The sequence below is a fragment of the Calonectris borealis genome, chromosome 10 (assembly GCF_964195595.1).
Source record: "Calonectris borealis chromosome 10, bCalBor7.hap1.2, whole genome shotgun sequence".
In the NCBI taxonomy this organism is placed as follows: Eukaryota; Metazoa; Chordata; class Aves; order Procellariiformes; family Procellariidae; genus Calonectris; species Calonectris borealis.
The window spans coordinates 12,916,935-13,058,169 of NC_134321.1; the positions used below are offsets into that span (position 1 = coordinate 12,916,935).

General features: G+C 57.6%; 1 protein-coding gene and 1 long non-coding RNA gene across 2 annotated transcripts in view; both read right to left on the reverse strand.

Annotated features, from left to right (window-relative positions):
• Positions 1 to 4,586: 4,586 nt before the first annotated feature.
• Positions 4,587 to 111,155, reverse strand: PLXNA1 (plexin A1). The gene is made up of 31 exons (XM_075158888.1): positions 109,825 to 111,155; positions 103,928 to 104,110; positions 73,469 to 73,609; positions 71,254 to 71,354; positions 70,660 to 70,783; positions 68,411 to 68,564; positions 67,683 to 67,782; positions 58,574 to 58,688; positions 52,436 to 52,636; positions 43,054 to 43,150; positions 42,565 to 42,755; positions 38,992 to 39,143; positions 38,513 to 38,633; positions 38,048 to 38,184; positions 37,327 to 37,494; positions 36,343 to 36,436; positions 35,620 to 35,859; positions 35,296 to 35,439; positions 34,316 to 34,550; positions 32,813 to 32,955; positions 29,439 to 29,695; positions 25,038 to 25,104; positions 19,909 to 20,055; positions 18,911 to 19,070; positions 18,220 to 18,323; positions 17,649 to 17,745; positions 16,744 to 16,934; positions 15,795 to 15,964; positions 13,835 to 14,047; positions 10,063 to 10,213; positions 4,587 to 6,559 (listed from the first exon to the last, which is right to left on the reverse strand). The coding sequence occupies exons 1-31, from the start codon at positions 111,025 to 111,027 to the stop codon at positions 6,464 to 6,466; spliced, it is 5,697 nt and encodes a 1,898-aa protein (XP_075014989.1). The 5' UTR covers positions 111,028 to 111,155; the 3' UTR covers positions 4,587 to 6,463.
• Positions 111,156 to 133,872: 22,717 nt separating this feature from the next.
• Positions 133,873 to 141,235, reverse strand: part of LOC142086205 (uncharacterized) — an 8,390-nt gene continuing 1,027 nt past the window's right edge. The window contains exons 2-3 of the long non-coding RNA XR_012675029.1: positions 137,989 to 138,157; positions 133,873 to 136,522 (exon numbers count right to left, since the gene is read on the reverse strand). This is a non-coding gene — a long non-coding RNA (uncharacterized LOC142086205). The remainder of the gene's footprint in view (positions 136,523 to 137,988; positions 138,158 to 141,235) is intronic.

Consider the following 141,235-nt stretch of genomic DNA (forward strand, 5'->3'; position numbering starts at 1 on the left):
CATTTGTGGATTACACAATCATTTACAGGCCTTGCTAATCTTTTTCTGCTTAGCTCTGCACTAGAACTGAGGAGGCAAACAAAGACATTTGTAGCTGTCGTTGGAGGCCCTGGCTTCATGCCAGCAGCTCTTACTCCTTGGGAAAACTGGTGCAATTTGTATTGAAGAACATCCTGGCGATCGTGAAATACTAGATATTTATTTGGCCAACCAGGAGGTTTTTAAGCTTTTGTTCCCTGCTAAAACAATAGAGCAAATATTAAGAAGGAGGAAAAAACATAAAAATCCTGCCTGCAAAGGGCTCAGAGTAGAGCAACAAGGTCCAGCAAGAGGGTTTATGGGGACAACAGCACCTCCCAGATGGGTGCCAAGGTCACCCCTTCCCCTCTCTGCACCCCGCCGTAGCACGCAGATGTCCTCCAGCAAGAAATCTCAACCCAAAGCAGGAGAGGATCCATGGCTGTTGTCCCCAGGGAAGGCAGGGAACCCCAACAGCGCTGAGCCCCCGAGGAGGGGAGTCATCGAAGGGACAAGAGGGGTTGGCTCCGCTTTTTGCACTGGCGGGGGGCTGCTGCAGGCTGGAGCGTGGGGTCCCCTCCAACACATCCAACAAGGACATGCCAGCACAGAAACCCAACCCATCTCTTTGGGGAGAGACCCTCACCCCCATGCCTTGAAAAGACCCCAAAAGCAACGAAAGCCCCGCAACATGTTGGACTGAAAACTTTGGGAAGTTATTTAAATAAGTTTCCGTACCCAGCAGAGCGCTCACCTGCCTGATGCTCAGCTGCCACCAGCTCCCGCGTGGCCGCCAGGACAGTGTTTGCAGCCACAAAATTTGGGGAGATGAGGGTCTTTTTCCCATTGCCCTCAGTTAAATTCTTCCAGAAACCTGAACAAAATTCAGTTCCAATGTGATTTTCTTAAACATTTGAAAGGTTGGTGAAACAAAACTTTTTTAAGGTGGAAAAAAAAGACCAAATCAATCTTTGTTTTAATGGCACTATGGCTAAGGTAGTGGAAGTTTAATACTGGCTGCTGATGGTCTCCTTGCTGGAGAGTAGAACTGTGGGAGAAAACAGAAAAAACATCCCGTTTATACATATACTAAATGCAGAGACAAGATGCATTTACAATCCACAGCACACAACCAGCCCTGCCAGCCCCAAGCCCTCAGGAAATTGGCCCCAGGAAGGGAAGACACTAAGAAAAGAATAAAAAAAAAAAAAAAGCAGTTTAGTTTGTGTGATTTTGCTCTGAGTGCTGGGCCAAGCCCCGGCCCCGACCCCACACCCCAGGGATGCACCCCCCAAACTCACCTCCTTCTGCCAGGGAACGTCCCCCGGCGTCGCTGGAGAAGGTCACCACCGCGAGCAGGGTGCTGTGGTGGCCGGCTGCTGGCCTGGGCTTCCTCTCCTGGTGCTTTGCTTCAGGATCCTGCACACCCCTGTAACGCAGTTTGGAGGTACCCAGAGTCATGGGGTGACACCAGGACTTTGCAAAGCTTGAAGACCAGGAACTGTAAAAGAGGGTGCCCTACAGCTTGCAGAGCCTGCGGAGACATGACTGCAGCATCACCACCCCACCTCTTGCCCCCCGTCCTCAAGCACTTGTGCTGTCGTCACCCCGTTACGTCCCCGCGGGACGAAGGACCAGGATGGCCGAGAGGCAGAACCAAAGCTGTCCCAGACCCCGGTGAGCTGCAGCTGGGCAGGTATTCACCTCTCCTCATCTCCCCTCGGATCGCAGCACGACAGATTCGGCTCCTCTGCAACTGAGCAACAGCTCCAAGCGCTTTGAAAGGCGACGAGTGAAATCCAACGGTTTAAAACAAGTCAATATAAGCCGCCCAGGAAGGGGGTTGGTGGAGAAGCCCCCTCCCACCCTGCATACATCCTCCATGCAAATCCCCCTGCAAGCACCCAGAGCAGCCCCCCGGGCCGCTTTGGGGCTGTGAACAGCCATAGCTTGGAGTCCCTGTCCCCACATATGCACCCGCCAGCCCCAGTGACGCTGGCCCATCCCAATGCCGCTTTGCATCGTGCTACCCCGGCGCTGCCACAGATTCGGCTGCTGCTCCCGGGAACGGCCCTTCCCCAAAGCCTCTCCCGCCTGCATCACCCCTAAAAACACAGGCGAGACACCAGCTTTAGCAAAAATGTTTAATCTCTCCTTGATGCGTGTGTTTATTTACAAGTACTAAATCTGAAGAACATTAAAATAGGAAATAGCAGGATATTTACACGATCAAAGGGCGTTCGACCAGCCACGCTGGCCTGATGCTTCAAGTCTGAAACAATCACAGAAAGGTAATCAGGACTCCGGTTTGTTTTTTTTTTTTTCCCCATTTAATTTTTTAAAACTATTAAAATTCTCTGCCTTTCGCCGAGTCCGCATTAGGTTTCCCCCTGCTTTCTTAAAGGACAGCTCGTTGTGCACTTTGGTGGGGACTGGGTGAGCCTGGAGGGGACCCTGCTACCCGTCCCCTGCTCCCCATCCCCAGGGGGGACGTCCAGAGGGGGACATCCGGGGGGGGACACAGGGGCCAGGCACAGAGGACACTTCCAGGCTAGACCGCCCGTTTTTTTGAACCCCAAAACTGAAGAGAAAAGGCAATGTGAGCTGAGGGGGGGCAGGGAGGGACCCACTTGCTGCAGTGGTTGGGGAGCAGCTCATGGGGTCCAGCTGCCTCCGACAGCGGGGGGCAGAGCGGGAGCTCCCCGAAACACAGGCTCAGGGCAGGGGATGCTTCTCCATCTCACCCCATTTTGGGGCACAGTAAGAGGAGTCCTGCGAATGCTTCCCAGCCTCTCCCCGCCTTTCCTCACTTCTAGGCAGGGTTAGACGGAGGCCGCCAGCCGGCTCTGCCCCCCGCCAGGCTGGGGCGAGGGAGGAAGGACGGGCTGCCTGGCACGATTAAGGACGCTGGGCATCACGCGAAAGGCAAAGGTAGCACCAAGAAGCGCCGGAGGCTGCAGGCGGCATTGCGATGCCCACCCCGCCGATTGCCACCCTCCCCATTAGAGGCAGCAAGGGGACCCCGGAGGGGTGGGGAGGTGCTGGGGGGATCCTTTGGTGGAGCAAACTGCAGACACCCCGAAGCTCCCCAGGAGGAAGCCAACGGGAACCCATCCCCAGGACCACACCACGGGCTCTCGGCATCGTCACGGGGCGGGAAGAGCCAGGCCACAGCACAATGGGGACTCAGCAAGGGGAGCCCAGAGAGCACAGCCACACCACGGCACTGCCAGCCTGCCTGGCACAACCCCCCGGCACCTCGCGGCTGCCCAAATCCAACCCAGGCCCACCATGGCCAAGAAGCTCACCTGTCCCTCCAGCCCGGCCGAGGGAGCACCCAACAGCATCGCTGCCAGGAAAGCAACAGGCTAATAAACCCTCTGCTCTTAACGGTGCTTCCAGCCCTCGTTCACCAATGAGAAACATTTAGAATGTTTCAGTTAGAAACAACTCTCCGTCCTCTCCAACCAGCAACGGGAAGGGTCCCACCATCCCCTTTCAATCACCACAAAAACGACGCGCTTGGCTCCCTCGATGGCCACCAAAGCTCCCCAAGATGCTCTTACCACTGCAACAGGCAGGGCCCACGCCACTTTCGGATAGAGACTTCAGAGCAACCTCTCCACTGGGTCGCAATGACCACGACGCACGGCCGCCGTCCTCCGGGCGATTTCCAGGACCTCCACCCACGCCGCCCACCCGGCAGCGGCGCGAGGAAGAAGCTTTGGGCCAACCTTGCACCAAAGGGAGCTGTGGGCACCCCTCCGCCCCATTGCAGCAGCAGCAAGTCCTGCAAAGGACCCCCCAGGAGGATTTTGTCCCACCGGAGCGGCCAGGGAGATGCCGGCAGGCGGCGGTGGCCCCGGCACGGGCGGGCACACAGCTGTCCTTTAAGGCTCTCCGAGTACCACATTTGAGATGTGAACCTCTGAAGTCCTTCTTTTTGCTTTGTTTTTGTTTTTTCTTTTGGACGAGAAAGTGACAAATTAATTTCAAATTAAAAAAAAAAAATAGATAACAGGTCTAAACAAACCTCTAATATTCAACACTTGCAGTTTTTTTGTTTTATGGTTTTTTTTTTTCTTCTGTTTCTTAAAAAGATCAACTCAGACTAAAATCTAGCACAGTCATGCAACAGCCCACAGCTCTCAGAAATCCAGCGACAGCTCGGGGTTCGTAGGTTTGGGAAACAATTATTACTTCTTTTTCAAACATAGTTTTGCTGTTGTGGTTGGGTTTTTTGTTGTTGGTTTTCTGGGTTTTTTTGTTGTTTTTTTTTTTTAATCAGCATCTTCTCCTTTCCCTCCTTATTAAAACAAAACAAAACCAAACAAAATTACAACATAATGAGAGATGTGCAGGCTTCAAACGATTGTTCTGCATGGTGAGAAAGGCTTGGAAATTTCTTCCAGACCATTTGGTATCCTTTTTTTTTTTTTTTTGTAGTTGTTGTTTGTTTTGTTTTAACTGGCTGTGTAAATTCATTTCATATTTATATTGGTTCGATTCTCCTTCAGTTAACTATACAGCACCCCACTGGGGCACGAGAATTAGATTGTAACCACATATATATATATACACACTTTTATTTTTTCTTTTTTAATTAAAAACTTCATTATTTCTCCCTCTCCCCCCCTTAACTTGCGATTTAAGGGAACGGACAGAAATCAGCTGGGCTTCTTTCCGCTTGGATTTCGACAGCCACCTGCTCCTGGCAGAGTTTGGCCCCGTCTGCCGTGGCCCGGGCAGCGACGGGAGCTCTCGGTACAGAAAAGGAAAGGGTTTTGCTCATTTTTTTGGAAGTTTTTGGTCACCTGCTGCCATTCCGGGCAGCATTCCGGCACCTTTTCATCTCTGGAAAGCACAAACCCGCGAGGATCTGACATTTCGAAGGGGGCAGCCGAGGGAGAGACCTCGGGTGTCCAGCGAACCCCTCGGCAGGGCGGAGGCGGCGGAGGGGAGATGGGGTGACAGCAAGGAGAGAAAGGGGGAGAAAGAAGGAAAAGACAGAGAAAGAAAGGTCAACCTTGGGCGGAAAGTCCTGCACACATTTGGGCTTCCCGGGTGGAGAGGCGGGCGATGGCCCCACGGTGGCCGAGCACCCCAGCCCCTCCGTGGGCTGGTCACCCAGCGGGGTTCGCCGGGGGGGATCCCGGTCAGGAGATGCAGAGGAGCTGCCTCCCCTTTCCCTGGGGATCTGGTCCCTTCCCCTGCATCAGCACAAAAAGATGATGGGGAGAAAAAAATAATAAAGAGGCTTCGCTAAAGCTGCTCCAGCACCAGGGGATCTGCCAAAAAAATCCAGGCCCCCAAGCCCCCGCAGCCGTCCTCAGCCCCACATCGTCCTGGGACAGGCAGGGGCAGGCAGCGCTGCCCAGACCTGCCCACGGCCACCGGACTGGGAAAACGAGGACGAGCTCAACAAAACACCAACCATCCCTCAGCGATCCCCCGGGAAAAGAAAAATCAACCTTGGGATCTCCCTTCCTCTCTGTTCGTGACCTCCAGAACCACTCCAGCAGCATTTAAATAAGAGCATCTATTCAGTTAACAAAACTCCCACCTTTTTTTTCGATTTTTTTTTTTTTCGCACTAAACAACATTCAAATAAAACATGGCACAGGACGTATTTTAGAAATATCAAAGCTCAGGGATTTCTCCCTTTCCTGCCCACCCCTACTGCCCCCACCCCCAAATCTCCCCAGCATCAGTTCTTTAGCTTCTTTTTTAAAACTGTTTTTGTTAGTTTGTTGCAAAAATTTAGACTCTTTTTTTTCCCCTCCCATTTTTTGTTATAATTTTTTTTCTTTAAATTAAAAATTTTGTTTGTCTCGTGTAAATTGTGCAAATATAGCAGTTAACACTAGTGGCAGAAGGCCAGAGAGAGAGAGAAGGGGGAAGAGACAGAAAAAGAGAGAGGAGGAGGAGGAGAGGGGGCGGACAGCTGGGGGGAAGGAGGAGAGAGCAAGTCAAGTACAGTAAAAATAGAGCCCACCCACCCTCCCTCCACCAAAGTAACAACAACATCCAAACGCCGTCCTAGAAAGCCCCGCGGTCCCGACCCTCCTTCCTTGCGGGCTCAGGGGCTCTGCCCGGGCAAGGGATGCCCAGTGGGTCCATGGGGCAGGCGACCCCCTTCTCCTCCGCCCGGCATCGCCTCTCTGCAAGGTCCCTGCTGCAGCCCGGTTGGATCGGGGGGGCTGTGTGTGTGTCAGGGGGTTTTATCGATGTTGCTGCTGTCGTCGGGATTTGTTTGTTTGTTTGTTTTTCCGCTAAAGCGCGAGGTTTCCTTGTTCATTCGTGGGAAGGGTGCGGAGGCGTGGTGGCTCCCCGGGGTCCGGCCGGCCCCAGCCCCAAAGTCTTCTTCTGCCCACGGCTGCCGCTGGCCGGCCCTGCCTCCTGCCGCCTCCGCTGCCCGGGATGCTGGCACCGCACCGCCGCCTCCTCAGCTGCTTAAGGCCATTGTGTCGATCGCCTGCTCCAGCTTACTCCGCAGCCGCTGCCGCCGGGCCTGCTCGTCCTTCTCCAACGCGGCTAAAATCTGGGGGAGAGAGGGGAGAAGAGAGCGTGACGAGATGCTCTCCTACCCAAAGCGGCTCCTCATTGCCCGTGGCCGTGCTGGATCATCGACGGCATCAGGGCATGGGGATGGGACCCCGTGGGAAGTGGCGCGTTCGTTCCCGTCCCTAACGGGGCCAGGAAAGGGCCGAAGGAGGCGCGAGGTGGAGGACACCGCTCTGGGTGCTGCCACCCCACAGGCAGAGCCTCCCGGGACCCCAAAAGGGCTGCAGTAACACCAGGGACCTGCTTCATGCTAACGAGAAGCCAGCCTGCACGTGAGGAAACGAAAAAAACAAATATCATCGTCAAATGGAGGGTGAGCCCCCAAACCAATACGACACCTTCCCACCACGTCCGTGACTCCAACAAAGCTAAAACGTCCTAGGGAGGCAGGGGCTGCGATTCAGAGTCCACAATCAAGCCACGAACTGGTTCCATGAGCACATAAAGACCAAATCCACGAGGCTTCAGCGGCCGCCAGTGGTAAAACCTCGCTCATCTCTCCCCATCTGTCCCCAGTGGACAACTGGGAGGCACTGGGGTGGTGAAGGGGGACACCAGCAAAGCCTGCCTCGCTGGGAGCCCTCAGTCCTGTGCAAGGGGTGCACCCACAGACATCCGAGGATGACTTCCCTCCCTTGAAATCTCCTTTCTCTAAACAAGCTCCCGGCCTTGATGACAGATCGCAGGGTGGAGGGACAGGCCCCTGCCCTGGGCTGGATGCGGCCATGCCCCCAGGGCCGGGGAAGGACTGGCCGCTGCGGGAGGGCGGAGGACGAGGCTCAGAGCGGGGAGAAGGGAATAACGAAGCATAAAATGAAGGGGCAGTTGCCCTCCCAGCAGCCAGGAGTCTCGTCTCACTAACATCATGCGAGCAGAGCAGAAAAGCTGATTTAAAAAAAACAAACCTGACAGAAATCTCATCTCCTCGGGTGAGCTAGCTGAAGAGAGCAAATTTTTTGCAATTAAATATCAAGGCATCCGTCAAAGGGGACTTGATTAACCATTTCATTGGCTGCATAATTGGAAACAAACTGTTGTATAATTAATAGACTTACTAGGAGGCAGGCAAAGTCCATCAGGAGCCCTACAGGTAACTTCTTAATGGGGAATCAGCTCCCTTTGATTAAGAGCTGCTGCAGCGCCGGCGGGCTGTGGAGCGGCGTGCGGGGCATGCTGTGCAGCATCCACCATGCTGCCATGCAGCGGCCTCCGGCCACCGACAGGCTCTGGCTCTCCGCCAGGCTTTTTGGGACAGGACCAGGCTGGTCCTTGTCTTCTGGGGCAGTAAGAGATGCCCGATGGAGAATCTCTTCCCAAAGGAAAGGGGAAAGCTGCATCACGACATCAGGTCCCAAGGAGGGGAAAATTCACCAGCGAGAGCCAGGCACATCTGATTTACCTCCCCTGGCAGCAACGACGCTGGGCTGCAGCTGGACTCAGGAGAGCTCATAGATTCTGCCACAAAACCTGCTGCCGGGGACAATCCCCCGGCATCCATCTCCGCAGCCGCTGTCGGCCGTCACGCTACATGCGGAATAAAATAACTATAATAACACTCATGCAGAAATCAAAACCCCACATGCCTGAAAGGTGGCTGAGCTGCAACCAAATGAGATTGGTCTGAGAAGTGGAAGAGGAGCCTCTTCCCCCCACCCGCCGCCTCCGCCTCTCCCGATAAGACAGCTGTGTATCCTGGGATGCTGAGGTGTCGAAAGATTCACAACCTGCCCCTGCATTTATTTGCTCCTCTTTTATCTCGCTTACGGAAACAATGCAGTCGAAGGAAACCTGTGCCGAGCGTAGAAAGAGACCCAGGTTTGTCACCTGCTGTAAGGAGCCAGGACCACTGATTACCAAGATGCAAGTACCCAAATGAAAATTAATTATGATTTTCATTCACAGCCAATGACAGCATATTATTGCACTGAACAACAGGAAAAATTATTCTCTCCCATTTTGCATCAAAGAGGGTGCAATCGGGCTGCATATAATTGTGCTTAATGAATGAAAACAAACAAAGGGAACAGCTGCGATTTATTAATCCCATTACAAATAATAAAAGAAGTTCCTAAGAGCTGTGAACACACTTGTGATGCTCGGAGAGTGGGCGACAGCAAGACACTCAACAGATGTCAGGCTACCGTTAGTGGGCAAGAAGAGGACCTGTGCCCCTAAAGAGCAGCTCATTAATGCCACATGGTCCCCTTCCTCCTCTTGCCCAGGGCTTGGAGGATTTATTTAAGGCTTGGGAGACTTTTAGCCTGGAGGAAGCGAGCACTTGATGGTGGCTGAAGGATGACGGCTGCTCCACAGCAGTTCTAGATCCTCCAGAATGCTCCTCTTCCACTCTCGTGGTAGCCGCAGAGCTGTTGTACAAACTGTACAACACTATGACCAACTCATCACACAGAGCTATGGAGGCCTCCTGAATGTGCCATCCCAAGTCATCTGGGGAGTGGCACAGAGGTCCCACCAGCATGGTCACCAGTACATGGCCACCAGCTGCACGGTGACCACCACGCAGCACCTTCCCAAGCACCAGGGTTTCCTCCCATCCCTGTAGGCAAGCCAGGCCCTCCTCCTCCTCCTCACTCCTGCAAAGCACCCAGCTCCACAGGGATTTTGGCCACTACGGTCCCAGCGCTGACCTTAGACCCAGGGGCCAGGTCTGCTACAACCTGCCCATGGACTCCCTAAATTCACACCTCAAAGAGGCGCTGGGAGATGCCTCTCGGGATTGCTGCAGGGTACGACGGGGACCCCGTTTCCTCCCCCTGCGGGGTGAGAGGCCGGCTCTCCCGGCTCTCTCTGAGCGAGGAGATGTTCTGGCACTCTGTCACCTAAATAAGCCACTATCCATGCACAGTCGTCAATCCCCTTTATTGGGACAATAAAACCTATACTATGATGTTATATGTATAGATCCATATTTTACTGTAGTTACATATTTTATTGCTTTAATAAAGAGATGCGGGATGTGGATTTGAGCGGTGCTTTACGAAGTTAATTTGTGTAAATTACAACAGAGGGGATTTTAACCATTCTTACTGATGTTCACAAAGCAAGCACTGAAGAGGCCATCACATCCTCTAGCAATCCGGGGAGCGGAGCCAAGACGCCGCCTGTACAATCACATGGCGTTGGTATTGCCGCGGCACCGGGCCGGTGGCGGCAGATAGGGGAGGCACACTGAGGTAACACCGCGAACTCTGCAGCCCCACGGAGCTCAGGTACCAAATGTGGAGAAAACCAGGTGTTTCTCACATTACTCACTGCAGAAAATACAGGGAGCAAAGCACTGCCTACACCAGCGCCTTCCAAACCTTTCCTTCCCCGCCAGCCCAAGCAGAGACACGGACTATGTTGCTCTCTCGCATTTCACAGGGTGTTTTTCTATAGGAAAAAGCAGCGGACTGCAGAAATGCTGGCAAACAGACACAGCTCGCAGCCCAGGTTTGACTCCCCACCACCGCATCTTACCTCATCCTTGTACTTGGTGATGTAGGAGTAGATCTCATGCAGCGCGCTCATACTGTTGAACTGGCTGAGGTGTAACCGTGACTGCTCCGCCAGGTACGCGCTCATGTCCTGGTCACTGATCGCTGGCATTTTAGCTATATCTGCATAATATCTGCAAGGGAGAAACAGAAGAGTTGGTCAGAAATAGGGTCAGACAGAAGGGCAGGGTCCCCGCCGCAACGCTCACTGAGAACAGCCACGGGAGAGGCAAGGCGAAGAGCAGCTTGCCTCCGAGCGGTGACATACCGCCATCACCCATTATAACGCCGCTGCTCGTCAAGAGGTCTCTGAGCACTCTGCGGAGCGGTCAGCACCATTAGGAACACGCTCCCGATGGAGCAGCGTGCCCAGCCCAGCCCAGCTCACCAAGCTGGGAAACCAGGAGCTGCTGCCCGGAGGGATTTCCCACCCTCTCCTAAACCACACGTTTTTCCTCCTTCCCATCCCGTTGGCATGTTTTGCCACCAAACCGCATCCACCAGAATCCTCCATGCCTGCAGCGACACGTAAGGCTTTGCTACCATTCTCCTAAGGTCACCGTGTCGCTAAAGCCAGTGATGCCCCTTTGCGTTCAATTAAATACTTGGTGCGTGAACACAAGACAAGGTCACAGCCAGCCCTTGCAGTGATACACGCCCGCGTGGTTACGTCTTCCTCAGCAACAGGCATTCAACACTGCCTATGACCGCCGCTGGCCATGCTCAGAAGTTACCGCTCACCAAAAAGCTACGAGGAGCTTTCGTTTTCAGTGAAAACTGAGGTTCCGCAGGCACGTCTGTGAACTCAAAGGATCCCGGGCAGCAGAGGAAGTAGCTGATGTCTTAGGGCGTGCCTGGGTCAAACGACTTGGTGCTTTCCTGCCTTCCTTGTGCTTCTCTGATGGTTACTACCAGCAGAATACTAACTTACATTTCCTAGGACACCATAAGATTTGCAGCCCTATCCCATAGCTGCCTCACTGATGTGCTCAGCAAATACAGGGAAACCCAGACACAGCTTATATGGTCCAGAATCGTAGTGGAAAAACAGAATATCCAACAGGGTATTCATCAAAACCCGGGGAGAACGAAGTGGCAGCATCCCATTGCAGCAGGAGGGTTACACCAAGCAGATGCACCAATGGACTGGCTGCTGAGGTCCTTTTGGAAACCAGGGTTGTGTCCACAGGCCTCTATTAAAAAAGAAACCCTACCCACAGCAAACGAGCCTGGCCGCTCCCACCACCTGGAAACACAGAATGCCAGTCTCTCCCAGGTTTGCTTTACTCCTCATGACTCCTCACTCAGTGAAGTTTCTGGTACAGTGATTAGCATCATTAGCATCATCAGCCGAACGCTGAGATGGAACACATGGCTGAAGCACTTGGATAGGAGCAGATGGCAGCCAGACCACTCAAGGAGATGAATACGAGGATCCACTCCACCCCACGGCGCTGAACTCGGCTAGTGATAAAATACTTGAGCAGTTTTTATAAGGAGGCTCATTCACACCCAGAAAGTGATGCGAGAGATTTCCTGGATGCTGCCAAGAGAGCAGTGGTCTGAGGTGCGGACCTCTGACTAAACCAGGCATCAAGAGATCTGCTACGCTGCTAGAGAGATCACCCCCGGAGTGACGTCTCCTAAAGCTGACATTACTTCTACCTGTGCTGAGGAATATTAGGGACAATATGCCCAACCTTCTCAGTTCCAGCCAGCTTTGATTAGCAAAGAAAACCCATAGACATCATCCTGGCCACCCTTTAACTCCATAGGTGAAGGCCCCTGTGAGGAGGGACTCGTGGGAGATGAACGTACAAGGGAGACCTGCTGAAGAAGAAAGCTTTTGTGGCTGCCACAACAAGATGTCCAGGTAACGTGCAGCAGTTTTACGTTCCGGGTTTTATCATGACACAGAGAATGGCAGGAAACCATCATTTTTCAATACAAGTGTGCGTGGCTTGTGTGGACCAAGATCCCAGCCACACCTACCATTTCCAGAGGACACCTCCACAGCCGTGACCCCGGCAGCAGACCCCTTTGGTTTCCCCGGGCTCCCCACCTCCCAAGCCCTTTACCGTGCTATTCCTGCCTCAGACTGGCAGGATGCCCTTTTTTCAGCTGGTGCCTGAACCGAGGCGGCAGACAGACCTCCTGTTGGGACTCGCAGTCCCACTCAGCCGCCCACGCATCGCTCCCATCCTGCCTCTGCAAAGCTTTGTGACAAAAGCCAGAAATGCTGATTACGCCGTAAATCCCTGCAGCAGAGGAGCAGTAGGAGACGCAGTCGCACCCTGCACAGGGCAGCTCTGCCCCCTGCTCGGCTGCCTCTGGGACCATACCGGCAGTAAGCGACGGCAGCAACATCTGTCACCGGTGAGATCTCCCACCTCCTCCCCAGGGACACAGCACGTCTAGACCGATGTTTAACTCTGGAATGGTTTTATACCTTTTTTTCCTCTGGGCACACACAGAGCTGAATATTTTTGTCACAGAGATGGCAAGGTCAGAGAAATTCACCTTATGAAGTCTGTGATGTTCTTACGGGACCCCACTCCAAAGCCCCCTCCAGCCCCCCACAAAGAACTTTCTCCTATTACAATGCAGCTCATCTCTCATCTCAGCCATCATCTTTCAGGGGCACCTTTTCTTCTGATCCAAGCCCTATCTTCCTCGAGGGAAGAAGCTTGTCTTTGTACCTGCCTGCAAAGCACCAGGCATGCCAACGGGGCGACAAAAATAACTGTGTACAAGCAAGTATCCGAAGGATGATTTAGGCTACAAAGTCCCATGCTTGCAAACTAGAGAATATGACACTTATTGTTGCCTGGACATCTTTCATTTGGTTCATTCTGTATCCAGTCTAGATGCTGAAAAAGGGAAGGGTGCTCAGTTAAAAAAAAAAAAAAAAAAAGAGAGAGCATGATCTATAGCACAGCATATCAGCACAAGGGGAAAGTTGCATCAGCAACCTGAAATCTGCCATTTTTTAAGCTTGATGAAGTCCCACTTCACAAGACAGCAACATTTTAACAGTAGCTCTATTTGAAGGGCTTTGGAGGACATCTCCTAGGTTTCTCTCCCAAAAGGATAAAGCTAAACACAGCATTATGCCTGAGCGCATCAATTTGCAATCAGTAACATTCAAACCCTGAACCTTTAACACTGCATTAATTCAGCGGGACAGAAGGATGTCTCTCATCAGCTAACAGTGAAGGTGGAGGGTGTCGGGAGGAGTCAGGGGACCTGCTCCTCTCCCTGCTCCTCGGCACAGCGACAGCAGCCCGAGCGCTGCCTCAGAGCACGTGCTCTCATCAGGATCCCAGGCGAGATGTACAATGGATGAGAGATGGGAAATGGTAATTTTCAGCCATCTCAGCAAAACTTGTGTGTATTGTCATGGTACAAAAAAGGCACTTCTCTAGTCCAAGGCTGACTTCTCACTGCTCTTCAAAAGCAATCAAGGGAGGTGTTAGCAATTCCCTAGTACAGACCAAGTTTTTACAACAGAAAACATCAGACAACCTAAAAGCAGAGGTTGCTCTGTCAAACAGTCATTGCAAACCCATTCCAGGAGACAATCACGAGAAAGCATCATCTTCCAAACGAGAGGATCACCTTCTGCAAGCGTTAATATGATCCCTCTTCAGACAGCTGCCAAGAGGAGTCTTCCCAACGACCTAAGTCCTCACACCCACGTACGTCCACTGTAAGTCCTCCAGGTGACGCAAGGAGCTATTGCCAGGTCTACTCACCTTTCTACCCAGCTCTTGTAGTTGGGGATGTCCTTGGCGTACAGTAGTTTGTTGGAGGGAGAGTCTTTTCCTAGCTTGTGCTCAGAAGTTGAGCAGGAGTCCATGAATGTCTGAGCCACCACGGATAGGCAGGCATCAGTAATACTGTTCTTGTGAATGTCGAACACAAACTGGGGGTTCTTAATCACATTCACCCAAAAACGTAGAGGTAGACTGAGGGAAGAAGGAAACAGGAGTCAGCACCTGAACCAACCTCTACATCGCAGCCAGCACACACGCATCTCCAGTTGCGGAGGAGGAGCTCCCCGCGACCCAGAATTGGGCAGGATGCTTTTCCCAGCACCCCAGGAATGCAAACAACCTGGGGCAAACGGCTGTTCCCCTCTGCCCCATTGCAATACCACCTCCTCTGCCCACCCCCACGTAGCCACAGCTCTCTGTGGAGAAATTCCTCAGCGCTGCCAACATCTCCAAAGGCAAACCAGGGCAGCGCCGATCTGCGGTTTCTCCAAAGATCCACTCGTAGTGAAGAGCCCTTGCTGAGCCCATGGGTCAAACCAGGCACGGTCCCCTTCTCTCGCATCAATAAGCCTGTCTGCAGTGCCGTGTGGCACTTCATCTCTCGTGTTGGAGGAGGGGATTAACTGGACTCCTCAAGAGACTCATTAGCACATTTAACACCAGAGGAGAATTTAGGCAGCCTCAGATGCTGGAAATAAAGCTCCCAGCTGTAGAGGCAGCGGGTCTCCTGGCCAGCCACCGACTGGATGTTTGCTGCGTGCTGACACAGGTGCCACTCTTCATGGCTCCATTTCCCAATCCTGCTGCCCCTCTCCTCTCCCAGGAGCATCTCAGGGTCTCCGCCCATCAGAAAGCCTCTCTGCTCTATCATCCCTCAACACCCAGCGAATGCTTTTATCTTAGACAAAACACACTTCATTCCCCAGGACTTTCCTAATGAGGGTACTGGGTGCATGTACATATTTCATTTGTGAAGGGAATGGCCTCGAGAAATTAGCTCCACACATCGAATTAGTGCCCAGAGATAAGCACAGGCATTAGTATGCAGGAGTCTGCATGCCCAGCCCCTGCGGAGCGGGGCTTTTTTTTTCCTCCCTTGCCTTTCACTCCTTCTTTTAATATAGAAAGCCAAGTTATAAATCAGTTCCAAGCACTTCTGCGCTCTCACATCTCCATTTAAAAATGTTTCTTTTCCTGCCCTGCTAATTGCCAACAGTTACTGAACTATACAAAAGCAATTTGGCTGCCATTTAACAAATGCCAGACACAGGAATGTACGTACCCGTCTCCAGTAACGGCAAGATCAGAGAGATGAAATCAGTGAGGCAGCAGAAAAGAAAAATGCTGAGGGGGGCTGCGGAGCAGGAGCCAACGCCTGCTCAGCCCCGGCCCCAGCACGGCACTTACAGAGGTCTCATCAGCCGCTCCGCCCCGCTTTTCAGGGAGCGATTAGCAGAGCCGATGGGCTGGCTCTGCGGGCGAGCTTATGGAGGATGCATACACGGCTTTACGCTGACTTCGTTAGGACACGCTCGGCTGAGCGACAGGAAAAAGCGTAGAAACACCTTTAGGACAGCCAAGATGAGAATTGGGGCTGGCATCTCCGGAGGAGCCCGGAGGATGGGGAAGCCCGAGCTGCCTTTGCTCAAGGTGAGACGGGAACAGAGCCGCTGCGGTCCTCGGCCAACTCCAGCCGTGAGGGGGAGCGTGGTGCCCGGGATTTGGGGATGGAAGGGCTGAGGGAGCATTGCATTCCTGGGATTTTTTTCTGCTGCAGGAAGGCATGCAAGGGATTTACCCACACCCGAAATACAGAGATATGGGCCTCTCTTGTCCTGGATCATTTCCAGGGACATATTTCTGCTCCCTGTGGGAGGGGTTGGAAGTATCATTAGCTGTGATATCGTTAGCCCCCCGTCCCACTGCCCCTCTCCATTACCAGTTACTCTTCCAGGTGTGCCTGACATCGTAATCATTGATCTGATGCTTATCAGCTTGTTCATCCAGGAAATCAAACATGTATTTGATGGCGAGGGGCAGCGCGCTCCCACGATGGGCTGTGCTGAAGATGGTCTCAAACAGGTCATCCACGAATTTCTGCAGGGTGCCCTGAGGAGGAGAAAGAGAGAAGGCCCGCTCAGCAACACCCAGCACCAGGAGAGAGATGAGCCTTTAACTAAAGATCGGCCTTTAAACAAATTCCCTTCTATTTCTACCACCTGGAAGAGAAGCACAGTATAGTCTGTGTAACCCTACTGGTTCTCAGTGGTTTATACTGGGAAACAGACACTGCAGTGATTAAGTACCTCCTTCACTGCATGATCTGGCACGCTAAAAGCATACAAATAAAAACACCATACAGAGCAAAACCCAAGTGAATGTATGTCATATCATGACCTTTTTTGGGTCCCATTAAGGTACCCAAGACCTGATGACAGACATCGCTGAACAAGCCCTTGTCCCACGAGGCAGGGAGCCAAGTCACAGGGGAGATGGCCGAGCCCAGTCCTTGCAATCCTGAGCCAGCACCTTCAGCACAGCCCTCGCTCCTCTCTAGGGACATCTCAGGCACACAGCACCCGCTCAGCACTAGAGAAGGTTTTGTATGCGCTGAGGGAAGGGGAACCTGCTGCGATGCCAAATGCCCCAGGTAATTACCCTTCCCACAGCACTGATTTTGTAGCTTTATCTCAAACACCAAAGGGGATGAGGCGCCTGCCCCAGGGCATCTCTGCTTTGCAGTCCAGCAGCTGCTCAAGGATACAGGGAACAGTAAAAACACCAAAGAGTGCAAAAAGCAAATAGGAAAATCCACTCAAGGGATATTCACTGAGGGTTTTGACACACAAAAACATCACCTCCAGCAGCTCTGCGTCTCTGGGCCATACCTTGGTGGCTAACAGGCGGGTCAGGTAGATTTCAGAAACCATCTTGCTGCCCCGGTCGCCCTCCCGCTGGTCCATGTGGTCGTGGTTTTTCACCAGGTGCCAGAGCTTGGTGCCGCTCTCCAGGTCGGGGGTGATCATGGGGGTCCGCGAGCGCAGGCTGTCGGGGCTGCTGGCTGTCCGCAGCATGCTCTCTGCAAGCACCGAGCAGAGGGGGACGCTCGTACCCTGCCCACCTCCGCCTCGCCGCCAGCCCCTCCATCCCCCTTCCCTCCACTGTGGCTTCAGGGCACATCACGGCCATGAAACGGGAGCTTTGGGATCCCGCCTCTGCAGTCACCATGGATTGGGAGCTCTGCTGGGATCGTCCTCACAGGCTGCTGGGCTACATTCAAGCCTGGCTGATGTACAGGAGCCAGGATCATGGTGGAAGGGTTTCTGGGATCATCGTGGAAGGGTTTCTGCAGAGGTCTGTCCTGCTCCCAGCACGCAGGTGCCCCCTGTGTCTCTCTGAGCTGACCACACTATTCCCTTCCAAACCAAGGCTGAAGTACTCTTGCCAGCATGTTCGCTGCAGTCCTCCACTCTGCTCATTTAAGTGCAAAGTGCCCCTGTGCCTATTTTAGTTAGATTTCAGGGGAATAAAAGGGAGGGGATCCCTTAGCAGCAGCCATCTGACACGGTCTTTCTCCCCTGAGTCTAACACGTTGCAAAGAGAGATGCCTCCGAGGGCATCTGCTCCCTCTCCAACACCAGAATAGACAGCATGGTGCAGGAGATCTGGGGGTTTGGAGGACCTCGTTCACGTGAGCCACAGTTACAATCGCCTGCCCTGTGTCTTGGTCTGCAAGCCCGGCCCGGTGCTGCCTCCCCTGCCAGCACAGTGGAGGATGCCCCTGTGCACTCACCGTATCTGCTGAGGGACTTGGTGAAGGTGGAGGAGTTGGAGATGTTGTACGCTGAGTTCTGCTTGGGCACCAGCGCTACCGAGGAGCCGTCTGTCACCTGGGGGCAGAGATGGCGTGAGCAGGCTGCGATACCAGAGAGGCACAAGAGCAACAGCCCCACAGCAGGGAGAAACCAGCCCAGGAGGGATGAAGCTACACTCCACCCCACCCCTGGGACATCCATCTCCAGCAAAGACCTACATATCTACCTCCGCGACAGCTCGGGGGAATGGGTCAGAACAGGAACACACCAGAAACCTTGGCATGAAAATGGCAAAGATCAGAGCAGGAAACAGCCTCTATGAGTGCTGGAGATGCCCCGCTTAGTGCTTCCTTGAACGAAAGGACCATAAACATGGGGCCCAGTCAGGAAAGTGACTGCAGACCTCCTGGCCATGCCCCTGCATGAGCAGCACGGTCTATAGAGCTGAGCCCAGGCCCTGACCAAGCTGAGCAGGGAGAAGAGATGAGAGATGCTCAGACTCAAAGCAGCTGGTAACTGCTCAGTGCTCTCCACCATGGACAGCCTTACCTGGTAGTGGGCCAGGGTGTTTAGCCTCTTCCAGTCATTGTCGATCTTTGTGGTGACATCTTCATCCTGCAGTATGATCCGGGCCATCCTGCCCTGTCGCCACTCTGTCCCCATGAGGGAGAAGGGCTCGTGGTTAGTGGGGGGCTTGGAGCACAGAGCCAAGGCGAGGGTAGGAGCACAGTCTGGGCATCAACAGAAGAACCCTCCTACCACCTTTTGAACTCCAGGACTAACGACTGTCAATATGGTGTTGGGCAAAAGCTGTTTCTCAGTACTCAAGGAAAGACAGCATTGATTTGACCCTGGTGACCGTTTCCTTTGCTCCTCTCCTCTTCATTCTCCTGCCCCTCCTTTAAGAACAGGACTATTAACACTGTTCTTAACTATTGCTGTCCTCCTTGGACCTCAGCCACCTCAAGCCTGCAAACCAGACCACAGCCAGAGCCGAGGAGGCTCCTCTCCCCATCCTCTCTACTGGCAGGACCCACACTCTCATGCCAGGTGTCCCCACACAGAGTTAGTGCCACCAGCACAGCAAAAGCGGACTGGACAAGCACAAATGCTCCGGTCCTGCCCGGTCCCCTCTCCTGTAGAAGACAGGGATTTTCCTGCCCTGAACAGGTTTTTTTGGCACTTCTGCTCTTGGTCACATCCCTGCTCCCCACAGGGAAGAGCTTGGCCTCTCTCTTACCCAGGTCCATGTCTCCGGCTTTGGGTCGCTGGGAATAGGGCACCCCCTTGTAGACGGCGTCCAGCAGCTTCTCTTTCACCTGTGTGATGGTGTCGCAGTTCAGCACCTTGACAGGGATCTCTGGGGCGTTCTCATTCTCGGGGTTCACACAGTTGAGGGTCTGCGCAGCACGAGGGCAGAAAGACTCAAGTGAGAGGTTGTGACGCACTGGCTGCAAAGGCAGGTCCAAGGACGCGGGGCTACAGCTGTCTACAGGCTATGTCTTCTCACCTCCCGGGCCACTGCGGAGTTGCAGCCACATGGCACATTCCTGCTCCCCCTTTCTCCCCCCCTCTCCCCGCCACCCTCAAATCTCCAGCTATTCCCAGAAAGGCAGCACAGTGTCAGAGAAGGAATCCTGGGCCAGCAAACCATGCCCAACTCACCAAAACCTGTCTAGCCTGAGCGATGCCTGGGCACGCTCTACTCCTCTCCCAACCCCACCCCAGCGGAGATGGAGGTGGTGAAAAGCCAGCTGGAGGCTCAGCCAGAGGAAGGGCCTGGTTTATCATTCAGCTGGACAGAGGAGATGGCTCACATGGAGGAAGAGAAGTATCTCTCCATCTCCTGCAGTAATCTCAAGGCTCTAACTTTGATCCCCACCCAACAGGAGCCACTGGCTGCTCCAGGTAGCATGTGCTCAACAGCATCTCTGGCCCCATATCTGTCAGGGCCATGGGGTTTGCTGGGAGAGGCGTGGAGGGGGATTCAGTTCATGTTTGGCTTTCTCAGCTCCATGGCAAGAGCAAACCTTGCCATGCAAAGGCCTCGTTTCTGACCCTAGCTGAGATGGGCACCACACAGAGAGGGCAAGAGGCACCCCAAAGATGCTGGAGAGAAGAAAAAGAGACAAACCACTCTCTGCAAAGTAGTTTGGGTGCCTCCAAGATCTTGTTAAATAGCTGGATCTAGCAGTCCTAGCAAGCACCAGTACCAGTGAGGCTTCCGCTTGCACTAACCAGCATTTTGTAGTCAATCTGCTGCCGGATAAGCTTGTCTTCACTGAGGGAGTAGCGAGCCTCTCCTGTGATGGCATCAATGGGTCCCTTCTCCATCTGCTGCTTGATGGCGCAGTAGAGCATGAAGAGCGGTTCCCCAGCACACTCCTGCGGGACAGGGGATGGAGGAGAGGGAGAGAGAGGGGTGAGAAGGTGCCAGGCACCAGCTTTACATTTCAAGAACCACCACCGTGTCAGGAGCCTCCTGTGGCCCTGCAGCATCGAGGCACTTATGTGGCTTTATAAAGAGTCTCGAGCCCTTGCTCAAGACTGCAAGGAAGCGGGCACATGGCAAAATTCATCCCGTGAAGGAACTCATTCTCTCCTTCCAAGCCCACTGGAGGTTGTTCCCTTGTCTGTCAACCCCTAGGCTCAGCTTCCCAGAGTTTCCAGATGCTCCCCAGTGAATTCTGCTCATTCTACAGGCCAAAAATAAGCTAAAAAGGTTAAATTCAGGGCTAGTGAAGAGCAGGTTGGGCCTGGGGACCTCGTGTATGCGATATAGCCTATCTTTTGAGCTGGTCCAGCCTGAGGACTGGAAAGGCCACGCTGCAGTGGGACAGCCTGGGGGCTCTTGCCCAGGTATCACGATGCAGTTCAGGCATCTGCCAGGAGCCTAGTCTCACATGAGAGAAGGTCAAAGGAGGTTTCTCCATATGACGGCTAGGCACAGCCAGCCAGATCCACTGGGAAAGAAAAGCAAGAGAGCAGCTCACTGACAAACCTACCCCGAGTCTCCAGTTGATGGAGGGGACCAGGCAATGAGGTTTCCTGCAGGTAAACCATTTGCCACCTATATGTCCCCACTGCCAAACCCCTACAGTCAGAGCCAGCTTTAGCCATCAGCCAGAGCCACATCAGCATCTATCTCATAGGTGGGAGGAAGGGAGAGGCAAACTGGACCAGACACTTCCCCTGAAGATGCTGGATGCTGGAACTGCAGCAACCCAAGAACAGCAAAGGATCCACCAAGGTTGGAGGCACCAACCAGCCTGAAGCCATGAGTTGGCGTAGGGGGGCTGGAAGTAGACACCCCTTTATCACCCAGGGCCCAAACCTCTCCCCTGAGCTGCATCCCAATGAGCCCTTCCAGATACAGGCATTAGCCCTAAGGGAGAAAAAAGGGTAGGATGGGAGCAGAGAGGACGGGGAGAAGTCCCAGCAGATTTTACCCCATCAGCCCTCGCCCCTCCCTCCCGGCCGCCTCACAAATAAATTGTACTTTGGTGCAAAGTGCGGCTGCTCTCCCTGTCACCATATGCTGTTAGCATCTCGTTAGCATCTGCAGTAATTAAAGAGACAGCTGCTAACGAGCAGGAACAGGCATACATCATCCCCAGACCTTCCAACAACACGCCTGTCTTTGAAATTATGTTTCATTTGCAAACTTGGCTTCATTAAGTCAGCTTGGAAAAGTGAGAGACCCAAGGTGGGTGCTATGCTGCGCATTACCAGCTGCCCAGCAAGGCAGGAGTGCCAGGCTGGCCACACAGCAGTGAGCCCCCAGGCACCCCGAGCCCACCCCTCCAGCTGCGGTGGAAAGACTCGAGTGTCTTCTTTTGGTTGCTTGTAAAAACTCCTCATAAAACTTCCAGGTCTGCGGAAGTGGTGTGGATGGAGGATACCTTGGAGCGGGACTCCTACTCAAATCTGGCATGGCTGCTCCCGTCTCAGCCCACAGATTCCCCCTCTCAGGCGAGGCACGGTTACTGCCCCTCTCCGTCTGCAGCTCTGCACCCCCCCAGGGACCCCCACTGAGAGAGGTCGGTTCAGCCCTTCTCACACTGGCGGCCCAGTTGCAGTCCAGGCATCACAGCATCACCTCCTCCGCTGGTCGGACGTCGGCCAGGCTGATGGGGGATAAATCTCTTCTAGGGTGCGTGTATTAGAGCTGGCCCTATGGCCTCCCCAGAGGGATGGAGGCATCAGTGGTCCTGCTGATGGGTACGTCACTCCTCCAGCACCATGCAGGCTTTTGGGGGGTCCTGCGTGCCCCAGGATCCTGGTCTCCTTCTGACCTGTTTGGCACCCTGTCAACAGAAACAGCCCCTCTGCCCTGTCCCCCTGACTCTGCGCATCCTCCACGTTCCAGCTTGGCATCCCCGCCTGTTCCAAATGTGGGTCCTACCTCTAAAATCTAAAACCTCACTCCCAATCTCACTGTCCCAACCGGCTCTTGAGGACCGGGGCCGAGATGCTGCCGTGGGTCACAGCTCACTGAGCCACAACAGATGAGGATGGTTTAGGGCTCGTCCCTGACAGAGACCAACAAAATGAACGGGGAGCACAGAAACCGGTGCCAGGCAGTTGCGCCGAGATGATCTCCATCGGGTGAGACACAGGAGGGGACCGCTGAGATGGGGCCAGGCGGCCCCGCAGGTTGATGGAGGGCAGCCTGCCCCCCAAAACGCAGCCGTGCCCACGCTGCCAGCCCCGATGCAGTTTGCTCACTGAGTGAGGGGGCTCTGGGGGGGCTCTCCGTGTGAGCCGAGCTGAGGAGGGCGGCTGCGAACACCCTGTGCATGCACGCGTCGGTACGTTGGGAGCAGGCTGAGGCGAGCCAGCTAACACTCAAACTGTCTTATTGACTAGATCTAGCTCATCAGGCACCTAATATCGTGCATTTTTCAGCACTTGTCTCGATTTATCCCTCTCCCTTTCCCCAGGGTGTCTCATTAAGAGTCTGATAAATGCTACTACAGGGTCCCCATGAAAGCCAGCCCTCGCTGGCTGCCCACGCTGCTGGCCGTGTCCCCGTCCCTCGCCCCAGCACATCACGGCCACGCGATGCCGAGTGCCTGGCCCTGCTCCGGGCAGGTTTGCTGAGAGCCGATCTGGCACACGTGCGCCTGCCTCATTTACATGCACGATTACTGCAGTTTGGTGCATTTTCCCTGCTGGCAAACTGTCTGCTGTGATACCTCTCCATCTACTCCACAGGTTTCTCCTGCTTTTGATGCCACCTGTGACCCTCACTGCCGGGAGATAAGCAGAAATGGCCCCGCGTGTCTCCTCTGGTGGGACCGACCCAGGAGAGGCCATCCTCAAGTCTCTTCCAGTCTAACTTACGTGACCCAAGCGATGGAGTTTCAACCACTTCCCTGGGGAGATGATCCCCAGGGTAACAAATCTCACAGCCAGCAGGTTTATCCAGGCCCTCCACATATGTTCCTCCTGTAATGGTGCACCTAGATCCGACTTCTCTCTCCTGCTGCTACTATCCAGAAACTGGAGGCATTTTCTGCCACCAAAGCCATGGCATAGCCAAGGACTTTATAAAAAGCCATTGCCCTGGTCCCATCCCCACATCTCTCTCTCCTGCTACTCCTTATCCTCAGACCTGCCCCGCACTGGCGATGCGCCCAGAAGGCTCTCCAAAGGGGGACAGGGCCGTACAAGGACAGATGCAGGACAGTGGTGGCACATGAGTTGATCCAAAGCAGCTTCTGAACAAGGTGAACATGTCACCGTCACCTGCCCAGCCAGGGACAGGCCAAGGGCGCCAAGTCACACACACGAACGCAACGTCCCCAAATGCCGCTGTGGGCGTTCGAAGGCTGTGCACTGTGCTTTGCTCGGCCAAAGCACAACCTTGTCCACTTCAAGGAGCCCTGAAGGAGTTCATCCACAGCGAAAGCTACTCCTGCCTGTCCCAGCGACCCCACAGAGCCCAAAGAGCCGTCTGCCGGTGTCCTACCTGATCCCACCAGGCACTGCAGCTGCAGGGGCGGAGGGCAGCCCCACTGAGCAAAGCCCCGGCACGAAGAGGCAGCAGGAGGTTTGACATCTCCCTCCGACTGGCACAGCTTTTCTTCTTTCCAACCCCTGGAAAGCAATCTCTGCTGCACACTACAGCTAGATTTTTATAGATACAGGCTATCCCTCGACAGAGGCAAAAAGCCAAGTGCATGTAAGTGATATTATAAATCACCTCTCATTGACGATCACTTGAGTTCTGCACAGACTCCTGCTCACTCTCATCTCTTGGCTGGAAATGGTTCAAACCCTCTTTATCTTAATGAGGGATGAAATCCCACAAAAACGGCTGCGTGCCACCCAGCCTCGCCGCGCTGATGCCAGGCAGGATCCCAAGAAACGGCTCTGCTGACTGACAAACCCGCCATGGGACCAGAGACGCTGTTCACCCCACCGGTGTCATCCCGAAGCAGCAGCAGGACCAAGATGGTGGTCCATGGGCTGGAGCTGCAGCTGTGTAACCTGCATGGCTGCTGGTGCGGCTCTAGCAGGTGGAAGCACTGGCACTGATGGGATAAATGCTCTCGATATGGGTTGGGTGAACCAGCAGTAAAAGCAGCCCTTACGCTTTGCATCCTCTTCTGCTACCCCCGATGAAATTGGGAAAAAGGCAAATTCAAGTTAAGGGGCTCGCCAACGCAGGCAGAGGCACGAGGAGGTCCAACGTCATCTGCACCCTCGCGCACACACTGTGGAGAGAGCTGCAGCCCCGGCTGCCAACAGGCCCCATGGGGCGTCCACCCCCACCGGGGCACCTTTTGGAGGGGAAGCATCAGCAGAAGCGGAGATGCCTGGGGGAAACGATTCCCCTACCAAAGAGCCTCAGTGTCAAAGACATGAAGCAAAAGCAGCAGCATTACGTGAAGAGCTCAGCACATCAAACTACAGCTCAAACAGGCAGAAATATCCTTCGAGCACACTGATGACTACAGAGGGACCAGCTCCCAGGGCTTTTTCCTCCTGAGTTACACAAGCAGAAGCAGGGAAGGAGGAATGGGGACCACTCCGAAGGGATTCAAGACTCAGCTCAGTTGCTTCAGATTTATCCTTTCTTTGGGCACTATTTTTATGAAGATCTCAAACCCACTACACATTAAGCAATCCCAGTCTGGATTTCATTTCTCAATCTCAACTCTTTCCCCGAAAGGAGTCCCAGGATCACTAATCACATCTGAGAAACACAGGATGGGAACGGAGACCCGGGAAGAGATCTCTGCTCTGGGAGGGAGCGGCAGCGCTCAGGAGCACGTCAGCCCAGGCTCTGGGTACCACATCCCGGTGAGGCAGGAACCACCTCCCCACCCACGTGGGGTTGCCATTCCTTCCCAACTCACCTTCAGAAACTTGTACAGCAGAAACGTGAACCAATTCGTCAGCATCTTCTCTGCCACCGACTCCGTTCTGTAGGGAAGGCAGAGAGCAAAGGCGTCAGCAGAGAATATTAAAGGTCTCTGATCTCACCCGTTGCCACCTCAGCCTTGGACTGTGGCTTTATCTTTTTTGGCTTTAAAAGGTCACATCTGGAAAGGCAGAAGCCTCGAAGCAAAGGGGCACGAGAAGACAGCAAAAGCTCTATGAAAAGCCTGCCCATCCGCAAGGCTGAGCCACAGCAGCCCCCAGGAGGGAGAGGCAAATTGGTCTCCGGTGTATTTGGAGATCCAGGGAGAGCCAAGCACGACCTTGTCCCATGGGGAGTCTCACCCAAGGGATGACCAGCTTTCTACCTCTCCCTGGTACCTTCTACTTAAACGAAGTTTGTTTCTTGCACCGTGTCCCATTGGAACCAGGCAGCTCCCTCCACAGGAGGATGGTCATGAAACCTACCTCAAGCTCCCCAGTTAAACCACAACCTGAAGGGAAGAGCTGAGGTTGCAAGGCAAGGTCAGATCCCGACCCACATTCCCACAACAGGAGCACCTCCTCCCACATCAACGAGTGCCTGATCTAGCTGGAAGCCCCTCTCCCCACCTGGGAGCTGCTGCTCTGCCTTCTGCTCCTGCAACGCACTCAACATAGCTCTTGCCCTGACACAGGCCCATCTCTACTGGGTGACATAGGACTTCCCAGCAACACCCAAAGCAGCCCTTGATCTCTACAGCCTCAAAGCCCAGGAACTGCAGTAGAGCAAGAGGACAATCACCACCAATACTGGAGGGAGAAAGAGAGTTTTCCCCAGCAGCCTGTGCAAGGTCTGTTCAGAAGAACTGCTGGAGGAGAGGACACCTGGTTCTTGGCCATCAGTGGTGGTGACGATGAAGCTTTAGGAGGCCACGCTCTGCACCCTCACTTCTCTCTGTCCCCCTGCCCTTGGGCCTCGATGTTGGTGGCTCTCGGGCAGGGATGCACAGCCCTGCCACGCAGAGAGGGCACCGGTCCACTGGCACATGGCCTTGGTTAAAGCCACCGCTGGATTTAGGTCTGGAGACTTTGATCCCAATATGGTTTTGGACAAACTTATCCCCAGAACTAATTCAGCCGAAAACAAGGGGATTAAAGAAGGAAGAAGTAAGAGCAGTGGTTGGAAGCTCAAGCTGTTTTCCATGTACCTTTGGAGCACTGTGCAAAGACACTGTGCCAGGCTCGGGATTTAACCCTTGCCTGCCTGCATGGTGGAAATCCCGGGTCTCTGTGTGTCTCCTCAGAGTGGGGTGGTGATGTAGGAGTTTGCAGTGAACGAGGATGCAACCACCAGCTCAAAAAGGAGCTTAAAAATGGAGCCGTGCCTCTCAGCTTTTGGAGATGCAGTTGAAGGAAACAGCCAAAACTGCCTTAAGAAAACCTATCAATTGCCCCTAGTTTCCTAAAGCATGGTTCAAATCCAGATGGCAACATGCTCCAAAGCGGCACGGCAGGGAAGGTCCGGGGGAGTCGCCTGTGTCTGTGTGGGACCACCACCATGCAGCATGTGCACAGAAGGGAGAGCAGGATCCTGCAGGATGGGTGTGAGCCATGGTGGGTCTGAACAGGACGTGGGGACCTCGGGGTGGCAGTACCGCAGCCAGGGTGTGCCGCACCAGCAGAGGGACAGTCTGGCACGGAGGGAGCTGAGGGTGACACAGGACCCAGGTGAACCATGCAGGCCTACAAGGGCAGCTTAACACGCCTGTGTCTGCACCACCGCCTGCTCTCAGTGCCATAAGATCAAAATTCCCCTTAACATGTCCGTTATTTTTAAAGTGGCTTTCACTCCCTTTAAAGTAAAAATGCCAGCCAGCCCCCCAACCTTCTCCCGTTAGGCTTCTTCACTTTATCCACCCCTTAATCATCAGATCAGCCACTTGCAAGCACAGATGCTCCTGAAAGCACAAGCAATACTAATAACCTCAGGGACGTGGCTGCATTCCTGTTGCACCAGGGAAACGAAACACAAACGGGTTGTCACGAGACAAAACCCAGAAGGAACCCAAACCTCAGAGCCACCATGAAGATGCCATGCACTGCCCCACGGCAATGCCAGGCCTGGCAGATGGGACAGGAGCAGCTCCCAGCGGCCAGATGGCTGGGGTAGGAAATCCACTTTCCCAGAGTTTATTCAAGCTGTCTCGGGGTTGTGTGGTCCCATCCAAGGCTTTCTCTTGTGCTAATGGGGCTTAGCCCTTTTTGCCCTCCCTGGAATAGCACAGCTCTCCTTAAACCATTAGGGGACAGTAACACCTGCGCCTCCAGAGGGGGGAAGCCTTCCTGCGCCCCGCCAGGAAAGATTAATCCATCAAGGGGAAGAAAAAGAGAGAGAAGGAAAGGGACATGAGGAGAAAGCCAAGGGAAGGGGTGGACTGAAGCTATTCAGCAGACATCCTCCCCAGCCCCAGACCAGGTCCTTCGCTGACAAGCCTGCACCACTCATCTGAAGTGCCACCACCTGGGCTCCGGCAGATGTTTGTCTTTATCCGCGATAGAGCCAGATGCCACAGCAACGGCGGGATGATCCAATAACAAAATAAATAAATAACAGCTCTCTCCAGTTAGATCAATGTTAATCCAGTTGCCCTGGGCGGTGAGCACAGTCGCACGCCCAACAGCCGGGCTAATCAAAAGGACGGAGGAAGCACAGCCCTCAACACGGCTGCAGGAAGAACGAAGTCTCTTTAAATATCACTCAGGGAGGCACGAGCAAGGTACCAGCCAGGGGACCTCGTCCCTGCCCTAAGCATCCAGCTCCACCTGCGATGGACCCCCAAGCCCGCAGCTGGGGACCGATAGTTCCTTGGACTGCTGGCTCTCGCTGCACCCGCGCAGGCTGGGCTCTGGCCCCGTGCTGCTCCCACGGCTCAGCCACTGCAGCTGCTGGCCTCCCTGCACTGCCTTTTATTTATATTTTATTGATTTACTTCATTCCAGAGTTTTGCTCCGATGGTAGCGGCTTTGTGATGCTCTGAGAGATGCAGGAGCTGGATACGCAGCTCAAATATTTCAGTGAAGCCTGGTGTCACGGAGGGACAGTAAGAAGGGAAGAGCCTGAGGATGCGCTTGGGGAACAGGGATGGGGGACAGGGGTCGGCACCTCCAAGACCCACCCCCCTCCCGGCCAGCCACGGGTCTGCACCGCACCCTCTCTCTGGCACGTTGCTAACGAGGTGCTTTGAGAAATTAAGGGCTCCCTTGCAGTGTGATAAATGAAGCAGAGAGAGTAAGAAAGCAATGTGCCTAAAGAGATCAGCCAAGGGAAAGTAGCAGGGAGGTAACTGGGATCAGCTCACATCTGTGTCCGCTCCAGGCGTCTCCCCAGGGCCAGGCATGCAAAACCCAACAGGTTTTGTCCCGTCTGGCCATGCCATGAACATTGGTTGATGTTTGAAAGATGCTCTGGTTTTCTGGAGCCTTTCTGGTGACATGCCAACGCTGTGGCTCTCAGCCACCCCTGCATCTCCGCTGGAGGCACCGGGCTGGTGGAGGCAGAGATGGGGAGGCACAGCACGGCATGCGAAGGGAGAGGACGGCATGGAGGGCCTCGAGCTGGGCTGGTGGAGCTTATTAATTGTTTTTGTTCGGCACTTGGTGTATCTTTCAATATTCATCAGCCCGTGATGAAGGAGCGCTCAGAGCTATCGTTAAATATTGATGGGCCAGGCAGACTCACAGCAGGGCTTGGCAGGCTGCCTCCTGCTCACGCTCCCCCCAGCCCCGGCGAGACTCCCTGCCTGCGAAGATCCGCTTGGCTTTCCCAGGAAAACCCCCATGTGCCCAGCGAGGTGGGCAAGTCCCGAGAAGGCAGTGGGGAAAGGAGGACTCCAGCCTGCTGCAAACCCGCAGAGGCACCCACGCAGGAGTGCCGGCAGCAAGGCAGCCAGAAGGCAAGGCGAGAGCCGCCCCAAGTGCTGGGAGGTCTGGGGGACCGCCTGGTCACCTGGAGAAGGGAAGGCAGGGGGAAGCGTCGCTGCAGCGACACATGACAGTGCCTGACACCAGCACGCATCCCCCCTGCACCAGCCTTCGCAGCCGATATTCGCCGAGCATCCCTCCTCCCCAGACAACATGAACCTGCACAGACCAAACCAGAGTGAGAACATCCCACGGGTGACTCCTGAGCTGGCTGGGCCCGGGTGGTCCCACACGCCTCTCATACTTGCACGCAGACAGGAAAGGAAATGCTTGACCACAGATCCAGTGCCAGCATTGCCACAGCCAACACCAAAGCCATCACTGATGGCATCCCTAAAGGACATCAGCACGTGTCCACACACTCAGAAGAGCCTGGGCACTGTCCCACAGCTCCAGCCCCTTGGATGGTCACTCACCTCCGCAAGAGCAGCTTCGGGTGGTTTTTACTCTCCAGGTTCTTCTCGATGAGGTCGGAAAGGAGCTGCTTCAGCACGCCCGTGGCGTACTCCATCTCGCCCTGCAGCGCCGTCATGATGAGCGAGGCCACGTTGCCGCGGTCCCGCATGGAGAAGCTCCGCTGAGCCTCCAGAGTGCGGATGAAGGTCAGCAAGAAGTGCTTCTTGTTCAGGAGCTGCCCAAAGAGGGTCAAAGACTTCTCCACGTTCGCTTGGACCTGCAAGAATAGAGCAAAGCTAGGAGATGGGCACTAGGGTGAAGGCAACGAAAAGACGGTGGCTGGGCTGCACAAGATCCTGGATTCACCCTCATCCCCAAACAGGAAAGGATGAAAAAGGGCCAAAAAGCAGCTGGATTTGCGCTCTCCATACTACCAAGCTTCCTCTTTGGTGATCAGTCTCAGTTCCCTCCAGAGGTATTATCTAGTTTGTAATACCTCAGCATCAGGTTAACACAGTCTTAGCGCATCAATGTATATATATGCATATACACACACACACACTTCCATACAAAGACCCTCTCCCGCATGTGTGCAGGCACATACACGCACTTCCCTCCCGTAAACAAACACTCTTTCTCTCCCAAACATGCACACAAATTATAATTTTCGATTTCAGCTAACAAGCAGCTCAGTTCCCACCGAAGTCACTGCAACACGCGCTTCGGGTATTGCACAGAAAGCAAATAAAGCCACAACCCTGAGCTCCACCAGCAGCAAACCCGCCTGGTTTTGGGGGCCTGGATTTCAGACAGGCAAGCAAAGAGCAGAAACCTGGCTCTGCCCCGCTCCAGACACAGACTGAAATATTCCCCTTCCTCTTGAGACATTTGAAGGTGTATTTCTGGTCTTACTTGGCCACGTAGCGCCCAGCAGGGATTGGGCTGGGATGCTTTCATCCCCGTGCTGCCATCGTCAGCCCAGCTCTGGCCAGCCCTGACCAAATTTCTTATCAGAAAAGAACATTTTTACAACAAGGTGTTTTGCCATTAGAAAAGATAATTTCTTCTCAATAAAAGCCTTGCTGTGGTAAAACGTCAATTTGAATTATTCCCCCCCCGCCTTGTCTTGTCTTCCTGATTGGGAGAATAAGTGAAAAATTTCATTTCATGTCAATATTTGGAGACAAAACAACACTTTTCATTTCAAAACACCAACTCAAAATGAAGAACAGGGTTTTGACACATCAAATCATTTCACTTCAATCAAAACTTTGGATCGGTGCTCTTCAGCAAAATTCCTCACAATTGTAACTTCCCCCTCCAAAATACTTTCTCCCACTGGACAAACACCCCGCTCCCCACCCAGTCCTTGTCAATTCTGCGATACGACCCCCAGGTGCCACTGTCACCCTCATCACCCAGGTGAGCAGGGACCCTGCCCCAGAGCATCCCCGAAGGGCGACGGGGGAGTGACAAACCCTCTCTGCCCCCATCCTCGGGGTTCCTCTCGTGGGCACCACACAAGCAAGCATGTGGCTCACTTTCCCTTAATGCAGGTCAGAGGATAACGTCCTGCTAGGAACAGAAATGCTTTAAATTATGTTTTCCCGGAGTGCCTCCCTCCCTGCTGGTTGATTCTTCAATGTGGGAAGACCTGAGAGCCGGCTGGAGCACAGCGGCTGCACTGGAGACCTACCAGACCCACCAGTAAAACTGGTGCAGAAGGAGACATGCTGCATCCGACCTCTGCACGTTGCTGGTGCTTTTGCAGCCAAGACCAGGCAAAGGAGACCACAGGACAAGAGGCTTTCTCCCTTCAGTGGAGCAGCAGGATCTCGATAAGATGGGAAACGGGTCCTGCCCAACAGTGACCATCCCATGGGAGCCTTGGCAGGGAGCACGGGAGGACACGAAACCGCCATCACAAGCAGCACGGCAATGCCTGAGCCCCCCACATGCCTGTCACCTCCCTGGGCCCCCGTGTTTAACTTGCTCATCATTAGCAGAAATAAATGAACAATACTGAATTAAATATTTAATCAGGCTTAAATTCACACAAAGCAACAAACCTCCCCCCCCAAAACCCAAAGAGACAGGGAGCTGGTACCGACAGCCTGATACTCGCTGCGGATTAACGTGTGCGTGAGCAAGTGCTGTTTCCTTCCCGTCACTTGCAATATCTAATGTTACACTCTGAGTAAAGAGACAAATAAAAGCAAACCTGATTAAATTATATGAAGCTTACACAACTGTAGTTGCTTTATTCAATCTCTTTTGGGGATTTTTTTTTTTTTTTTTCTCCTTTGCAACTTTAACCCTTTGTTTCCCAGACCAGGCTGAGCTGGCGTGCTCCCTCGAGTGGGATACTTTGAATTAGGAGCTGGAAGCAGACAAACTCCCACCCAGCCTGCCGCGGCCAATGCAAAATTCCTCCCTGATACCCTTTTTGATACCCTTTCCACTCCTTTCCCTTTAGGGAAAATACTTAAGAGCAAGAGCAGAGGTGAGAGGAGAGCCAGGCGTTTGCACAGACAGGAAGGGCTGTGCCCCAGGGAGGGCTACGCTCACGCCTGCTGTGGCTCTGAGCATCCGGAAACCCGAGCTGCAAGGGGAAATCCATGGAAACAGGGTCCCCACCGCCCTCCGCAGCTGGGATTAGGGACCAGGGAAAGAGAGCAGGCAGAAGGCCAGGGCCCCGCGCTGTAGCCATGCTGGCGTACAACACCAGCACGTGCACTTGCAGTTGGTAAGAGCTTGTTGTGTTGCAATTAGTGACCGTGCATCTTGCACCAGGGCCGATTACTTCTCCTAAATACATTGTGAAGCCCATGTCGACATTAATTACTGTGCCGGGTCAGCAGCGAGGAGAAGCTAAGGTCACCCCCCTCCTTTCTCTAATCAAGAGCGGCCTCAGCAGCCCAGCAAACAAGAAGCCAATTGCTGTACAATTGCACACACTAAATTAAACAGAGGTGGGGAGGCCGGGAGAGGAGGGGGAGCTGGTTTGGGGAGCAGGGGAAGGATGCCAAGGATGGGTTCTGCAGGGGGAAACGAAGCCAAGCAAGCAGGCAATGTCAGACAAGCCTGCTAGAAACGAGCGGCCGGGCAGGCATCAAACAGACCCAATTGAATAAAGCAACTGCTGTAGAAAATGACAGCAGCAATGATATTAATATAAATATTGATATTAATGTCAGAAAGTGCCGTAACCATTTGGCAGCCGGTCCGCATTCGTGTCAGCTGCCACGTGGCGAGATGCTCTTTGCTGCGCCAGGCCGGGCCAGCATCCGACCAAAGCATCTCTCCAGCCCTACGCTTGGGGCACGGGGACTCGTGCAGGGGCACATCCCCAGCGTGAAACACTACAGAGACAGACAGACAGACGATACCACACCTCCATCTCCTTCAGCACCGGGTGGTCTTCTATCCCTGGGAAGAGAACCCGCATGGCGTAGGTGCGGTAATCCAGAAAGGGGATGCCAGCCCCATCCAGGTCGTTGGTCAGCTCGTTAATGTCAGTCTGCAGCTCAGCGAAGGCTGGGGTGGGAAAAGCAGAACTAACCAACACATCCCGGAGTCCCAGCACGCAGCATCAGCACCCAGCCTCCGCCGCACCCCCCGGCACTCCATGGATGGGATCCCCCCGGCGTGAATCGGCTCCGTATCCCTCCCCCCGGCAGGCTGTGATCGCTGTCCCCATCTCAGAGATGGAGAAACCGAGCTGCGGAGGGTGGGGGTGACTTCCCCACAATAAATCAAGTGGCAGATTTGGGAACAGGACCGCCGGGTCCCGGGGGGCTCAAATCCCCCCTGCTCAGTACTCGCAGCCTCCCAGGGATGCCGGGGGCAGTGGGGAACAGCCAGGCTTGAACAAAGCCAGAGCTTCTGGGGGAAAACGTTAGCCTAAACCGCAAGAATGTCCTCATTTCTTTTTGACCTAAATACTACTCAAGAGAAGAGCTTGAACACACCCACCCCAGCACCTCCCGATCCGAGCAGAGGCAGCCACGACTCCCAGGGGAATGCGATGCGGGGGGGTCCTGAACCTTTAATTGCACCTAGAGGGAAAAGCTGACGGGAGAGGAGTCCTGGATATGCACCAGGGAAATGGGTTGGAGGGGGGAGAAAACCCTCAGAAAAATCAAATTAACGGCACTTTAAAGGGAGCTGAAAGCCAGGCAGAGGGCTGCAGGCTCGTCAGCCTGATGAGAAAAAACAAACCGTCAGCTTGAAAGGCGTGCTATCTTATCTGTAACTAGTGGGACTAGAAAAGAGAAAAGGCAGGGAAGAGATTGTGCCTTTTAATTAAAAGCAGATCCTTTTATCTGCCAGCTGTGGAAGACAAGACACCATCCCCTCCACCAGCTCCCTCCCCTCTCCCTGTCACCAGTGCCATCCGCAGGCGTGTGTAGGGATGGGGATTTGGGGGAGCAAAGGGTTTTTTCTTTCTTTTCCCTTTTTATTATCTTGTTTTCGGTGCCTGCTCCATCCGCAGTGCCTGGGCTGGTTGTGGCTGCGGCTGGCAGGGTCGGGGCCTCGGAAGCCAGCTCAGGGGGATAATGGGCAATTAGGTTTTATCAGCAGGATCATACAGGGAATTCTGTCCAATTTCACAGCATCCGTCTGTCACGTAACGAGAGACCGACTGCCCACTCGCGGGCAGCCCTCACTACTCTCCTTGCTCTCTTTTCTCCCATTTGGAGAAATGGAAGGGAACTCCTTCACTGGAAAAATCCCCCAATCCCACCCAAAATGAGTTCGTGTCCTCTGACAAAGCAGTTTTGCCTGTTCCCATTCCCGCTCCAGAAGGTAGTGGGGAAACGGTGGGAGCACACCGAGCTCGGGACGGTACGAGACCCTCCAAGACCCCCACGTTAGCAGCACAAGGATCCCTCACCTTCTTTGCACTCCAAGGCCACTCGGGACTCCAGGTTGTCCATCTGCAACTGGAGGCGTTTCAGGGTCCGGTCGGCATCCCGAGACTTGCGCTTGTAGGCGATGAGGACGATGATGATGATGAGGAGGAGCAGACCGCCCCCGCCGCCGATCCCGATGATGGCAGGCAGGGTAAGCAGGCTGTCCGAGTAGATCTGCAGCGTCCCCGGGGAGAACTCGAACCCTCCAGCCTTAATCTGTGCCATGGCGGGGAAAAAAGGGATCTGGCGTCAGGGGGTATGTGCCCAGGACAGCCCTCCCCACCATGCCCGCTGTGCTGGGAACCGGGGGATGACTCCCAGCCCACGGGAGGAAGGATGCAGAAAAATGCAGGGATGGCAGGAGCTGGCCCGGAGCAGCGCAGCGCGCTTTAATGGGATGCAGGACACACGCTGCCAGCGTGTGCGGAGCAGGCAGAGAGTTTGATGTCTCATTCAGACAACATTACAGTAACAGATGGGATGTGAAGCGAGTTCCCCCACAGGTGGGGAGCTTGCGGGGGGACCGCGCCGGGTCCCTTTCAACCTGGCAGGGTCCTGGAGCGCGAGCACCGCTGTGCTACAACCCCACAAACAAGGGAGCCTTCCTTATGGTGTGAGCTGGCACCGGGGGGAAGGGGTGGGAACCCCCCCTGCCTTGGCACCGGCTGTGCCTTGGCACCCAGCGGGGAAGGAAGGTTGTTGGCAGGGCTAGCCAGGGCACAGGAACGCCTGGCTGAGCGTGCCAGGAAGGGGACAAAGTATTTGGTCCTACCAAAGATGTAATTAGGGAGAGTGATGCCCAGGGAGCAGGAAGATGGCTCCTGAGGATGCTCCTGCACATGCACCAAATATCCGGTCCTCATCCGGGGATGAGCACGCAGCAGGGCCAGTGCTGGGATAAAGACCGAACCTCTGTGACACACGGAACGTGAGAAGCAAAGGCACCGGTGTCAGCACTTACCGTGACTTTGTGCTGGCCGGTGAGGTTGGGGGACTCGCAGAGGAGCTGGGTCTCGGAGACGGTCAGGGTGCAGGGAGTGTCTCCGATCAGCACCGTGTAGTTCAGGCGGGAGTTACCAGCAGCCGGCGGGAGCAGGTTCCTGCCCTTTGAGGGAACAAGGAAGGAGATTGTCAGTTCTCATGCAAGGGGGAACGTTTAAAAAAGAACAACATAAAGCAAATTCGTTCTCTTGCAGTGCAGGACTTTGCTCCAGGAGAGACAAAAAGCCACCTCCACAGAGGAACATGTCCCTACCCCTCTGCCCCCAGGTGCACGCTGCCTTACCTTGAGGATGAGGGGGGAGCTGGGCTTCAGCTCCAGCATTCCCGTGGGGCTGAGTGGCTCGAAGACAGGGTCCGGGTAGTAAACGAAATTGGTGGTGTTGATGATCAGCAGGGCCTGGACATTATCCATGACGAAGCCAATCTCATCCGGGCGGTCGCCAACCTCCGGAGGGCTCCGCACGGGGTTGTCAATGGAGGGCGCGTAGCACACCATGGTGGTGTCGTTGTAGACGGTGCAGTTCTGCAGGAGGCACAGAGGTCAGACCCAGCTCCCGACACAGAGCTCAGGATTGCACCCCACAAGGATCTCCTGCAAGCAGCAGCTCTGGACACAGGGTTTAGACTCAGGATCTCCTGTCTTATGCTATTACTCAATAGGTGCCATATTCCACCACGGGGCAGAGAGAGACTCCTGTCTGCAATGGATGTGCGAGGGGTGGCAGGTGGGAGCTCGCTGGGGACGGGCTCTTTCTGCCACTATCCTGCAGACATCCCACAAACCTCCCATCAGTTTCGCACGCTCAGATCTCAACCTTCTCCTGGCAGCACCTGGCAGAGGCCCTGCAGGGAGATCGGTGCCTCTCTTTGGGTGGCAGCCCCTGGACCTCAGCCCTTCCACGCCATCACACCCGATGGGGAAGGGATGCGCGTTCTGCCCTGCACTGCAGAAAGACAACACCCCTCCTCCTTGCGCTCTGCCCCAGCCCCAGCCAGCACCACTTACGTTCTCCCTTTCAGAGCTGCAGTACTTGGCCCGGATCCTGGGTTCTTTTATGGTGGCCAAGTTGGTGCCAGTCACGGTCAGCAGCGTCCCACCACTACAGACATGGAAACAATGGGTTAGAAGAAGCAGCTTGGCACGGGGTCCCCGCTTCTGGGAGGGAAGCGCCCATCCTCACCAGCCAGACGCCCATCTGCCCCAGCCTGGGTGCACCACAATGCCCCAGAGACCTTTTATCCCACCCAGATGTCACCACAGCCAGCAGGATCTGGCATTCACCACCACCAAATCATCTCAGCTGACCCAAGGGCCAACTAGAGATATAAAACCTGCTAATTAACACTAACATCCCACCCTGTGTCCAGGCTTGGGGTCTGAAGGCAGCTCCCAAGCTAAAGGAGGCCAAGCTTCCACAATGGGGAAACATCCCGAGGCAGAGGAGGTCCTCTCTGCCACCCCCTTCTCCACCATGCAGGCAGCGGGTGGCAGGGCAGGCTGAGCTCTGCAGGGTTTTCTCCGTGCCTTGCTGTTAAAAGCCCCGCAGTCCTGGAGAGCTTGGCCATGCCCCTGGGGAGCTCGCTCCTCATCAACACCCTGGGGAAGGTTTCCCTTGGCACTAGCGCTTAATGGATTCCTTCGCCTCCTCTCCAGCCAATTCAAACCTTTTAGAAAAATATGTAAACATTTCGAAAAATCCCCCGATGGGAAATATTTTAATTTTATATGCCGCCGCCAAATGTCAAGCTGAAATTAAGCAGATCCAAAGCACTCTCTGCTCTTGCCCCCTGCCAGGCTGAGCACTGCAGGCCAGGAGTTAGCAGGACCCCGGTGCCAAGCCATTGCTCACACTCCTCTCGCCACGTCTCTGGAGCACGGCCCGGTGGCTATCGCAGCAGCACTGGGACGTACCCATCAGGTGGGGGGATCCGTGTGGAAAACAGCCCCCCCTGCATCCCACAAGCTCCCTGCGGGCACCCCTCGATTCACCTGTTGATGCTCCACTCGGGATCGATCTTCTGGATGGTGGGGTCCTCCGTGTAGTTGTACTTCACCTCCGGGTTGCTCAGCTCTGCCCGATTGATGTTGATGAGGATGGGGGAGCCGCCGGGGGTGTGCCCGGGGGGGGTCCTGCACCGGATTTCACGAGCGCTTCTCCTGGAGCAGAAATGCACGACCCGTCAGAGCCCGGGCAGGAGGGAAGTGAGGGCGGCCGATGCTGCCCATGAGCCCCCTGTCCCAGCCCCTCTCCCCTTCTGAAACTGTCGGGGGCAGGAAGAGAGAAAGAGAGAAAAAAAAAAAAAAACAAAAACAAACAAAAACAAGAAACGAAACAAAAGGCAGCCAGGAAAGGCTGAGCAGCTCCTGAGCGTTCCCATCACACGGCTGCTGCAAACAGCAGCGATTAGGGCTGATAACCAGTAATTACCGCAGGAAAATATTTAAAGAGCCGCTCCATTATCATCCCTAATCTAAAAATTATCCACTTCATGCCTCAGGGCTTTGTGCTTTTAGAGAAAAATCCCCGTTCTTTGGGCTCTTCCTGCAGCCTCTGACACACAGAGGTTTTGGGGGAAGACACCTCCGGCCGCCCGCGGGGTTTGGCTCCTTGGCTCCCCAGCACGGGCTCCTGGCCGCTGCTCTATCTGGGGGTCCCGCTGCCTCTGGAACTGTCCGTCACCCATCCTCCACCACTCTCTGTGCCCCTTACCAGGAAAAAGCGCAGGGCCGTCCCCCGATGGTCACGGAGACGTTGCTGCCAGCGTTGAGGTGGCTGCCTTCGATGGCAATCCAGGTGCCACCGGAGAGAGGGCCCCGGGCTGGGACCACACGGGAGAAAGTGGGCGTCTGTCAAAGGAAAAGAGCATCCCTGGTGTCGGACGGGCTGGGGACCGAAACCCGCATCCCCAAACAGCCCCAAAGCAGGCGATGGGGACGCAGAGGAGAGGGACCTGTGGGACAGTGGCAGGGCACGGTGCTGAGGGCTGGCAGTGCCAGCAGGACCGCAGGGAGGCAGAGCAGTGGCAGCTTTGGAGAAATTCAACCAGCATGACCCAACGCCTGCCCAGAGCATCCCCACCTGCCCCCCAGGGAAATGATGGCCAGTTTTCCAACTCGCCTGGAAAACCACCCCAAACCACCCGGGACCAGCCCTGTCCCCCGGCACGGGGCTTACCACGAAGGTGAAGCTCCTGGGGGATGTGGCCCGGTAGCTGGGCGAGCAGTCGCGGATGCAGACTTCTACCCGCGCCTCATGGACCTTGCTCGGGCTGGCATCTCCGATTTCACACACAATCCTAAGGGATGTAGGGAAGGAGCCCTCAGTGCCCCGGCACCAAGACGCTTGCTGAGCCACGGTGGGGATGGACCAGCTTCAGAAAGGGGTAGATCTGGCACCAAGCAAAGGTCCCAGGTGCCAGCAGGGTTCATGAGAAACCAAGGCGGTGGCTGTTGGCACTGCCAGCCCTGGGGGGAGCTTCCCCAAAGCCTTTGGGCTCCTCGCAGAGTGACCACAACTAGCAGGTACTTCTCTCCCAGTCTGGCCCAGTCAGCCCCATGTTTTCTTGCAGCCACGGGCAGTGTTTGAGCACCAGCACCCCGACCCCCATCCACCGAGGTGACCTGGAGCGTGCCCACCCCTCACTGGGCACTTACTGCTCAGCGCTGATGTACTCGCTCTCGATGGGGATGCACATCACTTTGCCGACTCGAACGCCCCAGCGAACATCTTCAAACTTCAGGCCCAGGTTCTCTCCGGTGATGGTCAGACGGGTCCCTCCTTGCCTGGGGCCGGTCTCGGGTGACAGCTAGGAGAGAGCACGGCCCGTCAGCCAAGGGAGCGGAGCCGCGGGGACGCCTCACTCGGGCAGGCTGCAGCCCGGGCAGCTGCGGGATGAGTGTCACTCCCCCACGAGTGACGAGGACAGATGGGTTAAATAAATGCCAGAGCGTCTGCAAAGAGCACACAGAGCGGGAAAGACCTCCCAAATGACAGCCGCATCCACAAATCCTCCCAGGAACAAGCCAGGAGATGTCAGATGTGTCCGAGCAGAGGGTTGGGATTTGGACACCCCGCTGCAGACAGAGCCACCTCACAGGTGACAAGGACACAGACGGGAAGGAGACAAGGCAGAATCAGCCACGGCTCCAGCTGAGCCGGTGAGGAAGCACGTGGACCTGCCTGGCTTTTGGCCAGGTCCCACGTACCCAGGGATGAGATCCCCACGTCCAAGACGTCCTCAAAAGAGAAAGCATCTCCACCAGGTCCCTGCGCACCGCAGGCAGGGGCAAACCCTGTGCCGAGACCAGCTGGGAAGGGAGGGCATTTTACCCCAGCGCTGCGCCTCATTTACCAGGATGATGCCCAATAAAGCAGGCAGGTGCGATCTGACAGACGGCGTGGGATGAGGGATGATCGGAGACACAGGCCCACCGCTGCCTCCAGCCAGGCAGTTTTACACCAGCGCTCGCCAGCCCCGGGGCCCAGCGCCCACCTCCAGCGCTAACTGGGATGAATGGCAGGGCTGCACACTCCGGCTGGGACCGGGGACAGGGCTGGGTCGCCGGTGACACCGAGCCCTCCTCTGCTCGTGCTCCTGCGGCGCTGGCAGAGATCCCCTCCAGCACCGGGAGGCACCTCTGCCAGCGCTGCGCCCAGCGCCTGGACAGGCTCACGCTACGGCCACGCTCACGCCGCGACCAAGCACGTGCGAGCTCTTTGCATTCTTAGCAAATCTGGGCGGCTGCAACCCGGGGGCCTGAGCCAGCTGGAGCCGCCTCCTCCTCCTCCTTTCCCTCCTCCTCCTCACACAGGGCTAGTCCTGGATGCCACCCCCGCAGCGAGGAAAGGCAGACGAGCTGAGGGTGGAAAACATGCAGCAGTGGGCATTGTCCACATCCCCAGCCCCGATGGGCCGCACAGAGCTGGGGACCGTTTCTGCAGGGCCCCACCGCAGCCATCTCCTCTCTGGGGTTAACCACCATCCTCCGGATTCGCACCGGACTGATCACCTTCAGCACGCTCCAAGGGGGGCAGCCGGCCCCCCCTGCACACAGGCAGAGCTGGGACCAGCCCCCAGAGCCCCGGCTCCCGCCGAGGCAGCCCCAACTCACAATTTACATAGCAACAAAACCCTCCGGGGCTGCGGGGAACCGCTGTTTGCCTAAACCGAGCTCAGGTCCTGCCCAAGTCCAGGATCGGGGCTCATTATGGCAGTTGCAGCCAGCACCAGGTTGGGTCTTCCCCCTAAATCGAGCTCCAAGGCGGCTGGCAAGAAGCGGCTGTTTGTTTGGTGTTTCTAAATGAGTGTTAAAAGCTGCTCTGGCGCATTACATTCCTCCTCCGTGGCAAAGCTGACAAGGGCCACGCGTTCAGGGAAACAAGCCCAGGAATGAAATGACATCATTGGCGGGGAGGTCACGGCTAAACAAGGCGCACGGGAGGAGGGAGCTGGCCAGGAGAGCGGGGGCTGCCCCAGCCTCCCCTTTCCCCCCTCCACCTACAAACCCCCGGCCCTGACAAACACCGACACTCTTCTGCTAATTGGTTTCACAGGGTCCTTTTGCATCAACAAGCAAACGACTCCAGTGGGCGCAAGCAGTGGGCTCGCTGCCGGCTCCGGCGGCCACAGCAGGGCCAGGAGGTGCCGAGGCTGAGGGGTTCCCCCTTCCCAGGGGAAGGGATATCGCTCTGAGGGTCACAGCCAGCACCGGGCAGGACCCCCGTGAGGTTTGGAGGGGGCTTGTCCTTACCACTGAGCGATGGGTGAGTGATTCTTCACCCATGGTCATCTCCCAGCCAGCCAAGCCCCACCACCTGTGAAGACACCTGCACCTGGCTAGCTGGGTTGGAAGGAGGCTCCAGGTCCTCCCAGAATCACTGTAGGAGACTCCTCTTTTCCCCCACCACTCCATGCCGCCCTCTCCACGCCACGCTGCTCTCTGGACCATTTCCAAGCCTGTCCACAGCCCAGGGTGTGGGACAGGGGTTGTGGGAAGCAGCAGGCAACGGGCAGGCTGCTGGAGGAGCATCACACCAACAGCTACACACATCCACACCGACTGCCAGCTCCCAGGGCACTAACTCAGAGCGGCACCAATGTCAAGCCCACCTGCTAACAGATCTGCTTCTGCTGCACCTGCAATTACTGCAAAATTTCAGGATGATTCAGGGCAGGAGAGCTGCTACCGAGGCTGGATACCACCAACTGCTGGGAAACTGCTGTGAGCTGTGTGCACGTGGATGCCTGCAGCCCTGGCCACACGAGCACAAGAGGACAGGGCACAGCCTTCAGCGAGGCCACTCCGGGCATGACCTGGCCACCACAGTCTCCACTCCCACCATGCCCAGGGGTCCAATTTTGGGAATTCAGCCTGAGCATGGTGGGAAGCCAGCGGGGATGGAGAGCCCTGCAGCCCCACACACAACAGTGGAACTCCTTGTAGGGATGCATGCTCTGGGGCTCGACCCTGCTCCCCCCAGGGAATGGATCCCTTCTCCTGCCAGCACTCCGCCAGCCCCAGGCAACTCTCAGCAGGCAGTACTTCTTGCAGGCAGGGCTCTTTGCAGGCAGGGACATGCCCGGGAGAGGGGGCACCCCCCTCTCCCCGCGCGGCTGCCACCCTGCCCACCGCAGTACCAGTGCCCTGTGAGAGGCAGGCGGTGCTGGGGAAGGCACGATTCTTATTTCCAGCTTCCATCAGATAAGGCACTGAAACCCAAACAGATCAGATCCTGCGCTAAGACTCCAGTAATTAACACCGGCGAGGCCCGGCCAGCCGTGGGTAAACAGAAGGTATCCAGCAGAAATACCCACCAGTCCCTCCTCATGCACTTGGAGCCCAGCCCAACAGGCGTGTGAACATTAATATACTCAATCTTACTAAACGAAGGTCATAAAAGCTGTCAGGGAAGGGAGATGATGAACTACCAGCACGCATGGTGACAAGAGGAGGAGCAAAGCGGAGCTGCAGCTTTCCTGGGATCCTCCAGCCCTGCGCAGGAGGAGCGGTGGGAATCTTGGAGACGGGCCAGAAAGCCCTGTGCACGGGGGTGGTGGAGAGAGGATTTTAGCCTTGGAAATGAAAGTGGCGACAAGAGATGCTCAGTCCTAAACACCAAGTAGATCTGGCTGCTTTGAGGTGCCACCAGAGAACCCCATCCCCATCTTCCATCTCGCATCCCAGTCCCCCGGCACAGGACATCACCGCCCATCCGTCCCCGCGTACCTTGGTGATCTTGGGGTCGGTGCAGCGGCTGTTGCCACTGCTGGCGTGCATCCAGCTGCTCTCGTAGGCCAGGCAGTGCTGCCGCAGCGAGCAGCGCCTCTCCGACACGCACCAGCCGCACTCGAAGCGCGGGTCGGCCTTGAGGCACAGACCGCAGCTCTCCCGCAGGGCCGAGCACTTGTACAGGTGGGCTGCAATGGCAGAAGGAGCGTGGGGGTCAGCACGGTCCCCCCAGCCCGCAGGCACAGGGTTTTGGGGAGGAGGGCACCCACTCTCACCCTCTCCCACTGCATGCATGCCACCAGCTCTCCCAAAGATTCTTGGAGAAAAGCCTCTTGTTTAGAAACCCATCTGATCGATGCAGCCGGAGCATTGCTCCCTCCCCCAAGGCACTGGTGCAAACTGCGGTTGGGGTGGGGGAGAGGGGTGGGCTGGAGGCTGTGGGGGGCACCAGGCTGCTTTCCCACCCCCGTCCCATCCCTCACTCACCCTGGATGTTCTGGGGGTTGTCGATGACAAAGTTCCCGTTCCAGACCACAGACAAGTTGACCGGCAGGTCGCTGATGTCGTTCCCTTCGTAGAAATACTGCAGGAGGGCACAGAAGGAGGCAGAGCCCATTAATCGGTGAGGCGAAACGCCCCAGTGAGGGGCACGGAGAGGCATATGACCCTGTTATGTGGATGTCTCCCATCAACCCAGAGGAGAGGGAAGGGGGTCTGGTTCGCACTCGCTGGCTAGGAACAGACAGGTCTAACAGCCACTGGTCAAAGCATCGGACACAGCACGTGCAAACCAGTAGGCTGGACTCGCAAAAAAAGATAAATAAGCAAAATAGAGGGTTTCTAAATCTAAATAGACCCAAAACCCATTAACCCAAAGGTCTGAAGCTGCTGCTGCTGGGAGAGAAGGAAACAGATGGTGTCTCTGCGGCACACACGTACCTCTCCCCGCCAGGCACCCGAGCCCTCCCCCATGTCCTCCCCACTCCAGGGACGCTCAGTCGGATGTTTGGGATCAGGTTTGGGATGAGGTTTGGGATCACGCTCGTCACTAGTGAATCTTGAGGAGGACAGGCTGGGCACATGGAAGGAGCGGATTCGGTAGAGCCACCCCCGGACACCCGGTGGGAGGATGTCCCGCGTGGTCCCCTCCAGCCCCATCACCCATAACACAATGCTAGAAAGCCATGGCCGTGCAGCCATGGGTGGGACAGAGCCAGGCGCCAGCCTGCTGCCACACCAACCCTCAGAAAAGTCTTGGGAGAGCATCCCTTCCCTCCCCTCCCCACGCCGCCTCCACACCGCACCCCCAGCCACCCCACTCCCAGCCCCACGCTATGCTTGGCCATCAACTATACTCTGCTCCCGAACCGGCATCACCACCCCAATCCCCCAAGCTCCCATGCAGGGAGGTGACACCGGGGGATCCCACCCCCCAGCTCCAGGGGACCCCAAACTCAGGCCCCAGCACCCGCTGCTCTCCAGATGTACTCACGTCCATTCCTCCTTCCAGCCCAGCCAGCACCTCCTCCCCACCCAAACCCCTCTCCCCTGCCTCAAATCCCGAGCCCCAGCCCCGGCAGCCCCATCAATATTCCCCGCACAGCCCCTGCACGCAGGCAGAGAGGGTGATCGATACGGAGGCAGGAAGGCAGTCGGAACCATCCCTGACAGCTAATGACCTCCTTCGGCAAGAGATTCCCCGCTCCTCGCCCAAGAAAATGACAGGCGTGTCAGGAGAGATTAAATGAATGATTCATGGGTTGCCGGAGTTTGTTAGGGAGCGGCGGACGCGCCTGCAGCAGCTCACCCGGCCGCGGGCTGGCCGCAGCCCTGCCACTACCTCCAGCCGGCCCGAGCATCAACTTTCGCAGCCCTGGTGCCTGGTGAGGAGTTGGCCTCAGCATCTCCTCCAGCACTGCCCCAGCTGCTGCGCCACAGAGCGTGCTTGTCCCTGTCAGCACCAGGGACCACTCCGGTGGGTCTGCTCTGCTCGACCCCCTCCACAGGAGGCAGGGACATGGCCCACAGGAGAAGCCAGCGTGCCCAGGTGGCTGCAGGAAGCAAGAGATGTTGGGTCCTTCTCGCCTCACCATCAAAGCTGGTCTCTCCCAGCCAAGCAGCATCACCAGCCACAGTCCAGCATCAGACACAGCACCAAAATGGAGCACACGCCCCATGTGAGACGTGGCTACAGCAACGCACCCCTCCCTCGACCCTACGAGGTGCAAATGAGAAGCCAAGCCTGGTCCTCGGTTACACCTCCACAGCTTTTGGCTAGTGGTCCTATGTCCAGGGGCCACCCCACCCAAACGCAGGCTGGAGGACCTCAAAATGCAGCCCCCCCTGCAGAGGAAGGCTGCTGCTGATCAACTGTATGCAGCAGTTCCAAGGCATCAGACATCCAACTGCAAACTCAACCCTTTCTTGAGCTCCCAAGAGTTCCACCACCACCTCCCCTCTACATCACCCCCCACCATGCACAAGACACAGCACCTTTTGTGGTGTTTGCTCAGAAGACCTTCAGCCACATCTCCACCAGGCATCATCTACAACAAGGGCCTCTCAGCAACATCCCTATCACCAGGCCTGGGAAGATGGAGTCAGAACCGGGCTGGGAGTCCAGACCTGTTCACCTTCCCCTATCCTACACCCACCCGAGGACATCCCCAACAGGACCATGATGAGGAGCTGGCCAGACCCGCAGCAGCGAGCAGAGACCATCCCCTGGCAGCAGGAGGGAGCACGTGCTGGGGAGGGCGGCGGCGGCACCGGAGCAGAATTTAGCTGTGACGAGCCACGTGGCAGCGTAAGTGAAATTGGCATTTTCAATTTGTACTCTGACATGTCTCATTTGGGGCCCTGGCATCTCGGGAAGGCATCCAGCCTGCAGCTGTCCAAAACACTTATTTGCATCTCTCTGCCCCGGCTGCTTTTGGAAATTAGTTCTTCTGGGAGGTGGGTTGGAGGAAGAAGAATAGGGGGAGAGGGAGGGAGAGCATTAACTCTTCATGCACCAGCTCCGAGACAGCACATACACAAGAGACAGTGTCCCTCTGGGAAAGGACAGGGACAAGCCACGGTGCTGAGGATGCTGTATTTGCCACGGCATGGAACTGGAGCGGATGGTGGGTCGCTGCTTCAGCAGCCGGGAGCGCAGGGCTGCGCGGACGGAGGCAGCAGGCAGGAGCAGGAGTTGCGGTCCTGGCTGGCGTTCGCGGTGTGGGATCACCCAGGGAATGCGGATAACAGTGAAAATCGTGTCCTCGGCGTCAGTGTGTTCATCAGCAGGGTGTCACCTGCCCTGCAGAGACAGAGCGGGCCCGCAGCTTGGATGCCATTACCTGTCCCTGTAGGATGCTGGAGCTGGAGCAGCGGCTCAGCTGCATGCAGGCAGGAGCTGCGGCTGCAGGGGCTCAGGGCTCAGCCTCCTAGGACACCGAGATCCATCAGACCCCTCTCTAATTTCCAAAGCACCTCTTATTTTGAAAGACATTCTCAAAAGACCTTCCTGCAGCTACTCTTGCTGTAACGCGGGCAGGAAGGTGCCCTCTCCACCCACGGGCACGGCCTCAGTCGGGAGGCAGCAGCAGCCCGGCCGCGGCAGCTGAGCAAAGCAGCAGCCGCTTTCCGGCCCTGAAGGCCCCACAACCGGTGCGGATCAGGCCGGGGGATGCTTACAAGTCTGTACATCCCATGGGATCCAGACAAGAACCCACGGGCAGCCAGCAGGTCCCATCACGCTGGCTCCTCCCTGCTTCCAGCTAACACGATGCTAAACATCCATTAAACACTTAACTGTTATTAACTTCCCAGTTAATCAATTGCTGTGGCTGGCAGCGATCTGGGATGAGCCGCGGGAGGGGAGAGGAGGCCAGGGTGGGTGTGAGCAGGGGGATGCACCTACCCAGGCAGCCCTGCTAGGAGACCACCTACAAAGGCGCCGGGACTGTGCCGAAGGATGATGCGGCACGGTGGCTGCTGCGAGGACGAGTTATGGAAAAGGGACATTTGCTCAGGCACAGCCCTGAGAGCAAACCAACGGCACCCAGAGGAGAGAAGCGTGCTCGCGCAGCACGGCCCACAGAAGGGGATGAGAGAAAAGATGTCATCGAGTGAGTCAGCAACAGAGACGTGGCTCCTTACCTAACCCAGCCAGCCTTTCCGTCCCTCTCTGGAAGAGCCTACAAGGTGAGCGTGGAAGGGCCGACGGAGGACGCGCCAGCCCTACCGACCTGGATACAGCTATTCCCAGCAAGGTCTCCTTCCGCAGGGATGCGGTTCAGGCAAGAGGACTCCTCGCCCAGCTTTTCTCAAGGCTCTTCACCCAAAACTGATCTCAGGCATCTTCCCAAGTAACAGCCGACAACCTCGTGTGCTTCTCACGGCTCCGATTCTCACACCCGCCCCATCCCGCCATGGGGGATGCCCACCGGCCCGGCACGCTGCAAGGGCTGCGGGTGCCACCTCCCCTGAAGGTCCCACCTTTGGTTCTAGCAAGCCCACTGCTCACCTGCCCGCTGGCAGCGATGGGCACCGAGAGCCGTCCAGCTGCCCTTGGGGTGAGGGAGTCAGCGCTCACAGGCAGCCACGCTCCCAGGGGACAGAGCCGGAGCCAGCAAGGGGGCACCCCAAGTCCGGGGGTGGATCGCACTGAGATGCACTTCGGGATGCTCCTGCAAGCGCCGTGCCAACTAGCAAAAGCACTAGCCCTTCCCAGCCCAAGCGAGGCAGGGCAGCCCCAAGGCCATCACACCCCTTGCCAGGCATCCATCCCACTCCAGCCACAACCTGCACAGCCCGGCCGGTGAAGGAAGGAAGGGAGGGACCCCGCTCCCCAAGGAAGGCAGCGGAGGGGCCGCTCCCCTGCCCGCTGCGAGCAAACCCACACATCCAAATTTCCCTTGCAACCCCCCTCCCTCTCACATGCACCATCCCCCTGGGCTGCATTTCTGGAGAAGTGCTTGGGCTGCAGCTGTGTCCTATTTTTCTGTAGTTGATGACCTCAACTCCTTCCCCGCACTACGGGGACGGCAGTAATGTACATCGCGTCTCGCCAGGGCTCAACTGCAATTCATCATTATTTTATCTGCTGGAATTTAATTGGATCCTATCAAACTCTCCTGATACTCCCTTTTCACTTTAAACACTGCTGCAGGAAAGATAAATGTAGGCACCGCTAGGACGGAGAGCACGGCTTTGTTGGCAAACGGTGCTGGGGTTGTGGGCTCCAATCCTGTTTCCCTCTCCATGGCTGGTTAATTAGAGATACATATACTGGAGGTGCACGGCGCTCAGAACAGGGCATGTGTGTATGATTTATGTTCCTCTATAAATACACCCTAGGCCTAGTAAAATACCGTCATCCACACAACAGCACAACTTGATGCTAACGCTTGGCCTCTGATTCTGAATCTCCTTTTGCTCTTTTCACATAAATCTCCTCCTTTCCTCCCCCATCACACACAAGCTTCTTCGCCTGGATTCCTTCTGCCCGAAATTCGGCAGTGTGTAAGTGAGAACCCGAGACCCTGGAAATACGTCAGAGCAACACCCAGGCTCCACCACAATAAAAAAAATACCCAGAAAACATAAATCCACCAGGTCTTGCCAGCACCCCCACCTGGGGGTGGGCATCCCGGCCTCAGCATCCGCGCTGGGTACCACTCACGTGCCCACCCTGCCAGCCCGGCTTGCTCTGCACCCGCATCACTTTGTCATGGGAATAAGCCGCTCCTGGGTGAACATCCCGACCCGAGCCTGGCCGGAGGGGAACAACCTCCAGAGCCACAGCCGAAATGGCTGGGCAGGGTGCGCTGCCCCCGTGCCAGGAGGGATCGGCGAGGAAGGAGCCAAAAGGGAGTCAGGGAGGCGACACAGCTGCTCCTCACCACGCGGGGCTTTGGTTAAAAGGAAAGGGAAATAATTGAGGCGTGAGGCTTAATTTAAAGTGCTGAGATGACAAACTCAAATGCTCATGGAAAGGAGATCAGGGGTTCTTCCTATTTTTATATTTAAAGGGAAAGAGCAGCTCTGGGGCTATTTCAGCCTTAAGAGGAACATTGTGGAGAGAAAAAGCCAAACCCTTGGCAGCAAGAAACACCTGTAATCATTTTGCCAAGGCCAGGACTAAATCAGATGAAGTCCAGTGTTACAAGCAATAGTGCGGATTCGGGACTGTGGTACTTTCCAACAGCAAAACTGTTTATTTTTTGCAGCAACTGGAAGGATGAGCCCCGTTTAGGGATGCCAGATGGGAAAGAATGGGCAAAGGCAGGGACGCTTGGAAAATGAAACTCAGTAGCGTTATCTGCACCATTAAGAGACAGGTGACCATTTCTCCATCCTCCGCTGCAAGAAGCAAGCCTGGAAATGTCTGCCTCTAGAAGATTTAAAGTAACCAATTAACAGAAAACTAGTTTACTGGCAAAGAATTTATTTGCTTAGTTAGGCTTGTCTTTCCTTTTTGATTCTTTACAATGCATGCGGAAAACCTTTAGGGTTGCTTTCCCTTTGACGAGCTGAAAGAGGCCGAAGCGAGGAGGCAGAAAAGTGTTTTTTCTGTTTGCTTTTTGCCCTGGGATGCATGGGGAACACCAGGCCTGGTCTCCCTTGAGTTTGCTGAAGATCTATTGGGTGTCTTAAATGATGTTTATAGTCGACACTCAAACCTTAATGAATGGACTGCTGAATATTCAACCAAGATGTCTTTTCTTCAAAGTGCTAACAAGTCATTGGAGTTTGACAAGCACTAAAAATAAACAAAAGACAAAGAGTTTTAAGCGGGCTTGACTTATTATCCCTTCCATTCACCAGCGATTCAGGAAAGCATCCCTAATTCCGCAGAGTAATTAACCTCTTGTTTAGATCCCATTGAACTCCTGGAAACAAAGTGTGCTTTAATGCCTTCCCTAGGCGAGGACATCTATTCCTCACTTGCTGGCTGGGAGGATGTCATCCTTTCCTTATTTTCCCACTCACCAGTGTCCTCCACACCAAGCAAGACCCAAAATCCTAACCCAAAGCATGAATCACAACGGAAGAACCCGGCGGGTCATGGGTGGGTGACTGTGCAGGAGCCTGAAGTGCTATCAACCAGCCAGATGGACTGCAAAAAAGAGACAGGGAGGAGACATGCATCACAGAAGTGTGAATCTGAATCTCCCACACCATAACGCAGCCTGGCTAAATGCCCTCAAATGTTAAAGCAGGTGAGCAGACCCTGAAAGCAACACAGCTTTTTTCAAGCCAAACCTCTCTTCTTCCTTCTGTGAAGCCACCCTGCTCCTGAAAGCCAAGTCTCCTGCCTGAGACCGCAGCCCCATGGAGCTGCTGCAACCGGCTCCCATGCCCACGCAGCCCGCAACACCTCCCATGCATTCGCTGGCCGATTTGTTTTGCTTTCCGGGCACCCCTGGCAATTTTCAAGTCAAACGTCCACCACTGTCAGCCCAGAAGGTGTCAGTCACCTCAGCTCTGCATGGGGACCATATGGCAGGCAGGCACGCCTCAAGCTGTCCCACCCCTTTGGAGAAGAGCTGCAGAGGCTGTGCAGCTCGTGACACCAGTGCTGGCAGCCACGGCACCCCTTGGGAAACACAGGCGATGGTTTTTATTTCTCCCTCTCCCTCCTGGTCTGCAAGTTGAAACTTACTGGGGAGAAATGAGTCCAAATGATTCAGACCCCCTCTCCGAGCCCCACCTCCGTTAGGTAAAGGCTCCGCTCTGGCGCAGGCACCTCTCCCCCGACACCCTGCAGGAGCCATCAGGCTGCACCGTGCAGCCACGCCGCTTCTCCGTAGGGAGCATCCTGCAGCATACACCATCCCAAACTGCTTTTGAATGAACTAAGCCAAACCGCACACTAAAGAATTGGGCAAGAGAGAGCTGCCGGCTCCGCCAGCTGCAGGCAGAGGAGACCTGGCAGGAGGCTGGGCTGGCCGAGGGGCTCTGGCCAGGCAAGGGCAGGGCTCACAAGACTTCCCATACCCTGGGCAGACGTGGTTTTGGCTCCTGGCTGCTCACACGGCTCTGCGCCTGGCCCCCGCAGGCTGGGCTCTCTCTTTGGGACAAAGAGGCCCCATTTCTTCCACCCTTTGCAATGGGGCAATGGTTCCTCCAGCCCGTTTCCAGCCGCAGGTGCTCCGGCAGTGGGGCCAGGCACGGGCACATTGCAGAACAGCCCTCAGACAACCAAGCAGGTACCTGGTGTAACCGGCCTCCTGCCAGGACAAGGCCGGCTCGGCTGACCCCCAAGAAACCTCCCACGTGGCTGCGATGGAGACAGAGCAGCCAAGCTTGGCTACCAGCAGCAATGAGACCCCAGCGAAGGGAACACACACATCCATCATGTTCCCCTCAAAGCACTAACACTGAACCGTGCCGGCGACAAGCAAGACTGGGTCCGGGGGCAGATCCACGTGGTGAAGCCCTGGTGAGGGTCATGATCAACACCAGGGACAAGCAGCCAAGCCAGCTCCGCCGGGCAGCGCTCCACCTGGCTTCTTTTCTTCCCCGAACGCAGCAGCAAGACGACAAACCTTTGCTTAAGCTGCCTCGCTAATGGCTTCTTGCAGCAGAGCCCTGCAGGCACCGCTCTGGTCCTGCGCCTCCCCGCAGCCTGCACTTTGTGCCGCTGCCTGCACTCGCCTCCGGGCCAAGGACAGATCCACCGACAATGTTTCCAGCCAGCAGCTCAGGACAGGGAGCATTTCTGCTCCTCGCAAACTGCGTGTCGCCAAGAAAGAGCCCCGGCAGCACGGCATCCCCCCGGCACTGCCGCCCAGGGCAGGAGGCAGCGGCTCGGGATGCTCCTCCTGCCAAAAGGCTCCGCAGCCCTGGGAGCGCAGGAGGAGGGAGGGAGCCAGGGCTCATCTTCAATGGCCTCTAAATGTCACTCCTGCCACCAAAGGACAAGAGAGCAGGGATCGGCGCTGGTGTTAGGCTGCAAATGAGCTTTCACAGTGTGAGTGATGGAAAACAAATTTTAAAAGGATTAAATGGGAGGGAGAAGGGAGGAGCTGGCTCCATGCAGATGAGGGTGGGTCGGTGCAGAGCCCAGCGGGGCAGTCGAGGAGCTGAGCAAGACCAGTTCCGGGGGGGGCTATTAACACCCTGGGTGGGTTTGCTCGTGGGCTTGGTGCTCCCTGCACAGGATTGCTGCACAGCAAGGGGCACACACACAGCTCACCAAGGGGCTGCAAAACACCCTCTCGCTTAGGGATAAGGCAACCGGAGAGAGCCGAGCAGGCAGAGCTGCCTGCAGGAGAGAGCTTAAGTGACAGAGCTGCAGGGAGCAAGGACAGAGAGGCAGGGAGCGATGCACCAGCAGGGCCGGGATGGAGGGCAGGCAGGCAGGGGGATGAGGTAGGTGCCGGTCGGAGCTGGGGATGGACAGGGGCTGCAGGGGAAGTGCTCACGGGGCTGGCAGGCACGGCTGCACGTAGGGGAGTGTGCGCAGCGGGACACAGAGGTGTTAGCTCGATCCTGCCTGAAAAGTGGGATGGCTTGGTGTCAGAGGGAAGCAAGAGCAGGCAGAGGGGAGGGGGAGGCAAAGCTCCGGCACGCCCGGGCCAGCTGGCTCCAGCCCAGGCAACTTTCTTCAGCTTTCCAAAGCCAGTTTCCCTGGAAATGCTCCTAAAGCCTGGCGGCTCCCCCAGGGCGGATCTGGCGTTGATCCTATCCAGAACGACCCCGGGCAGCAGCCTCCCCGTGCACCTGGTGGAAGCCGGGGGGAGCCCATCCCGCACCCCATGAACGCGAGAAACCCCCGTTACCTGTCCACGGGAGGACAAACCTGGCCATGCAATGAGCCAGGAAGGAACGAGCAGCCTGCAAACGAAGCACACGCCAAGGCGAGCCGCGCACTCACCGAGGTGTTCTGGCACTGGATGCTGGTGCTGTTGAAGCGCAGGGCGGTGACGCGGGTGGTGCTGCCGGGGATGTGGAAGATGCACTCGTAGTTGCGCTGGCCAGACTGTGGCTGGGGCAGGTTCTTGGCCGTCAGGGTGATAGGTTTCACGACACCCACGGGGATGTAGATTTGGGTGGAGGGCAGGATCTGGGGGCAGTCCTGCAAGGGGAACAAGGGACAGCCGATGAGAGGGGAACACCACGCAGCCTCCCCCAGCACCCCCGGGACCCCACCTTGGCTCGCAGGCTGGGGAACATGCTGCAAAAATACCACCTTGAGCACACTAAATCCTTATGTGCAGCCAACCCCAAACCAGCATCTCATGGCTGCTCAGACCAAAGCCCTGAAGACAGGAAAGGAGAGCACAGAGGAATCTGGTGGCAGGGCAGTGGGGTGTTTTCCACAGCTCGGGTTGATCCAGGCAGGAGGTGGGAAGAGGATTCATCTGGCACCACGACGGCAGCACATTTGGGCAAAATGACTGGTAACGAGATGGGCTTTAATGCCATCATTGCAGTCAGTAGGTTTCAGAGTTAACACCCACTGGGCTGTGCATTGTCAGGCTATCCTCTCAGCCCTCCTGTTTCCCTTACAGCCTCCATCCCCCTTCCTTCATGAGTGGGCAGAAAAGCCTTTTCTCCCTTTGATACTGCAACGTGCTTCTGCAGTGTTGCAGAGAACCTGCTCTGCAGTGAATTTTGCTGCTGCTGCTTCTATCAGCGGCCAGCTGAAAAAAGCGTCACCCCAACCAGCCTGGCTGCAGGCTGCCCAGAAGACAGCGCCTCCGGCCAGGGGATGACGGTGAGTTCAAGCCGGGGAGGAAGGCGAAGGCAAGGGCAAGGGGCTTGGCACCATCCTGCCAGCCCCCCACGCTCCCCGGGGAAGGAGCCATCGGGAGGGCAAAGCACTCGACTTTTAATAGCCGCAGGCTCCCAGCTGCTCCGAGGGAGCCTTGTGAGCACAGCACAGGGGAGCGGGAGGGAGCAAAAATAAATGAGCTCAGGCAGCAAAACAGCTCTGCGGCCCCGGCGGGTGCCACTTCAGTAACAACAGCCTGATGCAATCCCACGCCGGCCTTGCCGAGCCTGGCGGAGGCCTCGCACCTATGGCAGTGACTCCTGGAAGCGTCGGCTTGAAATAACGTCAAGGGGGAATAACATGTGCTGAAACGAGCTGCTCCAAAAACAGGAACAGCGGCAGCAGCACCGGGGGTGGACGCAGCCGCCCTCCTGCTCTCACAAGGCTGCTGACGGCCCCGGCGCGGCTGCGGGAGCAGCTCTCGCCTCAAGGCCACCGGTAGCCACGTGTGGCCAGCGCTACCCAGCTGCCTCCTGCCGCCCCGTAGCGAGCCGGGCCGGACCCTGCGCAGCACCGGGCTTTATCTCAGCCGGTTGGATTAATCTAACTTTCAAATGATGCAGAGAAACGAACAAGAAATTGATTCATTTAGCAAATAGTGACAGAAAACCCCAGCTGGTTTTTCTCTGTTTCCTGTTCTTCGCAAGCCTGTATTCCCCAAAAGCGCATTTTTTAAGGGAAGAAACTATTTATCCACAAAACATGCTAAACAAAACGAAAGCGGTAAGGAACAGCGGTGCCAGCCCCAACCCGGAGATGGGGATGGGGCTAGGACAGTCTGGGGACCCTCGGCGCTGCTCTGCCACCTCCCTGCGCCGTATCACGGCTGCCCCTCTGCAAAGCGGGGCTGAAGTTGCCTCCCCTTTCAGAATCAGCTCAGGGCTCACAGCGGGGAGACGCCGTGTGCCCGCTGCCATTTATAATGAGCAATCCCCACCGCTGCAAGGCAGTCACTCCCCACCGGCTCAGGACCAGCTCAGAAGTGCTGATGGATGGAGATGTCCACCTTCTGCTTGATCCCCCTCCGCATTGCTGGGGGACCCCGCGGGTGGCACACACCTTCCCCACGGGGCACGCACATGCTCGGCGAGGATTAGCTCCCGTCTCACTCTCCAACACCTCCACCTCCTTATTTTTCCATAATTATTGCTGCCAGCCCGGCCAGGGCAGTGGGTAAATCCATGCCACCCCAGCTGGACTCCCCAGGGATGCTCACAAGACTGGTACACAGGGAGCATGGCAGGCCCGTGCGTCCCTCTCCCTGCGCAGGCAGGCAGGCTCGTTTTGCTGACTCGCGGTTTGAGCCGGAGCCGAGTCCCCCCGCAACATCACATGCTCCGCATCTGCCGGCAGAAGTGTCTCATCCAGCAAAAATGTCAGCCTGCGCCCAAACAGGAAGCACCTGGTGCTGGCGGGCGCCCGGGGTGCCCGGAGGGGTGGGGGCACTGGGACAACTCATTTCCCCTACAAGCAATTCCAACCGCTGACAAAACTCACTCCGGCACTGCCCAGCACTTACATCCCTTGGGAACGCTCTGCACAGCCCACGGAGCTCCCCGTCCTGCCAAAAACAGCCCCCCCTGCAGAGCCTCGGCTCCCAGGAGCGGGGAGCTACGAAGGGATGGGACAAGCGGAAAAGCAAGACCCCAACACACACATTCCCAAACACTGCGCAACTCAGATTTTCTCTGTTAAAACCGTTTTTCTAGCTGGATGAGAACATGACAAGGGTGTCCAGGTTTGCTCGGAAAAGCGAGAGCTTTAGAATCACGCTGCAAATGTTGCAGTTTGGGTTTTTCTGGCAGCTCCCAGCTCCAGCTGCAAGGCTGTGCCATCAGCGGAGATGGGGATGAAGGCAGTCTGGGGCTGGCTTTTGGGCGTCCCTCACAAAGTCCTCGGCCATTCCCACTGGTGGGGGAATGAAGAACAAACACAAGCTGAACCTGCTTAGATTGAACCAACACGCTAGGTCCCCGCAGGCCAGGACCCTTTCACCCTCTGCAGCAGCTCTGCATCAGCACGCAGCAAGGACTGTCGCAAGAGAGCAGCTTTTTGAGATGGGAGAATCCAGCATCCATCACCGATCACCCCGCGGCCACTGCTGGGCACCACGAGCGGGGACAAGCAAACAGCAGCCTGAGCTGCTTCATCACCCCTTCTCCACCCTTGAACCCCAGAGCAAGCCACAGAGGAGGGCGATCTCCGGAGCCCAGGGTTCAAAGCCACCGCAGCCAGCGGGCAGGGACATCCTTCCTGCTGCCGCTGTTCCCAGGCACATTTACGTGAGTGGTGGCTCCTACCCACGCCCCATTCCTGCCCCGCCACCCCCCAGAAATCCATGCAAACACCCCCAGCAAGCCCGAGACAGAGCGCCGTGGGTCACTCTTTGCATTTTCCGACAAAACAGCCGCTTTCCCACCCGGGAAACCATGGTGAACCACCCGTGGGAACCATCAGAGATGGAGTTAAGTGCTGCTGTTAACCCCGTCCCTGCCTCTCCTGACCAGTGCCCGCCCCACTCCAACCAACGCAGACAGACCAAATCCTGCTTAAAATAACCCTCCCAGTTAGACATCCTCCCACAGAGGGGAAGGGGCTGGACGTCCACCATTAACTTGCCCACCAGGGCCATGGGCTGGCACCGAGTCCCCCTCACCCGCACTGCCCTGCTGGGGACCGGGACTGGCTGGGGATGGGGACGGGATGTCTCATCCCAGCCCGGACATGCAGCCCACAGCAGCAGCTGGTCTGAGGGTGTCTCACCACCCCCACCGGGAACTGCTGGGGCCACACCAACGTGCAAACAGGCTGAGCCAGGCGCTCCAAACCTCAAGCCAGGCACCACTCCAGGTCCCAGTGTGGCCAGAAAGGTCTGCCGGGGGACAGCCTGCCTGTGCGCAGGAGTGACACAAGTTCCCAAGCAGCTGGTCCGTGGGAGAGCTGCACGCGTCCCAAAGACAACACCCCGGGGGGGTACAGACAGATGCTTTTGGGTTCACCCGGCAGGGAAGGGGGAAAAGCCCAGCAGTCCCCCCTGTGCCCTTGGTGAGGGGAACGGGCAGATGAGAGCCCCGGGCTCCAGTGGTCTGGACACCACGTGTTGCATTTGCAGAAGCAACGCCAGGGCGGGCTGGAAGTGTGACCTCAAGAGCAGGCTTCTAGGATGCCTGGGACAGGCCAATCCCTTGCCGGATTTCTTCAGGGCCCAAGCTGGGAGAAAACAGCTTTTTCTCATCTTTTCATGTTACCAAATCCCCTGTCGTGTGGGGCCGCTGGGCTGGGCTTGTTCTGGCCCCTAAATCACATGCTCGAGTACCCATGAGCACGGTGCAACCCCCGTGCATTTGGATGATACCTCCAGGGAGGTGAGCGATGGTGCCAGAGCCCAGAGTTTGGCCATTTCATGGAAGGGGTGATGGAAAGCCACCGCTGCGCCATCCGCGAGGCACGGAGCGCTGGCGGCGGGGCCGCGGCACAGCCCAGGCAGCTGCACGCTCGCCGGCGGTGCGGGGGCAGGAGGGGCTGTTTGACAAGCAGAGTCTCGCTCCTGGCGCTCGTCTGTTGCCGTGCAGAAATGGCAAGCGCCAACCCTGCCTGCCCATGCGTGGGAGCGATGGTTGGGCTTTTCCGTCTCTCCCGATGCACTTGGCTGAGAAGCAGCTTCACTCAGTTCCACACCCGGAATAAGGATCATGATGAGAGCCCAGCACAGCCCTGTGCAGGAACACCACCATCTTCTGCAAGTCTACCTGCTCCTGAAGACCACAGAGGCTCCAAACTGCACCCAAGTATGCTCTCTTTGCAGGTTGAAAAGTCCAGATGTTCCCCTGTAAACACAGCAGCTCCCCTGGGAGAGGCAGCAGGACCAGGTGCTCTGGTTTTCCACAGGGAAGTGGTGGGTTGATCTTGGCTGGATGCCGGGCACCCAGCGCCCAGTCAAGGTTGACCCACCCCAAGGGAGCAGGGAAGCCATGCAGGGCTTAGCGCCAGTATGCGGGAAGATGCTCCTCCATCCATCCCATCCCCGGCACAAGGGCAATGGTGCTACTGGTGGCTGGGCAATGGTTGAGTAATGGTCCAGCTCTCCTGTCCTCTTCTGGAGGGCTTTAGCTCCTCAAGTGATGAGAGAGGCAGAGGGGAGGAAGAGGTAAAAATGAATTGGGGCATCTTCAATGCAGACGGATCCGTCTGACTCCACACATGCTCCCAGCCCAGCACGGAAGCAAGGGGACACAGGGAGGACAACAGCCCTGATCTATAAGGACACCCAGGAGCCCACAGGTCCTCACCGAGGATGAGGACAGACCTCGGAAGACACAAATTACAGGGGATGGAGATTCACTGCTCCTCCCGAGCAGAGAGATGCAGAGGCAGGCTTCCTCTCAGTGCCAGCCAGGGCAGCAAAGACCTTCATGGACATCTCGGCTGCTTGCCTTCACACATGGTCTGTGAAGCGGAGACAAGCCTTTCTTATTCACTTCTGCTCTTGGGAACCAAACTTTATCCGAGATGATTTGAGCAAACGCTTTCTCCAGGACAACGTCCACGTGAGCCATTCCCACGAGGACAGCACATGGCTTTGCTCCCAGCAGCAACCATCAGGCAGCAGGACCCTGCCCTCCGCCGGCAACTGGAAACCTAGGTAAGTCCAACCAGAGCCCCGTTCCAGGACAAGGACAGGGGAGAAACTCTCCTCCCCAAAACTCTCTCTTCCGGACCCGAATCAGCATTTACTGTAGAGCCAGCAGTTGCTGGCCAGACATCCAGACCCACCCAAACAGCCAGCAATGCCACCACAGGCTGGGGACGCCAGGACCTCCTGCGAACACCCTGCCAGTGACAGGTTTCCCCGGTGGGTGGCACGGATGCTGAAAACAAGTTGTTCTGCAATGACAGTTCAAGCTTGCTCCCTTCAAAAACATCAAAGGAAAGATGCTTTAGCGTCTCTGCCTTTGTTTTTCCCTTCGTTCAGCCTAAAGTGCTCTTGGCTGCACCTGGCTTCCCGAGCAGCCTCTCCACAGCGGCACTCCTCAGCCGACACAGCCTCTCCCACCGGCACGCGGTCCCGGCAGCGCTTCCCACTCCTCCCTCACTGCTTTCCAGGCAGCCCCAGCACCCCAGGCAAGGAGGTGGGAAAGGCTTCCAACGCAGTTTGTCCTCTTCTAAACCCTTCCCCGTAGGGCAAGGGATCGTGACAGGACCAGGACAGGAGAGGGGGGCTGGCTCGCGGTGCCTTACCTCGGAGAGCTTGACGCGTCCCTCCAGGAAGGAGCAGTCGGCGGCATTGTGGGTGCAGATGTGGCGGTACTTGCACCAGTGGCAGGGGAAGGAGCCGTTCACGCAGGACAGGCAGCTGCAGAGAGAGAGAAGCGGGCAGGGTTAGGGCAATGGCAAGGCAGGGTCCACCGGGGCACTTCTCGGGATGCTTCTGTGGGACAGCATCCACAGCTCATCCTATACCTCTCACCCCTCATGCACGGGGCGAGGGCTCCGCGCCGGCAGGCTGGGAGGGGAGATGCCTGCACACCCTGGAGCCCCAGGCTTTGCCCACGGCAGGGCGAGGGGAAACGGCCTGTCCGGCACCGCAGGGGTTGTCCCCAGCCAGGCCAGCCACGCTCCCTCCTCCGCTTGGCAAGCTGACCCTGCCTGCCCCGCTCCTGGGGTGCAGCCGAGCTCCAGACTTTGGGAGCTTTATTTGGGTTCGCTGAAAGGCGGTTTTAGCAAGAGGCGGCAGAACAAGGGCTCTGCACCGCGGGGGAATGGGGGAGAAAGGGCCAGATTAATGCACGCTCATTGAGAGGAAAATTATAACTGGCGAAAGGTTGGGTCAGATTAACATTTCGGGACTGTAGTGCCTTTCAGCTGCTCACAATAGGTTGTGTGTGACCCCCTCCCTCGGCCCCCCTCGTCCTCAGCCCTCCACGGCCGCGCGTGCGTGTGTGTGTGTGTGCGCTTCCACCCCCTCCCTCCAGCCCGCGACGTTTCCGTCTCTCCGCAGCCTCCTCTCCGGGCTCTTTGTGCGGTGGGATGGCGCGTGCCCCCCTCTCCCCGCCTCTCCTGGGGATGCCGGGGGCACCCGGGGATGTCAGGAGCCCCGTGCTCTGCTCTGTTACCCTCTTCCCAAAGAAATGAGCCCCAGGGACCTGGTGCCTCTTCCCCACGCAGGAGGGGACATACAGAGTCCCCTCCTTGTGCAACCATCCACACGAGTGGCACCTCAGCAGCCTGTCCCCTTGCTACCCCCCCACAAAAGCACGCCCTCCCAGTACCATGAGGCACCCCTGTTTGCAAGCACAGGGGATCCCGCAGAGCCCCCCGGCCGGAGGGCAGCTTTCGGCGCCCTCACCCTCTGAGTATGGAAGGGGCTGAGTCCTCCCTGCCACGCTGTCCCGGGGCAGCGGCGAGGTCCCACATTAATGCAGCAAGCCTTCACGGGGCAGGTCTGCACCAGGCATGCCCTGTGCAGCCCCAGCTGCCCTCCCAAGGAGGAGACAGGAGAGCTGCTGAAGCATAAGCTCGAAGGCAAGAAAAAGAATCAGCCTGGTTTAAAAAAAAAAAAAAAAGGCAAAAAAAAAAAAGCAGCAGCACCATTTTTCTCCCTAGAAGACTCATACCTGCTCTCAGTGATCCTAGCACGAACAGGATCAGGCCCAAAGCAATTATATTTAAACAAAGGGAGGATCTTCCCCTGAACACAGCTCTGGCAGGAGGCAGGCAGCCCTGCCCAGCCTGATCCCACTCCTAAATCACATTCTACCTCTCTGCCTCTACCCCCTGGGAAACAACAGGGAAAACACAGCATCGTCATGCGAGGCGGCAGAAGGAAAATCTTCCTGGAGAGGCAGATCCTCGGGTGGCAGGGCCTGGCATGCCGAATCCCTGGCCCTCTGGCAGACTTGTCACTTTGGAGGTGTGGGGACAGCGGGCAGTGCGGGGTGCGGGCAGCGCGGGGTGCGGGCAGCGCGGGGTGCAAACGCACACCTAGGGCTTCGCAGGGCCACCGCTCCCTGCCCGCCCTGGGGTTTCACACACCATTACATATACAGCAAGAGCTTCCCAAATCCATGCGCACACACTAAGGAAATATTTAATTAAGCTGCTTGCAAAGGGGGCTGGAAGTCATTTCCATGTTTCGCTCACATTTTCACTTCCAAATGAACAGCCCTTTTAGCTTTACCCACAAATATGCTAATTGAGATGCTCCTTATGCAAATATATGCAATTTTATTTCAGCTGCAGAGATTCAACTTAAAAGCAGAGCCGTAGCCTCCTATCTCTGGTTGCTTTGACGGAGGGAGGTGCAGAGGGTGGGGGGAGAGGGGGACACAAACAAAGAGAAAGGACGGCTCCTGCCCTCCTGATAAGGGCTCAAGCAGCGCCCGGCGGGCAGGCAAATCCAAGATGCAGAGGCAGCTGAGCAGGTAAAGCACAGGTTAATCCTCACGGAATTAGAGCACCCACAGAGAGGTCATGTAAGAGAGGAGCGTGGTCCAAGCAGTTGCAAGGCACGCACTGGGCACAACCACCAACCCTCCCATGACATCGGCCCTCCGCAAAGGAGAAATTTTCCAGCCACCAGGTCTTTCAGGGTCTGCAAGAAGACTCCCCAGTCCCCTCTCCACCACCTCGCGAGGCACCTCAAAGCAGTCAGGTGAAGCACCTGGCGCAGCCCTGCCCCGGGCACCCCGGCACCCAGAGCTGCAGCTCCACTCCGCAGTTCTTCAGGGCCAAAACCAGATTTTTGCTATTTCGGGACCCTCCTCACCTGAAGGTCTCCTTTCCCATTCAACTACTGCAGGTCCCAGCTGGTCTCCTGATCAAAGGACCTAAAGCATCTCAGGTTATCCTCCACGTACACCCCGAGGTGCATGCTTCCCCCCCTCCTACTTCGGCCCCCCCGGCTGTTTCTAACTTAACTGAGCCATTTCTAAAGCCCCATCCTCGAAGATGGTTTTCTCACTCTCCCTTCTGCCGAGGTTCTCCATCTGCCATAAGGACATCAAACGCCACCATAAGAGCACTCACCGCCACACGTCTTGCTCCACAGCATCTCTGCTGCATTTAGAGCCTGTCTGGGTCAGCACCCCCCGGCTGGCCAAAGACTCTGTAACGGGGCGAGCAAGTCAGTGCCCGGGTGCCGGTAACGCGGTGAAACCCCATTTCCAGCCTGCCTCGGTCCTGCCAGCCTCGGCAAGTCCGTTTGACCGCCCCAGCTCCCTGCAAAGTTGCCCAAAACCCAGGGCAAGAGCCGAGGCAGGGCTCCCCGGCTGCAGGTCAGGCTGGGCGGCACGGCCGGGGCCGTACCCCCGGTGTGCCCGTGTGCCGCTGCTGTCTGTTCCCAGCGCAGAGCAGGTTGCTCGGCAGCATGATGCCATCTGTGCCGTCTCTCTCCTTCCCACGGTCAGGCACTCTTCCCTCATCACTTCTTGCCTAAGAGGCTTTCATCACTCCTGATAATTAGAGGGAGGCTCTCCTTCATGTGTTGAAGTGCCCCCCTTCCCCGAAGCGTGCCGGGAGTGCGAGAAGCCCAGCCAGGCAGAAAACCGAGGCTGGGGGTGCAGCGCAGACACGGACACACAGCTTGCTCCCCATCTGCCTCCTCCCGAGCCCTGCCAGGGGCCAGGCGGAGAAGCCCAGGCTGGGCAGGGGGAAGGGGGACAGACCCGCCGGCAGTGTCCTCTTCCCTCCCAACGTCCTCGTGCAAGAGGAGTGGCACCAACCTCAGACCCGCATTTCAGGATCACTCTGTGCACAAAGTGCCCCATTCCAAAAACAAGTCCGGGCTCGCTGCCTGCCTGCAACCTCCTCCAGAAAGAGCAGGCAGCCCTGCAGGCAGCAGGGCAGTTCTGCCCACCTCTGAGTAACCCAGGGGCAAGGCCGGAGCCTCCCCGCAGCCTCCACGCCTGTCCCCGACCCACTACACAGCTGGGTCAAGACCTCTGGATGTTGCTCCCCTCCACTTTCCAAACCCATCCCAAACTTGCTGAGGCCATGGTAGGGAAACACCTGACATGGCTGCAGAAAAGCAGCGGTGTGGAGAGGGCAGCAGGACAATGAAGGAGCATCTCAGAGCTGGGTGCATCTCCAGGGTGAGTGCAGGGCCACAAGCATCGCTTCAGGGGTGGCTTTGGGGACCGACTCCTCACTGGGCGCGCGGGCAGCTCTGAAGGCATCTCCGGCCGCCACAGCGAGGTCACAGCTGTCTCCACGCCTGATCCGAAGCGATGCTGCAGCTGATGGGAAGCCAGCGGCGCCGGATCCGGGCTCCTCGCTCACTCTCTTTCCCGCGCTCCCAGCCCCAGGCATGCCGCGCTCGGGGGATGAGCCCACTCCCTTCCCTGATCTCCGGCCCGAAGGAGTCCAGAGCTCTTCAGCGCGCTGAGCGGGCAAGGCAGAAAACAAAACCAGCGTTCACAGGGGTGAGATAAGCCTGAGCAGCAAACGCGAGAGGGACAGGGGGTGCAAGTGTTGCACACGCGCGTGTATGCACACACTGAGGCTATTTCCACGGAGCAGCGCGTTCCTGGAGGAAGGACATGGAGCGAAGGGCAGGGAGGAGGGACGAGGGCAAGTTCAACAGCACCAAGAGCAGAGCAGGGGAGGTCCATTGAGAAGGGAAATTATAAACACGGTGCTGATGGAAACAGCATCTGCGCATTCACAGCACAGCCCGCCTGCGAGCCCCCCGACAGCTCCTCAGACCTCCTCTTGGCAAGGAGGATGCATCCTTAGCAAATACTCAGCTCCAGCGCAGCCTGCATCTGGAGCAGCAGCTGTCAGGGGTGAGGGGCTGAACTGCAGTGCTTTGGGCTTTATATCTATCTCTCTGCCCCAGGGAGGGGGGTAAACCCTGAAGAGCAGTGGGTCAGTGCCCCCCAAGCCCCTAGACGGACCTACGAGCAGTCCTGCCCTTACCGACTGGTGCCCAGACCCAAAGCCAGGAGAGCCACAGGGCGGGAGATCAGCTCTCGCCTCCCTTCATCCCTGCCCATCTCAATCCGTTTCTGCCCTTCCTTTCATGCCAGCCCGATGCTTTTCCACCCCTGCTGGGTTTTGCCAAGGGCCCTACTCTCAGGGTAGGGGTTGGGCACGCAGACCTGCTGCAGGGTGGTCCAGGGCTGGCTGGAGGATGCAGAATCAGGCCCTGATTTTTAAGATGGCCAGAAACATGTAATTCACTTGAAACACCTTCAGCCGCCTCCCCTCACTGAAACACAACACCAGGCTGCACCAGCCCTCCTCCTTCACGACAAACATGACATAAACCAGGTTATCCCGAGCGGTCTCTGGGGCCATCCTACAGGATTTTCCACCTGCCCCAGCGCAGGAGTACGCAGGGATCCGTTACTGCCTCGCAGCTCAGCCGTGCCGACTCAGATACACTCACTCTACCGCTTGCAGCCATCTGTCCATGTCTTCGAAAAGAAAGCATCTGTAAGCATCTGGAAACAAGCAGCGCTGGGCCAGCGGAGAAGCAGCCGCGCTGTGTGCGGGCAGCCCGGGACGTGGCCAGCCAGAAGGGCTGCAGCAAGGAGCCCAGCGGCACGAGGGCTGGCATCATCCCACGGGTGCCACTGGGTGCCTCGGCCACCAGAGCAGCCCAGCCCTGCTCCCAGCCCCCGGGGCCATGCATTAAAATCCCATTTACTTAATGGAGGCTTATAGGGAAAGCCTGCCCTGTGGGACAGGGTGACGGCAGAGTCACATCTCTCTGGCCAGGAGGAGCTAGAGCCACTTGGCACCTCTGCCCCTTGCTCCAGCCTCAGAGAAATTCAACACCCTGCCACTGATGGGACCCAGGTGCCACAACCGTCACTGCAGCCAGGCACAACCACGAGGCTGGTACCATCACGACCACCTCCCAGAGAGGAGACACAGCGCGGGCACGCACCAGCACAGTTTCCAGGCTGCTCAGATCCCTTCTCAGCATCAGACCTGCTGACCTGTGATTTTCCGCCTCTCCAAAAAGCCAAACCACAGAAGAAGTCCTCCCATTTTCCAGAGGAGAAATCCAGAGAGCAAACACGGATATAGTGGGAAGAAATACATCTTGGTATTCCCTGGAATTGCTCGCTGGCTTTCCATGAGGATTCCCCACTCGCCCACCTCACAGCGAGCGCGGGCTCTGCCGGAGGCAGGCAGGGAGCCTGGTGTTACGTCTTTATCTTGAAAAGGGACTCATTTCCCCACGAATGCTTTGAAGAGGGAGTTTAACGCTGACAAAGACGACCTCAACATCTGCCTGCGCACGCGCTGGACACGGGCTGATTCATTAGACGATCAAAGGCGCCGAGCAGTCTTTAAATGCCTGCGCTTGATCAATGCCCCATAGGAAACCCCCAAGGGAACCCTCCCCGGTCCCCGCCATAGGGTTTTCCATCCCGTCCTCCACCGCAGGAACCACAGTCTGTCCCCAGGAGCTGAGCCTGTGTGGGCAGCCCTGTTCCCCCCTCCATGGGCTGGCAGCAATCCTCAGCCACCCACGTCCCCCTTTGCAAAGGACCCATTTTTCTGTATCGACCTCCAGGTTTCCACTCCCCTGTTCGATGCATCTCTCACAGCTCAGCCAGAAACATCTCCTGCCTGATATGCAAACCTTCACGAGCAAGATGCCCAGAAGATGCCACTGCCTGGAAACGCCTGCTCGAGCCTCCCAGGAGCCCCGAGGCTGCCAAGGTGCAGTACACCAAGCTGGGTCCCCAGAAGCTTGCCAGGTGACCCTGCTGGAGCAAGGAATGGAGCCCCAGAGAGGGTGCGAGTCCCAGACCAGGGGTTCTAGGGACCCCGCACAGAGAAGTACCCCAGGAGCCAGTGATGCTGGTCTGTGATGGGGACAGTCCCGTCGCACCAGGTGACTCTATAAAGCCCTGCAATAACAGACGGGACAGCAACAGGGCTCCACCTGGAAGGCGTCCCCTTGGCCTTGACCGTCACAAGCCAAATATAGGGGCAGCACAACCTCCTCTGTACCCCTCCTTCCCTGTAGAAGTGGTTAGACATATCTTCCCTTTTGCAACCCCTCCCTGGACCAGGCTGGTTCCAGCAGTCCTTGAAAACGCATGGGAAGAAGAGTTTTGCAGGGCGGTGGGAAACAAGAGAGCCGGGATGCTCGCACAGCAGCAGGGTCAGCCCCACAGCCTGCGAAACGGCTTTAGCGGCGTGATTTGCTGCTGCCTTTCCAGGCATCTGCTGAAAATAAGAAGGGTCAGCCCCTCCCCTGTGTACACGGTGGAGCTGTGTTGGTTTCCCTGGAGCTACCCCAGCTTACATGGGCGAAGAGCTGCCTTATAATCCTCCAACCTCACCACAGCCATCTGAAAAATCTCACCTAAACATTTCGTCCTCAGCTGAGAAATGATTCAACACGCAGGCCTCTGGCTCCCAACTAAGCAAAGTCGCCCAAATATAAAAAGAAAATGTAATGCACAGTGATCAGAGATCTCCACAGGAAAAACATTAGCCTCGTGGAAAAGCATATTGTTCCTAATACAGAATTTATCAGGCTGACATATAGATTTTCCTCCACAAAATATGAAACCTGGATCTGAAAGGCTATTAACTCCGAAGAGATCCATTAAAGACGCCTGTCTGCAAATGGTATTTAAAAGTATTGCATCATCCTAGGTATTGTCATGCTCTTTGGCTACAGGTCACATAGTTAAAACTGCCTCCAAACCCTAAAATTCTTGACGTAAAGAAAATAATAATAATAATGTTCACCAGCCTAGAACACGGACTTTTCTATCAGCTCCAACCCGAGCCCATAAATATTAATGCTACCATAATTAGCCTTTTTAAATAATGCATCCAAAATTAAACATCAACGCAGTAATAAATCAGTCAGGGCTCTTTGTTGTAGGTTTGTTGGGGGGAGTTGGTGGTTTTTTTTTCCCCTCCTGTGTCAGGCACATAAAATAAAATGCCAATTCCCTCACCACCTCTTCCCGCTGGACCAAAATGCTGGAGCCCCGATTGGACCGAATCCGATGCCATTTGTACTTAAAAGTCTTCTTTCTTTCATTTAGGAAAATAAAAGTCACATCTGCTTTTTGATTTGCAAAATAATGACATGCAGCCAGCCTGAGCCAAAGCTGAGCTAATGTTATTGAAACCACACGACGTGAAGGGAGACAAAGCTCATCTCGGGAGTCAAGGTGAGGGAGAAAGTCAAGTTTGCAAACTCTCTCCTCCCTCGCCGGCGCTGCGCTCCCAGGAGCCGAGACCCGCTGCCCGTGCAAAGAGCGGGCAGGGCAGAAATCCCAGCGATGCATGAGGTTTGCAAGGGCTCTCCTCTGACACATCCCCCTCGGAGCTCGCTGCAGGTACCCAGCCGGGGCACCTGCATCCCACCTGCTTTTCCCTAATCAAAGAGGAAAACCCAGCTCGTGTGCCGAACAGGCTTTGGAGGAGCCATCTGCAGCAGAGCCCCCAAGCCAGCTTAGACACTTTGCAAACAGCCGTCCAAAGGAGATCACTCTGCATTTGCTTATCTATAATTACTGATCAGCCGGAGCACCACCATCCATGGGAAGTTTCTGGCAGGGTAATGAAATCGCTCGCATTCTTGAGCTCCAAATTCTTTGCCCAAACACACCCCAGCATCTTTTCCGACGTTCCCACAGCAGAGCCATCTCCCCGCCACTCAAGCTCACCGTCCGCAGCTCCTCAGCAGGAGCTCGCTGTCAGAGTCTTTAGACACCCTGCTTAGACAGCACATCAAATCCACACCTCCTCTATTTTATCACATGCATACCTCAAACCGCCTAAAAACCCCTACGTGGAGTAGATTTCAAGGCAGTCTGACAAGAAAGCAAATTCACAATTACTTCCAGTTAGGAAATTCTTGGATAAACACCTCAGGACATGCAGCATGTTCCATCCCATGTTGCTGTAACTTTCCAGCTCGCTCTCCAGCAAGCCTGGGAAGCAGGTACCGCTGCAGGAAAACACAGGCTTCTCCTTTTGCGTCGCCAAGTCACTCCTATTAACTGTTTCCAGGAATAACAAGATGCTTGGCATTCTCGGTCACATGGATTGCTACAGTCTGCAATGCAGTAAACTCGCTTTTTCTTCCAAAGCTTTGCCAAACCCAAAGCCCTGTTTTTAAGTGAGGTTCTGCCCTGATGCTACACGTTCCCACACGCCCAAACCAACTGTGGGTGCTCTGGTCACCGTCCCAGTTTACAAGGGCAAAAGGAGGAGGTTTCTCACTGCAAGCGCCACTATACTCGACTGCCCTTTCCTCTTGCAACATCAGCACCCACAAAGCTGAGATGTCTCTCTCCCAGTCTCACATTGCCCCACCAATCTCTTCCCGGAGCACTCTCACGAAGCCCAAGCCACTTACGACTGATGGACGCTGCAGTTGTAGAAAACAAAATCCACAGAAGCAAACTTCTTCCCCGTCTCCTTAGATTTCAGGTAGAGCTTCACCACTCGCTTGTCCCCTGGCAGAGACCCAGACAGAAAAAGGCATCAGAAAGGACACAGTGCACGGCCCGGCATTCAGCCCAAGGCTTGTGATGGGCTGGAGGGAGCTGGGCATCACCACTCAGCCCAGTTAACTAACAAAATCCCCTGAATCTGGCAATAAAAATAGAGTGTTCACCCACTCCCACTCAGCCACCAAACAGGCCAGCAGAGCCCAAGTACAGCTCTGAGCCCCTATAGCTAACTGCAACCTGCTGGCTTGGAGGCAAGTGCCTTGGGTTGTAGTGGTACTGGAGAGGAGCTTAACAGTTCTGGGGTCAGCAGAATGTGCTAGAGCCCATGGCCACCTACAGCACATCTGCCCAGGAATGGTCCACAGGTGGCAATGAGGCCAGGGTGCCCAGGACTGGCGCACAGACCACTAGAGTGTCAGCAAGTAGCTGTGCCCATGGCCTGGAAGAGAGCAAGGACCAGTCCCTCGTAAGCAGCAATGTCCTCCTACACCCCGAGAACCCAACTCTGGTCCTGCTCGGGGGCCAGGGGTTGCTGTCATGGGAGGACTGTCCTCCTCCACATCTGGCTGTGGGCAACAAGGGGGAAAAGGTTTGTCTCGGGCTTTCTTCCCACCCCAGGGCACAAGCTCACCGCGGCCCCTGGTGATGGGGATGACATCCTTGGCAGAGGGAGAGCTGCAGTAGATCTTCCCATCTTCAATGCGGCTCTCGGACTCGGTGAAGTCTTCGAAGGAGCAGTTGACTCCCGCTGAGAGGTCTGGGACGTTCCAGGCCTGCAGGACCAGCTGGGGAGGAGAGGCAAGAGCATCAACACAGAAAACTAGCAAAAAAGACTCCTCCGTCTCTGTTCTGTGTTAAGTCCAGCCAACAGAAAAGACCAGGGGTGCAATCCTTCCTCCGCCACCCACATGTGGTGGGGAGACCTGCTCCAGACTTTTGCCAGCAAGCCCTATCCACAGATCTCCCCATTCAGGCACGGAACAAGGATTTAAATGAGTTAAAAGACGGAATGACTCACAGCCTCCCATCCTCTGCCCTCACTGTACCACAAGCCATTACGCCTCACCTCTGCAGAGACCAGGCACAGCACTGGGCTAAAGAGTATTTCACGGAAAGGCATCCGCTCCGGCAGAGCCGAGGAGGGGAGGAATCCACCTCTTCCTTCGCAAAGTCATTCCTGGGGTCAGCAGTTCTCACTTTACAAAACGCTTGCCTTATTTCTAATTTGAATTTTTCGCAGCTTCCAGCCATTAGTTCTTGTTATGCCTTTACTTGATAGATTAAAAAGCCCTTTAGTCCCTGATATTTGCTCCTTGTAAAGGCACTTGTACTCTGTAATCAAGTCACCTCTTAATCTTCTTTTTGATAAGCTAAGCAGATTGAGCTCTGGAAGTCTCTCACTGCAAGGCATTTTCTCCAGCCTTCAACTCATTTACATGATGTTTACGGGAGGCTTTCAGCCTCCCCCTTTAAAAGCTGGACTCCCGCCTGAGCACAGCATTCCCACCTCGACCGCACCAGACCTCCGCGCAGCACCCTGCCATCGCTCGGGGAGATAACCACCCGGGAGGCGAAGACGCCGCCCAGCTCCCGGCCTCGGCCAAGGAGCATCGACAGCCCTGCAGCGAGGGCTCGGCCCCGGCACCGCTTTCCAGGACACCAGGCAAATGTCTGTCTTCTCCCTCTACGTCTAACTTCACAGACTTGGCAATACCAAACCCCGCTTTCTCTGCTAAACCAGCCCCACTCAGACCCAGCTGCTCTGCAGGGGAATCTCACCCCGTACACCCCCAGCCTCAGCATCCTCCGCAGATCCCATCCGCAGCCATCTCGCATTTATCTCCACGTTACCGCGTGCAGAAGCGCTTTCCAAACCGTCTCCATCCGCTGACAATTCCCCCCTGACGAGGACTTTTTGAGATCTGCCACAGAACCAGTTCTTAATCCACTTAACACGTGCTTTATCAATATTGTATAATGCTAATTTTTAATCAGAACATTGTGTTGTACCGAGTCAAATGCATTGTAGAACCTAAAGACATCACATCCCCACAGTCCCTCTTCTAATTCAAGTCATAATTTCATCAAAGAACAAAATGTGGTTTGTTTGACGTAAAACCGCGTTGACTGGCATTAATTACATTCCCATCCTTAATTCTTCATCGGTTGTATCCTGCACCCATTTTTTTCCTTTAGTTTTTCTAAACCTGACATCAAACTAAGGGGACTCTGACCATTTGGTTCTTTCTGCATCTGGGCAGAAAAAAGAGCACCTTTTCTGGTTCCTGGGCTTTTCTCAACATTCACTTATTTATTACAAAGTCATATTATTACATATATCCACAGGCCATGGAACTCCTCGACCAACTCTTTTAGGACTCCTGAGTGCCAGATATCCAGATGTGGCAGTTTTCAAAACTTTATTGCTAGTACACACTGTTTCGTATTCTCTTCACAGTGCTAATGGCCTGGAAAATACTTCGGGGAAGCCCATCATCCTTTCTGTCTGCACAGAGAGAGCAGCGGGTTGTGCATTGAAGTCTCATCCCAAAATATCTACTGCAGGCCAGGGTCAGAGACAGGCTATTGAGCTAGATGGATCGCTGGCCTATGAACGGCAACTCTGGTGCTGTTGTTTGTATTATGGAGAAATATTTATTGCTTGCTTATGTCTTTTCTAAATGATCATCAACTGGTTTATTATCTCCATCAATAGGCCAGCCTTCATCAATACCCTGCACTTTGTCTCAGACCTCTCTTCCCTTTCCTCCCTATTTGTTGTGTCCTCATTAGTTATTTTTAATTGCCGCCTCCCCAGCCGTCACCTCCAGAGGGTCTGGAGGTGGCTGGGGGGGTCCGCGGGCAGCAGAGGTGGCTTACCGGGACCTCCGACATGGTGACCGAGATGTTCTTCGGCTGGACGGTGAGCTGGACGCACTGCTGCAGGTCGGAGGCGAAGCGCTGGGGCTCGTCTGCCCGCTCGCACCGGTCCTTGCGCGAGCATCTGGAGGGGGATGAAACCACCATGGTGAGGAGGAGAATCCCTCGGGGTCCTGTGCGGCTCTGGGCTGACACCATGGCAAACAGACCCTTTGGCACGGAGGTGACGCCCAGCTAGGGACCTTGGGTGCCCAAGGCCCATACGGGAGCTCTGCTTTCCCCTGGTGCCAGCACTGGGACTTCTGGGGTTTTTTTAATATTCAGTTTTTCTTATTGGCACAAGGATGCCAAACTCAGGAGCCCATGGGCAGAATTAGTGGGCCCTGCCGGCAGCCTCACCACGCATGGGTGCTCATAAGCACAGCCTGGGCACTGCGGGAAGGGATGACAGACCCCTTGGACCGCTCCATCCCCCCACATTTTGGAGCCAAAGTCCGGGAGGGATGTCCCCAAGGAGACCAGCAGTGGGGACAGACACCGTTTGCCAACCATGGTTCGCTGGCGTGGCCCCAGGGACGATCCTGCGGTACTTACACGTTGTGGAGGACGCACCAGCCACAGTGGGGGTCCCGGGAGCCCAGGCACAGCTCGCAGCTCTCGTACTGCTCGCAGCTCTCCACCGGCACCCGCGTCACCTGCAGGGAACAGGCAGGGAGTGAAGGAGGACGGGCTGCGTGTTTCCCTGCTGTGCCCACACCTAGACCTCGCAGAGAGGGACCCAGCACAGACTCACCCTGGCCCGTTAGAGAGGAGCCAGCAGTAGGGAGCAGGCTGAGCCCCCTACCATCGCCCCGTCCTCTCCCGAGCCCGGGCAGCACATTTGCAGGCAACACCTCCACGCCAGGGAGGCTTTTACCCCAACCACGCTCCTTCCACCGTTGCATCTTTGCAGGATTGTGGGAGCGGGCTGTGCCGGCTCAGCCCCCGCACCGGCTCCCAGTGCTGGCCAGGCACCCACAGCTGCCGCAGCCCTTCTCCGAAAGGGTTACCGGTCCTTTATTAATTGCTCCTCCAGATTTGATTAAAATCCCCTCGTTCTCCAAGCCCTTCGAGCTCTGTTACAACTGTTCATTTAATTACTTTCCACCAGCACTCTGATAACACCGAGCCGTAGTAGGAAAGAGAGTGGGTTTTATTAAGGAGAGGGGATGGGGAGGGGGTGCATGGAGCTGCCTGCTCGCCCGCCGCGAGGAGCCGGCAGCACCAAGCAGCTGCTTGCGCCTGCCACACTCATGCCTCAGTTTCCCCACTGCTCCCACAGGGCAGGACTCACTCATTAATTAAAATTTGCAAACTTCTCTACCGAAGGCTAGAAGCGCTACCCAGGGCGCGCTCTCCCTCCTCCCAGCCCAGCAGGGGACAGGCTCAGCGTGATGCCTCCAGGGTTGGGATAAGGCCAACCATACCCTTCGGTTTGCACACCGATGAGGATGCCGGTAGCGTTCCCATTTGTTTGTCCCCCACATCACTTCAGGCAGGCGGTGGCGAGGGGGTCGGCAAGGGGTCCCCCCCAGGCAGACCCTGCACAGGCGTGTGCCAGCTCCCAGCAACAGTGCTGGCCCTTGGGGGAGATCCCCAGTCCAGCTCGGGGTAACCCCCCCTCCCGCAACCACGTCTCCAACATCTCCCCCGCAGAGGGGAGGCTTAGCTGAGCCAGGCCTGGGACAGAAACACAGAGGAGTCCAAACCAGTTTCTGCCTCGCCTGGGAAGCCGCGGGTTTCCTGCAGCAGAGCAGAAACCAGAGACAGGCGCTGGGAGGAGGAGGGAAAAGGCTCTGCTGTCCCCATGGGGCTGTCTAGACAAACCCACGGCCCTACTCCAGCATCCTTCCCCCTCCCAAGCCCCCGGGCTGGCGGCCAGGAGACCTGTTACACTCTGAGCTCTACTGCAGTCCGACCTGCACACACCTCTCCTGGGCAGAGGAGTAGAGATGCTGCGAGACGCAGGCACACCCAGCACGTCCCAGCATGGCCACCATGCATCACCCCACTGGGCACGGCATGCATCCTTGCTGACACCAGATCCAAAAAGTGCCACCGCCATGGCATGAACCTGCTTCACCTGCTTCAACGCAGCCTGTGGGTGGATGAACTCACACCAGCAGGCTCTCTGGCAGGTCAGGGATCACGCAAATGCTCACAAAGCCAACCAAAACTTCTTATCGTGAGCCCCGACCGCACTGCCAGGATGGCAGTGGCGGATCCGGATCAGTTCTGTACCTCCGGTTGGCTCAGCAGGAGCAGAGGCAGGGACTGAGGTGCGCCCACCGGGGTCTGGGGGCACCGTCCCTTCCACCCCAAGGTGCGAAAGCAGCTGCCCCAGAGCAGAAAAAGCCGTTCAGAACAAGGAGCTTCTGTTAACCTGCAAAAACCCCACTCCGCAGGGGATGGCCAGAGCAGGGAAGAGGTTTATGGCCAGGAAGGGTCAGGCAGCCCTCGGTCCCTGGGGACCACTGGGATTTCAAGCAGCTGCTGCTAACAATTAATGCCTGGGACACGGCCCCAGCGAGGAGAGGAGGAGCCACAGAGTCAGTGCCTCGGGGCAGTGTTTTTGCAGAGAGCAGCAGGGAGGAGCTGCCTCCATGCCCTGGGACAGGAGTCCCCAGGCAGCCCCGACCCCAGGAAGCAAGGGCCAGACCCTGCCGGGGAGCTGCCCGAAAGGCTTCCCAGCACACGGGACTGCAGGCTGGGGCTGCAATGTGGGCTACCAAGTCAGGAGAGTGGAGGGGCTGCCGTCCCCTCCCCTTACCTGTTTCTCGGTCATGGCGTAGATGTGCTGGCGGTCAGGGCTCAGCACCAGGTCTCGCAGGATGGAGCTGCCCTCATGGGCCACGACGTTCTCATACTGCAGCGCTTGGTGCTTCCTCTCAGCTGGCAAGTCCACCAGGATCTGCAGGGAGAGCAAGGTGGGGTGAGCATGGTCCCATGTGCACCTCACCCCCACCCAGGGAGTGGGATGGGGAATGTGCTCCGTTAGGGATGCCACTCCTCCGTCCCATGCCAGTGTGGCTATGCCACAGCCACTGCAGCACGGCGAAGTAACAGCTGCTCTGCAAACATCCCAACCCTTTCCAGAAGACCAAACTGCAATGTTTTCTTCCCTTTTTTGCATGTCTGGTGCATTTGCACCATTCTTATGCTGATGGTGTTCACCTCTCTCCAGAGAGGGAAGCCACATCCGTGGTTCTCACACTGCACCCCTCTATGTGCTGCCCTGCTTCCCCCACGGCTGCTCAGCCCCAAAGCCCCTCCAACTTGCAGCATGGCACCGACGAGCCCTCAGCTTGCAGCAAAGCAGCAAACCCCGTCTTGCCACAGCAGTACCGAAAGCGGCTTGCACACCGCACCGCACCAAGCCCCGGCTGGGCAGGATGCTGCTGTGCACGCAGGCAGGACTCCCGTTGCCCCATCCATCAGAGGAAACGATTGAGCTCATGACCGGGCAAGTCAAGAGGGTCTCAAGGAAGCTGAGGGTCAACAGAGGTTCAGAAAGCGCCTTTGTTCCTTTAGCAGGAACGTGGCGAAGGCTTTAATCCCCTTACGGCTCAAATTACGTTAAAGCTCTTCCTAAGTACGCTGGTTTCTGGCTGTACCAGCGATAACCACATCAGGAGCCACCACGGGGCTGGAGGCACCCACCAAGCAGGAGCTAAACTCGGCTGCGCTACTTGCAGTAACCTGATTGCCACCTCCGCGAGCGAGAGACGCTTCCTGCTAATGCCATCGCTTGCGATACCCCCAGATTTGGGCTGTCCCCCAGCATGGGGCAGCCTCAGGGGAGAGAGTGCCAGGGAAATGGCCCAGTGGGTCTGGTCTGCTCGGATGGGATGGGATGGGATGGGATGTGGGCCATGAGAGCAGCACATTCTGCAAAAAATCCAGCGGCAGGCGGAGAAGCAGTTCGCCCAGCGAGACAGAGCAAACGCTGCCCGGGATCAGCTCCACACTGCTGCCGGCACACGCGGGGAGCCGGTCCAGCACCCGCATCCGCAGGACTCAGTATCCGCCTGCTGCACAGGGCCAAATCCACTGCTCTGAAGCACCCCGCAAAACGCATCCTACAGCCTTGCCCTGATCATCACACCCACTCCCACGGCCCGGCACCGCCATGCCCAAGCCCTTGTGCCCCCCACGGCAGCCACCCTAGCATCCCAGCCGCTTCGTCCCCCTCGTGCAATAAATCACCGCCGGCATTTGCATAGTTCCCAATCAGGAGGATACGGGGCCGGGAAAGCAGGATCCTGGTGTGCAGCTGATTAGCATGGAAATGTATGCGGCTCACAAACAAACCGGGGCCCGTTTAATTAGAGCGGCGCCTTTGATTCACCGCCAGCCTCCTGCATGCACCAGCCCCGGATTATTTTTAGGCAGTTTTACAAAACAAATGTATTTAATTAAGAAAGAGACCCCTGAGCAACCAGAGAGCGATGAGTCCTGCACAGCAGTGAGCAAAGGGGCCGCCCTCTCCCTGAGGGCCATGGCGACCAGGCTTGCAGGGCCAGGCTAACTCTTGAGAGCCCACGGCACAGCCCAAAACCCCCTGTACGTCCTGCCGCAGGACTGAAGAGCCTTCTCCATAACTCAAACTGGTGCTGGTACTTACCCGCCTTCTCACCATCCTTTGCCAGACACCCACTCAGACTCTGCTCCCCATCACCCCCGCCCCGGGTACCACTGTGGGCTGGGGAACCCGGAGATGCCGAAAGCCCGTCCTAAAGCCTCTGCCTGCCCTTTGGGGGTGTGAGTCTTTCGGTCCAGGACCACATCTGCTCCTACTCCAAACATCAGAGGAGGTCAAGCCCCAGACACCTGAGGTTACAGGGCCACATGGCACTGCGGTACCCCTTGCCCAGTGGTACCCAGGATCATCCCCAGGACCCAACCCTGCCCCCCCCCACATCCCCTCCCAGGTCGCTCCCCTCCTGGCTCTCAGCTTCTCCCCTACAAAGTCCTGGCCAGCTCTCCAGAGGAGGGTAACAGGGAGCATCCCCCCTCCCCAGCGAGGCACTGTCTCCCCTCCTTGCTACGGCAACGTGACAAATGCACCTTTCCAACCCTTTTATGGGCCGCAGTTGCGGCACAGAAGAATCGATAGAGTTTTACCCTGGTTCTAAAATAGATCTATGGCTGGATGTCGCGCTGGCAGTAATTTTTAACTAGCGGGGTAATTTCCCCATTACATTATTGCACTGCGCGGTGCTGGGAAAGAGAAAGAGATGTATTAAAAAAACAACAGACGTGAAGCACTTCCAGTTAATTTGAGGCTCCAGGAAGAACCTAAAAATACTCCCGGTAGTCAAACAGGGCTGGAGGCCAGCCTGGCACACGTCAGGCTCTGCCGGTGGGGGGTACGGGGACACCCCAGGCATGCACACGCAGGAACCCTTCCCTCCCGCACCTCTCCTCCCACTAAGGATGCTCTATAGGCAGGTTTGGGATTCAGGAAAATGAAATTTGGAAGACCTAGCGATCAAGTTGTTTTCTGGTTGGCCAAAAGGCAGGGCACAAGGGAGTTTTCAAGTTAGCTCGTGTAGGCAAACCCATCCTGTCGCTCTTCCCCAGCACCAGGAGATCACCAGCAGACCTGAACATCATCCCACGCCAGGAGAAACCCGACTGCCCACAGTGCCCACTGCTGTGCAGGCAAAAGTGGGAACCCAGCATCAGGGCCTTTCCAGCGGGGTTAGCCCGATGGGAACCTGCTCATCCCGGCTGGTGGGAAGGGGACAGGCTGTTTGGACCATAACGTGGTGGATGCACAAGGTGTCTCCCATCTGATCTCTTATGGACGCTGGGAGGGACCACTCCGCCCCGGTCCCTGCACCCGTGGGGTAGCTGGGGGCAGGGGAAGCGGGAGAGGATGCGGTTTAATCAGAGCAGCCCCCCTCGGAAACAGGCTCCTTCCTGCCCACCCCGCCTGCCTTCCCACCCGGGGGAAAAGACATTTACCGAAAATAAATAAATAAATAAACCTATTAACCTTTCTCCTCATCCTGACGCTGATATAATTACCCAATACTAATAATTACTCACACTAATTTCTCGCTCAGGATTCCTGCCCTCGCTCTTGCCTGCCTCGGGCTGGCTTCAGGCAGCGGCTCGGCGGTGCTGCCTCCTGCGAGGGGCTGGCAGGAGCCCCGGGGGGCGGCTGGACCCCAGGCCGTGCCGAGGTGGAGGAGCAGGAGCGAGGGCCGGCTTGTCGGGCTGCTGTCTCGTTAAGTGAACGAAGGAGACCAGAGGCAAGACATTACAAGCTCCCTGCTGGGGTGCATCGTCTCAAAGCAAGCCCGGAGGCTGCTCTGCCTGAAACCCACACGCACGCCCTCCCCACCCAAGCGAGGAGCCCACCCCACGCGGCGAGCACCCAGCACAACTTCACTCTGAAGAGGGAAGGGTTAAAGACCTGGTCCCCCAGAAGCCAAGCGTGCTGGGGGAGGCAGCACAAGGCCAGGTGATGCAAAGGCGTCTCACCTTACCGAGAGGCCCTCGCCTCCCAGGCCAGCCGTGGAGGACCCCCGCAAAGGAACGATGAGGGAAAGGAGAGCATGCAACGCTTCAATCCCCGGACACCTGGTGTAATGAGTGACCGCGCACAGCACGCCCCGGCTGGGCAGAGGCAAAGCCCTCCCTCAGGAGGCCCAGAGAGGGTTCCTGGGGATGGTCTTGTCTTGGCTGGAGAAGGGAGTTGCCATCCCATACAGGTTTTGGAGGAGAGCACATCGCCTTGCTAACAAGCGTGCAGTGGTGCAGGGTCACGGCCGGTCAACAGCACCAGCCGGTCCTGCTGCTGCCTCGAGCCCTCCAAAGCTTGGCTCTCCTTTACAAACCATGATGCTGGAGCATCCAGAAGCTTCTGCAGGGCCCAGGCTCCACCACAGGCAGTGCTAGTGAAGCCCTGAGGAGCTGTACAAGACAAGGTTGGGACCTGAAATCCATGTGAAAGGCAAGGGGAAGCAAAAGCACCAGGAGGGCAGAGACAACGCATCAGAGGAGAGACGGCTCCTTCCATTGCAGCACGCTTGCCCTCCTGGGCAAGATGCCCTGCAGGCTTGTCCAGGTGAGGAGGCACCTCCCCACTGCCATAACCACTGCCAGACTGCTGCTCACCAAACCACCAAGGGGAAAACCTCTCGACGTCCTTATGGCCACCAGCAACGGGCTCAAGGCAGAGAGGAGCATCTCCCCAGGGCTGCCTTTTGGAAAGACGGGCAATGAGAGGAACAAAGGGCAGCAGCCGTGACCTGGCATCCACCCAGCGCTGGCAGCGGGTCCGGAGGAGGACAGCGGCGGATGTTGGGGCTTTACAGCTCAGCGCGGGCCAGGGATGCCAGGCGGAGAGGGGGGAAGCACAGCCGGAGAGGGAAGGCAGCTGCAGACATGCCAAGGCTGCTTTCGGATTTAACGTGTGGAGCGATCGACCACCGCCAACCCCGCCACGACCGCCCGCCGCCGAAACACCGAAAGACTTGGACCCCCGGGACGCCGCAGATCCATGGTGGTGACTATTCTTGCAACTCTATCCCGAATGCTTGCTTGATTTCTATCTTTGTTCTGATCGATCTTATTGCTACTAATTTTTACTCTTGATAATAAAAGTTCTTTAAGACATACGGCATTTGACCTCGTTTGGGTCTTAATCTCGCTCTTGGGATCACATCGAAACCTCCCCCGATATCGGGTCGGGCCGTTTCTGGCCAGGGCCCTGGGGGTGCTGGGGTGGGCCACCAGCTCCCCACGGGACCAAAAACAAGCTCTCGGGGGCACATGTGGAGGGTCACCAAGAGACCCGGTCTCACTGCAGGGGACACCCCCCAAGCCCACCGCTGGAAAGAGGGGGGCTCTTCACTGCCCTGCAGCCGGTCCCCCCGCGGGGCTCTCCCACCCCAGCCCTCCATCTCACCCCCCTTCGGGCTCTCAAGCCCCCATCCTGGGTGCCAAGCGGTCCCCTGCAGACCCCTCCTCTGGGCAGGAGAAGTGCTCAGCCATATTTTGTACTCTTATCTGTCCAGGGCTGTGATTAATTCACAGTGGCTGGCAGCAGCTACAAGAGAAGGGCGCTTTTGCCCACCTGCCACACTTCAAAGGCAAGGACTTATCTGCCTGAAACACGCTCCGCAGCCTTTTCACGGGGACCCTTTCCAGTTCCACAGGGCTCGCGCAGCACTGACAGGCAACGCCAAAGAAGGGCTTATTTACGGGAGCGCATTTCAAAGCCTCCCCCCTTCCCTCCCAACACTCACTGGGGGAAGCGGAGAGTCCCCCAGCCCCAGGGATGTCCATCGAGGACAGAGACTGAGCCGGGGGGACGAGACGGGGCTGCGAGGAGAGGATGCCGGATCGAGGTCCCTGTCCCACCTTCGCCCACACCCTGGTCCCCTCCTGCCCATCCTCTTGCCAGTGAGCAGCTCTGCAGCACATCCCTGAGTTGGGAGGAGGAAAAAGTTTTGACGTGTGCAGAAAGCAGAGCCCAGCCCCGGGACCAAAACCCTCCCCTTCCCGTGCCACTGGTGCTCACAGCTCAGGCACCACCGAAGCCCCGGGCTCCCGCACCCAAACCAGTGGGTGTGCATCCCCCCTCCACGGGAGCAGGGCCGTGCTAACACCCCAGCATTCTGCTTTGATTTTGCCCAACGGGCACAGGACAGAGCAAACATAACCAGGGGAGGAGCTGGTCCTGGCAGAGCTGACCTCCCAACCATGCAGCCACCTCCCAGAGGCAACAGAGGACCCATGCGGCCCGGCCACCCTGGGGCAGAGGTGACAGCTGCTGGGTAGCGTCACACAACACCGCGCCAACGAGCCTACAGCCGGAAAGGGAGTATTCCGTGTCCAGCCGGGGGGGGGCTGGCAGGGAAGAGTGACCCCCCCGAGGTGCCAGCCTGCACAGCCCCTCCCGGCACGTGGCCTGGGCTCACCCCAAGGCAGCAGGCGGCATGGGGATGGGGACATCGGCTGCCCCTCCACGTGCCTCCCTCCACCAGCCATGCCCCCGGGGACCAGCAGTGCCGGCAGCTGCTGCCTGCATGCCCCTCTCCGGTTTCCAAAGGAGGGTGAGGGGTTTAAAATGAAGTTCCTGGATCAGCTGCTTTCGGGGGGGATGCACTCCTCTCCCCCACCCCACACCGGGAAGGTGCAGGGGCTGCCCAGTGAAATCCGGGTCTGGGAGCAGCTGCGGGGCTGTGGCATCAGCTGTTTCTGGGGGGCACAGCTGATGGGGATGGGGGGGCTGGGTGCTGCTGGAGAGGGGGGCACCAGCATGCAAGAGCAGGGAGGAGGGGTAGGGAGGAGGCGGTGGCTCCTGCTCCCTCCCGCTGTATTGCAGGTTACCAAACTTCGGCATCCAGCGGGACAAGGATACGCCTCCGGTTTTGCTCAGGCGTTGAGAAAATCGCCACCAGGAGAGCCCCAGATGTGCTTTACCAGGGCTCACCAAGCAGCGCACCCAGCCAAAAGGGTACAGGTGAGGGCACAGCCAGGGTTTTGGGGATGCATCCCCCAGGGGCTCGCACCCGGGGCTGGGGACAGGACAGCCCTGCAGAAACATCCCAGCTATGCGGGGCGGGCTGGCAGCCGGCACCCTGGCTACCACCGCTCCTCCCGGCTGGCCACCGTCCCCGTCGCCCCGCCAGCTGCCCCCGCAGGAATGCACCAGCCGGGCGCGGATCAGACACATGCCTCCTCCCAGACAGGCAGGCAGCTGCCTGCTGCTCAAACCCGGCACGCCAGGGCCCCACGGAGGTGGGTACCGTCCTCCCGGCCTCCTCCGCGGGGACGAGGTTTCACCAGCCCCTCGCATGGGGCTGGGATGCTCCTGCCTCATCGCTAACCCGCCGAGGGAAAGGGGTGAGATGAGCTGCCTACTTCCATTCAGGGAAACCCATTCACTTTATGAAGATGAATATAAGCAAGGCTTTCGTCCCGGGCCTGACATCGCCCTGAGCCGGAGAATATTGGGACTTTAATTATATCAGTATAATAAAGCAAAAAACAAGGAGATACTTAATCTAAATCAATACTCATAACAGCAACAAATGCCAGTGACTTGCCGACACTGACAGATATGACACCGGTTAATCTAACCAGTTTCGAAGCCCACGTTATTACCGGTGCGGTATCCCGAGCTCGGCCATGCGGGCTGAGGACAGACGCACTCACTGCACCTCTCTGGGGAGGTGGGGTGGGAATTGGGTGAAGGCACTGGGGTTTGCCATAGGAGAGAGGGGAAAGGGGGGGAGCCAGGGGGGCGACCCTGCCCAGCAGAACCATGAAACACAGCACCACCTTCCCCAAAACTCTTCAACTACCTTTTTCTTTCACTCAAACTCATTTCCATCTTTTCCTCTTGTTCAGCCACCCACACAAGCGGTGCTCCCCCACGCCAAGCTCAGCAGAGCCAGCCAGACCAGCACCAGCACACGCGGCACAGCACGGCACTGGCCGGCCCCTCACCCACCGTCTGCATACCTTCCCAAAACCTCCCCTGACCAGGGCTGCCCGCATTGCTCCATCAGCAGGACGGGGAAGTACAGCCCAACACACCACTCCAGCAATTTTGACAGAACTAAAACACTGTCAAAATAATCTTTTCAATCTTTCTGTACCAAAACCGAACTGCTGGAAAGAGGGAGCGAGTGCCAGGGCGCAGTGCAGGAGCAGTGCCTTCGCTGGAGTCAAACCCGGGTGCAGGAGGGACCGATGGAGGCAATGAAGCGGGGGAAGGAATTACAAGCACCCCTGCACTGGGAGCCACATGGCGTGGGACGGGTTAAGGCATTTGCCCTGCTCCCTTCCCAGCAAAGCCCCAGGTCCCATCACCGTCCCCCCACCAGCCCACGGCCCCACGGCTGCTCGGGCAGTCTCGAGCCATTGATTTCCCAGCTTTGCCCTTCAAAACTCTCCTGGCTCAGCGCCCGGTTTGTATCGTCTAGTCACTCAGGAGCAAAATATCTCTATTATTATTGCAATTATTTCCCAATCAGCATCGCTCAGGGCTGAGGCGGTCAGAGGGGGGGCCCCTGACAAGCGAATCGATGGGCAGCCTCTGCCCTGGGGGCTGGCGGGGACTGGGCGGGAGGCGCTGGCAGCTGCCAAGCGGCACGGGGAAGAGCGTGCAGAGGACAAGGGAAGTCGGGGACCCCTCCGTGCAATGCCGTGACCTGGCAGGGTGGCAGTCCTCAGTCTCTGCCATCCCTCGGTTGAGCAACGGAGATGCAAAATAACCTGTGCATGGAGTGTGCGTGCAGCCACTGAACCCGCGCGCTCCGGATGCGATACAAGGGCTTTACCTCCGAGGCGCTTCATGGCTAAAGAGAACCGACGGGAGCTCCAGGGCGTCCCCGGGGGCAGCACAGCAGCTGCTGGGGCATCAGTTCCTTGGGGAGGGTGCGACGGAGCATCTCAAAACTACCCCTCCAGCAGCACGGCGCCTGCACCAGGCTGTGCCCTCTCCGGTGTAAACGCACACAAAACCCCAGCACTGGCACCTCACCACAGACACGTCCCTCTCGAGGGAGGGGAGCACAGGCAGGTAAGCCAGTCCCGCTGTTTCTCAAGGCACGGGAAGAGAGGAGGGAGCTGTGGAGGTCGGAGAGCCCGGTAACAGATGGGGAAGGAATTTCAGCCCTGCAAAATGGAAGGTAAGGGCAGAAAAAGCACATGGCAAAATGGGATGGGGACCTTCTCGCTGCATCCCACTGTTCCCCTCCATGTAGAAAAAAGCCCTGGGTGACAGCAGTGAAGGGCAGAGCACATCATAGAAATACAGATTATTTTTTTCCCCGTTTATTAATTACTGTAGGCATCCCAAGCGTCCCAGCAGGCCCCAGGCGCGCTGAAGCCATGGCAATGTGTCACCTTCCCGGCTCCCACGGGACTCAGACTGCACGTGACCAGCCTGGGGTGAGTTAATACCTAAACGTCCCAGAGAAGTCCCTGGGAAGAAAGCTCTCGCCTGAAGGACTCAGTTTTCCAAACAAAAGCCATCCCTTCACTGCCAAGACACCAGCTCCTCCAAGGAGACCATATCCTTCTGTCCCATGGGGACCAGCCTGGACCCTTGGCTGCCGGTCTCCTGCGATGCACAGCCCATCGCCCTGGCTGGCGAGCAGAACAGACCCAGAGTCGCCATCCCCAGCCTCCCCACAGCTTAGAAGTTGCTATTTCTCCCGCAAATCCGAAGCACCATTTATTTTCCTCCTAACAATGCTGTTTAGCTCAACAGGACAGCACAAGTCCCCCCTCACGAGCCTCACTGCACTTCTGACCATGCAACTAGACCAAGATAACCCTAACAGAACGCTGAGGGCTTGTCCCACCACTCTAGCCCTCCACATTGCTTGGAACATGCCTACGGCCAGGGTCTCAAACCCCCACTGCCTGCCAGCGGCGATGGGGACGCTCCCTTTCCAGATCTCCATCAGGGAATCCCAAAAGGCAGGGAGGAGGCAGCAGGGCTTCGCCAAGGATGCAGCGGGGAGGAAGGACAGGCTCCTAGGGCTGCAGCACAGCTGGAGATCAGCTGGATCCTTCCTCCCCCCTCGGCTCCAGGAAAATAGCTGTTTCCTTCCTGGTCCCTAAAACAACACAGCAGCAAGACAGGAGCTGCCTGAGGACAAGGCAGGGGCCGTCAGTCTTGCAAACAGAGGAGCCAGCAGCAGGAAAAGCCCACGCAGGGGAGGCTGTGGAGGGACAGACCCCGAGGGGAAGGTCTGCTTCAGGGCACCCCTGCGGTCAGGTCCCCTCCCACCCCAGTGCCCACACCAGCAGCCCCACGCGCAGATTCAGCGCCAGCCAAACCCCCATTTCGGTGGGGCAGCCTGTGCACCCCTCCCAGGCTGCTGTGCAGGGCATCATGGCTTGCATCTGGATTGATCCATCCATCAGATTCCCTCTGGAGCCCTACATCCCACAGCATAACGCCACAAACTCCAAAGCCTTCTGCAACGGCATCTCAGCAGCTCCCAATCCATTCAGCTCCGGCCGCGTAAGTGCACCAGCCGTTACTTCCATGGTGTACAAGCCGAAAGCCGTTTGCTGCAGCAATACATTGCAGCAAGGGGGATATAATAGGAACTAAATCCGCTGCCCATTCACCTCCACCCAGGGAGAAGGACAACACTGACTGCACAGGGGGGATTCCGCTTCACCCGTTTAACACCAGCTTTGATCCCTTCCTACCGATCAGGCCTCTTGTTACCGCAGCTCTGGGCTGTCCTGGTGTTTTATCTCCATGGACAAATCACACCAGACTGCCCAGGAAAAGCTGATAAGCAACAAAGATCAGGGTCTAAATATCGCAGGGCACAGTAACAACATTAAATATTAACATCCAGCACAGGCAGCAGGACTGGACATGGAGAATCTCTTACAAATTCAACAGCAAAATCATACATTGCATGATGTACTTCATGGGAACGCAAGCCATGGCATCAGGAGGAGGTGGAAAGTTACAGTCACGCTTTTTTTTTTTTTCTTTTTAGATCAACATCTCCACTATTGACACGCCGTGATCAAAACTCCAGGCTCTGCCTTTCCTCCCGAAACAGTCTCTGCTCCAAACATAAGCACCTCCAAGATTAGAGGAGAAATATTCCACCGCTCCACGCTCGGTGTTCCCGGTGATAACAGACAGCTAAGCCTGGCTTCGGGCTCAGCGTAATGGAGGGCGCCTGCAAATATTTTGCTTCAAATACACTCAGACCCTCTCGCTCGCTCCACCTTGAGCTCTTGACATGTTTGCTAAAATTCCCTGCTTTCACCTTTTGTTTGCATTTTAAGGCTTCGTTCCCACACCCTAAACCTTGGGCCCTCCTACAGCATCTCTGACCCCGAGAGCCGCATCCCCGGCTACATTACACCCTTCTCCGCATCTCCAAAAAGCCAGGGGAAACCTATGGGGTCGTGGCTCCCCACCGTGCAGAACTTGGAGAGATGAAAACCACTTCTCTGCAGTGGGCTCTCATTCAAAACCAGGATGAAAATTAGGCTCTTCAGTCTGCCGATAGGAGCAATTTCGAAAGAGAGACTGAGAAGATTTAAATATAGAGATTGCTTTCCCCAAGGATGCTGCTCGAGATATTTAAGAGCTCAGGTTTTACATGGCATGGATTTCCTTTGGCACTGATGCAGAACTCCCCACCCCGCTTCTCCAGGCAGCAATCCCTTCTCCAGGCTGCCGGGGAGCACCGGGTCCCATCCGCAGAGCATGACAGCGACTGCAGGGCTCATGCGGGAGGTAAACTGGGGTGCAGGGGGGCTGGAGCCCACCCGGAGCTTTCCAGGTGCCACAGCACCCGGCTGCAAATTGTTGTAACCCCAGCTTTTGCAGGTCCGTGTGATGGGAAGCGAAGAGCCCAGCTAATTCTAAATAAAGGACCCCCAGGCACGCGGGGCTGCTCCCTGAAAACCCAGCTCTTCTAAGACCAGACCAGAGCGTACGTCGCATTCAAAACCAAGTTCTCAGAAGATCTTTGAGGAACACCTGCCACCATCCCCACCGCTGCCAGGGGACCTCAAGCCACTTGCCACCCGCCGCAACTTGCCAGCGTGGCCAAGGAGCTGCTCCCAGCTGGGGATGGCACCCAGCAGCCCAGCAAGAGACAGGCAAGCAGCAAGCGCGGTCAGACCTCACTGGCCCAATGCTGGAGGGAGCGGCGATGGGGACGGGCAGACAGCCCCCGGATAAACAGCTTTATCCTGAGATCCAACCCTGGCAGGCACCCATCGCACGCCTGAATATCTGTAGAGGGAGGCCAAGGGGTGGGAAATGATGTTAATTAAAGTTTTAATTACTGTAACCAAACGAGTAGTATAATTACTTTATTCTCACAGAGACTTCAAACTGATTAAGGACCACGTGCACAATCTTTGGGTTGATGTGGTTTTTAATTAAACGTGCCGTTAAAGACAGTGAGAGGGGCGGGCAGGACGATGGCTCGGCCCTGCCTGCTCCTGCCCGGACCCCCCGGAGACCTCGTGCAAGGAGGGAGCCCAGGCTGGCGGAGACACGAAGGTCAAGAGCAGTGCGAAAGGCCAAAGACAGCTGCTTTGGGAAGACCAAAGCCAGGGGGATGCACACAGGTGTCTCGAAGGAGAAGCTCCTCTCCTATACACCGGCCCTCAGCTTCACATTCCTCCAAAACATCTACCTTTACAAACATCTCCAAAACAACCCCGCACGGGCCCCAAAAATATTAATGAACTGGTGCTGCCAACTGGAGGGAATGATTAAAAAACAATTTTGCAACGGTATCCTTTTCAAATAATAACAATACTAAAAGACAAAGCAGTAGAAATTAAATTCCCAGTCCCCTACCTCAAATAAATAGTATCAGAATTTGAAATGAGACATAATTACCCCGGCAAGGTTAAAACCGCTAATGCACACGGAATACAGAATCACCATCCATCATAATCATATCTCGTATCGCAACCATTATTTATAATTAGGAGGCACGGTTTAAAAAACACATAAAGACGCCCATGCAATGCAGTAATTCTTCTGTTATTGCTCCTGAAGGGCCAATCCTGGTCCAACTTGTGGAGTCCAGGATCAGGCAAAAGTAATTCCCCGAAAACCCCCAAAAGTCATTTCCAAAAAGCTCCTTGCCGGGAATGGAAACCCACCTCAGCCCACCTGCGAGCCCTGCCTAAACACCAGGCCAGTGGCACGAGGACACAACCGGGCTGCGCTGGATCTCTCCCAGCCACTCAAACCCAAGCAGGCTCACAAGGCACCCACATAGTCCTTCACCCTTAACTATACTGAATTTACATTTTTTTCCCCAAATGCCAGAGCAGCAAGAGCAGAGCTAAGCAGACACCAGAGCCACAACCCGGCTCCGCAAGCCGATGGCCAGCCTGCTGGGCTTTGCCCAGGCTTTCTCACGCCTGCTGGGTGGTTTGTTACCTATTTTTAAAACCACAGAACGAGTTATAGCAAAAGCTGGGGAAACCGAAAGCTAAGCCCAAAGCTGTTGAAAGCTGCCCTCCTTTGAAGTGCGGGCTTTGCAGGCTGCCCCTGTGTCCCAGTGAAATATTAACAAGCTCCCAGCAAAGCAGGAGGAAATTACCCTAAATATATTCTGGGGAAGTCTGCTGACGGCGGTGCCTACACGGCAGAGCCCGGCTCTCGAGGTACCTACCTCCAAATCCCTTCTCCTCCCAGCAAGGAGGAGCAGCGAGCCTGCAGCCCCGCCAGGATGTGCAGTGGCTCCAGCACACATGCAAGCGCTGAAGCCAGAGCAAAGCCCTTGCACAGAAAAGCACAAAACACCAGCACGTGGTGGGGTACACAGCTGGTTCAGAGCCCCAGGAGTCTGGGAGAGGCGGTTTTGCACCCTTCCGTGGCAAATCAAAAAGCGACAGCGGTTGGAGAAGGTGCCCTGGGGACACAGAGCCGTGATGGCAGGGGCTACAGCAAAAGTCCAGGGATGAGACCGTGGAAAGGACAGACACACGCATGCACACGTGTGTGTAAATCTAAGCTACGGTGGTTTTGGAGATGGCAAAGCAAGCTGGGGTAAGGACAGGAGAGAGCTGAGGCACAGCCAGAGAGGCACAAGTCCCTAGCAGAAGCAGCCCCGAAAAGGAGCTCAGCCCCACCACTGCCCAAGGGAAACAGCCAAAGCCGGTTCACCCCGCCAGTCTCATGACTCTTACTCACAAGCAGAGCGGCACTTTCTCAGAAGTTTCATTAAGCTGTAAAACAAGAAAAAAGTAACAAGGGGGGGGGGGAAATCAAGAAAAAGCCAGCTCGCAGATGCACGTACAAACACCCTCTCCAGAACCCAGGAAACACGTTTCTAATGAAGGTTGCCACAAACACAGCGAAACACCAGCCGGAATTTCCAGCCAGGGTCCCCTTACCGGAGGTGGGGACTGTGGCACGAGAGGACAACGGGCACAGGGAGTAGCTGGCGGGGGGCACATCCAGAGAGAGGGGCTCTGTGCAGAGCAGCACCACGCTGCTGCCACCACAGAAGGGGGGGTGAGCCTTTTTGGGGTTCAGCCACTGTGCCCACCCGGCCGTCAGCTCTCCGGGGCAGGTTGTCTTCTTGCATGGTGGGTACCAGCCTATGCACCCCATCATGGATGATTGCTCCGAACTCCAGGGCTGCACGCAGGGGCTGCGGGGCATCTCTTAGGCTTGCCCTGAGCATTTTACAGCTCCTCCTCTATTTCAGACAGCCAGCACGCTGCCCAACATGCCAAGGATCAGGCCAATCTTGCAGGATCGGATAGGTTTGGGGAAGACCACCTTGGGATGCCAGAGAGGGCAGGACAGGACTATGGAGGAGAAGTACTGCAAAGCCAAATGGGACTGGGTCATCCCCCCGCGGCCAGTGCCTCTCCAGGCCCTGAAACCAGTGCCTCGCCGGGCTCTGGCTGCCGTCCTTCAGCCGTGTCAGCCCTGATGGCACACGCCAGAAGGACTTTTAACATCAGTGGCGGCAACTCTACTGCAACCAAAAGTAGCAGAGAGAGAAGGAGGTGCTTTGCAGGATCAGGCAGAGGATCACTATTTGCCCTTCCAAGTGCTGAAAACTAATACCCCTTCCCCCTTTTTATTCCATTGAAAACTTGACAGAACCTCCTAGTGCTTTGCAGTTGAAATTGGCAGGTCTTAAATTAATTGACTGCAATTTTACACAACAACATGTTTAGCTGCGAGCTGGCCCATGGCCCGCTTGGCTCGCCATCGCTCCCCAGACACTTTTCAAGCAACCTCCAAAACTTCATAACACATCTAAGGCGAGGCGAGCAGGCTGCCAACGTGACCCGCTCCCTGCCAAAAACCAGCCCTGCCTCCCCGCGCCCCCGCCCCGACCCTGCTCCAGCTCCTCCGGTGTTTTCCCCCGCTCTTGTTAATGGCTTGTTAAATTATTCTCATCGTCTCCGAGGATTTTTGCTCCTCCAAACGGCGAGGAGCACGGGGCGGGCTGGGTTACGGGCCCGCTGCTTTGCCATGGAAACGGCAGCAATGGGACCGATGCGCGCAACAGGGGCGAGAAAAGTCAGGGGTTTTTTCTTATTTCGATCCATCCTGACACACTCCTACTCTCCTTCCGCTTACTACCCCGGGGGACGAAGACCGAAACAAAAGATGACGATGCAGTGGTAGTCTGCAATGTCCCCATCCGGGGCTGGGTGCGTGGGGTAATGCAAAAACACACAACCCCAGCACCCAGGAACGAGACGGCGCCTGCAACCCACCTCCAACCCACCCAAAAAACAACCGCACTCTTCTTAGGAGAGGGTCTGAGCTGGCTTCGCCGCTCACATGGAGCCTGCCTGCGACCCAGCCCCCAAAACGCGGGGCTGGTCCCGCCTGGTCCCGGCTCAAGGTCTCCGAGCCTCCCCGCGAGCTCCCGCGAGATGCTGCCGCCGCCTCGGCCAGGCGCGAGCCCCAGCGATGAGTCAGCCCCGGCTCCCAGCCCTAATCTAATCCCGTCCCCGGTGCCGGGCGGCTTTCCAGGGCATGTCCGCAACATGAAAGGCGCGCTCTCGCCGCGCTGCCGGGTTGAGAACCGGAGGAGGAGAGGGGAGGATTGCTCCAGCTCTGCCTAGGACTTGGGTCGAGCAGCCGATGCTCTGTGAAAGCCAAACTGGGGGTGGGTTGTTTGTGTGATTTCATTGCTTGAACAAACAGAAACATCCTGTATGTGATTAAGAGCCTTTATGAAAAACACACCAGCGCCGAGCCCCGCAGCTGGGGCCGAAGGTACGGCTGCGGCTGGAAGGCAGCGCGCAGCAGGGCTCGGCCACACTGGGGTGAGCAGAGCTCCGAGGCAGATTCACGCAGCCACAGCATCCCAGGGATGTTTCAGGCCATGCACGGAGACAGACATCCCCCCTAAGAAATCATCTCCCCCATAAAATGTCATTTTTTTCATGCCAACCTCCCCAAGCCCTCACCCTAGGGAGCAAGAGGCACAGCAGGGTTACCAACAGCCCACGAGCCGCAGACGATGGCGGCACGGGGAGAGGGAGCCAAGGCACTAACATCAATCTGAAGCATTAATTCTTTCCTTTATCACCTTCTGCCCCGGGGTATCAAAGTACTCCACGCATGCCTATAGCTTGCTCCTCCTTTTGGCTGTGGGCATCGCCACCCGCAGATGCGCGGAGGAGAAACGGGCGACGCAGCAGGAGAAGCGAAGCGAACTGACCACAGTCCACCCCCTCCCCAAAAAAGGGAGGACTCCAGCTCCTGCCAAAAACCAGGACTTGCCTGGACTTGTGTGGCCGTCACCTCCGCAGCCCCTGCCCTCCGCTCCGGCAGAGCTGCCTCCGGGGAGCCGCGCCAGCAAAACACGTGCTTCTGCTTAAGGAGCACAGGCTGAGGCGGGGGGGGGGAAGCACTTAAGCATTACACACACACACACACACCCCCCCAGAAAAAAAGAAAATTGAAGTTTTGAAGTTGTTTCTCTTTGGCAAGGTTCAAAATAGGGCAAGGTTTTTGTTTTTGCTGGGAGGCTTTAAAAAAAAAAAAAAAATGTATTTCATCCAAACCATCCTTGAAACATTCTTGACATTTATTACCATAAACTTTTCCTCCAATTAATTGCTTCTACACGACTATCATTTTCCTGATGAAAAACATCACCAGAAACTCGCAAGCCATTAAAAAAGCGCTCACTCTCTCTCTCTGTTTCTCCCTGCTCGCGAGCATAAACAGAATTAGGGAGGTTAGGGGGGTCAGAAACAACAGTTTTGACTCAACAGCCTTGGCCGGCGAGAGCTGCCACCCGCGGCAGGGACACCGAGGGCAAGACTCGGAGCTCACTAGATGCTTGTAAAAATACCCCAGCTCCATGGTCTGCGATACCACCTCCGGCACTGACTCAGAAATGCACGGCGGGCCAAGTCTCAGCTGAAAAATCATGTTCTCAGGGATTTGAGCTGGGTTTATAGCCAAGTTTTCACAGCACAGCGGCGAGGATTCTCACACGAGTGCGGCAGCACATGGGGCGGGGGGAAAGGCAGCTGAGCAGAGGTGAGCGGAGATGCTTCCACCCCAAGAGGGAGGCACCGACACCTGGGTGGATACGGTGTCGGGGAGGACCTGAGCTGTTTGCTTGCTCTTTAATTGCTTCCATTTCCAAAATGAAGCCCAGGTCTGATTTCGGCAGCCCGGGCGAGCAGGCATCGGGCAGAAAGGCAGCCCCGACTGCGGTCTGAAAGGAGGAGGCTGCAGAGGGGAAGGCGAACCACGATGCTGGACTCCGGGAAGGGGCACAGAGGAAGCCCCTCTACCTCTCCTAAGCCACCTCTGGGATCAGTGGCTAAAGAGGGGACGAGGTGCAGGGGGACAGGTTCGAGGCACCCCAAGCAGCACACCCCACAGGGATCACGGCGGTAGGTGCCACCGAGGCTGTGCCAGCCCCCACACAGCCTCCGGCCAGAAACACTGACGCTGCCATACGACCGGGTTACCGCAATTTAACAAGCCCTCCTGCAGATGAGCGGCACTACCGCATCGTCACACAATGCTTGCCCTTAGTCACTGAGATGAACCACGCTTCGAAGCTCGAGCAAGCGCATTCCCCCCCCTCATTCCCATGCCAAAGGTAGTGATTTTTGCCCTTTTTAAAACAAGAAGCCACCAGAGGAAGAAGCCAAAGCGCACACATCCCGCATCGAAGCCGACTCGTCCCCCTGGGAGGAGAGCCCAGGCATCTCATTCCCAGGTTATTTGCCCCAGCCGCGGGCTCGCACTTTCCCACCAGCAGATTCGGGGGGGGGGAAGGAGAGGCAGGAAGGAAACCCCCAGCTGAGACGGGGAGTGTTTATCTCACCTGCTAGAAGAGAAACACATCTTTAATTTTAAATGTTGAGTGTAAAAACAGATCCCTGAAGGCTCATAAACATACCAGAAAGAGAAGGAGAGTAACACGGAGAAACCCTGGGGAAATAAACGGAGAATTCAATTTGGGAAGTTCCCATTCCTCACGCAGGGTGGGAATCAGCTGGCACGGGTCACGCAGGCGAGGTGCAGTTTTCGGGTTTTTAGGTCTTTTTAAAGGACTTTGGTCATTTCTCACAAAAACCATCACATGCATCACCCCCCCCCGCAGGGAAGCCAAGTGTGGTGGCAGTGACCCCAACCCCATCCAGCATCTCCATCCAGGGGGGCAGAGGCTGCTCCCCTCCCTCTGCCACGAAAGCTGCCAGTACCGAGCACACCGTGGGAGCTCACTGCCTGCACCCTCCAGCTGTGCCCGCCGCCCCCGAGGTCCCGCATCCCTCATCATCACCAGGGATGCTGAGCCTTTCTGCATACATACCAGCCCTGCTGAGACACCCTCTTTCCATAGCTAATTACAGACGCAGTCACCCTGGCCGAGACCCAAGCCTATTTTTGGAAGCTTTTAAAGAAAAATAAATACATATATATATATATATACACACACACCCCCACCAAAACTGCATCATATTTTTCCTCCGTGAATTTTTTTCAGTTGCATTTTGCTCAGCAGCTACCAGTTAATTTTTGACTGCCGTCAATGGAAAACAAAAAGCCAGGGGAGCCAGGGAACAGCCAGGCACTGACCCAGCCTCCAAGACCAGCAGACTTGCTGCATTCACAGCTTCCAGGACTGTAAACTGCTCTACTGACCTCAAGCTTGCCTGCGAGCATCCCTGCTGAGCCCAAAATCCAGCCACAGAAGGATTTTGCGGCATCTTTCAGTGAAAATTTAGCTTCAAGTCCGGGTTGGGAAGAGCATCACCAGTGACACGAGTTTGTTTGAGCTCAGGTTTTGGCAGGGGTTGTTGCTGGGAGGATTGCGGGGACGCGAGAGGGTCAGGGAGGACTTCTGCAAGTGAGAAAAGCCCTGCTGAAGACACGCAGATGCCATCTCCTTCGGGGTGGGAAACGGGACCGGGACGGCACCCATGTGTCTCCAGCTCCCTCCTCCCCGAGCTTCGCCAGAGAACAGCTCTCAGCTAAATCATCCACACATACATTTAACACCGTCCCTTCATCCGCCACTGCCCCAGGTCCTACCCACACGGCTCCAGAGGTCCATCACATCCCGCAAGGACACCGAGTTGTCCCCAAAAAGGCAAGGAAGCCCCCTACCTCTGCAGCTGCCCAGCCCAGCAAGCAGCATTGCCAGCATTAAGCCTCCAGCTAAGGCAGCACCAGGTTTGTTCTGCAAATGCCGGCACATAATTAAGATCTACGGGGCTCTGTCAATCACCGAGGAGAAAGAAACAGCAGGGAAACCTCTTCTGGGACATGGCAGAAGCCTACGCATTACTGGTGCCAGGGTGCCAGAGGGATGCTGGCAGGGTGGCACAAATCCAATCCAGCCCCGGAGCAAGCAGTTGGGCTCTCCACCCTCCAAACTGCCTCTTCTCACCTGCTTTGCGAACCATAACCCCCCAAAGACAAGTCTGCGCTCTCCCAGTGCAGCATCGCTCTCCCAGTGCAGCATCGCTCCTAAACCTTGCCACAAAGGGAACAGCCTCAGTTAACAGCCCCGTGGATATTGCAACCCAGGGTGGCCCTGGAGGCAATCGTTGTTGGGAAGAGCCAGCGCTGCACGCATGGGAGATGGGGTGCTACAGCATTTGAGGGCTCAATCTGGCACCCCAAAGCAGGGGCTGGGGAAGGAGAGCGTGTTTGCACGGGTCTCCTCACCCCCGAGGAGAAGCCCTCCAGGAGGCAGATCCAGCACCAGGAAATGGCTCCCCTCCCTTCTCTGCGCTCTGCCTGCTGCCTGCCCTCACCAAGCAGCATCCCCGGGACCAGCAGGGACAAGAGGTCTCCAAGAGCAGCTGGAGATCAGCAGCAGGATGGCCAGGAGCCCTTTGCCTGGACCCATCCATTGCCCAACCTTCCTCTGGTGCCCAGCCCTGGGGGGGCAATTCCCCGGCCCTGCCCGCAGCAAAAGGCCCCCCCCCAGTAAGGACCCCCCCTGCTAACGGGGCTGGGGCGATGAAGGGACCTTCCCGGGGCTCCAGGCAAAGGGAGGAAAGGACCAGAGAAGGCAGAGCCTGCAGAGAGCAAGCCCCCTCCTGCCCCAAAACCCTCTCATTAACCCCTCCCCTCCCGGCCAAACCACACAGCTTGGACCCACCGGCTCTCAGCCCACACCACAGCAGCAGCGGGGAGCAGGATGGGAAAGCTGCACCCCAAGAGCACACACAGCCTGGGGAGCAGCAGGACAACCCCCCCCTGTTCCTCGGAGCACCAACCTTTCCTCAGCTCGTTCCCAAAGAGGGACTGCCCGGCGGGATGGAGCGGCATCCCCGCTACCCCGGAGCCGCGCACAGCCACGCTAGCGCACAAATTGCTTCATTAAATTTCATCGCATTAAGCCAGTTTCATGAATTTAACATTGTCCCCGGACTATTGTTTGCCTGAAAATTAAATTACAGCAACATTTGTTGTTTCAATGAGTCTGTCAGTCAGGGACGGGGCCAGAGGAGGGGATGCAGGCGCAGGCGGGTGATGCCATTTCGGCAGCGGGAGGACTCCTCCGGGTGGGCGGCTCCGGTGAAGGTGGGAAATGCAGCCGCGGCTTCCTTCACAGGGGAGGGATAAGGGAAGAATTAAGCTAACATGCTGTTTCAACGCAAGCCAACCGTGCCAGACACGGAGAGGCGAGCCAAGCTACCCAAGAAGGGAAAGCATCGCTGTTTTGGAGCGGATGAAGGCTCCGACTGGTCCCAGCAACCACTGGCCGGCACGGCAGAGCATCATCCCGTACCCCTGCGGGCAGCACAGACCCTGGCTACGTCCGCACGAGGAGCTTGGTTGACAGTCCAGGGCTTTTTGATCTTTCCAGATTACAAAGCTTTGCCATGTACAGGTACACTCTGAAAAATTTCTCATTTATTCTTCCTTTTCCCTTGAGCAGCTCCTCTCCGCAGTATCAGAAACAAAGGTGACAACCTTTCGCTTTGTAAAGAAAACCGTCAAGTGAAGCGGACTATAAATAGCACCCAAAACTGACCCGCATCCCCAGCTGAGGGAAATGAAATGAAGACGAGTGAACGAACCGCTTCAAGGTCAGAGAGACTTTTTTTTTTTTTCCCTTTGTTCAAGGTCTGGTAATTTTTATCCACACAGGAGAGCAATACAAAATACATCATTAGGATTGTAGCTAATAAAAACCACGCGGGCTTTTTCAGCCCGGCATAGTTTCCTTCACTCGGGATTACGGCAGGAGGGAGATGCTTCCCCCAGCACCAGCTCTACCGGCACGACCCTTCCCTGCATCCCCCCACCGAGCGCCCCGGCTGTGCCAGACCCGTCCCAGCACAGAGCAACCAACTGATGCTGCCCTCGAGAGCATGAAACATGGCAAAATAAAGCACTATCAGATTATCCTGCCTTTCTCCGCAAGACTGTAGGGATGCTCCCCACCATCACGGCCCATCCTCGGTCTGCAGAGAGCCAGCTTGTCACACAGCACTGGCTCTCTTCCTTCTCTCCAGCTGCTAAATGGCATTAAAAGAACAAAGCATCCATTAAATAAAACTTTCTCACTATTGCTTCCCATGTAGACAATTGCGCTCGCTGCCACGGGGAGGTTTCGTGCTGGCGGCTGGTCCATGGGTGCACAAAGAGTGGGGAGGTGCCAGGACCAGCTCTGGTACGGCATCGGCCACCCGGGGAAAGTGCCCAGGGCCCCCAAAACCCAGCACCAACCCCTGAACGATGGCAGTCCCCCTGCCCGTCACACCCCCCGCTGCATTGCCCTGCAGCCCCACTCTCCCCCTCCAGTCTCGACCCAATTGCAATGCTAAGGAAAGGGAGAGGGGGCGATATGGGGAAATTTCCCAGCTTGGAAGCAGCTGGGGGGGTGCAGGGAGGCTTATTCAGTGCAAAGCCCTTCAACACAGTTCCTCTGAGATGAGATACAGGAACCTCAAGGACCCACCAAAGGGCAGGAGAGGAAGAATGTGGGGCTGGTATGCAGCAGCCGGAGCTATTTTGAGCACTGGTAGCAGGAGGAGAGATAAAGGAGAAAGGCAAAATGGAGGAAAAAAGTAAGGGGAAATATTTCCATTCTAGGTAGAAAGGGAACGAAAAGTGGACGCGGTACCTGCAGTCCATCCCATGGACTCGGGGGGCTTTGACACTGCTCCTGCCCCTGCCTGAGGTGCTCTGTCCTGGTACACCACCCCGGCTCTGCCCATCAGCCTGCTCCAATTCACCCTCAGCCATGCAACTGCATCCAGGTGAGGGATTAAAGCGAGAACCCATCAAACTCATTTCATCGTGAAGCGTCATCATGTAAAATACTAAGCATCATCCTTATTGTGGTGGCCTAAGCCAGGATTGGCACGCATGCCCCCAAGGCTGGGAGACCCCTTTCCTTAGCCAGGCAGCACGTCTAAACCCCAGTGCCATGGCTCCAGCTCTGCTGCCCTTTGACGAGCAGAGCTCCCAGGAATTTGCTCATCTGCGAGGCACAGCAGGATTACCAGCACAGCCCTGATCCCCCGGTTCGTTTGCCCTGTATCGCACAGGCTAAGCATGACCCAGGCAAGATGCAGGCTGAGCACTCTGCTCCCACCCCGGGTGCTTCTTGGGTACTCGATGGGATGGGGTTTAACTCCTGTCCCACACCCCGCCACCCGAGATTATCAGCCCCCGGGAGAAACAGACCACCACTCAGCACCCGCCCCAGCTCCTCCACCTCCATATTTCACCCCACAGTGCCAATCCTGTGGGGCACCTTCCTGCTGCCTTCCCCATCAGTACCAGCCTGCCATTAGCATCCGTTCTCCTGCTCCATTTCAGAAAAGCCCATAATTAACAAGGGCAGGGGATAACAGAGGCCAACCAGCAGCTCTTCTGAGCGCCAACCCTGCTTAGACCTGCAGCAGAGACAAATGATCCCCATGTATCAAAGCCTCGGAGATGGATGACAGGCTCCAGCGGCCACCAAGGCGCAGCTGGAATCCACGTCCTGCATCCCCAAGTGCCATACCGCACCTCTACCTCGCTCACGATTTATGATGGATTTTCCTCCCAGTCTGGAGGGGAGGATGGGGAGGGGGTCAGCCCACGGGGACTGGGGACAGCTGACCTTCCCCTGGGGAACATCTCTACTTGAGGCGGTGCTGGGACATGCGGAGACCCAGACAACATCAAAACCAGCTTGGCCCCTGCTGGGCATGCATCTCCCTCCTCCAGCACCTCCCTCTCCGGCAGGCCACAGGCTCAGGGCGAATTCCTCAGGCACCATTAATCTGGGCTAATGGGGCTGCACAAAGGCGAGACAAGACACCAGCTCTGTCCCTTCCCACCCGGCGTACCCGCAGCCCCTGCCTCCCAAACCGCTGCCTTCCCGATGAGCCACAGGGCTCCCTTGTCCTCTCTCTTCTCCGCTGCCTTTGGTGGGAGGCCGGGGCTATTCTCCCACCTGAAAAGCCAAAATTAGTCAATGTTCAAGCCTGTGAATAGGCACAATGGCTCCAACAGGAGGGACCCAACAGAGCTGGGGCCTCCCAGATCATTTCCATCTCAATGGGGTGGCTTTTCACCCTGCCCCGTCTCCATGGGGCCCACCACAGAGGTGCCCAGCAAGAGCCGAAGTCCAAAGCAAGAGTCGTGTTCCCGCTCTTCCCAGCAGAATAGGGGTCGCAGGCAGGGGCCACAGCCCCGCATTTGGGGGCAGAGAGATGCAGAAGGAAATGCTCAGCAGCTTCATGCTTCACCAACCAAACCAACCCCACCGGCTGGGAGGGAAAACCCAGTGCTCACTGCCAGCGCTGCAAGCCCCCAGCGAGGGGCAAGTCCACACACCCTTCTTCCTAACACAGGCCCCCAGCAACTCTCGCCCAGAGGTTTAGGGGGGCTCAGTGTCCCCACCAATAACCCCAAAGCATCGCTCTTCCGCCTTGCTTTCCCAGCACTGCTGAGCCATGGCCACCACTGCCTTACACAGCCCCGCAGCAACAGGGGCAGGACCAGTGACGGCATGCAGGCGCAGACCCGCAGGCTCTTGGTTTTTGCTTTCCTAGCCCTATTTCCACCCCATTTCCAGGGTGGCAGCCCTGCCAGGGCACGGGATGGTCTGCAGGGACTGGTTGCAAAGGTGATGCTCCTGTGTTTGGCTGGTACAGACCTGCCAGCTCCTGAGCATGCCCCACGGGGCAGCACGAGCCGGCTCAGGGGCTGCCAAGAGGCATTTTGCCCTCAAACCCCTTTTTGAGGGCAATTACAGAAATAAGGTTCGCACCCAGCAGCCCTTTTGAAGACACAGGATCTTAGGGATCCACCTCCATCCCTGAGCCTCCTCCAGCTTCTGTAACATGCTGCTCCCCAAAAGTCACCTTGTCCCGACACCGGCAAAGCCCAGCGGCAACGCTGCCTTACCCATCGGCAGCTCCGTGGCAGCCGGAGCGGGCTGATGGATTGGGGTTAGGCGGTGCGTTGCCTGCAGGCACCAGGCGCCGGAGCCAGGGAGAGGCAAGACGTGCACCGTCAGCGCTTTCGGCAGGGAAGGTTGGAGCAGGGCTGGCTGCTGCTGCCTCCCGGCTGGCCGGGCGCCAGGCTCCCAGCCCTCCTCACCTGCTGGCTTTGTGTGGAGAGCAGAGCAGATGGGGGAAAAAAAAAGAAGGTTATGGCTTGTGAGTCAAAAAGACCGGAGGCACAGGGGGAAGGAGGAAGCGGGGTTTGCGGGGAGGGAGCCCCCCGACACCTCCTCTCCCCTCCCTGAGGCTGCGCGAGCACGCTGGAGCATCCCTCAGAGAACCAGGGGCATGGAAATGTTCAGCCCCATCCATCCCGCACGAGGCCGGAGCCCAAACCCCAGCGGCGTCCCCCTCCAGGAGTCACTCGAGGACGGAGCTGGCAGCTGTCTGCAGCCCCGGCCCCGCCGCCCCGGCCAGTCCCCGAGGCCAACGGTTCACGATGAATTTCTAATTGTTTCCTCCAACAATGAGACATCCTGTTCGGAGCCGGGCGGCTCAACAAAGCCCGACGCCGGCGAGCAGGGCCCCTTCCTGCTGAGCAGAACGGGGCGATGCCGAGCGCTCCCCGCCACGAGCGGGGGGACGGGGAAGGTTCCGCCACCCCCTCCCCACCACCTCATCCACTTAACACGCCAGCTCTCCAGCCTCCACCTTGATTAGAACAGCTTAACGACTCCAGCGAGAGCTCTCGAGGGGGCGGGGAGCCGCCAAGAGGTATTTGATGGATTCACTTTGGCAACCGTCAGCTACCTTGTCATGCCAATAAAATTATTGCCATTGATCGGGGAGAGGCACGGACGCATGCTCCAAGGAGCCCATCTCCCTCCCGGGGCTGGGCGCAGGCCGCCCATGGGGCCTGTGTGCATCGCAGGGAGGGGGCGAGGGGTCCCCCGGGGATGGGATGGGGACGGAGCAGAAGAGGGCAGAGGGAAGAGGCAGGAGGAACAAAAGGCCCTTGTGCCGGGCAGCCAGCTGGGGAGAGGCAGCAACACGGGCAGGAGAGGACTTCCAGGGGCTGCGATGGGGTCGATGCTCGGGGAGTCCTCAAGGGTCATCAGCTGACACCGCCGAGGCCAGGGCAGGCTTCACGCCCCAAATCTGCCCCCCCCCCCCAAAAGCCTACTGAGGCGCAAGCAGTAAGTAGAGTAGCCAGCAGCAGGGTCACGAGGGGGGCTGAGCCCTCCCGCGCACTCCGGGAGCCGGATTTCACGCACCGAGACACAAAGGGGCCCTTCTGAGCCGGAGCCGCTTACCCTGAGCGCTAATCAGAGGCCGACGCGAAAGGACCCGTGGGGACGGGGACCGGCAGAGCGGGCAGGGAGCCTGACGGCTTCTCCTTCCAGCCCACGTGGACCAAGACTGGGTCGTGCCTCGTACCCCAGAGGCTGACGCACGAGGGCTTTCGTTATGGGAGGAGAGCCAGCAGGCAACAGGGAAATGCCCGAAAAGCCCCCGGTCAGCAGCTGCCCCTCCCCACAGCACCTATTTTCAGGTCATACTGCCCAGCCACACACCAAGGGTTGCGAATGCACCGAGGCATCCTTCTCCAAAGCTTTAAGACAACCCTACACAAAAGGGGTGCTTCCACAGGCTGCCAAATCTGGCCTCCTGAAGCAATCGCATCTCCGTGCCCTCGGCAGGACAGGGGGCTGCTGGGAAGCCCCTCGACCCTCCCCAGGACAGGAGCACTGCATCCCATTGTGTAGGGATGGGGATGACCCACTTAGCGTGAAAAGTTTATTTATTAGTATTAGTACTATTATTAAAGTGGAGCAGCCAAAGAAGCCAGACGTGGGGCCGGTTCAGCTGTGCTTTCCGTGGGAGAGAATAAACAAGCTGCGGCAAGCGTGAGCCCCGGGGGGGAGCAGATTCCCGACGGAGACACGTCCTGATGCGTTCACGCCCGAGGCCAGCCCGTTTCAGGACAGGGCAGGGAGCTGCAGGAATTACGGTGGTGACTGGGCAGCCAGATAATCCTCCAAAAAATGAGAGCTCAGCTGGCTGTGAGGGGTGCATAGTCCGATACTATCCTGGCTGGGATGCACTGGCTGCGCTGTCCCACGACCATGCCCACCTTAGGGACCTCCAGCACCTGGATCCCAGGTGGTGCTGGACATCTCCTGCGGGGCTGTGGCAGGGGGGGCAGCTCGCAGCCTCCTTGCTCTGCAGCAGCCAGGGGACGGCAGTGGGCAGGGAGCCACCAGCTGCTTCGAGGAAGGAGCTCAGCTCACCCCCCAAAAAATAACCAGGCGGCACCCAAAACTGGGTCAACCCACAGGGGCCACACTGGAGCTCAGCGGAGTCCTAAGGCGGTGCCTTGTTTGCATAACGAGGAGCAGATGGCAAGCTAACGAGGGCAGCCCGGTCTCTGCGCTGCACCTCCCAGGATGCCCCACTGCCCCATCTCTGAGCCGCCAGCCCAGCACGGTGCAGTTACTGGGAGGGGGTTGCACCATCAGTACACCCCCTCCAGCACCGTCCTTCTTCCCTCTCTCCGTACAACACTTCAAGCACACCCAAAATCGAGTCCTTAGCACACACAGGTTAAGAGGCAACTATGGGTACAGTGTCAAACGTGCCTTTGCAGCACGTGGCTGGGCACTCCCATTGCAATTACACACACAGCTTTCTGTCCATCCGAAAAATGGGAAAGACAACCCCGGGAAAACAATGACCACCCAATAAAAAGATTGTCAAGCGAGGACAGGTGGTTTCCAGGAAAGAGCCAAGCGTTGGGAAGCAAGCCTCGCTTCCCTTGCGCAAATATCCCCTGGACATCCCCGCCACAACATGCTCACGGCTCATGTCCCCGTGTCACTTCCCCATCGGCAGCATCCTCAGACCACAGGGTGCAAGGTCGGGTCCCCGGGAGCGCGGAGGAAGTGGCTCACCGCCAGCCCCAGCAGCATGAGAAGTCATCCCCGCATTGCTCACCCGGGCAGCAGCAGGAATTCCCCAAGCGCCCCAATCCCATGACTGCTGGCACGGAGGACAGCGACCACGCGGGGCCGAGGGCTTTCCAAGCCTGGCCTCTCCGCATAACTCAGGGCCAGCCAAAGATAACCGTCTGCCTGGTAACCCTGCGGGACAAGCTGAGAGCGGGCTGCCATGGGCTTTGCTGCTGCGACCTGCTCAGCATCTCAGGGGTCCTGTATCTCCATCCCCCTGGTGCCTCCCCCGCCTGCAGCCAGTTTTGCAAATCTGACATTGCTTGCAATATCCTTTCACCCCCCCGAAATTAGGGTCTCCCTGCAGCTGCGGCAGCAGCAGGTGCTGCCCAGCTCCCCGGCCTTGTAGCAGCAACTGTTGGCGGCAGGGCCGGGGAGAGGCTGCAGGGCAGCCAGAGGCTCGCGTGGCTTTTTTGGGGGGGACAAAGGGAGGCTCTGTCTGCACGCAACAGCCTGGACAAATGCTGGGCATGGGAGCTGCCATCCAAGGAAAATCCAGACGCGGCAGTGACTCTGCCCTGACCTTACCCCGGCCCAGATGGTGAGATCCGTGCCCCCTCAGCAGAGCAGCAGCCATTACAGGGCTCCTGGGGATGGGGAGGGGAGCACCCAGCTGTCGGCGCAGCCCTCCCTCCCCAAAGGAGATGCCAGGGGGTGCCGGCCAGGGCAGAGGGGACAGGCAGGAGGGCAGAGAAGCCACCAGGCCAAGCCTAACGCAGGTGCTTGCCAAGGGGACAGTGGGAAACGCCGACGGCTTAAAAGCAGAAGGATTGCAACCACTGCTGAGGGATGCACCCCTCCTGCACCCTCTGCCTGGGGGAGCCACCTTGGCCACGCTCTGCTGTAATCCTGCCGGGCGTCCCATCCCCTGGTTGGGGACACGTCGGCACCACTCGGGGACAGGTCAGCAGCCCCCTTCTTGCACTCCCCAGGCAGGGAGGAGCCCTCCTCTCCCTCCGCCCCGCCGGCAGCCCGGCGGCAGGATCAGGTAGCTGCTGAGGCAGCGCTTTGCCGGGCCAGCCAGGCAGGGGCTGCCGCAGAAAGGCTGGGCTGCCCACCCCAAGGTCACAGCAGGGGACAAGGGGGGGACCTGGTGGCACAGAGCTCGGAGCCTGCATGGTGCTCCCACGCTGCCGTCGGAGAGCTCTGTGACCCCAGGGGTTTTGGGGGCTCCAGGCAGGACGAGCCTACAAAACCTGCTCGGCGTCCCAGTGCTGGGGCAGGACTGAGACCCACCTCTTTGTTCCCCATGGAGCTCCTGCTCCGTGTCCTCGTGCCCTGGTTGGCAGGGCCAGAGAGCCAAGACCAGCTCTTCGGGGCACCGAGTTTAGAAACCAGCAAAAAGAAAACTGGGGAAAGCCCTGCAGGAGAGAAGGATGCTCAAACCACACCTGGGCTCCAAGTCCTGGCCTCAGCCGTGACTTTGTAGCATGCAGCCCGCACCCCAGCCAGGCACCCACCCTAGATCGCCGCTTGCAAGTAGTTCTGAAGGTGCAAAGACCAGAGAAAAATTGAAAAAAGGAAGGAGAGGAAAAAACAAATCTTCCGTCTAAAAAGCAACTGCCAGCCCCTCTAGATAAATAAGGAACTAGAGGTGTAACACCGTCCCTGTGGCTTTGTGAACCCTCCTCCCACACGCTCCTTCCTTCCCATCCCCATTTAAAACCTCCCATCTGGAGCCCAGCGGCAGGAGAGGCCGCCAGCAACGCGACACCAGTCCCTCCGGATCCCTCATCGATCCGGAAGGGAGGACGAGCTGCCTCCGTCAGCTCCCCGCAGCCCTGCCCAGCCCTGGTGCCGCCGTGCCCCCCCCCGAGGACCGCAGAAAGCCAGGCAGAGGATGTGGGGCTGGAGAGGACCACCAGCATTCTGCCCCCCACCCCAACACATGCTGCCCATGTCCCTCCTGCCCCTAAACACACTGCTAATAGGCAGAGCCGCAGGCAGGTCAGGGCTCCAGGGGAACACGGGCAGGGCAAGCGGGACATACGGGGACTATCGCCCACAATGGCACCCTGCTCCTGATTCCTGCCAGGGAAGCCACCCTGCCTCCTCCAGGGCACCCTGACCAGTGCAGATCAGGAGAAGCAGCAAAAATGCAGGGTGCTGTGCCCAGGACGGGGTGCTGGAGCACCTCGCGAGCCAAAGAGCAACGGGCCGGACTCCCCGGCCAAGCCCTGGTCCTCCTGCCCCTGGCAGGGACCGTATCAGGACCTTCGCGCTGCCTTTCCCTGGCTGAGGATGCAGTTAATGCAAGCTGTGTTTATACAGGGCATGTACAACTGTAATTATAGGCACGATGTTATGATAACAGGAAATCCGTGCCCTGTGGAGATGCAGGCAGAGAAAGGCACGCACAGAGCTATTTGCTAATTGCCATCAACAAGCAGCCTTTTGTGCCATGGCGGGGTACGGGAAGAGAAGTCTCCCCCGCGCCACGCTGGAGCCATCAGCACCCACCTCCGCCCACCCTGCCCAGGTCAATGGCAAAGCCATACGGACCCAGACAGACAGAGCCCACCCCGTGGCAGCTACAGGGCAAACCCACCTGCCCTGAGACACAAGGGGACGGGCTCTGATCCACCAGCAGCCAGGACTCAACTTCCCTAGGTTACAACCCTTCCAAAAGACAGAGGTTTTGTAAATCTGGTTGGCAGAGAGGAGCAAGAGGAAATTGCCCCTCACTGGCCCTTTGCACATTACCCCCAATACATCAAGTCATGCTATGACAGAGGCACAGCCCTACCTGTACCCCCAAAGGGCCAGCAAGGCAAGCGGTCATCCCTCCCCATCAGCATCACTGAGGGCTTTCCTACCTTTTTGATCTTCCCGCTCCGCGTGCCCGCAAAGACAACTGTTTGTCCTCTGTAGTCATAGGCAGCCACCGAGGTCATCCCATCCTCCTTATCCACAAAGAGCGGGGTCCCCTCGATGGTGACAGTCCCACCCAGCGGCTGGTTAAAATCCTGGCCACAGAAATTGTCGTCGATCTGCAGCGGCTGTCGGAAAAAACAGAGGAGAGATGAGATTTGCCTTGACATGCCGACCTCCCAGATGGCCATCAGCCATCTCCCACCTCCACCCCATCAGCTATGGCAGCTTCGACAGCCCCATCCCTTGCCCCTCCTGTCCCAGCCATCCCACCTCACCAGCCGAGGGAAGGGATGAGCTGATGCTTCCCTAAAATTCCCTACACACTGATGTAAGGCACTTGGGACACATCCAAGGCATGCAGCCCCACTCTGCATCCAAACAAGCCTTGCAGACCAAGACCAAGGCTCTCGGTCCTCTGCATCTTACAGAGCAGCACTTAAAACCCAGAGGGAGCCAGCACAGTATCCCTGCTCCCCCTCCGTCCCCGCCACTGCCATCTCAGACACCTGGAATGCTGGCACGAGCTCCCCAGCACACACACACCCCCCTCTCCTCCTCACCCCGGCGCTAGCTTCAAAAAGAAGACGGCTTGGCAATAAGGCAGGAGGGGCTGAATCCTGCACCGCAGCCTTCCCCCCGAGACAAAACACTTCCCCGCCAAGGCCATGCCAAGACAAACAGGTCAGGGCTCCTGAAAGAGCCTCACTTCACATAGCAGAGCCTCCAGCAAACACGCTACCCACCTGCCAGCCCCGTTCCTCCTCCCGCAGGAACGTCTTCGGGAAATCCCCGCATTTTTTTCGTGCTGCCTTGCCCCAGACAAGGCGCCTGGCTCAGCCAGCTGCCTCCTCGGTTCAGCGCTCGCCCGCGGGTCTGGGAGAAGCTTTTACAAGCCCTGCCCGGGGAGAGGCAGCGGCAGGGCTGTGCCGGCTCCCCTCCGCCCGCGGGGCTGCAACGGCAGGGACCTCCGACGAGGACACTTGCGCCGATGGGCAAGGCAAAGCCAGAGGGATGCTCCCTGTGAAAGCAGGGATGCGGGCAGGGGAGCGGGACCAGAACCAGCTCCACAGCACTCGCCCCCTCCATCGAGCATCCTCGCTACGTCGCCCTGACCTGCTGAGCGGAACAACGGGGCACGGGTATCCAGCCTGGCGGGGACATGGGACTCCCAAAGGTCCCACGCTAGGCAATGGCCTCACGTGGTCACAAAGCACCAGCGAAATCCACCCCCAGCAGCCCCTGGCCCACCCCAGGCAGCGAGGGGCTCCAGCCAAATCCCCAAGGGTGGCAGCAAGCCTGGGTGCAGGGGGTTAGGGCGGCAAGGCAGGCACGGCCGATGGGGAGACAGCCTGCTCCAGCCACGGGATTTTTCCACTTCACAAGGTTCCTTATGTAACTTTGAATTTAAAGGGGAGAGAGGTTTTTTGGCAAGCAGCGGCCTCCAAATGCGTGCCAGTCCCCAAGGGGTTTTAAACCCATACAGCATGTGCACGGAGCATATGGGAAAACGCCAAGCTCCCAAGCTCCACGTATGCAAGGGCAGTACATAGCTCCACAATTCCCACTCGCCGCTGCCCGGGAAGCGAGGGTTAGCCCGGACTGGCTCCCACCAGCAACCCGCAGTCACCCACGAGGAGGAGGGAAAACACGGTGCTTTTCCATGCCCTGGCGCAATGCACTCGCAGCCACAACGGCTTCAGCCTCCCGCAGCCACGGCGAGGCTGCTCGCCCTCCTCGCCGAGCCACCATGCCAGCCCCAAGGTCAGCGGTCCTGCTCCCGGCTGCAGGGGGGACTCAGCACCGTGCCAGCCTTCCAGCGGGGGAGAACCGGGAACGCCGCCAGCCGGTCACGTTCGGCCTCCCCGGGCGGTCCGGGGATGCTGGGCTGCTTCCTCAGTGACTCTAACTTCTGTTTTTGCTGGGTGCCTGAGTTAGTATACAGCCAAAGATCGACTCCCTTCCCCGCCTGACCTTTGCTCGTCCTTCCCTAAACTGGGGGAAGTCCTACAGCAAGGCGTGAGAGATGCGGGGATCCCCAAAACAGGAACGTGGGGCACCACGCGCCTCTGCAACCACAGGAAAAGGGATCCTTCAGGCGCTTTGATGGGAAAAATCACTCCCTGGCCCCAACAGCCCCTTCGCTCTGGTAAAGCATCCCAGCACCTTCCACCCGGCCGCCAGCAGTAGCAGAGGGGTTAAGGGCAATGCCATGAAGGTATTTAAGCCCCGGCAGCCCCTGGGTGCAGTTTCTGCTCTCTCCACACTCGGTCTGCAGCTTCCCCAGCCCCTCGGCTGCTGAATATGCAAGAGGAGAGATGTTTACTGTGTTTACTCCTCTCTGCTTTGTCTCAACAAACTCTCTGGGAAATGACAAATACAGCTGCGCTCCGGGATCATGAGGAGCGCCCACCACCGCCGCGATGCCGAAACCACCTCGATAAATAATTACGCCGACAATTAGCTCATTAACAGCAAACTGCCTCGTTAGGGAAGCGCAGGCAGGCAGCACGGCGAGGTCAGGCCAAGGGCGGTGGTACGGGGGTTATGGCACCAACCGCCATCCCTGGCGGATGCGGGCTGCGGGGAGAGGCGAGGCGGAGGGATGGAAGGACGGAAGGATAGAAGGACAGAAGGACAGCTGTCCCCCGGCCGGTGCCAGCAGGGACTGACACGCACCACGGCACGCGAGGGCCAGTGACCTTGCAGCATTTCAGCTTGCAGACGCTGGGATCTGCAGGAGGCGTCGAGCTCTGCCCGCTCTCCCATTTGCACGGGTGTTTGCAGGGACCATTGCAAGGGGGGGTTGCTTGTTTTGGGGGTTTGGGGTTTTTGGGGGGTTTTTTTTGTCTTTTGGTTTTATTTCATTGCTTTCCTTTGGCACCCCTCTCAGCTGCCCCTGGCCCCCAGGCCCGCACCTTCACAGTGCTGCAGCCTTCTCCTCTCTCCCAGCACTAACCCACCTCCCCAAAAGAGGGTCGGGAAACTTGGATTTCCCGGGGGAAGCGGCCTGCAGGAGGGGCGAAAGCAGGCCCGCACACCGAGTGAGCAGGAGCGGGCCATCTCCTTGATGTGCCTTGTCTCATTGCCTCCCTTCAAGCCCACTTACGAAAGCAATGAGGGAGCAGACAGCAGAGGCGAGGCTCACACCACTCAGCGTTATTAATTCACCAGTTAACACCACTACAGGCACCCCCCTTCCCCCTGTGCCCCTCCAGGAGCTGCGATGGAGGATGCAGGGGACACAAAGAGCCAGGGAGGAGGTTGCAGGAGGCCGGTACCAAGCGCTCGGCTGGGATGCCAGGCTTTTTGCACGTTAATCGCTGCCCAGGAATAATCCCAGCGCAGTACAGTTTCTTAACATCTGCACTTCTCTGGCTCTCCCCGGGAAGGATTTGGCTTATCCTGGCCCAGTTTGGGCCAGTTTGTCACCAGCCATGACAAACAACAGGCTGGGCAGCAAGGCCCACCAAGGACTCAAAACTCATTTTCTCCCTTGGGCTGTGGTGCTGCCCGCATCCTGCCGGCTCCGGGCATCGGCTCTGCCCATGCTGCCAGGCTGCGGGTCGAGGACTCTGGGAACCCCAAATCGCTCCCTGCTGCAAACATCTCCACTCCAGCTCCAACTTGCTGCCCTCTCCCAGTCCTGCTACATCAGACCCGTGAATGGGGGGGACAGTCGTGCTGGGGAGATGCACAGAGCATGTCTGGCCGCGGGCACGCAGACCTCGGTCCCTGCATTGCACAGGGACAGCAAAGAGCCGGGCTGCACAGCTCCCAACCCCTCTTCAGTGAAACACCGCAAGCAGCAAAACCTCTGGACAGGCTCACGAGTGATTTAGGCAGTGAGGCTGGCGCAGGAGAATGGACCAGACAGTCCCGCAAGGTGCTTTTGCTGTGCATGCGAGTCCATGCACGGGTCTGAGCATGCCAGCACGAGGGGTGTCGCTCCCCTTCCCGCTGCCGGATCACTGGATCCCAGACGGGGAGAGAGAGAAACAGGAGACAGGAATTCACTCTGCTCGCCAGCACCAGGGAGGAACCACTAACATCTCCCGAGCTGGCTGCCAAGCCTGGCGGCCTCTCCTCCTGGCTCCGGCACCGGCTCCAGAGAATCAGAGCTGCCCTGCAGCGCTGGGCAATGAGCATCCCTCAGCCCCGCACTGCTCGAGGAGGGGGAGAGTGGCACCCCCCAACCCAACCCATTCAAAAGCAGAAGCCGCCCCATCATGGCACGCATCCTTCCACTCTGCAAGAGTTATGTCTGCAGGACCCAAAGAGCACCTCGAGATCCACCTACTCATGCAGGCTGGCCACCAGGTAGCGATCCCAGGACCCTCCTAGCATGAAACCCCCCCAAAAGGGTCAGAGCTCCCTCCCCAAACCCAGGGGACATGGTGCTGCTCTGGACCGCCGGGAGCGCAAGCCAGGAGCGCGGGAGGAGGCGGCAAGCATCTCCTCCACCAGAGCCAGCAGCTGTGCGACCCAACAGGCAGCAGTGTAACGATTTCATCATTTTCCAGCAAAATTGAATTAGTTCAAAGCCAAAATCTGATTTGCGAGCCCAGCGCTCTTGACAGCAAACCCTTTACTTTGTCAGGCAGCTGTTAGCTGTCTCCTCCGGAGCTGCGGGGAGGACGGCGGGAGGGAAGGAAGGGCTGCTCCGCAGGGACCCCCTGCCCACCTCGCCTGCACAGCCAGACACCCAAAACCCTGCACAGGCAGGGCTGGCGGCTTGGTGATGGGTGCCGAGCACCAGCAAGCGGGGCTGGGGGGAGGTGGGCAATAGCAGGGGTGTCGGGACCTCCACCAGACCCTCCCAAATGCACACACCGGCACCCCAAAACCCATCTCTGCCAGGTATCTGACCCTGCCTGGGGACTACCCAGCCCACCTTAGTGATGCCCAGTGTTAAGACCTCCCCGTCACCCAGAGCCATAGCTCCCTGTGACCGCTTGTGGTTTATAACGTTGCCTGGAAAAATAACCAGCAATAGTAATAGTTCAGCTGGAAAACAAACCCAGAGAGCCAAGTGGGGAGGTCCCCCGTTCCCCACCACTCAAAGGCCCCACACAGAGCAGCTGAGCCACAAGCAGGGGCCAGACGCGGCCACACAAGCACCAGGCAGGACGAGACATTGCTGGGGACAGAAGGGAGCGCTCCCTCGTTTGGGAATCGCTGCTCTGGGATGCCGGCACTCGCCTCCTGCACCTCTGGATGACAGTTTGTGCTGGCCATGGTCAAAACCCACCTCGTTGAAAGTGATTTGTGCCCTCTGTCCTCCTCTCCAGCACCCCATGGAGAGGACATGGTCTCTCCATGCTGAGCACGACCAACTTCCACCGGGACCGCCAACCTCCATCAGGTCTGTGCTCCCTGTCCCACACACCCTACTGCCCCCCACACCTTCTGCTCAGCCACTGCCAAGCCCCAGGTGAGACAACACTCACAAATTCACGCGTGCTATCTACAAGGGACTCCCCAGCGGAGCTGCAGCAGATGCCCTGAGGACTAAGCATCCTGCCCTCCCAGCCCAGCTCACTGACGCCCCCAAATCCACAGGGTAGGGGAACCAGAAGCAGGCACCTGCATCAGCATGGGGCCCCTTGCTTGGGGCTCTCCGTGGGCACCGATCCAACCCAAACCCAGACAGCCACCCCGCACCAAAGCCGCGATCTCTGTGAGGAATGCTACTGAGCAAGCCGAGCGCCCAGCCCTAACGACGCCAGTCCTCCCACTGGAAAAACACGGCTCAGGTCAGGTCACCAGGAAAGGTCTGGCCAGAGAGCACCACCAGGAGCCAGAAACAGCCTGGCTTGGGTAGAGACAAGTGGGAACTTACGGAGTTGATGCAGCCCAGCTCCTTATTCAAGAGCCAGGGCAACGAGAGTTTCCCTTCCCCTCTGTAGCACGACTGGATACGCTCCTTGATCTTATCCTTGATCTTCTTCAACGTGAAGAGGCAGAGCACAGACTCCTTGGGAGGCTTAACCCTGTTTTTCTGGCCCTGGGAGAAGATGGTGAAGAGGATATCCTCCTGCTCCGAGATGCCCAGGTACTTGGCCAAAGCCTTGCCAGGCTTGGTCAGGTAGGCGTCCTGGATCAGGCGGTACTCAATGCCGTCCTGCACGCAGCCAATGGGGAACTCCACATAGGAGTAGAACTTGGGGTCATCCACGCAGAGGCGGACAATCTTGGAGGTGAAAAACTGCTCCCCCGTGGAGTCTGGCGAGGTGAGCTGGGTGTCCAGCTGCAGGGTCAGGTAGTAAACAAACTGCTCGCTGCTGAAGCTGTAGATGTAGTAGATGTCGAAGGTGGGGAACTTGGAGAGCGTATCCGAGGGGATCTTGAGCTGGGAGGACACAAACTCGTCCTGGTAGACAAAGCCAAACATCTCCGCGTTCTCCTCATTGGCCATCAGCTTGCGGCTGGAGAGGGTGGGGAAGTACTCCGACTTCCCGTCAATGGGCGTCCCAATGAAGAGCTTGTTCTGCCCGTTCAGCACCTCGATGATGACCCCAGACATGGTGCCCGACTCGTTGACGCTGGAGAGGTAGTGCTCCTTGCGGTGGTGGGGCTCACCCAACTTGAAGAGGTCATCCAGCCGCAGGAACTGGCAAATACCCTGGGAGGCACTGCCACAGGCGATCAGCCGGTTCCCCGAGTAGTCCACCAGCAGCAGTTTGTTCACGTTGTTGGTGGTGACCAGCCCGTGCGGGCAGGACTGAACGCTGGGCGGAGGGTAACACTTCTCATTGTCCTCCACGGGCCCCGTCACGTGGGTCCGCAGGAGCGTGAGGTTATTGGAGAGCTTGTAGATCCGATTGACAGCCCCCACGTAGACCTCCCCGGTTTTGTTGTGGACCACCAAGTGCGTCAAGCTCCAGTCTGTAACCGGGAAAGTCCTAAAGGGAGACTTGGGGCTGCCTTCCGCCAGCGGTAGCCAGGTGCTCCCCAAGAGCAGCAAAGTCCAAACATTGATGGACAAGCGGTGCTTGAGCCAAAGAAGCCACATTGCAGCAGCCTCACATCCAGCCAAGGCCATGCCCAAACCCAGCCACAAAATAAATAGAAACAAATCCAAACTAAAGGGGTGAGGGAGGGAGGAGGAGCTAGCGGGACACAGTCTCCTCTGCTTCCACTGCACTCGGCATTCAGGGCATCGTGGGCACAGCCAGTTCGGTCAGCCCTAGAGGGAGAAAGACAAGAAGAGCGGGGTTAGGAGGCTTTCCTGCACGGTGTCAAGCCCGTTCCACCCCACCCAGCAGAGACTCTGCTGCTTCACATTTTTCTAGCAGGCAGCCTAATAAAACGTCCCCCACCACCTCCTGCCCCGCAGGAAGACGCATCCCCGGTGCAGGGACCAAGGCAGCTTGTAAGATGCTAAGGACAACCCCGTCTGGTCGCACACCGCTGTGCACAGCATGTCCCAACCAAGGAGCTGCCATGCATCTCACCATCCCAGCCTCAACCACCAGCCCCACCGCCCAGCAGCCCCCTCCGAGGGGCACCACCCTGCCCTCGCCCCCACCCAAGCCCCCTCGGGAAGAGCAGCAGCCACTTGAGCGTGCCTGCAGCCGCCGGCTGGACCAGACCGGCACGTCCCCCAGGCAGCAGCCTGGCGATGCGCTCTGGCACACCTACTGCATACAAACGCCTTGGTGGGGCATAGCTGGCCCTGACCTGCTTTTAAGACCACTACCAGCACCAAAGTGCTAGCCCGGGATGGCTGCTAACGAGCCTCGAGAGGAGCCCCCTGGCCTGCTGCCCCGGCCCCACTCCACCGCGGCACTGGGAGCGGATGCAAAAACCCAGTTTGCAGCGAGCACAGCCCAAGGCCCTACACAGAGGAGAATCTCGAAAGCACCTTTTAAAGGAGCTGGGAGAACCAAGAGCCCTGGCACGCTGTCTGCCTGTCAAACCCCCTGGGCCATGGGCCGGAGTTGGGGGGGTGAGCAAGCGGGCACAGCAAGGAGAAGCACGTCCTTCTGGCATTTATATGCATTAAGAAACGCAGGGCCAGCCATCAGGCAGTGGCTTGAGAGGCTCCGGAGGGATGAGGGGGCACGCGCAGGGAGCATGGAGAGCTCTGCACCCTGCTGTGCCACAGCTGGGGCTCACCAACATGGAGCAGCGAAGCAGCAGGGAGCCAGCCAAAAACCCCACACCAGCGTGACCTTTGCATCCCCAACAGCGGGGAGGAGATGGCCGCAGGTAGCCGACTCAGACAGCTCTGTCCTCCATGTCTGCTCAGCAGCCCCTCGGTTACACCCCCTCTCTGTCTTCTCAAGCACCCCTGGGCTAACGTGGGGTTGTGCAAACCCCACCACCACCACACGGCCCATCCCACCCACACCATCACGGCCCGTCCACCCATCGCTCCCAAGGTCCGCAGCCGGGACAGGAGCTCAGCCCTCAGTTCCCCGCCCCAGCTGCCGCAGATAACCCGCTCGGAAAGCGAGCGGAGCCTCCCTCTCCTTATCGCCCATCTCTGACTCAGCCCAGGATAACCCGCGGCAGGATCCCCACCAGGGAGTGGCGCGGGCAGGAAATATGGCCCGCGGTGACTGCACGGCCCTGCCGGCATCCCAGGCCGGGCAGGGCGTCATCAGAGAGCAGGCGGCTGCGCACGCCGTAACGGCAGGGCTGCGTGGGGCCGAATGGCTACCCCAGAGCCCGGCAGCCTGCTCTTAGCAGGGCTGTGGGACCCGCCAGCCAGGCCCCACACGAACCTTGGGGGGCTGCATCGTCACCGGGACAGCAGCTGGGCCATATGGGTACCCCAACATCCCACTTAGCATCCTTCAGTTCTGCTACCCCCTTCCCAAACCACGGAGCCAGCCAGGGAGAGGTCTGAGGGAAGGGAGAGACATTTTTTCCCTTCTTCTGCTCCCGACAAACACGAAACCCCCCTCTTCCTTCCCGGGGCAGGCCCAGCCCCGGCCATCCCTGCAGCCCTGCCAGCCCCGCTGGGCCCCCGGCGCTTTGGGCAAAGCATCCGCACCACTTCCAAACCCTCTCCGCAGATCTGCCGTGTCCATCAGCTCTCCCCTGCCCGCACGCTCGCCACCCTGCTCCCTTCCGCCCCCCAACACCCACCTCCAAGGCAATGGCCTCGAGGGAGGTTTAGGCAACGGTGCATGAGCGACACTGAGACCAAAGCCAGGTGCCACAAAGCCCTGTGGGTGTGGAGACAACCAAAGCATGAAGCCACCAGCCCTGGAAATCATCCCCGTGGTCCTAATCCCCCATTCCTACCGCCTTTTCCAACACTGGGAGCCTCCTAGCAAAGAGCACGCGGCCACTCCCCGCGCGAGCGCGCTCCCCGGGGACAGCCACGCTGCCCGGCGTCTTCATTTTTACAAGCCTGTCAGTAAGAGCACAACCACAAGCACCCCAGATCGGAGCTTATTAGCCCCAAACCACACCGAGGCGTGGGACCAAGCCGCGCTGTCGGCACAAACCCGCCGGTTAGCTCAGAAAGCCGCCGGCCCGTCAGCGGCAGGCAGCGAGATTTCCTGCCGGGTTGCCGGAGGGAGGTTCCTCCCCCCCAAGAAACCGGCACGGCTCTTAGCAAGCCGCTGCAAACCACTGGGCTGAGCCCCCCCAGGAACAGTACGGCCGGCTCCCTCGCAAGGAGATCACCACCGACACGAAACTCGGGGGCCAGCAACGCTGGAAGGAGCAGGGAAGGCGGTGGAGGTGAAAGTGGGAGCTCGGTGAAGCGCGGGGACGCCAGCCAGAGCATCGCCCTGCTGGGATGGGTGAGGGGGACAGGGAAACCACTTTCTGAGTGCATTTCTATGATTCATCGCTTCTATTTCAGGGAGCGGGAGAGCTGGAGGTCCGGCTGCTGCCACAAAGCAGGGCTAGAAAGCCTGACAGGAGATTCCCAAATTAACATAGGGAACTGCTACTCAGGAGCTGGAATGAGAGCAAAGTGAGGCAGAGCTGGGGCGAGCAGAGAGACGACACTCTGCAGAGCTCCTCCGAGATTTCTGCTCCTAAATATACATTAGCAGCACCATCTCGTCCTAGTGCCCTGGCATCAGCAGGGCTTTTGTCCAAAACTGCTTAAAACCATCGCAGTGGTTATTAAAAAAACCAGCAGGATAGGTTAGCTTGTCTTCTTTCTTCAGGATTAAATGATCTGGGTACCTGAGACTTGGATTGAATTAAAGTGGGGTCCAACCCCCCAGCGGTGGGAGCAGCAGGGAGCCCTGCACCGGAGCACAGGCGCCTGCACAGCCCCAGCTCCCTGCCCGTGGGAGCAGCAAGGGAGGAGCAGCGCCGGGGCCAAAGGGCATTTCCCTCCCATCAGCTGCTTCCAACCCCCACAGAGAGGTCACGGTACGGCTAACGGCAGGGCAGCTCCTCCATCGGGACACACTTTAAACCACGCAGCACCCAAACCCCATGGGGAGGACCCAGCCCAGGACCACCACGTGAGTGCTGCCAGGAAGCGAGACCCACACCGCGCACACCGCCACCACGGTCCCAAAGCATGGAAAACCCCAGGCAGACACCCTGGAGCCGAGCCCAGCCCTGCAATAAAATAACGCACCCCAGCCTGGAAGCACGTGTGCCAACCGGGAGAGCAGGAACACACCCCGGGCGGCAAGTGATGCAGCGCAGAGCATCCCGGAGAGCATCCCCGCGCAGGGCTGGCTCACCCCGCAGCGGAGCCATGCCGCCGGTGAGACAGCACCACAGGCTTGTGTTTGTTTCCCATGCACACACACACACATATATATACAAACACACACACAAAAACATATAGCAGGAAACGTGCCGTCAGAAACAAAGGCGGTGAAGCAATTGTGCAAGCACCAAATCCGCCCCAGCCCCTTTCATCCCACGCCAGAAAGGACATTTGCTCAGGGTTTCACCTCGAAAGTGGCCACACTGAGATGGTCGCAGCTGCTGCGTGACCTGGATGGTGCTGCCTGCCTTGCCACGGCCAACGCTCACGCACCCCGACTTCAAAAGAGCCTTTCATCAAAAAGCCATCAGCTTGCCCCGCAAATGCCTGTGTCCCACTTGCTTGCTGCTAAAGAGGTGGCAAGGGGCCGCAGCATTCATCCCCCGTCCTGCAGCACGGCCAGAAACCTGGGTTTGAGATGCAAGGTCACGTTTTGGGAAAATAATCACCACTTTTGATAGCACAAAGCAGAAGTACTGGGATGGAAAAACTAACCTTAAAAGGCAAAGACTGGACAGAGCATTAAGGACCAGCTCTCCACTCGTCCGGGCAGCGAGTCCAGAGCCCTGACGGATGCCGAGTCAGCACAGACGGCTAGGCTACAAAGCAGCCCTCGCGAACACAGCCGAAGCTGGGGTTTAAAACATGTCGACGAGCACAGAAGTGCACATCTGGCACCCACAGACCCGCTTGCCGTCCCCGCTCCTCCATCACCAAGACCCCCGCGGGCTCACATCGCCACTGGCACTCCCCGCCACCACGCGCGCCCCAGGAGGAGCCCACAGGGGTCCCAGGTGGGTCTGCATCCCCAGGGCTAGGGAAAGCACCGTTTGTCTTGGACAGAAGCTGCTCTCGAGCAGTGGGACGAGGCTGCAAACTGCCCCAAGAGCTTTACGGCCTTGCACTTTGCAAGGGAGGCTGGAAGAGTGAAGCAATGGGATTGAAAACCCCATATAATCGACCCCCGAAAGGGGAAATGGTATTTAATGGATCTTTACCTGCAATCTCTCCAAGTCACTTGCTGCTCTCAGCAATAGGAAACAGTCCGAGAAGGAACCGGCTCCATTTTCAAACACAGGAGCTGCTAGGCTGCCAGTAATTAGCAAAGGGGAGAGAGGGGAGATTATCGGGGGAGAGAAAAGGCCACAGGAGAGTCAGCCTCACCATACAGCTGGTGTATTTTTAGGTTCATCTGCCAGGGAAAAGCCTTGCGACGATGAGGAAAGGCTGATGGTGGTACCGAGTTAGAGCTGCACTACATATGCAATCGTCTGCAACAGGGCTAAACTTTAACTCCTTCCTTCACTGCACACAGTCATTAAAAACTATTTGGCTGGGGTCTCTCCCTAGCAAGCGAGTTAAATCATTACAAATCTTATCCCTGGCTCAAACCACACCCTGATGAAATCAATGGCAAGCTCTGAAGCTGCCCCTCTCCAATCTCCATTGCTATCAGCTGCATCAGGAATATCTTTAGCATCTTCAGTTTCCTCCCAGGCTCCTATCATACCCCTGGGCAGGGGCCAAGGACCCCGTCCTGCCCTGTCACCGCAGTGCGCGTGGGCACGGCAGCTTCTACTCCTGCCCTGCAAGGATCTTCTGGGCAAGGAATTCAACCTCTTCTGTCCTGAGAAACATGCCAAGGAGAAGCAGCCATCTACTGCCCAAGGGCTTCAAGAAGAAGCTTGACCCTCAGCAAAAAGGGGCATAAAAGAACAAGTAGCAAGGAAATTAAATAGCATTTCTCAAGCGCGCAATTCCCCTTCCCCAGTCCTCCGTGAGAAGTCACGTCATGCCAAGGAGAACAGCTCTGGAGCCACCACGTGCTCTCACCATCAAGAGACTGCACGCTGCCCTGCAGAGAGCCGTTCCCAAACAGGCCCACGAGCGTTTCCGAGATGCAAACGCAGGCTTACCCCAACCATAACATCCCAAGGCAGAGAGGCAGGCAAGGACAGTCTCAGCGGCTCCTGCCAGGACTGCTTGTCCCTGCTATGGAAACCAGGCATGGACTGGGACCTTACACATGTCCATTCAGCTATGCTAGAAGTGCAAGCTGATGGCTGTCCTTTGCATTATTCTCAAAACTCATCTGGGTATCGAAGTCCCTGTATAAGGGACGGTATAAGGACTGCCAAGAGGCTTTCTATACGCAGTCCACGAGCTGGATGTGTACGTCCCAGGAGGAGAGTGCACCCTGTCCTTCCCTTGAGCTCCTGCAGCCAAGGGTGCAATATAAAGACCTGGACCGACCGATGCCTCGGATGGAGACCAACGCACAGCCCACGGCACAGGACACAGCCTGCTGCCTCCCATCCCGCTTCAGGAAACGTGTCCATCAACACACATGGAGCAAAACACCTCACCCCAACTCCTCTGCGCCTCTCGTCATGCTGCAGACTGTGACCCAAGGCACCAGGACCCCAGCTAGGGGGGCTGTGGCCTTCTACTATCAACACCCAGGCCAGCTCAAGGCTTCACACTTCAGACTGACAAGAATTTTGCCACCTCGATCAGGACCACTTAATAACATTTCGTCCCCAGCTTCAGAGCAAAGAAGTTCAGACCAAATCCCCTGAAGGCCACCTTCCACCTTGGCTTTGGCCCACGTGCTCCACACCCTGGTTCACACCCCATCAGTCCATTGCCCCATGCAAATGTCCCGAAAACCAGCCCTGCTGGCAGAGGTCACCTCCGTCCAGCTGGACCTGCAGAGAGCCAGAAGGTCACCCACAAGCCAGGTCTCCCAACAGCCAGCAGAGAAGTCCAGTAAGAGGTCCTCTGGCCACGGCCATCCTTCCCTTGTCTGATCTCGCTCCCTGTGGCATAACACATCGCTCCTCGCTCCCGAACGTGCTGCTCCACGTCCTTCACCGAGTCAGGGCAGCCACGGACACAATCCAATGACCCAACCCTCCCCAGATCAATGCACCTCTTCCAGCCCGGCTCTTCGGGGAGGGCTTTCCCCTCTCCGACGCGCACACACACCTCCGCACCTCCTAACCACCTCCACAAGGCCAGCGGAAGAGCTGCGCTTCCCCCAAATCTCAAAGCAAATCCAGGGAGCTCCCACATTGCAAAGACACACTGGCACAGGAGGATTCCCGGGTGCTGGACCCCCTCTGCTCCCAGCAAAGGGAGGTCGCTCCGGAGCTGGCTTAATCCTGGCTGAGCTGAAATTCCCGTGCTTCCGCCCGGCCCCATGCTGACACCAGCACTCGTGCTGCCACATGGTGAGCTGAGCACGACCACCACCAGAGTTAGGTCCAATTAAAACAGACCACAAAACTTCTCCAAATGAGGTTTCACCAGCTGAAGCCCAAGCCATGCTTGCCTTTCCTTCCCCCCAGGTGTTCCATCCTCCCCTCTTTCCCGTCCCAGCCGTGCTGCCCCGAGCACCGCTGCTGGAATCGGCTCAGGTCCCAGCTCTCCTTCCCCTGCAGAGGTCCCAGCTCAGCACGGTCCCATGTTTTATTTGCCCAAGGTGGAGCAGACCCAGAACCAGCGAGTCAGCCCGAGAGCTAGCAGAGCCTCGCTTGGCAGCGGGACGGGCAGAGAGGGGAAGGGGAAGAGCCCGAAAGCCTCCCCACAGCACCATCACCACAGGGGAAACTGCTCCGAGAGACTAGCGGGGGCTTCACTGCAGCAGGACGGGCACAGGGCATCCGATAAAAACAGGGAGGCACCGCCTGCACCGTGGCAGGGGCTGTGCCTGCACTCTGCCCTCCTGCTGGCAGTGCCGCCCTGACCAGCGGCGTCGGCACGGCCCCCCGCTCCGGCACGCCTCCACCCTGGCTGCCCATGGCCAGGGGGTCTTACCCAGCCGAGCCGGGCAGAGCAAATGGCAAAGCATGGGTGCAGCACTGCCCGAGAGGGGCTGGCTGGGACAGAGAGCAGAGCGGTGCTGCTTTTCTCCCTGCAGATCCTGGTTGCAACTCCAACCCACGCCGGACACGGCATGCTGCTGTGGCCTGACGCTGTGCACGAGGGGCCAAGACCCTGACGGGCGTTACCGTAATGGATCCACAAAACCGAGAGGACGCGGCTGCCTGCCTGTGCTGGGAGGGCTGTCCAAGCGCCCCTGCCAAAAATCCACTTCTGCTAATGAAGGTGGCTGGATGGCAGCTCCAGCGGGTGCCGTCACCCCTCTGAGGGCCAGGGAGCCGTGCAAGGCACACCCGGTGAGCCAAAAGACATCCTGCTCGGAGTCCCGGTGCAAGCTGACGCGTGCCCCTGGCACCCGTGCATCCCTCCCTCCCGCCTCTCACCCACGCAGGCACGAGGCCGTGCAGAGCAGGACCGCTCCCGCGTGTGCCAGCAGGCCCGCGGGCACTGCCACCGTGCCGATAATAAGGAAAAATAGCGGGTGTCTGTGGAAGCCCGGGCTGCCGGCGGCGTCACGGGCTCAGCGGCGGCTCTCCTTCGGAAGCGACGCTGCCTTCCTGCCTTCCTCCTCCCCCATTTCTTCCCGATGACATCAGCCTGAAAAACAGGTTCTTGACTTCAGAAGGGCTCATCAGGCCAATTCTGGTCCCGCCGGAGAGGGGAGAGCCCCCCGTGACTCCGGGAAGGATGCAGCCATCCAGGAGCCGGACCCCGAGATAAGCAGCGGCAGGCAGGCGGCAGGCAGGGACCCTGCCGGCACGCCAGCACTTCTAGGAATAAAAAACACCGAGGAGGAGATGGGGGTGGAGGGAGCGCGACACTGCGGCACTGGGGAACAGATTTTAAATGTTTTACAGAGGCCTCAGCAGCTGTAAGCTTGAGCTTGGGCTCACGCCCCGGCTCTGCCACTGCTCAGGTACGGGGCAGCCCGACCCACCCAGCACAAAAGCCAAAACCCAGGGCCGGCCCCTGGCCCCCTCCAGCTCCCGGAGACCGACAGCAAGTCCTCAGGCTGGCCAAAACGACAAGACAGGACTTAACACTGCCCAGCAAAGCCTTCCGAGGGCCACAGGGCTGGACTTGGACCAGCGGGGAACATGATTCTGCGAAACGTCCTGCCCACCAGCCAAGCTCGAAGATTATTTTTAAACTCCTCCTAAAATATTTTTGGGTTTTCCTCTTCCCCTGTTGAAACTAACAGTCTGCACAGGAAAAGCGAAGCAGCCGCCCGTACACAGAGCACGGCTGCACGCACAATGCAAACAACTTATTGCCATTATAATTACCTGCGATGTTATCGGTGGCTCTGACGGGGTCGGCATTCGCAGAAGGAAATGTTTTCACATCGTGTCATTCAAAACGTGAGACCATCCTTCCTCCCACCCTGCCCGAGGGGTCAGCCACCAGCAGCACCCACTCGCGCCAACACGACATTAATTGGGGGGGGGGCGGGGGCAACAGCCCCTGGACACGGGGCTACATCACAGGGGAAATTTCTTCCCCCAACACAAGCACCAACAGGAATTTGCCTCTCCTCTCACCAGGGATTTCCTTCTGCAAGAGCCTGAATATTTTGACACACAAGCAGTTGCTTAACTAAGCACGTAAAGCAAAGGGACTTGCAGGGCTCCTACAATGACGCTGAGATTTGCCTGGATGGGGGTAGCGCCGGTTGTGTCCCAGACACAACCAGCGCTACCCCGGAGGGGCTTGGAGCATCCCAGGTAATGGTGGGAAACCAGCCCTGCTCCTAACCCTTCACGCACCAGACCGCAGCTCTGCTCTACCAAACTCCCAAGAAAACGCAAATCGCTCAACATTTATCAGTTCAAAACACCCGTGCAATTAGCAAGATTTTTTTCTTCTCCCTCCAGTATAATTATATACATTTTAATGCAATTACCACCCCTGTATTTTGTACATTAAACAGTAGGCAACCGAAGGAAGAGAGAGGCTTTATTTTCCTTGGCTTCGCCTTTCTGAAAATAATAGTATGTTGCAAAACAGCTCCGGCAGAAGGGCTTATCTTCACCGGAGAAAGAGGGGGAACAGATGGAAAATGGGAAGAGGGAAGGAGGGATCTCCCAAAGGGAAAGCAGGGATTGCGGTGCCCCTCCACGCTGCCCTCACCCTCCACTCCCTACACGTACCCACACCTGGAAACTGTCCTCGATTCCAGGGGCAGGACTCGGAAACAGCCTCAGCCTCTGTCCTCCACCGCTGACGGAAAGGAAAACCAAATCAAGCAAATGGTCGTTGGTTACTCAACCCCAAAGCCGGGGTCATTAGCCGGATTAAAGTTCCTGAGCTCCGGCCGGCAGCACGGATAGCAAAGTGCAGCTAAACTGCCCAAATTGGATTACTACCGCTGCTGGGTCTCCGTGCCAAGTTGGCTAGTGGCTTGCAGGATGCTTGAGACAGGGAGGCGGGCGCCGAGCCCTGGGACTGATCCGCAGGCTGCTGGGGAAGAGGAGGAGAGATGGGGAGGGGATGGTCCCCACACAGCGGGTCCCCCAGAGCCCTGCAGCCCATCCCCGGCACCCTTGTCGTGCTCTCACCCCGGGCACTTTCTCCAGCAAAAGCCCTCGCAAGCTCAGCTCAAGGAGCAAAGAAGGTATCGTGCCGTGGCTCACACCGGGCCCCGGATCGACGCCAGCGATAACAAATCTCCTCCACGGTTCAGGCGGCTCACACGGGTCTTGGCCCCCGGGCACAGACCAGCACGCAGCAGCCCACAGGGCAGGGGTGGACTCAGCCCCTGTCACGCCAAGGCACCCTGCACCCTAGGGACAGGAGGACCCAAAATAGTCCACCTTGTGCCACGCAAAGAGACTTCAAAGGAGAAAGGAGCAAAGGTGTTTGTGGAGCACGAGGCCAACGGTGTGAACACGAAGTTTTTCTCCAGACACAAACATCTTGGCACACCGGCAACAAGGAGGTTTGCCAAGGCTTGGCTACAGGGAAAATAAACTTTTAAATGTTTTTAATTCAGAGTTTTAAGTGGTGGCTTCCACCTGGAACAAAGGCTGGAGGCAGCCGAGGACACGGGATGCTCAGAGAAGCAATGCAAACAAGGACACTGCCCCGTGCCCGGCCGTGCTCCAACAAGCTGGTGGGAAGACGTGCGTTTTGGCTACATGACACGCCGAGCACAGGGGAGACGAGCTGTGTCTGTCCGTGCCTGGCACAGAAACCATCAAAATTTACTTATTAGCTGGAGCTTTTCTCCTCCATGACGCACAAGACATTTGCTCAAACTTGGCTTCCAAGCATTGACCGCGTTGAGGTATCTACTGGCTTCCATGCTGCATCCATGGCCAGGACTGAGGAGCATGGCCAAGGCTGCAGGTCAGAGACTTTGTCAGAGCACACGTGTTCTCACCACATACCACCTATCTGCAGTGGGGTGTCCCCCATAGCGCTGCCCAGAACCTGTCGTGGGCTACAGCCAGAGAAGGAGGTGGTTGTCTCCAGCCTGAAGCCAAACCAGCCACCCCAGCGCTGGACGGTGACAAACACTTGCTCCTCCCCATTCCGCATGGAGCCACAGTGCTCAGTGGGAAAACGCGCCCCAGCCCAAACCCAGGAGAGGTAAGGGATCATGGCCCACGCTGAACCAAGCCCCCCACCACTCGTGATTCCCAGCCCTTGTCCCCAGGACCTTCCTCCACATGCGTGGCACACCACCGAGCAGCTCACCAGCCAAACACTGGCCAGGAGCCCTCTACCCTCTGGTTTCTTCCATACAGCACAAATGCTGTATGACACAACTTAAAGGAGGCATCAACAGATCACAGAGAGCAGCAACCCAAGGTCTCCACGCAGGAGAGACCACCCCAAGGTGGCAGCCCACCAGCCCAGGTCAATGCAAAATCTGAGCTTGCAGGCAGCAAGGATGGCACACAGGCATCAGGGTGACCCATGCCCACCTTCCCATTGCCACACAGAGGGACGGCAGCACCTGCCCTGCCTCTTCCAAGGTCCACCTTCCTTCTGTTGTGCCGGGGGTGACGAAAAACATGACTGACCCCTCACTGCAGACCGCAGCACTGAAACACCCTACACGGAGAGGCGGTCACAACAAAGCCCCGCGGGACTCAGCAGAAGCCCGATGCTGTGGGCAGGCTTCCCGCGGTTTGCAGGGAGCCGGCAGCACCAGCACCGGGCTCCCCTGCTCGGAAATTCCCAGCTCGGGGCCAAGTCCGGCTCTCGCCGGTGGTTAGCGCGACAGCCAGGAGCAAGGCAGGCAGCAACAAAGGCCCTGACCCGCGCTCAGCCCAGAGAACAAACACGAACAAGTTTCCCTCATTAAGTCTGATCCCAGGGCCGGATCCTTCCCTTTGTTCAACGGGTGTCAAACGCAGCGAACCCACCGAAATAAATTGCCTGGCCTGACATTTACACCCGGGGAGCAGGGCAGGGGCCGGCCGCGGCTGCTGCCGGGATGGAGGAGGGGAGGCAGCCCTGCCAGCAAGCAGCAGCGCCGCTTTTATTACCCTCTTCCATTTCGGCTGCGCAAAGCTCCAGCGAAACAACGCTCGCCCGGAGCCGCTGGCGTGGCCCTCGGCCCCGTCTCCGCCGGCGTTCGGAGTTTGTTTATCTCTCGCAGGGCCCTCCGCCGCACAGGGGAAAAGAGCTTTGTGTTACACAGAGGCGCAAGGGCTCTTCTCCACGGCTCCGTGCACAGCCCGAGCGTGCACGAAGGTGGATGCCTCCGCTGCGTTCCAAATCCGATGCATCTATTAAAAAAAAAATAAGCCAAGAGGGGAAAACTCTCGCCAGTGCCGCTATCGCCATGCTAACAAAAACAACGCCACCGAAACTTTAATCTTCAGGATACCAGCTGCAGAAAGCCCAGCCACCCAACGGAGCAGGAGCCAGCCAGCCCTCGGCGCTGCCTCCCCGCAGCCCCTCGGGAAGCAGCGCATCCAGGCTCACCGCTCTCGGAGGAGCGGCACCGGCAGCCAAAGCCGCAGGCGGATGGGGAGCACCAGATCGCATGCACGATCGGGTATTTTGAATCCAAACTTCCTTACCAGCCTTCCTTACAGCCCCGTGCCGCCGTGCTGCTGCCAGCACCAGCATCCACCAGTACCGGCAGACCACGCCGCGGCAAGCAGTCAGAAGCAAAAACCTTTCCCCCTCGCAGCCGCTTAAGAAATTATCCGTGCATCCTCCCGGAGGCTTCTGCCCCGCTGCTCTTCCTTGGCTTCTCCACCTTTCCATCCCGTTCGGTCATCAGTGTCTTGAGAGAGAGACATCGAGTCACTCATTTTACCCACTGAGTATATACAAAAGACCCTGAGATTGTTCAGGAAGCAATTAGCCGCTGTTCAGAGGAAAATGGTGTTTTCAAATGGATAACCTTTGATGTAGTCAATAGCCTCGGCTCCTCTTTTTTTTTTTTTCTTTCTTTTTTTTTTTTCTTGCAGCCGCACACAAAAGAAAAAAAAAAAAAGAAATCCAGCAAAAGGCTGGTAATTCCCCCCGACACAGCCCTCGCTCAGCAAAAAGGGATTTTCTTGCAAGCCAGAGGAAAAGCAGCTTCGGAAAGGCAGCTCATCTGCCCAACTTTTCTCCCCTCCGTGTCCCAGAGCACACGAGAAGGATCATGAATATTCATCCCCCCCGTTAGCAGGTTCTGCTTTTGTTTTGTCCTCCCCAAAGCAGGAGGAAGGGGGGAGCTAACAAGTGAGGTTAATGCCTGTCTTTTCTCTCCCATCCATCTCCTCTTTAACCACTGACCTTCATGTTAAGTCCTGTTTACACACCAGCCCCCCTCCCCTGGCTCCCCCCACCCCGGCGCTCGGCCAGGGGCAGAAGGAAGAATTTCCCCGCAAGGAGGACAAGGGAGAAGAAGGGATTTCAGGATTTATTTCAGCACGCCACAGAGATTTTGCAAATCCCTCCCCGCTCACACGCCAGAGCTGCCGTGTGTGTTTGGAGGGCAGACATGGGAAAGGCAGAGGGGTAAGGGACACCAAACGCGCAGCCAGCCGGCTTTATTTGCCACCTTCCACGTTAATATGGGAGGCGACAGGCGCAGCCCCGCACGCAGGTATCGCAGCCTCCCACGCCTCGGTCGGAGAGGTGCCCAGGCGCTGCGCTGCAAAACTACAACACGATCACAATAGTAACGATTATAACGAGGGCGACGGCAGCCATCCCACAGGGCGCCCTGCCTCGCTGGGCAAACCCGACCCGGTCTGCCGGCATCCCCGCGGCATCCCTCCGCCCGCTGCTGGGGAAAGGGAAGCGCGGGGGGAGCGGCGGCTCTGCGGGTTTCGGGGCGAGCCCAGCCCGGACACCGTGCACCGCGCCCCGGCGGGATGCGGGGATGCAAGAGCGGGGATGCGGGGACGTGAAGCAGCGGGGATGCGGGGACGGCAGCGAGGATGTGAGCGTGGATGTGGGACAGCACGATGCGGGGATGGCAGCGAGGATGCGGGGCAGCGTGGACGCAGGGATGACAGCGAGGATGTGAGCAAGGATACGGGGACGGCAGCGCGGATGCAGGGCAGGGCGGACGCGGGGGTCCGAGGCGGCGAGCCCGGGAAAGGCTGCGCCCCGCTCACGTCTCCAGCGGTGCCGGACTCGGGTGGGCAGCGGGGCGGTGGGCTCCCCGCGGTGCGGCACTGGGGAAGCAAACCCCGCCGAGACCCGGGGCGGGCGGGCTGCAGAGGGAGGGAGGCGGCCAGCCCCGACGCTGCGCCGGGCAGGGAGGCACCCCCGGCACCCCCGCGGGACCGCCAGCCCCGGCCCCAGCAGCTCCGAGGAGGGAGGCGGCCCCCGCCCGGTCCAGCCCGCACCTGCCCGGTCCTCGGCACCCCACTGCGAGAACCACGCGGGGCGTGGGGTGGATAAAGAAAAAGGCTCGGTCTCCTGCGGGTTTTTGTTCCCCCGCGGGAGGCGGCTCCCGCGGCCGCGCTCCCGGAGCCGCGGGGCGCAATGCGGGCTGGCCCCGGGCGGCAGCAGCGCGGCGCCGGCCCGGCCCGGCCCAGCCCAGCCCGGCCGCCGCGGCCCCTCCGCGCCCCCCGACGGGCCGCCGCTGCCCTGCCCGGGCCAGCCCCGCTTCGCCGCCGCATATTTTTGAGGCAATAAAGAGAAATCCGTGCATTTTTAACAAATCAACCAATCGCGCACATAAAGGCACGCGCCGCGCCCGTGGAGGAAAGTTGCAACCGGGTTACTCACGGCTCCGGTCCCCGCTCGCCTCCGCCGTGCCAGCCATAATTGCATTCCACACCGAGCCGCCCGCCGGGCCCCCGCCGCCACCGCCTCCTCCTCCTCCTCCGCCGCCTCCTCCACCGCCGCCGCCGCCTCCTCCGCGCCCGCCTCCCCCCGCCGCCGCCGCCGCCCGGGGCTCCGCGCCCGCCTCGCTCGCGCCGCCGCCGCCGCCGCTGCCCCGCATGAATGGGACGGCGGCGCGGGGCCCCGACGGAACGCCGCCCGCCGCGCGCCCCCGCCGCCGCGCGCACGCGCACGCCCGCACCGGCGGCGCGAGGGAGGGGAGGCGGCGGCGCCCGCCGCCTCCAGGGGGCGCCCAAGGGGGGCGGGGAGAGAGAAGGCGGGGAGAGGTGGGCGGAGCCGCCCCGCCCTCCGCCTGCCCTTAAAACGGCGATGCCGCGAGGGGATGAGGTCTAAAAGCGGCCGTGTCACGGTGGGGACCGCGCACTCCACGCAAGACGACCGGGCTGTGGGGCCGCCGTGGGGCCGGGACCCACCTGAGGGCGGAGTAGCGCGGAGGGTCCTTCTCGGCCTCTCCTCTGCAGCCCACGGTAGCACTTCATTCCATACGGATGTCCATTCAGCATCTTTCCACTGGCACCGCATCCACTCCACCTAAAAATAAAATTACAAAGGGGAAAAAACAATAAAAACCATAAAAAGAGATTAAGTGGGGGGCTGAGGTGATAATTTGTCTTTTTTTAAGCACACTCGGTGCCAGTCACTTTTGTCACCTACATTCCCCCACCCTTACGCTCCCTCCCTTGCTGTTCCCGCGGCTTCCCCTCCCGCAGCAGGGGTGCCCCCCTGCCCCCAGCACAGCACCCCCATGCAGGGGGGTCCTGCGTGGTTGTGTAGGCCCTGCAGAAGTGTTCCATCATCTCTCAGTTGGGAACGGACCTTTGTAAATACTACAGAAATAGTAAATACTTTGTAAATACAACAGAAATAACTATAGTGTTTATAATCAGGATCTCCACTGATTAAATGAGCGACCTTTGGGATGGACATGGCAGGGAGCTGCTCTATCCGGACCTGCCCACCAGGAGATGGAGCTGCAGACAGTTATGGTTTACCAGGACCCACCGTGTGCTGCAGTACGGGGGCCATGAGGGCCACCTCTCCATCAGTGCAAGGTGACTTGTTCACCCAGGTTTTCACGGGTGCCACCAGCCAGATCTTCATCCCCACCAACTCTCAGCACCAGGACACACTTTGCCCTTTACATGGGGACGCGCTCTTGCAGCTCGGGAGTTGCCCCCATCCGTGAGGGAAGGTGTGTGCTCACCTTGTGCGGGCACACGTGCGTAGATCTCCTCCGCTGGCATCCCGGCAGGCGCGCGTGCCTCCGCGTGGGCCAAGCTACGAGCACGTCCACAGCTCCTTGCCCCGGCTGACGGGAGGAACTGACTCCCAAACCCGTGGAGACCGGGAAGCTTCCTTCGGCAAGAGTAGCGCAGGGGCCCCAGTGGGTCCTCTGGGAGAGGACAGGGAAGGAGCGCAGCGGGCTCCTGGTGAACCTCAAGCACCAGAACGGGGGAGGAAAGGGGCCCTCAGAGGCTCCAGCAAGGGTAGGAAGGAGGATGGAGTGGAAAATAGGTGATTAGGCTGGGTACAGCAGCAGAGGTGCTCTTTCCTTCCTCAGCACCCTCAGCACCTCGGTGCTCACACCTGCTCAAAGCCCACCCGAGAGCAAAGGTGACGTCCCTGCCACTCAAACAGGTCCCTTCCGACACAAACAGGGTTTTCTCCGCATTATCCCCCCGCCCTGCCCTCCCCAGCATCCATCTCCAGGAGCCGGGAGGAGCTGAGAACTTCCCCCAGGACGCGGCGTCGGTGCCTGCCATTCTCCCACCTCTTGTTTGTGCACAGACACACATGGGGCCCAGGCTTAAAAGCTTTCGAGACGGAGGAGAAGAGAAGAAATCAGCAAGCTCTGCCAGCAGGGAAGCGGCTGAGGTTTGGATCGCTTCCCCTGGATTGAAAGAAATGCCTTTTTTTTTTCCCCCCCCGTTTTTTCCTTCCTCCAGGAGACTAAATTTAGTGAATTCCTTTCACATTAAAAACTTGTCAGGTATTCATATCCAAAGAGGCTGCTGCTTGAGTCCCTCAGGGGAGTTACCGAGACAGCGAAACCTCTTAAACGTATAAAGAAGGGAGAGATATTCAGGCAATCTCCCACCACCACTTTTAAATCCGCTTTCTCCCAGGACCAGTGCACAGACGCCTTGGTCCCACGGCTGCCATCTCCTGCTGCGGCTGCCAGAGGAGAGGGATGAATTCTTCCTCCCCGGGGCAGGACCAAGCGATGCAGCAGCACCGAGCCCTGGGCCACCGCTGCCGTTCCCGTGTGCCCCTGCTTAGCGCTGGTGGGAAGGAAACTGGGGCGATTTATTTTTGCTGAAAGATGGATTGTCAACATCCATCCAGCGTCAAGGGAAACCAAGGTGGTGGAGCTGAGAAAAGAGCGGGCGTCCCGGCTGCGGGTGCACCACCAGCCCCCTCCTGAGCCACCAAGGAGGGTCCAGCCCCGAGAGAGGGGAATAAAAATAAAGACAGCAAGAAAACCCAAGCATCCCCCACGCCAGGAGCCCAGCGCAGAGTCAGGGAGGGGCCTGGCAGCGGAACATCCCGGCTTTGTACCGGGTGGGAAGCAGCCCCAGGCTCGCCATAACCATGGAGCTCACACAGCCGGTCCCATGGCTCATCCAGCACCGTGCCCGGCGGGCACTGGGACACGCTTGTCACTCACGTGGCTTCTCCCGGGTCTGGGCACCTCACCCCTGCAGAGAGACCCTCGTTATCTCAGGAAGCCTGGCCTTTCATCCTGCCTCCCACGGGGCTTTAATTGCTCTCTTCGTTCCCCAACCTCCCTGGGCATCCGCACCCCCCTTCCCCGACAGACCCCGCGGGCTGACAGCCTCGCCGTGCCCCGAGGACAGCCGGCTTGAGTGGCACCTCAAAGGCACTGGAAAGCTCCGAGCTCAGCGGGGTGCTGGGAGGAAGGGCTGGAGGCAGAAGACGGCTCTGGTGGCAGCTGGACCCAAAGCCCAGAGGTGAGGGGTTCGCCCCGCTCCGTCTCATTATGCTAAAAGCTGACTCGGCGCTTCTTACCCACAGCTTTGACCAAAACTACACTGAGAGACAATCTGTTCTCGGTGTGTCTGGTCTGCTTTCCCTACGTTACCGAAGAGACCGAGGGGCATTTTGTTCTCTAAAAGCAGCCTGACAACTACTTTGTAAAAAAGAAACTGATCAGGAGGGGATTAGGCTGCTGGAAGAGATGGGGAGGCTTTTCTACTCCACTCACTGGGTTAACCCAGTCTGAGTGGTGGGGGGCTAAAAATAACCAGCTAAATTCAGGATTTTTAAACTGTTTGCCATTTTTGCCTGCTAAAAATTTCTGCTAAAAGGCAGATCCCTGCACGGTGCGCCCAGGTCCTCAAGCACACGCCTCCTCCCTTGGGTATCGCCCATGGACCATCGCAAGATGGACCCCCCAGAACCTGCAACCACAGTTTAAACTCCCTGCGCTGAACAGCGATGTGTCGGGATGAGGTAAATCCAGCAGCCTCAGCCCCGAGCCCTTTTGACATCTGGCTGGCCCAGAGAACAGCCTGCATCCCAGATGTGGCCTTTGGGGACCTTCACACCCAAACTCCGCAGCTCAGCTCTGCCCAGCCGGTCCCAGGGCACCCCCTGAAAGGGCAGGGGCTCCAGGAGGAGATCAGCTCTGCCCAGATGTCAGCAATGGGTTTTTTTTTCCTTCTCCCATCCTCGCAGGCGTCTTTGCTAATCAAGACCCAGGAACAGAAAGGCTGGGCAGACCGGCTGGGGAGCAGCGCTGGGTCCAACCAGAGGGTTTGTCAAAGTTTTCCAGGAGGCGTCAGCAGCTCTTTAAGCTTCTTGACAGCCAGGATAACAAACTGTGTCTGCGGAGCCCTGGGGATCCAGGGTGAAATTAAAACGGGTAATGAATAGAGCCATTTTTCAGGGGATCGCAGCTGCAGAGGCAAGCGGGGCCAGCGGGCAAAAGGCGCTGAAGAGGCACATGGGGAAGGGACCCGGGGTGGCACCGGGGCTGTCACCAGGGCGGCGCGTGTTCCTGCTCTCCCTGCTCTGCCCGAGAAGAAAAGCACTTTGCTGCCTGCCAGCGCGGCTTTTATCCCGCGCCTGCGCCTACGGGCGCCCTCCGGGTCGGCGGGGTCCGCAAAGCATCGCTGGCCAGCGGCCCCTTCCTCCGCCCCACCGTGCTTATGTTCCTTAAAATGGGGAATTTTCTATTAGAGGCCTTGGTGGGCAGGCAGCCCTGCCGTTAATTACAGCAAGAAGCTCCCCTCCGGCCAGGGCTGGGAAGGAAGAGGTCTGCGGGCAAATCGAGTTGCCTCGAAGAGGATCGGGAGAAAGAGGGGTCTGGGAGCATCCTTGTTTTCCCAGCCTGTCACACCGGCAGCGATGCGCCCTTTGATTTGGGAAGAGGTTTGGTGGGATGGGTGTGGGGAGCTGTGGTTGTGGGAGATGCTCTGGGGGACCCTGCCAGGTCTGGGCATCAGGGCCAGCACGTGGGACCCGGGGGAAGACACACAGCTGCAATGGGAGAGGATGGACACCCAGTGGGTCGGCTCGCTCTGCTCTTCTCAAAGCTGATCCCCAGCTCCCAAAAGACTTGCCTGCCCCCGTGACTGTGTATCCACCAGCTGACAAGCCACGCATGCACCCGTCCTTCCCCGATGGGCTGGGAGGTCCTGCAGAGATCCCCCCTGGCCATACCTGCACCACCTGAGCTCCTTCCCGGCTCCTTCATCCCTCAGCCCCGTGACTCACAACGGTGCTTAATTAGCAGGAAGCCTGATGCAGACACCTGTCAACTCCTCCGACACAACCAGCATTTCACGTTAGCTGCCCCGGGGCTGTTCGGCAGGAACAGCTCGCTCTCCGTATTGATATTCCTTCATCTCAACCTGTTTTCCAAGCCGTCAAGCTGCCATCTCAACCCTCCCAGGCCCAGCAGCGCTGGGGAAAGCGGCCTCGTGTCCGTCAGCTCCTGGACTCCGATCCCACCTTTGCTGCCACTCAGGAGCACTGGAACCGCTCTGTGCTTCCCCCCGGCAGCCCGAGAGCTCCCTGCCAAGGAAATCAGGCAGCTCTTGATGAGCCAAACCCCGGCGTCCCTGCACAGCGTGCACCAAACGCAGACTTCGAGTTGGGGCAACTTTGAAGGGAGGAAAGAAAGTCACTGCCCGACTCCCCAGCTCCACAGAGAGTCTCCGAGATGCGGACCTCTGCCACCGTGGACGTGGCATCACCGCCCTGGCCGTGGCGCAGGGACACCCACCCCACCGGGAGCCTGGTAGAGGCTACAGGGCTGCTTTGATTTATTGCGGCCAGCAGAAGGGCACGGCGCCGTCACCAGCGTGTTTCGTGCCGGGGGCATTTTGTGACGCAGCGGCGTGCTGTGGCCGCTGCGCTGGGTCCTGCGGCAGGTTACCTGGGGTGGGCTGAGGTTCACGGCCAGTCTTGCAGAGACAGGAAAAGGCAGGACAGATTGACCCAACGGTTCTAATTGAGGTATAAAGAGATCCCCTGTTAATTGCAAAAGATGTTAACTCTGAAACCTAATGGTTGAGGGCTGAATAGCAACCTGAGGTCAGTGCTCACTGCCTTGGCTGTCCTGTCACCAGCTGGAACCAGGTAGAGCATCCCTCCTGGGGAAATGCCGCGTCCTTCGGAGGACCCCTCCATCCCCCCTCCACCGTAGCCCACCATACTGCTGCTTACTCCTGCCTGTCCCACACCTTCCCTCACCAGGGCCAGCTGAGGACCCCTTTCATGGAGCAGATTCGCCTCCTCCCTCACCGTCAGGGTGACATGTGTCGTTGTCTGCTTCCCAAAGGCTTTCTGGTCCTCCGCCAGTGCCAGGAGGAGAGATGCTGTGCTCAGTGTGCGGAGGGACAAGGAGGGGTTGCAGTGGTCTAAGAGCATCCCCCCTCCATGTCATGCAGGGGGAGAAGACAGAAAATGACAAAATTAAGACCCAACGATGCATCAGCCAGACTAAACCCCAGGCCATAGTTGCCCCTACTTCTAAGTGCCGGGCTCCATCCCCGGGCTGGCTGTTTCCCCCATGACTAAAGTCAATGGAAAGATCAACACCAAATCCCTCTGCGGCTCAGAAATTCACCTCCATCACATGGAACAAGTGGGTGGCCACGAGACACCAAGGAGTCCCTTCCCTTTCTCCAGTGCCCATGTAAAATTAAAATGGACAAGGAAGAAGCTGCTGTAAATAATGCATTTGTGGTGCACTACACAGCTTCAAGAGCACATATTCATTGTCTAGTCTTATTTAAAGAAACCCAGCCCTGCCTGCGTCATTAAAAATGCATCCTGGTTTCAGCTTCATCCCATATACACTCACCACTGTGAAGCAGGTGGCTCGGTGGCTGTTTTCATGCCTTCCCACTCTCAGCTGGTCCCCGCGCTGGTACGAGCGAGGCCTCCGGGTCACATGAAAAATTCACGCGCTTGGCATCAGGCGTTTTCCATCCCTGTGCTCCCTGCTCCTCCCTCGCACCTGGGCCTGACGACCCGCTCTCTGCCGCTGCCTCCCAGACCCCAGCAGCATCCTCCGAGCTAATAAAGGATGCTAACGAGAACTGCTAAGCCCCGGTCTGGCCACAGCATCAGTCCCACCACTTTCCCATCCTGCTGCCTTCTCCCCACCTCTCTCTGGCCAGTCTTAATTCTCCCCGGCACGTTCCCCTTGCTCGCACCGTGTATCTCCTCCCCACCCACAGCCCGCCGTGGGGTTCACCGGCTCTTGGCCGGGTGTTAACGGCCGGTGGGAGCCGAGCCCGCAGGGAGGCAGTTTCCCTACAGCATCCTCCTGCCTCGCTGGAGACGGCAGCGAGGAGTTGGGCCGGACCCGTTTGCTCTTCATTTTCATTCCAGGGACGCAGTGCCCAAGGCTGGCGTCTTGCACAGCTCCTGGCAGGCACTGGGGGGGATTTAATTCGCCCTTGGTGTTCTGGAAACGGTGGCTGGGGACGCGGAGGAGAGGCTGGACCCAAGGCTGGGGGTGAGGAGTGGAAGGGCAAGTTGCCCGACGCCTGGCTGAAATTTGCCACATGCCGTTCAACAACCGGGTGGCCAGAAGCCCAAACACCTCTTAAATGGGGCAGCACTTCAGATAACACAGCTGAAGCAATGGCAGCTCATTCATGATGAAGATCCACCGCCTGCAGGCTGAGCCGAGGCAGGCTGGTAGGAGCAGGGCTGCCTGCGGGGCGGGGAGGGCAGCCACGAGGAGCTCTGCGCCGAGGGCATCTCCCGAGGGGGTGGTGTGGCACGTGCAATGCCCAGGAACAGCCTGCATGGCACTTTGCTGCAGAAGCAGAGCAGCCCTGAGCCACGCCAGAAACTCCCAAATCGCCTGCCCCGGGCACTGCTAGCGTGGGACTGGACACCGGTGGGCAGCTCCAGACGTCCACCAGCCGGCCCAGGCACAGCAGGGGCTCTGCAGGGAGACAGGGGGAAACCCAGGGGGTTTCCAGCCCTGACCGGTGCTCTCACCCCTTAGCCAGGCCACGACTAACGTATCTGCACCCATCCCTGCGAGGACAGATGGGTGCCCCAGGGTGCTCCCCCCGACCCATCGCACCGCGCTCAGCCCATCCCTGCCTGTTGGAGGGAGCACGTGGCCGACCGCAAGCGCATGTGAGACCACAGCAAAGCCTGGGTCAGAGGCGTTATTCACAGCTTATAACATTTATCCCTGCTTGCCGCTCACTGCCTCCTCCTCTCTGGGAAGCGCGGAGCCACCGGCCGGCCAGAGGCAAACCGCAGGGTGAGATAAGCCGGCAGCATCGATCGGACACACGGACACCCACCCACAGCCCCCCGCACACAGCCTGCGCCCGCCCGGGCACCCGCCTGGATCCTCTGCATCCCCCCATGGAGGAACTCCTCCAGAGACACTGCAAGAAAACCTGGGAGATAACACATGCCTGCGACATTAGCAATTAAGGAACATTAATTATAATAATAATAATTATCACAAAATAGCATTTTTATGGCACAATATTATGCTGAAGGATTTACAACATACTGAATCATGAAGTTCGTAATTAAAGTTATTTTAGTTTCTAATTTCGCTTTAATTCTATTCCAATAAAAGATATGATAAATATACCTTAAAAAAACCTGCAGAAACCATTACTTAAGACAATTCCCTATACAGAGATGTTATATTGCAGCACAGAGATCCCTTGAGGAGCTTCACAAACCTCAGCGAGGAAGAAATGTCCAGCCCTGTGAAATACCGAGCTCCTGCAAGCCTCGCCCCGGGGCAGCAGGGCGTTTGCAGCCTGCAACGCATCCGCGGCCTCTTGGCTTTAGCTTCCCAGCCATAAGCCCTCCCGAGATGGTTTTGTAAGTCACCGTGTTGCTTCTGCTGGTGGGACGGGAGGAACCGGAGAGCCTGGTATCCACGAGGCAGCTCCCCAGGAGGTTTATTCCTCACGCCGCTGCCGGAGGAGTCCTGGCATCACCGCTACGTGCATAACATGCCGCCTGGATAGAGCAGGGACGTGTCACTCCAGCTCTGACTTCAGTCCATGCACCTGTAACAGTGGGTAGGAGAGAGCACACAAAAAAAGATCCAAATCCAAGTCTCCCTGGCCTACTTGGAGACTTCCTTTCCCCCGCCTCCCACTTATTTCCATCAGAAAATGTTGATTTGCTAAAGGGTTTAAAAAAAACCAAAAAAACAACACACCAAAACCAAATCCCACAATTGTTTTGATCAAAGTTCATCACTGCAGTGAGAAAAGAAAAAAAAAAAAGGACAGGGAAATTCTTTAGACATGGTCAAAGACCTACGTCTTGGAAGAGAAGAGCCTGACACTTCCATTGTAAAAGGATGTTTCAGTTCCATTTTGGGTGTAAACTCCGTAACATTAACAAAAGCAGAATAGAAAGGGTGACGCTTACCACAGCGGGGTGCTAGCAGCGCCCCGTATCTTGTTGCACCGGGAATTTGAGTGACAAGTGTATCACCCCGCTGCGGAGCAAGACACATTTCCAAATCTCAGGTTCTCCCCCCAAACAAATCCAGCCTCCGCTTTGCCGGGCCTGCACCGTAACCCAGCCGGACCCACGCAGGCAGCCGGGCTGACGCCGGTCCAGCCATCCCCATCCTGGTGCCTCGCTGCGTTAGGAGACGCGGGGTCACCGCCGGCTGCGCCCCGCTCTCACTGCCGACACCAAACGGCACAGGAGGAGGGGATGGAAGAGGAGGAGCTGATGGGCTTCAGATGTCGTTTGCCTCCAAACCCCCCAACACCGTCCCCACGGCCCAGGCAGCCCTGGCTGTGTCCCAGCAAAAAGCCACCGCGGTGTGCGAGCAGCTGAAGGTCCGTCACCCCCATCCCTTGAGAGCCGGCACGGACCCCGCTGGCACGCTGCTGTCCCGTGGTGGCAACTGCCATTTGATTTGAAATACGGAGGATGTGCCGCATCCCCCTGCCCACAGCACAGTCTCCCCTCGCTGCCTTTAAGGAGGTCCCTCCGCATGACCCCCGTGGGCTGTGGCCTAACGCCGGGGCAACTCATCACACCGATGGAGCAGCCGCCGGGCAAGCAAGGCTGGCAGCCCTTCCACCCCCTTAGCTCTGCCCCTGCCCGAACCAGGCAGCGCGGCCGACTGCCTCCGTGCCCAGCCTGCAGCCCCACTCCCCCAGGAGCCCCCGGGACTTAACTTCTTCATAATTAATTTAAGTGCCTCTGTGCGTCGTGCTGCTCACCGGGGCCTCCCGAGCACAGATTACCCACCTCGCCGCAGACGCAGGGAACATTATGAGCGGGGCTGGGAGACGGTCGGTCTTGGCTCCCTGACAGCCCGTGACTGACGGCTGGTTTGGGAGGCAGCCGGGGCAGCGCCGATTCCCAGAAAAGCAGCGGGCGATCCTGGCACCCACGTTCCTAAACAGAGAGGGACCCAGCCTCGGCTGGGAGGGAGGTGGGAATCCCCCAAAGCAGAGCAGGGGGGTGTGTTTGACGGAAGGGTGGGGGATTTAATTAAAAGAGGCACCTATATTACTAGCAAGGCCTTTAATTGATTCTGGGAGAGTGATTTCTAAATTATATCCTGACACGTACACCGCAATCAATAAGTGTATTAAAGCAGAAGGAGCCTGCAAGCCCTTCGGCTGTGCTGCGCCACGCCATCCCCGCAGCCCGTACCCCGCTCCGGCCCCGCCGGGCTGCAGAGGAATTCCCCACGCGCAGCGACCCATGGAGCATCCCTCCCCGGGCAGGTCCCCCGCGCCCCGGCAGGGATGCAGGCACCCCAAAATGCCGATTTCTTTGAGGTCACACCACGGTTCGGTGGCAGAGACAGAAACAAACCCCATTCTACTGCACCAGGCTGGAGCTGCCACTGCAGCCTTGGGCTCCTCCTCTTACCCTGCTCCCCATCTCCTGGCTACTTCTTACAAACTTATTTGATCTGGAAAACCAAGAGCAAGGCAGAGCGGTCCTTTCCATAAGGACATGCCAAAAATCCTGAAAAGCTCGGCCGCCCGCCTGTTGTAGGATAACAGATTCAGGAAGGGGTTTACCATCCTTAGGAAGTAAGTTTAGTGATTTGAAGAAGCCGCCTGGAAGTTCCCACTCTCCGTGCACGCTCTCCTGGCACATCCCCACTGCCCGAAGGGAGAGCTGGGAGCTGGAAAAACAAAAGCGAATACAAACACTTCAGCCTATTTATAAAAAAAGTTTACAAAATGATGAGTGAAAGACAGCTAATGATGCATCGTATGGTTAGTGCCAGGGAAAATGCTCTAAATTGAAGTCCTCAAATATGAAAAGAATCAACATTTAATAAGACAGTTAATGTATGTTATTTAAATGTCACTTCATTATTAAAAGTGTATATTTTTTGAGGTTTAATAACCATGTAATTGAGGCATCTTTTCTATAGTTAAACCTTGGCAAATATGTTTTTCATAATTAGCTGGTATTTATTTAACATGCAATAACCATCCCATTAAATTTAATGACTTCAATTAATAGGTACAGAGGGGCCTTTTTTAATGTCAATATGTATTCTTAAAGATGGTTCCCAATGCGGTGCCGCGAGGAAGCTCGGCTATCTGGGGGTGACCGGAGAGGGCAGGAGCCTGAGCTGAGCCACGGGGCTTTGCTGGCACCCCACTGCAGGCGTGGGGACCCCCGGGGAGCCCGCAGCTGGGGAGGGGGTGCTGCGTGCCCTGGCCAGGTCTTGGGGTGCAAAGGAGGGGGATGCCAGTGGGCACCCCATGGGGACCCCAGCCCATCCGTGCCAGGCACCCCCTCTGCCAGCCCCACTGCCGGGTGCAAGGAGCGAAGCCGAAGGGCAAACTTTGCCGGGGCGGTGAAGCAGGAGAGGCTCAGCCCGACAGAACCGCGGCTGAGCCTTGTAGCCCAAATTAGCGAACAGCCCAGGGTAAATTAACTCCTTTGGCAAACCATCCAGTACAGAGCTATTAACCAGCTTGTAATAAAGCCCAGCACGACGCTGTGCACCCTGCAGTCCTGCCGGGCTCCAGGCTGTAAAAGCCCACACCGTTAGGGAGCAAACCTCCATCATGCAGGTACACACCACCTCCATTGCCCCAGCACCTCCCTGGCCCGGGGCAGGGGCTTTGCTGCCACCTCCCAAGACCCCTGCACCCCCAGAGGCTCCCCCTGCTCCCCCAGCCCTAGCAGGACCCCCCCAGATGCCTCTCCCCCATCCTTCGGGCCCCTTCTCTCCCCATGGACCTCACCCACATGCTGGGGGACTTGGATTTGCCTGAAGGCAGAAGTGCCCGAGGAGCCGAGCGGGGAAGAGCGCACGTTTCCCCATGTAGCAAACGGGGGAGCACGCTCGGGAACATGGAGCAAACCCCTCCGAAAGCAATTACTGCTCGCGAGAAGCAGCACACTAGAAACACATCGCCCTTCTGCTCCAGCAAAGGTGCCGGAGTGCAGAGCTGTGGCAACCAGCCCCGGGGCAGGCTGCAAGCGAGGCGCTCCCCCGAGGACCCCGAAACACCGATGGCCAAGGCCAGCAGTCAGCACGGCCCCCCGGCCTGCCCCACATGCAGCTGGGGGAACCCCAGTGCTCCCCAGTGCCCCGCAGCCACCCACCCATCCCTGAGGCCACCTCACCCGGGACATGATGCTGGCTGCGGGCACCGGGTCAGGTCGCGTCCTCCTGTCTTGCAAACTGGTGAGATGATGCTGGAAGTGCTCACTGCAGCCAGGGGACCCTGGGGAGGCAGTTGCTCCATTTTTCCAGTTGTCTTGAGCCAGGACACGGCTCAGGAGACACCAAGTCCTTGAAGGCAAAGGATTATAGGTTGGGCTTATACCTCTGGCCAGGCTGGCCTGGGTTCAGCATGACTTGATTCACCCCAGGGCAGAGATCCAGCCCTAGCAGAGCCCACGTCCCCAGAAATACCCAGCACACGGCCCTGGGGCTTTCCTTCCACCCCTGACTTCTCCCTGCCCCTTCCAGCCCTTTCCATGGCAGCACAGCAGGGGCACCCACCATCTCACCCCCTCGGTGTCCCTGGCACCTCCTTCCCCAGCTAAAACCCTCCGAGACCATTTGCAGGGGACGGCCGAAATGCACCAAGGATCGAGCAGATTGGGGAAGCATATGTCGCCGCGCATTTCCCCAGGCACGGAGCGAGGTGCCAGCAGCGCCACTGGCCTCCGCCGGGCAAGACACCGGCTGCCTGCGCTCGCCTGCCCCATGTGCAACGAGGTAGCAAGACTTAGCAGTGATCAGTGAACGCCATTTAATTGTGGCATCGGTAATTAAGGGACCCCATCGGTTGCTCCAACAAGGCCACCACAAGCTGGCTGCAGCCATCTGCTCCCCTTGCCCGGGGACCCTGGTGCCCGTGGGGGTGACGAGAGGGACGCAGTGATTTCTGGTGCTGGGGCCAGGATCTGGGTGGGAGGACTCCCTCCCTGCTGCCCTCCTACCTGCAGCTCAGCTGGGGTAACACAGCCAGGATGGGAAACGGAGCCGATGGGGTTATTTAGTGCCTCAACCCAGGCACAGGTGCCTGGCGGCGGAGCTGCCAACCTGCGAACAGCCGCCCACACCAACGTGGCCATAAATTACCTGCGGAGCCACCGGGGACCCGCGTCGGAGGGGAGGCAGTAGTGGCATGTGGCACTGTGCAGGAGCCCAGCACAGGCAATTAATCCTCATTAGCAGCCTGACGGGGAGACGGGCTTGCTGGGCATGTGGCACAGGGCTGCTGCTCCTGCAGCGGGGCTCGGTCCTCCGGCACCGCTGCCCACACTCCTCCATTTGTACCCCTCCTCCCCCAGTGTCCTCCTCTCTGTGCAACTCCCCCTTCTCCCATCCTCCCCCTGCCCTCTCTCACCCTTGTCTCCTCCTGCCTCTCTCCATCCTTTCTTCCCACCTCTCCCTCCAGTGTCCTGCTCCAAAGATGCTCCTGCAGCGCTGCTCCCGTCCCCAAAGCAAGGGTGGGGCTGGTCCCTGCCTGCCACGCTTGGGTCCCAGAGGGTGCCCGACAGCCCTTGCAAGGAGGCAGCAGCCACTGGGACTTGGGCATCCTGTGCCGCAGTCTCAGCCACCGACCTCCTGGCTTTCCAGAGAAGATGATGAAACCAAGACGTGCCAAACCACAAGGCCACCTCCAGAGCCCAGACCCGCCCTGCTGCACCCCAGCCCTTGGGGACACGAGGCTCGTTGGGCATGGGCAGAGCACAGCCCAGCCAGGGCAGCCCAGCAACGCTGCACAGGGACGTGTCACCCCCAGCGTGACATCCCCGAAGCGAGCAAATGCCACTTCTCGCACAGCAGATGGCAAATCCTACAGCAGGGAGGGGAAGCAGGGTGCCCATCAGCACCCCCTGCTATCGCCTTAACTCTGCACCTCCCTTTTCAGGGCTGGGAGCCAGCACCGGGCTCCCAGGCTCTCCCCTCCACCACCCTCCTCTCCCCAGCTCCAGACGTCCCCAAGGACATCCCCCGGGGCCAGGGACCAACGTCTGCCTCCTGCCCCCAGCCCTCTGCACCCTGGTCCATCAGCCACCGCTCCAGGAGGAGGCATCGAGCTGAAGCAAAAGAGGACTTAGATTTTAAAGAAAATAATAATCCTAGAATAAATAAATAAATAACAAGCCCAAGTGCAAGTCTGCTTTTAAATTCAAATGTGCAATATGGCCCAGAGCCTCAGAGCCAGAAGGAAACTACAGATTTGGGCAAGGAAACAGGGAATATTTCACTTCAGCTCAGTCCAAGCCGTCATGATTTACACAGCAGCGAGGGAGGTGGGGAGAGCGCTGCTCCCCAGGGGCTCTGCAGCTCCGGCAGCCGTCCCCCTGCCCGCCGCCCCCAGGCTGCTATGCCTGGACCTAAAAAGTTTCTCTGGGCTCTCATGTCCCGCATCAGCTCCCCATCATGCCCAGTTTGCTCCGCTTCAGGGCCATGGCTGTGCCAGGGCGCGGGGTTCTCACTGGGGCTCCTGTTTAATCCTCCAGCACCCACAGGCACAGCGCGCTCCCACCCTGCCAGGGCCCAGAACCCTCCAGCCCGAGCAGGGCGCAGAGCCACGCAGCGTGGCACCCAAGCAGGAGCGTAACTCCCAGACCCCGCTCAGGGGCTCTTTGGGATCACAGAAAGGCCAGTGGCCGCAGCAGCTGCCATCCAGCGCCGGCTGGGTGTTTGCACGGGGCAGCCATGCCATGACCGTGGCCCTGTCCTGCCAGGGAGGCTCCCGCCGCTGCCGGGGGGTTGCAGCTCCCACCCTGTCCCAGGGCGAGGGACGTTCTCCCAAGCCCTGGGGCATCGCCCAGCCAGCAGTGGCGGTCACTTCTGCCCCTCGGGCCGCTCAGTTAACACACCTGCCCCGGGAGCCCGGGGCCCACCCGGGATTCACGTCCTCTGAGGGCCACAAGTGACATGAGTTTGGACAGGCCTCAGCCCAAGTCCCGCAGCTGGGCACAGCCAGGCTTTTACCTCTCCCGTGCTGCGGAGACAGCGCCTGGCTCTGGGGTGCTCCCAGCGACGCGCCTCCGATTTCGACAAGCGCAGACCCCGCCAGGGACAGAGCCTGGGAGCAGCGCCCGCTGCTCTGTCCCAGCCCCGGGGCCCCCGGGCCCCCCCGGCCCCGAGCCGAGCGGGAGCCGGAAAGCAGCAGCGGCAGAAGCGCGGACCGACAGTGCCATCTTGTGCTGCCTGCCAGAAGGGATGCCCGGCCCCGCCGGCCCACGGAGGGGCCCCAGCCCCACGGGTGCGGGTCCGGCCCCACGGAGCGGTGGGAGCCCCGCGGCCGCACGGCTCGAGACCAGGGTGGGTGCAGCAGGGTGGGTGCAGCAGGGTGGGTGCAGCGCACCCCTCGGCGGCACAGGGGGATGGGGTCTGGCACAG

Bases quoted from the DNA above. Each gene is read 5' to 3' on its own strand.
- PLXNA1 (XM_075158888.1), bottom strand. From the start codon at position 111,027: ATGGCCTTGGCTGGATGTGAGGCTGCTGCAATGTGGCTTCTTTGGCTC. The intron at 58,689-67,682 runs GTAAGTGGCTTG...CTCTCTCTGCAG, and splicing joins AACTGCAGCGTCCATCAGTC to CTGCCTGTCCTGCGTGAACG. The intron at 16,935-17,648 runs GTGAGTGCACAG...CGGTGCTTGCAG, and splicing joins CAAGTCCCTCAGCAGATACG to AGAGCATGCTGCGGACAGCC.